The 144,179-nt window shown below is 44.3% G+C and overlaps 3 protein-coding genes across 3 annotated transcripts; all 3 read right to left on the reverse strand.

Annotated features, from left to right (window-relative positions):
- Positions 1-1,347: 1,347 nt before the first annotated feature.
- Positions 1,348-29,257, reverse strand: CHIC1 (cysteine rich hydrophobic domain 1). The gene is made up of 6 exons (XM_056859671.1): positions 29,076-29,257; positions 18,188-18,242; positions 7,389-7,544; positions 4,646-4,702; positions 3,064-3,123; positions 1,348-1,572 (listed from the first exon to the last, which is right to left on the reverse strand). The coding sequence occupies exons 1-6, from the start codon at positions 29,246-29,248 to the stop codon at positions 1,522-1,524; spliced, it is 552 nt and encodes a 183-aa protein (XP_056715649.1). The 5' UTR covers positions 29,249-29,257; the 3' UTR covers positions 1,348-1,521.
- Positions 29,258-37,322: 8,065 nt separating this feature from the next.
- LOC130486497 (homeobox protein CDX-4-like) lies at positions 37,323-56,446 on the reverse strand. Its single transcript, XM_056859772.1, has 3 exons — positions 56,044-56,446; positions 38,440-38,585; positions 37,323-37,529 (listed from the first exon to the last, which is right to left on the reverse strand). The coding sequence occupies exons 1-3, from the start codon at positions 56,444-56,446 to the stop codon at positions 37,323-37,325; spliced, it is 756 nt and encodes a 251-aa protein (XP_056715750.1).
- A 23,533-nt stretch (positions 56,447-79,979) lies between these two features.
- On the reverse strand, positions 79,980-106,848 carry LOC130486432 (homeobox protein CDX-1-like). Its single transcript, XM_056859704.1, has 3 exons — positions 106,416-106,848; positions 83,764-83,909; positions 79,980-80,234 (listed from the first exon to the last, which is right to left on the reverse strand). The coding sequence occupies exons 1-3, from the start codon at positions 106,846-106,848 to the stop codon at positions 79,980-79,982; spliced, it is 834 nt and encodes a 277-aa protein (XP_056715682.1).
- Between the last annotated feature and the right edge of the window lie 37,331 nt (positions 106,849-144,179).

A 144,179-nucleotide genomic window follows, 5' to 3' on the forward strand; every position in this document is an offset into this window, starting at 1 on the left:
TCTGCAGCTGTAGATATTGCAGAGGAGTTTGTGGCCTGCCTGGTTTTCCATCACCACGCTGCACTCGAAGCTAGAGACTCCTTGGAGGGAAGTGGCCTGATTTGTTCAGTATGACTCAGCCCACTGCAGCCCAAGAGTGATCGTGTTCAAGCAGTTTCCAAAATCAATCACCTGAAAAGAATCAATTAAACAGGCCTCCAAGGACAAAGAATCAATTAAACAGGCCTCCAAGGATGCCGCTTAGCCTATAATTGCTGGGACAGTATGATACTGAGAACAGCTCCCTGGTCACTTTTGAAATCTTCTGTCCTATTTTGGTAGTTTACTCTGCTCGGATTTTGGTGGAATACTTTTGGGCTTTTAAGCAATGTAATTGTGGAGAAAGGCCTCAATAATTACCATGAAATTCTAACAGTTCAGGCAAATGATTTAGATTTGCTTGCTTCTAAAGTAATTTTTTTTTACTTATTTAGTCTATGGCAAGGATTTTTAATTCTTTCCTCCTTAAAGAACAGACCATCCCGCAGGCCAGATCTCAAACTGCATTTGAAAGTCCTCACATCTGCAAAAACAGTTTGGTGGGAAACACAAACCTTTCCCCCCTCGGTTCACAGTTCTTTGGATTCCACATACATAAATACTTAAAGTTAGACTTTCAGATACTGTGGTCATGTCTCCAGACACAGAAACATGGGACACAGTTTCTTCATTCATTTCCCAACAAAGTGCATTTGAGCCTGACATTCGGAAGTAAAGTCCAACCCATGGTGGCTTTGCCACAAAATGGCACGTGAACAATCCGTACAATCGGAAAGATGCTTACAGATGTCATTCATTTTAAAAAACCTATGCATAACAATTGGCAAAGCAATAGGAGCTATATTACATTTTGTAAACCTTGGCATCATACCACACTTTACATTATGCAATAACGCAATATTTACAAATCCGTTGTGTGTAAAGCAACTGACACCCCCGCCCGCCCCCCCTGAAAACCCAGCAATTTTACAAGTGCAGGAGATGACCGGTGCAGTTTCATTGCAAGTTGGTATGCAAGAAGATTATCATAAAAGTATTATTGAGTACTGCAAGCTAACCTTGACTGTTTTTGCTGAGCGTGTGAAGGAGGAGCGTGACGCTGGAACCGATAACACAACACGACGCTGCTGAGTGAGGGTGGGAAACAGACAGTGAACTTGAAAACTAATAAGGCCGCATGCTCAGAGCCAAGCTTTCAAGCAGCACTGAGATTATATTCCTAGTGGCAATTTTTATCAATTACTGTTATAGTAAAAAAAAAACAACCCTAGAGTGCACGTACAAGCCTCCTTATTTAACATAAAAAATGTGCAAATTGTTTTCTTCTTAAAACAAAAGAAAGTAACATAGCAAAGAAGATATTCTGCCAAAGAACACATTTTTGAAAAAAATCACAGCAAAGCAGACCATCTTCTCTCCAACATCTCCTACAAGGCACTACGGCTAGGAAATGACAGGTAACGCGAAAGGTAACACTGCTCCTCAGTCAGGCCGAAATATGGGATATTTTGGTAAGAATTCTATTAGTATTACCTAAAGAAGGGAAAAGAACAAAACACAAAGATACATTAACAGGCACATTTCATCTATTTCAAGATGAGAACATTGGGCATGCTTTTGGATTTTATGCTAGGATGAAATATGCCCAAGAAGGCTTTGAGATTTTTTATCCACATCATGTAGGGCCTCTTTCACTGAAACCTCAAAGGCAGTTTCCATCTCTTAAGGGGACCACCAAGAGGGAAGGCATTGGTCCCAGCCGGGTGGCCCCCATGTCTCAGGGTAGGTGAACACGTCAGGATCGGCTGCTTCTTTGCCTGGGCAAAAGCTTTGCTTCCATGAAAGAAATGAAAAGTTATATTGCACAACAAAACCATGTAAGAGTAGGGTAGTCATTCACCACTGAAGTCCACCAGATCAAGAGCTTTGCACATTTGGTTTGTACACAGATAAAAAATATGTAACGGAACAACCCTGGCTCATCTACCAAGAATTCCAAGAGGACCACAGTTAAATGTTAGGGAATCAATCATTTAAAACTAAAAAATCTGCAACAGTGGTGAATGAAGGTGCAAGACTGCACAGTGATTTGAACTTGCTTTCTGCAAATAGGAGGGCTAATCATTTAAAGCCTAAAAGATACAGCTGAGATCTTTGCAATTTAGGGTTGCCAGCCTCCAGGTGGTGGCTGGACAGCTTCTGCTATTACAACTGATCTCCAGGCAACAGAGATCAGTTCCCCTAGAGAAAATGGCCGCTTCGGCATTTGGACTCTATGGCACTGAAGCCTCACCAAACCCTGCCCTCCTCAGGCGCCACCCATAAAATCTTGAGCTATTTCCCAACCTGAAGCTGGCAACCCTACTGCAACTCTAAAAGGCCCGGTGAGTTGCCCACCATCTCTGGCCCCCTAATGATCGTATTTACTTTCCAGAGTAAACCAGAATAATAAAGGACAGACGGCCCCATGGAAAAAGGAAGGCACAAGAAGGGGACAGTTCTGTTCAACAGAAGAAGGCATTTATACTGCCACTGTGTCGAGTGGGTGACCACTCACCTGACAGCCAGGAGGCCATTTCAGGTTTCTCTAGCTTATCTTATCCAAAGAAGGGAGGCAAGTTGAAGCAGAGGTTTTGGTTCTATGATCTTTAAGGTTCAAATGTGAAATGGCTCTTTAAGATGCATTTTCAGCAAACACACAACACTTGCAGTACAATAACCTAGACAGGACAAACAGGCAGCTTAAGAAGAAAGGTCGTATGCACCATTAGCAGCATACAGCCCTTTGGGCGCGCATTAACCTAAGGCTCCTTTGAGATGAGAAGTCTGTCCACGATATTCCCTGGACGGTTTCTCTAGGTTTACTCAAATGTAAGTCCCGCAGATTTCATGGGACTGACTCCCAAGAAAGCATGTAGGCCTTTGAACCTCTTATTGCTAGTAAATACCATAAAGTGACCAATCAGTTCAATGGAAAGAAAATTGGTTTTTGTAGCCAAAGACTGAAAAATAGGAAATACTTACATACTCCATCATATTGCTAGTTTCGCATTTCCTTTTGCTCAACTTCCAGTGCAAACCAAGCTGGGAAATAATTGACAACGTTTGGCACTAATCAATATTGGCGGCATAACATTAACATGACCATTTGTTTCTATGACTATTTCAGGGGTCCATTTACTAAGCTAGTCGCTATTCTGGAGACACAGAAGCACTTCAGGATGGTGAAACTGCTGCAAAGGCTACATTGGTAGCGGCAAGAGTTATCTCAGTCCTTATATCCCTCAAACATGAGATTTAAAACTACACTGCTGAAGATCAATGGATCAAGGAGCTTCTAAGGGATAAAGGAAAGGCAAAGCTCTGGCTGCATTCGTTAAAGATCTTCTTTTAATGGCCAGTTAGCACCACATAATACATGCCATGCTAGTACGTCCCTCTTTGATTGTGAACTAGCTGTGAATGTCATGAACCAGCCTCCAGCCTGCCACGCTTTTCCTTTATGTACAGACTACTTACCCTACTGCAGGAGCAGGTGGTATTTCCAGCATTAAGGGCCACATGGGAAACTTCTTACAAACTGGCAGCCTACAGGTAATCTGGATAGCTTATTTGCACACAATTTTACACAGAAGGACACAGCTGGGCCAGTCTCCTTTGAACCAGCTGCGTGTTTTCGGCAAGCTTTGGTGATCAACCTTCTTTGGAGATTTTTAAGCAGAGGCTGGATGCCCATCTGACAGCAATGCTGATTCTGTGATCTTAAGCAGATCATGAGAGGGAGGGCAGGAAGCGGTGAGTCAATGTTTTTCTCTTGTGGCCCTTTCTTACATGCCCAGGGTAATGCTGATTGCCACTTTGGGGTCAGGAAGCAATTTTCCTCCAGGCCAGATTGGCCAGGGATCCTTGGAGGGTTTTTGTTCCCACCTTCTGGACATGGAGTAGGGGTCACTGGGAATGTGGAAGGGGAGATAGTTGTGAATTTCCTGCATTGTGCAGGGGGTTGGACAAGATGACCCTAGAGGTCCCTTCCAACCCCATGATTCTATGATCAGCATCACTGGCACAATCAGCTCAAAATATTAAAATGCCAGGGTTTTACTCCATTAACCAAATAATATGCTCCCCTCCCCTGCAGGGGGAAAGAGGTATTTTCTAGCTATCTACAGCAGCTGCTCTGTTGTTAAGACTCCTTTCCACAATCAGCAGAATTAACCTTTTTTTTTCTGGTGTGCAATCCAAAATGCGATTCCAAAGATCTTAATGGAATCTTGCAGGCCACACAGAAGAGCGTCCAGTTCAGCGATCAGCTAGGTTCGAGTCCAGTAGCACCCTTAGAGACCAATGAGATTTTCAGGGTATGAGCTTTTGAGAGTTAAAGTTCTCTAGGGAGCTGTGACTCTTGAAAGCTTATACCCTGAAAATCCCATTGGTCTCTAAGGGTGCTACTGGACTCGAATCCAGCTCTTTCACTGCAGACCAACATGGCTATCCTCTGAAGCTATGGTTCAGCAATGTATCCCCAGTAAACCACATACAATCAACTTAAAATAATGGCATTCAACTTATAGCTGAAAAAGATCAACAAAACCCCTCCTTTGCTTACCTTATGATATAATCTGTTATTTTCCCATTCTAACAACTTGTGAATTGATCTTCTAGTCTAGAAAAGGAAGTCAGGATCATGTTAGAGTGTGATTTAGTTCCCTGTCTTAAACAGGACCCATGAAACTGGTCCCTGACTCAGATGGAAGGCCAATAAGGTTTTACACAAAGCAATTCTTCGTGTCTTGCTCCACTCCAGGAAAGTATGACACATGAAACACAGTACAAGAGAATAAGAGGCATGCAGCTTTCTCCCCCAATGTAGGAATGGAATCCTACCACTTGGGGTAGATGTTGTTGTTGTTTAGCCGTGGTGATACCAAACCCCCATCACTCTCCCTCCAGGGGAATCTCTCATCAGGAAATGGGAGACCATAATGTCTCAGGGGCCATCTCACATTTCTTAATTGGGGGATGGGTATGCTGGCATGCTCCTTTCAACCCTGCTGGCACAGAGGGTGCTAAAGGAGTGGCCGAGTTGTGCCCTACTCCCTATATCATAGCTGCAGTGGGGAACTCACGGGCCATCCGTATTTGAGGGCTCCTAAAAGAACATACCTGGCTCAGCCAAGAACCAAATGCTTGGACCAGAATTCCCTCTTGCCAGGGGGCAAAGGTCAAGGCAGTGATAAGAAGTGGGAGGTGGGTGTTAATAGAGCTTTGTAACACACTGCCTCAGTGTTTTGAAAATGTCAAATAGACAAGATGTTTATTGTCTGATTTAAAAACTGGAACTACCTTCCCAAAAGGTTTATTTTTAAAATATGCAACAGAAACGATTACTTGACTGATAGAGCATCTCCTGCATTTTCCAATGCATCTCTACACAAGTCATTACTTTGAATATACCTTTCTATGGGAAGAGGGCCAACTCAGGGGAGAAGCTTATATAGAGTTGCAACAGTCAGCAGAGACTCATGCAGAGATGCAATGGACAGTGTTCTCCATGGGCAGACAATTCTTTTACTCCTATGCACTGGGGAGTGTTTGGCGAACTCAGGGTTAGATGACACAGTACATTTTTCCAGGGTCTAGGGGTTCTGTGCTTCTCAGAAGCCTGTGGGCCTGATTCAGATCAGGTTTACACCCCCTACCCTGTGAAATGGTCCCAGGAAGCTACTATTTTGCCTGCTGGTGAAACGTGATTGATTACACATTAAGGTTTCCCAAGGGGCAAACAGCAGCTCCTTGGGAGTTTCAGGTTGAGAAAATGGCAAGGGGGTGTGGGTTTAAGCCCCTCTTCCCACACACCACAGTCCTACACAGAGCCAGCATGGTGTAGTGGTTAAGTGGTGGTTTGGAGCAGTGGAAGCTAATCTGATGAACCGGGCTGGTTTCCCCACTCCTACACATGAAGCCAGCTGATTGACCTTGGGCTAGTCACAGCTCTCCTAGAGCTCTTTCAGCCCTATGTACCTCACAGGGTGTCTGTTATGTGGAGGAGAAGTGAAGGTGATTGTAAGCTGGTTTGATTCTTCTTTAAGTGATAGAGAAAGTCGGCATATAAAAACCACCTGTTCTTCTTCTATTTTGAATGAGATTCTGAGCAAGCTTGGAAAACACAGGGGTGATCCAGCTGCCCTCCAAGTAGCCGTCTTCCCGTCTAAGGACAGTTTCTCCAACTTAAGTGGCTTTTCCTTCAATGGAAGAGCTGCTTAAGTCAGAAGGCTCCTTAGCATGGAGGAAAGCTTCAAAACGAAAGGTGGGGTATAAATATTTTAATTAATAAACAAACTTTGCTCAGTGGAGAAGTAGGATGGGGTTGGATCCACCCCACAGAATCCCCAGATTACATCTGTCATCCCAACCTGGGAAAAGCCTATCCTGAAGTTAGGCACAGTCAATCACACTCAGTCCAGAAGAATTGTCCACCCCACCACAGGCTGACTGGAAAGAAGCAAGGAAAGCCAGAGCAATGGGTTGGGTCCAGCCAGATTTTCCACTTGCCCAAGTCTCTTCCTCCCCTTTTCACCTGTGGACAAGCGGGTTAGATGCAACCTAGGAAGTCATGCAGAAATGCAGTGTGACTCCTCTCTAGAGGAGGGCATATGGTAGAGGACAGCAATGGTTCCCATCTTACCAGCCTCCCTTTTCTTCCTTCCCCCTCTTTTTATCTATTGCTGGGATATTAGGAATGAACAGCGCTATTGATTTTAATTGATGTTATGTATTGTATCAGTTTCATATTGCATTGGTTTTTAACTGCATAATAATGTTGGAGGAGGAGGAAGAGGAGGAATGGGAGGAAAAAAGGAAGAAGAGGAGGAAGAAGAAGAGATGGTTTTTTCTCTACCTTTTAAGAAGAATCAAACTGGCTTACAATCGCCTTCCCTTCCTCTCCTCATAACAGACACCTTGTGAGGTAGATAAGGCTGAGAGAGTTTGGAGAGAACTGTGACTAGCCCAAGTTCACCCAGCTGGCTTCATGTGTAGGAGTGGGCAAACCAATCCAGTTCACCAGATTAGAATCCACTGTTCTTAACAACTATACCACACTGGCTCACATTGACTTGTCGCGATAGAGTGGCCTAAAAGTCCTATAAACATTATTATTATTATTATTATTATTATTATTATTATTATTATTGATAGGTTCCACAGACTCACAGGGACATTCAGTATTTTTACTTATTGTGGCACCCAACTCGAGAAATGCTGCATTCCTTGATCAGTTCGGAAATGAAGGTCGCTAGTTAGCTGCAGGCCACTCCGGATAAGACCATTGCCTTGATCTGTATACTTACTCTTTTGTTAAGACATACAACAGGCCACAAGCTGCACCCCAGCGTACAACAGCAGCACAAACAGCCACAGAGAAGCCATTTTACACTGATGGGGAGATTCTTCTTTAAGCACGTGTTCACACGACTGATACTAGTCTTGAATTCTTCAGGGGCAACCTGCAAAGAAAAAAAAGGGTGTGTGTGAATTCGTATTGGGAATTAAATACAACTAAAAATATCTAAAGCAAAGAAATCCTATTTTGTATAGAACAAAAGTAAAATGTTCCAGGGCTCATTTAGCACAATTCTGGGTTTTAGAAAGAGTTACAGAAACCATATTTTTATAAAGGAAACAAGGCTACATCATAACAGACTGGCCCAGGAAAATGCACCATTTCCCTAATGATATGATACCATGTTGTGCATTGTTTAACATGTCATGTTTAACTCTTGCGCTTTGTTCAGACGACAGATCAATTCCAAAATTCTGCCATTCCCAGTCCTATTACATTGCTTATTAGATGTATCATTCTCTTGATTGCACTGATTTACTTTTTGGAGTCTGCCTTGAGTCTCAGTGAGAAAGGTGGAAAATAATTAAAACCAGAAAACTCTATCATCTGATAATCTATATCAAGTCATCAGCAGTAACTGCAGACATGGTATAGTATTTTTCTGCTACGCGGTCTTAAGTGTAGCAAGTGGTTGTTGTCTCTACCAAGTAGGAAGGCTCCCGCTGGATGAATTTGTGGGTAGATGAATTTGTTAACACTGAGCGAGGGGGTTATTCCCCTGACTATAGAGTTTCATGGCTAGAATATTCTTTAGGGAACATTTTATCTTTCCTGTTTGTTTTCCGTGGTTTGTAGATTTCATACCGCCAAGGGTCACGTGGCATTTTAAATACTCACAGCTCTCTTGAGGTATTTCATTTTATTTTTAAACTGTGATTCGTATATTAGTGTATCAAGGGTTTTTATTATTGATAAATACAACTCACTGAAGTTACATTTCTTCATGTACTGTGTGATAAGGGGTATATATGCTTAATCAAATGTTACTTACAAAAGTCTGTTCCATCGGATGGTTTCCAACAATTCCAAAATTGCTAAAATTTCTATTTTTGAGCATAGAGTGAACTCTTTATGGGAGTGTTACTGGAAATGTGTCAGTGATGCAGAGTGGAAGATTTTCAAGAAATTTTTTCAGCGCTATATTTTACCATGGAAATTTTTCTGCCCCATATATGTAAATATAGTCTTGTTTATCTATAGTTGTCAAAGCTTTTGTGCTACAAATCAATCACGATAGATGGGCTAAGTGTGAGAGACGAAGCATCGACAAACCCCAGGGCTTGTACGTAGAATCACAGAGTTGGAAGGGACCACCAGGGTCATCAAGTCCAACCCCCTGCACAATGCAGGAAATTCACAACTACCTCCCCCACAACACCTAATGACCAGAAGATGGCCAGGCTTGTACATGGTATATTTGCGTTCTTTTGCTGTCATTGTTTACATTGTTTAAAATTTTCTGATACAGATTTTCCTGGAAAACCCACAACACTAGACTGTGTGCACAACAAAAGCATCTTCTTTTAAACGAGAAAAGTACAGAAAGGGAATACATAGGGATAATTCAAATTATGCACAGCATGAGCTTGTTTTAGAGTCCCATCTCCTTCTGTAAACAAAGAATCGAGAAGGATAGAACACTCCAGCAATGCATGGAAGAATAGCTAGAGCTACAATCTTCAGTCTAAAGTACAAACAATCAACAGGATGGAGTAAGAGCATCCCAAAATATCAAGGTCCCCTACTGGCAGAAGGTAGATTTGAACTGGTGCCCTACCTATCGATCCGCCTTAATCACTATTTATTTATTTACTTACTTCATTTATGCCCTGCCTTTCTCCCCAATGGGGACCCAAAGCGGCTTGCAGCATTGTCCTTTTCTCTACTTTATTCTTACAACAACCCTGAGAGGTAGGTTAGGCTGAGAATATGTGTCTGGCCCAATGTTTCCTAGCAAGCTTTCATAGCAGAGTATGGATTCGAACCCAAGTCTCCCAGATCCTAGTCCAACACTCTAACCTCTAGACCAGCACCAGCTCTGCTTCCCCACAAGGTAACTGGTTAAGTTTTTATGGACACACTCCAGGTCCAAAAATGTAATCCCAGATAAAACTGAAACCCCTGCTGAATGTATTTTAGTTATTTATTGTGAAGTTCTTGTGGCTTTCACAGGGCTATTCAAAACTGAGCATTTACGGCTGTGGTAGACAATGATTCTCTATGTCACCCTGAGATACCTGGAAGGAGGGCAGAAAAAAAACCACTCTCTAATTTATTCATTTATTTAGCTTGTATCTCCTGCCTGCACAGATGGCTAAATACTATGAATCTTAAATGTATCTGCTATATCTTTTAACCGTATATGCTCAATGAATATCAGACAGAGAGAATATTTTGTAAATATTATTTCAAAATAAAATAAATTTTAAGTGACTCAACATCATTTCAACGTATTTATTTTATTTAATTCATTTATGCCACGCCTTTCTCCCCAAAGAGGACCCAAAGCGGCTTACATAATTTTCCTCTCCTCATTTTATCCTCACAACAACTCTGTGAGGTAGATTAGGCTATGAAACTTTTGAATTACGGAAGAAGTCTGACACCTTCTGGGGAAGAATGAGCTTGACCGCTGGACACGAGCACCTCTGATCAAAGTGGCCCATTGAGGTCAGCATCCTTCCTTCGGTTCTGAGCCCCATAATGAGGGATCCCAACCACAGGGATAGAAAGAAACTGCAGCTGCTCGTTATCATTCTAAGGTAGGGTTACCAACTACCAGGTGGGACCTGGAGATCACCTGGAATTACAACTGATCTCCAGACTCTAGAGGTTGGTTCCCCTGGAGAAAAGGGAAGATTTGGACAGCAGACTCTATGGCATTAAATCCAGCTGAGGCCCCTTCCCAAACCCTGTCCTCCCCCAGGCTCCACCCCCAAATCTCCAAGAATTTTCTAGCATGGAGTTAGCAACCACATTCTTAGGAACCTGCTGATCTTCCACAGAGTGCTTCAGAATTGTGCAAGGCTACAGTGTGAAGGAGCATCATGTCCGATGTCAAGATGGTTGCAAAATGAAACCAAAGCCCAGGGGCACCTTAAAGACCAGCCCTGAGCTGGTGGTAGCAGCTGCACTTAGCCTGCAGGGTCAGCTTAACTCATCCTAAGTGGCACCGGAAAGCCAGTTTTCCATGGGAAAAAACTTCTCTTTCAGCACCCTGCACTTTCATACCAAAGGATATGAAAAGTCTCCAGCAACAAAAAAATGCATCCTTTCCATTTTTACACCGCCCTTCCACTCAGGAACTCATGCAGCACACGTGGAGCTCCTTCACATTTTACTCTCACAACCACCCTGCGAGGAACGTTAGACTGAACTTTGCAACAGAGCATGGGGCTGAACCTGGATCTTCCCAGAACTGGCTTGAAACTCTAACCTTCGCATCACACTGGCTCTCTGCACGTGTGGCCAAGATTACTTTATTTTGAACAGTAAGATCTAGCCAAAGTGAAGCACCTGCCTTACACCTTCCTGGGGAAAACAAGGAGATTTAAAAAGCCCATCTGACCAGGCTGCATCCTAAATATATTTCTGAATTAAAAGACCACCAAACCAACCAAGATCTGTTCAAACGTGTATGAAGAACCTTCAAAGAAATTTGATACTGAAAGTCTTATAATCCGATTCCTGGGGTAATATTGAAAATGAGAAGAAAAATGAGCGCCAGGTTGCTTGGAAGCCTCCAGAAGATCATGAGGGAAGCAACTTACTGTATCATTAAAAAAAAAAATAGCTGAAGAGCAGCTTGCCCTTTCAGAAGCACACAGCACTGCAGTGGAAAATTCAAAGAAGACAAAGGCAATGAATGGAACTCAGGGGAGAGAATCCCGTTCCAAATGGGAAGCAGCTGGGCAGGGGGCCAGGAAGCCTGCAAGAGTAGACTCCATCCCTGCAATACATTGAAAACAGAAGGGTAGCTGCAAGCACACTGGCATTTAAAAAAAAACCTCAAACTCAGCCAGGGGAAGAGAGCTCTCCTGAAAGTTTACACAACATGACTCGCACCAGACACCACAAATGGCACCCACTGGCCAAGCTCCCGCTTCAACAAGAGACCTTTTTGGAGAGCAAAAATTTAGGGTCCAACACAGATCTGATCTTCCATGAAGGGGCAAAACTTTCATTCACCTCCTTGGGGCAAAAAAAGTAGTTTGCTAACCACACCGTCTAACATTGCCTGAGTCCACACACACACACACACACACACACAGCAGAAGTGAAGCTGTGGTAGTGGTGGAAACTGCTGTCAAGTCACAGCTGGCTTATGGTGACCCCATAGGGTTTTCAAGGCAAGAGACGTTCGGAGGTGGATTGCCATCGCCTGCCTCTGCGTAGCAACCCTGGAATTCCTTGGTGGTCTCTCATCCAAATACTAACCAGGGCGGACCTTGCTTAATTTCCCAGATCTGACGAGACTGGGCTAGCCTGGGCCATCCAGGTCAGGGCTGTGAAGTGGTAGGCTCTACCATTTCAGACTGTAGATGGGAGCAAAACACACAACATGTGAACTCGCTCACTCAAGAAGGAAGTCAGCACATAAGGGCCAAAGTTTCATGCCAAGCACACTCCATGTCATCGCAGGATGGGTTATTCTTGTTCTTAAACACTGACAGTGTTTTTACATTGGTTCTTTTAGCTGTACTGTTTTTAAATATTATTTGAATCGGATTCAACCCATGATTTGGATCCACAGGTGCCCTTTAATAAGCAGTGGATACTTCCTGTTGAAAAAACTACTAATTCCATGATAGGTCTATCCACCACCCCTTCGCCATGATGACTAAAAGGTCCATGTTCAGAAGGTGTTTGCTTCACACTCTGTTTGTTGGCTTCCCAGAGGCACTTGGTTGGTCCCGGGTGCAAACAGGATGCTGGACAAGATGCATCCTTGTTCTGATCCAGTGGGGCTGCTCTTATATTGACCAGCAGTCTATATAGAGTCCATCACCTCGCCACCTAATTCTGCTGACTGTGTGAATCCGGCCACTATCAATGGCAACTTTACAGGCCCACCATTACTCAAGGTGCAATGGAGCAACCTCAATTTTACAAAGAGGAGCAACCATGTCAAAAACTGAAGACTCGTACATTGCAGCATTTAAGAACTGGCAAATTATGTGGAGCCATGAGCTAATATACCCAGGAATAGTACAGCTGCATTGGAATGCAGAAGGTGGTGCCTTTTAAGTTGGAAGTATTTCCCAAAGGGCTGTAAGGTAACGGGATGGTCCTCAAAGAGCAAGGAAACAAGAATAGTGGTCTTCAGTACAACAAAGTTTAAGACCACTGGAATTTGTCTGGCTCCAAGGAAGAAATACAACAGCGACAACCCCAGACCACATTCTAAAAAGAGCTTCTGTCAGGCCCAACACACCATAAAAGAGACTGAGGGCAGAGGGAAGGGTCATAATATTTTACAACAGGATACAACAGCGGAAGAGAACAAGCAAAGCCCAGCAGGCCTGGCTCTGTGTTCTTTTGCCATTGTGATCACAGCCCTATCAATCACACCTTGCACTGAATCACAATACCAAGGGTAAGGTTTATGACTTACACTTCCCTGCATTGCACACCAATTTCCCCGTAGGAGCCCCGCTTGTTTTAAGATCAGGGCCGGAAGCTGGGCATTCCCCTGGAAGGCTCATTGATTGCTCCAGGTGAGAGGAAAATGGGAATCACAAGGATTTAAGGCCATATATCATGATGAGATACCCAACTTCATTCTCCAACAGAAAGCCTAAGCTCAGAACAAGCCTTCTCGTATCTGAGCATCCAATTCTACAACATATTATGAACAAAGCTATGAAGGAAAGGAAGCAGAGGAAAGCTCATTTAAAATGGATCACATGTTGTTGTTTTGTAAAAAATTACCATAATGTTAAAAATGGGGAAAAGGTGCCATGGGTTGTTGATGAGGTCTGTGTCCTATTTTGCATCTTTCCAACACATGGTTAAGAATTATGCACTTACTGATGTTATTATGGATTTACTGATTACGTACTAAGAAAAGGTAAACAAAAGACTCCAATCCAGCCCCGAACTACTTTCCATGAGAGTTTGGCCGAATATTTTTGTCTCATTCTGGCATTCAGTAAACTGTGCTGTTTATCAGCACCTACAAAAATGCTACAAAAGCAAGGAAACATCACTGTCCAAACACTTTTTAACTGGAACAATATAATGAATGAAATATGTGTATTCTCAATAGGTATAATATTGTGATTATATGACTTGGAATCTTCTTAGTATATAATTACTGTTCTAGCATTCTACGAACTTCATCCAAGCATTATTAAAAGATTCTATGTCTATATTTCTATTTCTGACATTAGCCATGTTAATTCTTCAGTTTCTACAACAAACAGACTTTCTCCATCTACTGACTAACACAGATATTCACAAATTCACTAAAAAACTGTCTATTGAAACCACATTGTATAGGACACCAGTTTCAATGCACTTTGTAGTCTACTCTACACTAAGTCATTGCTTTCATTTGACAAACAGACAGCTCTCTTCTCAACCTAGATTCTCCCCTTCCCCCCAGTTCCCTTATACTCAACAACAAGCCAGTACAGGTTAGTTATTGCTCATACGAAGTCATTTTCCCTAGTACGAAAGGAGCATGTCATCATTACCAGATCAGTGGCCTATTGAAGAAATCCACTATTATGTTAACAGCTTACTTTGTGCTCAAAGTTTAATTAAAATGAAAAAAGGCGTTTTTGAGAATCTTTGTTTTATATATTATTTTTATACAGGCACATCTCTGTACTTAAAACCACACCACCTGCAGCTAATAATTCAGTGGTTTACATTTGGAATGCATAAAGGAACCACAAACAGTTCCAGGTCTGCATTCAAAATAAGATGTTTCTCTCAACCAGAGATTTCAACTGTGCATTTATATGTCAACTTGAGAATGAGAATATTGTATACTGAACTGAATTTAGCCTCTGCAGAGGCTTCTCACTCATTAAAGTAGCAGGCCATTTCCCAATGAGGCAAAACATAAGGCCTGATGTGAAGAGTCATAGTTTTCCAGGCACTGCAAAATCTTGCCCTAGCAACAACCCAACACAGAAGACTCCAGGCCATCTATAAAACAATTTGTCATGTATCTCAGGACGGTTGAAAGATCTGTTGAACAGTCAGTAGAGTCTGAAATCACTCCCATCACTGCCCTTCCCTGGTCGTCTGATTTGTGACTTCTTCCAGCTGTCACAGATCAGCCTGGAGCATTCTCCTCCTAAGCCCAAAGCAAGGCCAGATCTACAAGTGCAACAGAACGAGTGGGTAGTAGATAGTAGCACTTAAGAGGGCAGGTGGATGACTCCCCTGTCGAATGCAGAGAGGTCTACAAATTCACTCACCAAGGTGAGTGCCGTTCTCTTTCTCTGGTGAGCACCTCCAAAGCTCAGCACCGGCCTCTCCTCTTCCCAATCTTGGAATCAAGAGAAGAGCAGAGTGGTCCTGGACACTCTGAAGCTCAAAAGAGAAGAGCCCACTTTTCCAGGCTGAGGTCAGCAGCCACCCCATCAGAGACCAGATACCAAAGCCTGCTGAAGTTTGTGGCCTTTGTAATGATCCCTTATATAATAGGGTCCCCTGCAAGCAGAAAATCAACATATCAGGGGGAAACCTTCTAATCCACTGCTCTCCCTGCTGTGCTTGTTTGCTGCTTGCATAGAGGGTTTTTTAAAAATAGCATGGCTCTAGCATGTCAACTTCCTGCAGCAGTACAGTCCATCCAGCTATCTCAGAACTCCACTATCTCGTTCTGCAGGAAGCGTATGGGCAACCTTTACTGAAGGAGTAATTTATTAATACTAAATAAATTTTACACAACTTACAGCCCAGGAAAGCACTCTCCAGTTCTTAACACAGAGACTCCAGTTGGTACAGAATGCCACAGCTCAATTATTATCAGGAGTTCAGTGGAGTATGCCCATAACACCCATTCTGCAGTCACTCTGTTGGCTGCCAATCAGTTATCGGGCTCAATTCAAAGTATTGGCTAAAACATACAAAGCCCTTCATGGCCTTGGTCCTGCATATCTGCAGGGTCGCCTCTCTTCCTCTGCCCCGCCATGACAGCTTTGGTCATCTCAGCAGGGCCTTCTGCAGGTGCCACTCTGCAAATGGGGAAAATCAACACCTGCCCGTAAACATATTGTGTCCTTCACTTTGTGGAATGGCCTGCCTGACGAGGTTAGGAAGGCTCCTGCTCTCCCGGCTTTCCACAGGCGATGCAGAAATGAATTATTCTAGAGGGCTTTCTTACACAGTAGCACTATACTGTGATGAAATGGTTCAGAAAGACGATCTGGTAAAGGGACAGGGACTGTGGATTATACTACTGTGTTCTGTTTGTTGCAATGAGTGTGCTCCAACTATGTAATTTCTGCATTGGTTAAAATGCCATGTTAAAATGCTTAGGCTTTGTTATCAGGTTTGTTTCGGCTGTTTTATATTTCTGGTTGGATCCTGATTTCTACAATTTAAATCCTATTGCACTGTTTACTGGATGCCCCCCATCCTATTTGACTTACACTATGTTATCTGCTGTCAAAGATAGGCTGTCAAAGATAGGAAATTTTGGAGGACTTTCATTCATAGGGTCGCCATGAGTTGGAAGTGACTTGACGGCACTTAACACACAACACACACACATGTTATCTGCCTTGAGAATCAGTGAGAAAGGTGGACCATAAATAACACAAAAATAAAAAAAACTTCTCCTAATCATCTCTCTCTATTACATTTTCCTCCAGCCCTGCCAAAAAGCTCTGGGTTCTCCCTTCCTTCATTTTATCCTCACAACAACCTTGTGAAGTTGTTTAGGATAAGAGAGAGAGAAAGAGCACAGCCAATGCAGGTCACCCAGTGTGCTTCAAGCCCGAGTGAGAATATGATTCTAGAGGCATCTTCCTGGCAAAAACTGCATAATCCAGGCATCAGTTGCTCCTGACGTCCCACGCTTTCTTTCGCACAGCTCAGGGACTGGAAATGCTTCTAAGGAGTCCCCTGCACCTATCGGCTGTAGGCTTGTGGGCTTCCTAGACACACCTGGTTGGCCACTGTGTGAACAGACTGCTGGACTTGATGGGCCTTAGTCTGATCCAGCAGGGCCTTTCTTATGTTCTTTTGTTAGGAGACAGTTCACTACCAATCTGGCCATATGGACCCATCCCACGGTGACTTGAAATGAGATTATTGTAAGGCACTTTACATAGGTCTACCCTTGCAGTCACCTTAGAAACTCTAGTTAGTACGGAATGCCACCACTCGGTTACTATCAGGAGCTAGGCAGCGAATGCATATTACACCCACTCTGCAGCCACTCCATTGGTTACCTAACACTTAGTGGGTTTGATTCAAGCTGCTGGTTACAACAGACCCTCATTCTCAGCAAAGCTTTCTGAAGGAGCCATCCCGCAAATATTGATAGATGTCTGTGCATAAGCATTCTCTGTTGCGGCTCCCACTTGATGCAACATGCCTGAGGAGGTCAGGAAGGCTCCCACACTACTTTCATTCCACACTCTGTGTAAAACAGTTCAGGACGGCCTTCTTTTTTGCATGGAATAAGGCTGTGGAATAATGAAATGGTTCAGGAAGGCACTTTTATAAAGGGAACACGACTGTACTCTATTTCACCGTTATTGTATACATTAAGGTCTTACAGCAGTGTCTTCTTCTTTTCTAAATCCATTTTCTGCATTTTTATGATATATCATGTCTGAATTTTTTGCATTGTTTCTAATTTTTGTAATCCTAATCCTATTGCATTGTTTACTGAATGTCTCATACCATTTGACCACACTGTTTTACATTGTGTAATCTGCACTGAGGCTCAGAGCGGAAGGCGGGCTATAAATGAAGAAAATAAACTCTGGAAATGCCCTGAATTAGGGCTTTATTTTAAGAATGCAGGAAATATTACTTGCTGTACTAAATTAGCTGGACCCAGGCACATTTTCTGCTGATACTGTCAGGAACAAACGTTAATAGTTATACCGTAATTCTTTTCTGATCAGAAATTTGCAAAACCTGGATCATCAAATAAGGTGCAAAAAATAGGAACCCCATTCCTTTTTTAAAAAACAAGGTATTTTTAAAAAAAATATGTGGCTGCTCTGTCATTAAGAACATTGTTATACAAGTGACACCAACTTCAGCTTGAATCTTTTAAAACACATCAAGCACGAAGGAAAAAAGTCAGTGGATCAAAGGGAAGATACAATCTATAATATGTTAATATACTTGAGCAGGCAATTCCAAACTAGCATCATCATTTAACGTTTGCATGAGTGTTTAAAATATGCAAGGCACTGTACAATGATAAAAGTGTATAGGTCTCTACCCATAAGATATGCTTGGCGAGCCGGTTATCAGGAAATAGAAATTAGCCCAGATATAAGAGAAACAGGGAGTTAAACTGATGTGGATTTCAGTAGGATGAAATGACTAACAGGGGTTCAAGAAACCTGCCAAGGATCCAAGATGCAGCCTGTTGCTAAATATATTTACTGGAATGTAGCTTTTCCTGTAATCAGTGAACACGTCTGCAAATAAAAGCATTTCAGTTTACAGCATTTGATATGAAGAACAGTTTTCAACATGAAGATATATAACCAGCTGAAGGGAAAGACACTTTTTAGGTTAAAGTTGGTAAAAACTTACCTTCCCTGTCAGAACAGAGGGAAATTCTGTGTCAAACTTGTTGCTCAAGCCAAACCTTAAAAACAAAAAAAGAAAAAGCATTTCCACCCAACTTAGGCTTCTTTCTTTTACCATGAGTTATACAATACTTGCTTTTATCTATAAAGCTTTCAAATGGGCACTAAAGTGAGCAGTTTGCAGAGGAACGCAGACATATTAATAGAAACTTTTTAGCAAGTAACTTCGAGACATTAGGAATTTAGGAACTGAGTGCCCATGCTCCTTATTACAGCTCACAAGCACCCAGCATTCAGTCTACCGGTTCACCACTTAAGCCTACAATTTGATTAACATTCGTTCGTTCCTTTAATGCTCATAGACCAATCAGTTGTGAGCATAGGGGAAAGGTACACTATTAGACAACATAATACTTAAATATACATGCTCAAATATAGGAATTACATTTACTGCTTTCATAAAACACCGCTAAAATTTTAGACATACAAAATTGTACACTTTAAAATTTAAGAATATCATTTAATGCCATGGACATAAATTTTGCAACTGCCAGATTCACGTTTGGATTGATGTCTATTGATAGCTTAACTACAAGTTCCTGTTTTTCAATAAGTCTTCATTTCTGAATATATTTAGTAATCCATTTTTCTCAGGCCGCATTATACTTTTTACAATTGATAAAGAAATGCCAGATGGTATCTAGCTCCCCTGATTTGCAGTCACAAAGCCACTTGATTAACTGTAAACTGATCTCATTTGGAATTATTATAAAGCTTGTAAATTAACAGTGTTCAGGGCGTAACCCCAACAACAATTTAGAACTATTATCCGCCAAAGCTCACTCCTCTTTGCCATGCTTTCCATGCATGAATGTGTGTGTGTGTAAAGTGCCGTCAAATCGCAGCCGACTTATGGCAACCCCTTTTGGGGTTTTCATGGCAAGAGACTAACAGAGGTGGTTTGCCAGTGCCTTCCTCTGCACAGCAACCCTGGTATTCCTTGGTGGTCTCCCATCCAAATACTAACCAGGGCTGACCCTGCTTAGCTTCTGAGATCTGACGAGATCAGGCTAGCCTGGGCCATCCAGGTCAGGGTCCATGCATGAATACTGATGTTGAAATATTTTAATAGTCACACCAGAGGATTTGTAATAGGATCACACAACAGTGGTACCTTGATTTCTCAGCTACATTCCAGTAAGTTGACTCTGGCTTCAGATACCAGTCTTGCCCCTTCTCTCATGCTTCAGGAAAGATGCTCATTGCTTTGTGTGTGCGTGTGTGTTTGTTTTTTACATGAAAGCATGATGCCCATTTATACTAAGCACATTCATCTTTTAAAACTGCTCTGGAATTTGGGGCTGTACATTGGTAATGGCACAGTGGCTAGCCAATAGATGCCTTCCACAACTGGCTCCAAACTCCTCCTCACCCAGAGACCAAAAAAAGGGGGGGATATAAGTAATGAATGCCACAATAATGTGGCAAACATCTATTAAAGCATTATATCTGCCTGTATTCCAGGTGAAGAACTTCAGCACTCTGAAGGACTATAAATCCAGTCACAGAATCTGGCATCAACTGCATGCACAATACAGACTTGTTAAAGAAAGTATCAAGGGCTTCTGTAAGCAGGTTCCTAGTTAAATGCATATTTTAAGGTGCAATTCTTTGATTTTGCTAAATAAAATAGTCTGAACATCAGACATCAATGTTACATTAGCTGTAATACTCAGGGCTGTATTTAAGAACAAATATTCAAAGCTATCTCTAGGGCTTTATCCAGAAACACAACACATGTGCCAGCTTAGACCTGTTTCAGATTCATCCAAAGCAGAATGAAATCTAAATCAGCCGTGGAAAGAAAAAGAAAAAGTATTCATGAGAGGAGGGGCTGTGCTGGTGATTGGAGGCAGTGCAGCTCCGCCCCCCCTTCAGGATTGCACGGTTAAAGTAGTCATAAAGACAACAGGGAAAAGTGACCAGGTTTAAAAAGCTTCCTTTCCATTTCAGCAAAGTGTTCTAGGTGACTCAAAAAACAACAACAAACAAATACTCCTACACCAACTCAAACTATAGGCCAGTCAATCTGACCTCTGTCCCAGGGAAGTTATTGGAGCAGATTTTTAAAAGGTCAATCTGCGAGCATCTGAAGGACAACTTGGTGATTCAAAGAAGCCAGCATGGATTTGTTCCTAACAGGTCCTGCCAGACCAAACTGGTTTCCTTCTTTGATCGAGTGATGAGCTTACTGGAATGTGGGAATCCTGTCGAGGTTGTTTACCTTGATTTAAGTAAAGCTGTTGACAGGGTCCCCTGTGATGTTCTGATAGATAAGCTGGAGCACTGCAGACTACACTGTAGGATAGTTAGGTGGATAGGGAACTGGTTGGAGAACCACACCCAAAGAGTAGTTGTCAATGATATTTCATGTGATTGGAGGGAGGTGTCCAGTGGGGTGCCGCAGGGCTTGGTTCTGGGCCCAGTACTTTTCAATATTTTTATAAATGATCTGGAGTGGAGGAACTACTCATTAAATCTGCAGATGACTCCAAATTGGGAGGATTAGTGAACACTCTGGAAGATAAAGATAGAATTCAACGAGATCTGAGCATACTGGGAAAGTGGGCAGATGTGAACAAGATGCAATTCAACAAGGATAAATGCAGGAAAGGATAAATGAAGGATAAATGCAGGAAAGCCGACAAGAGCTGAGAAGCATCCAGTTTGGGCAAACTTAGTGCACACAGACAAAGGGAAAATTGCTTCAGATTGCCCACATAGGAATTACTTAGACATGAAAGGGAATGGGAAAAAAATGATGGATAGCCACTTAAAGATACCCAAAGGCACATGCCAGGCAAGTCGAAAGAAAGAAACAGTGTGGAGGTGTTTCTGTGCTAATGCTAGAAGCCTCCAAGCAAAAATGGGGGAATTAGAGTGCATGGTTTTACGGGAAAACATAGATATAGTGAGCATTACAAAAACCTGGTGGAGGGGAGAGAACCAGTGGGATACGGTTATCCCTGGTTACAAACTCTATAGAAATGACAGGGAAGGGTGTATTGGAGGGGGTGTTGCTATGTATATCAAGGAAGGCATAGAGTCTAATAAACTAGAAACCAAAAAAAGGGCAGACTCATCCACAGAATCCTTGTGGGTGACGATTCTGGGCCCCAAAGGTAATTTAGGACTGGGGACATTCTTTCGGCCCTCTGATCAAAAGGCGCAGGATGATCTTGAGATGGAGAATTAAATCAGGGAACCAAGTAAAGGTGATGAAGAAGTAATAATGGGAGACTTTAACTACCCTCATATTGACTGGATAAATGTATGCTCCAGTCAAGCCAAGGAGATAAAATTTGTTTGTCGGTGAACCGGTTTGGTTTGTCTGCTCCTTGGCTTTGGGATTGGGAGTTTCTATTAAATTTACTGCCCTTTCTGCTGGTCTAGTTGCCTCTCTGGTTATCTGATCTGGGCCGGGCCAGGGTATGGAAGGTCTGAAAGGGCCAAAAGGAAGATGTAAATTAACCTTTCCCTTCCTTCCTGACATATTTTGGTAAGGCTTTTCTTATCCTTGGTCTCAATTAATATATCGTCCAGTGTTGAGCCAAACAACCGGCCGCCTTTAAAGGAGTAACCCAAACGGAATGATTTTGAGCCACAGTCCGCTGACCATGACCTGAGCCAAAGGGCTCTTCTGGATGCCGATAAAGCTGCTATGGACTTGGCAGAGAATGTCATAGAGTCCAGGGTGGCATCAACCATAATGTTTACAGCCTTTAAAACCCAGTTAAGACCATCTGACACCCTTCTGTTATCTTGTGGGACCGTCAATCAATTTTCTTGTCCACATGATGCATGCCCTGGCAAAAATAGCAGCTGTGGCAGAAGCTTGAATTGACATGGCAGAAGCTTCATGAGCTTTTTTATTAGCGTAGTCTGCTCTTCTGTCAAGTGGGTCTTTGATATTTTCTGCCCCATCCTCAGAAAGAAAGCCCGAAGATTGCAGGGCTGCGACTGGGGCGTCAAACAGGGGAACCTGAAGCAGGTCCATGGTGTGTGGTTCAAGGGAGTACAATTTTTTAGTAACGAGAGGGAATTTTTTTTAAGACATGGGTTTTTCCCACTCTGCCCTCAATAGGTCCTCAAAAGATTCTGGGAAGGGGACTGAGCATGACTGGGGCTTTAGTCTAGAAAAGAATTCCTTTGTTCCCCTGAATTTGGCCCTGTTCTTGGCCACTTCCGTGTCCTCACCCACAAGGAGGTCCAATGCTGCTAGCACCTTAGTAAGCATAGCTTGGTAATCCTTCCCAATAAAGAGGCGAGACTGTTGGTCTTGTTCTTTTACACCCTCCCCTTCTTCCTCCTCTCCCAAGGAAAATTCCCCTTTGTAGAGAGGGGGTGGCTGGTTCCAGCCCTACTAGTACTCTGCAGTGGAGCCTTCCTAGCCGCCTTGGTGGGCCAGGCATGGCTAGTCTCCCCTGTGCGTTCTCTATCCATATCACCAGAACGCATAGATCCCATAGCAGGAAAAAGAGAGGACACCCTTGAGCCCATCCATCTTGGCTATGAACTGGAGCTTTGGGGCTATGGTCAGGTAGCTGAAGAAGATAAAGCGGAAGTTGAATCAAGACAAGACAGGGGGAATGCGGGTCGATGGGAAGGCTGATTTTCTAGAGCACGAGTCGCAAAAGCGCGGCTCCCGATCCCCATGCGGCTCTTTGAGCCGCAGAGTGTGGCTCTTTCCAGTCCCACCCAGCTGGCCGGCGGGGGTTTGAAGCGCTTCCCACCCCTTCCACCTGTCCAGAACTTCCAAGGGCCCTCCCGGTTTCCAGCCCCGCCCCTTTCCTCTCTGGCGGGTGGTCTGGTCGGGGGGCCGTCTGGTGTCCGTCAGGGCCCGTCTTCCCGCTGGCCGGCCCGAGAGCTACCTCCCCCCGGGGCCTCCTCTAGGCCACCCTTCTTTGGCGCCCCTCTCCCTTGTTGTAAGGGCCGCCTGGTGCTGGAGCCGTCGGCGTCTGCGCACTGGCCCGCTGGGGCGTTGCCCTGCCCCGGGTCGCTCCTGGCCTCGCTTCTCAGCGCCGGCATGCTGGCCAGGATGGCTGTCGGGGGCCCCGTCGCTCGCCCCTCCCTGCTCGGCCCGGCATCGCGGCTTGGCTCCGTCCACGCCACGCTCCCGCCGCGCTGCGCCACCTGTTCCCCAGGCTCGGAGGTAAGTTGGGTGTGGGGCCCGTCAGTGTCCGCCTGGGGCAGTCCTGGGTTGGGTCTTGAGGGAAGGTAGGAAGGAGCCCAGGCGGCGGCGAGGAGGAGGAGGTCTTGGATTTGCCACCCAAATGCACATTTTCCCCATCCAGATTCTCAAAACTCTGCATGGGGGTTATTGGCCATTTGTGAATGGGAGGTTTTGCATCGGATTTGCCACTCAGATGCACATTTTCCCCATCCAGATTCTCAAAACTCTGCATGAGGGTTATTGGCCATTTATGAATGGGAGGTTTTGCATTGGATTTGCCACTCAGATGCACAACTCAACAATAAGCCCCCCTGCAGAGTTTTGAGAATGAAGATGGGGAAAATGTACAGTGTTTGTCAGTCATTGTCATGATTTAATTTTATGGATGCCTTACTTACTTTTTTCCCTCCTCAGAGGCCATGTCTACCCACTGGCTTTCTTGTCGGTAGACCTGTACTCCGAGGAGGGGGAAAAGTCCCCCTTCAGAGGCCGAGTCTACCAATTGGCTTCTATGGGCCTCCGGAGGCCAGGTCTACTACCAAGAAAGCCAATGGGTAGACCTGGCCTCCCAATGGGACTCAGCCGGAGGCCAGGTCTACCAATAAGCTTTTATGGCTGTAGACCAGGCCTCCAGACGAGGACTTCGGATGGGGAGGGGGAAATGGCAGGGACTTACAATTTAATTTTTATCAATAAAAAAGATCATTATTAAGTATGATATCAAGTTTTATTCAGTGTACCTAATTAAGACTTAAAACTTTAATTAAAGTTTATTAAGTTAATAAACAGTGTACCTACCTATATAGTTTAAGTTTAAGAAATTTGGCTCTCAAAAGAAATCTCAATTGTTGTACTGTTGATATTTGGCTCTTTTGACTAATGAGTTTGCCAACCCCTGTTCTAGAGGAACATTTGTCCTGGTCAGAATGGAGCTGGCATTTTCAGAGCAGGTCAAGAGCTTGGGAGTGCTCATGGACCCAACCTTGCAGTTTGAAAAGAAGGCTGACACAGCTGCCAAGAGTGCAGTCTATAAGTTGCACTTGGTTCAGCAGTTCGCTCACATTTTAGACTCAGCCGATACTCACCCATGCTTTTGTGACCTTACGGTTGGATTACTTTAATGTGGTGTACGTTGGGCTTTCCTTGAAGACAACCCAAAAACTACAGGTGGTACAGAATGTGCAGCCCCATTATTGCAAGGGTTAGCCAATGGGATTCATCTTAAAATAACTACACTGGCGTCCAGTTTGTTTCCGAGTCCAATTTAAGATGCTGGTTATGACTTTAAAGCCCTTCTAAGCCGACCATCTGCATTTTTCATTATGTAGCATGAGGCTGTATATTCATGCAATGTTTAATTTTTTTGGTAACTGAATTCTATTAATCTGTTTACAATGTCATGCTTTTCCAGAGGTTTATGTAAGATTATTTTGGGCAATTTTTCTATCTAGAAGTTATTATCTCAGATGCTTAGTTTTGCAGTTCTCAAAACTGTGAATTTGTCTGCAGAGATAACATGCCTCTTCTTCACAGCAAATATGTTATAAAATAAACATACGAAGTTAATAAAAAGCCCTTAATCCCATTGATTTTTTGCAAATATATGTGCAAAGAATCAACCCCTTACCTCTTAAATGCTAAGTTTCAAGAAGTTCAATGAATAGAGTGTTTGGAGTGGAATAAATCTGCACAAGGGGCTAAGTGTGAGGAAGGAGGGGCAAGCAGTAAAAATGAAAGTGAAACCATATGAGTAGAATATTCCCTAAGTCTTGGGATCTTTGTGTGTATAGTCTGAGGTTTATCATATTATTTTCTCCCTGGTTATAAGAAGACTTCTTAGATTTCAATCCTGTGTTTGGATCCAAGAGATAACAAATGCCATAAGCAGAAAAAAATTAGTTAGCAAGGAAGTGTCAAAAAGGTAATGGATTAAAAAAAACATGGATCATTTTGTAAAAACCAGGAATAACAACGAAATAAAATAAAATAAAAAAATGAGTAAAGAAGGACAGGATCACCACCCAATCAGGGATTTTTCCCCCCTCACCCTCCAGGAAATATATTTTATAATCCCCAAAGAGATAGTGAGCAAAATATTTTAGGCAAGGATAAGAAAAAACTGTGATGGAAAATGGATATAATAAATAATGAATTGTTGAAAGACAGATTCAGCAATAGCAATCAAGAATTTTTTTTTTTAAGAGTAAAAAATAAATTAGATGCATTGTGAGTACTACAGAACTCAGTTTGTGCGCAGCGTCTAACTTGCTGTTGCAGTATTGGGGGCTATAACAAGGACCAATGCATATTCTCATAAATTCTACCAAAAATGTGCTGCATTTTTTAATACCAAAAAAGTCTGAATGCATGAAAATTAATGCTAAATAACTAATAATAAACCTAAGGATTTTTAAGTTTTAAGACTGTGCTTGCTAATTAATAAAAAGTTTAGAAGGAACATTTTTAAAACATAGAAAGAATACCTAAATGCATTAAAAAAGAAAGAAAAGGCACTCTTCTTACAATACCTATGTTATGTTATTAAACCTTTTTCTTCATATTAAGCAATATCTAACAGATTGTTAAATTGGTTCTTGTCGGTTATCCGGGCTGTGTGACCGTGGTCTTGGTATTTTCTTTCCTGACGTTTCGCCAGCAGCTGTGGCAGGCATCTTCAGAGGTGTAACACTGAAGGACAGTGTCTCTCAGTGTCAAGTGTGTAGGAAGAGTAATATCTAGTCAGAAAGGGGTTGGGTTTGAGCTGAATCATTGTCCTGCAAAAAGTATCAAAGGTAATGTGCTAATCATTGTCCTGTAAGTATCAAGATAATGTGCTAATGAGGGTGTAGTATGTTAATATGGAACCATTGTATCCTGAAGTGATCTGTTAATGTGTGAAATCCAAAGCTAATCTGCATGGCTATTGTGGACTTTAGTCTTTGTTAGTCTGGAGGTTTTCAGGACAGGAAGCCAAGCCTTATTCATTCTTAAACTCTCTTCTTTTCTGTTAAAGTTGTGCTAATGTTTATGAATTTCAATGGCTTCTCTGTGCAATCTGACAAAATAGTTGGTAGAACTGTCCAGTCTTTCAGTGTCTTGAAATAAGACCCTGTGTCCTGTTTGTGTCAGTCCATGTTCAGCCACCGCTGATTTCTCAGGTTGGCCAAGTCTGCAGTATCTTTCATATTTTTTTATCCTTGTTTGTATGCTGCGTTTTGTGGTCCCGATGTAAACTTGTCCACAACTGCAAGGTATACGATATACTCCTTTGAAGATGCCTGCCACAGCTGCTGGCGAAACATCAGGAAAGAAAATACCAAGACCACAGTCACACAGCCTGGATAACCTACAAGAACCAATGAACTCTGACTGTGAAACCCTTCGAAAATAGATTGTTAAATGTTAGTGCAATTTTTACCCCTTCCCTCTGCCCAGCCCACATGTCTACTGGACCACGTAGGCCCTGTGACCCTGGGAATAAACTTTCCTAGGGGTCTCAAAGGGCTGCTGAGGAAGGCAGAAAAGACCCAGGCTCCTTGTATCCACATATTGTGGGAGAAAAACCAATGATTAACAATTAGAGATTTTACAAAAATGTATCTATACTTTGAATCAAAATGAAGACAATTCACATTAGATTAAAAAAACAATATTAATAATAATGTTTTTTACCTCATAGTTTTTTTTAAAAGGCTTGTTTTTATGGGAGAAACGCTCAGGAAATGCAAGCCCTGGGGGGGGGGAATCCAGGGCCCCCACTTGAGTGCATTTAATATGTTCTGCAGAACTACCAAAGATGTTCAGTAGGGATGCCAGCTTCCAGATGGGGCCTGGGGATCCTCCAGAATTACAGCTCATCTCCAGACTACAGAGATCAATTCCCCTGGAGAAAATGGATGCTTTGGAGGGTGGACTCTATGGTATTGTACCCCACTAAGGCCCCTTTCCTCCCCAGGCTCCACCCTCAAATCTCCACGAGTTTCCCAACCTGGATCTGGCAACCCTACCCCTACCTCCAATCCCCTGCTGATGACTGGAAACTCTAATGTTCAGCAACCATCCATATTTACAATCGCTACACTTCATAAAATTTAGCAGCATGTTTTTCCCTCTCTGCACTGCAGCATATGAGCCAAGGGACCGAATAACGCAAAGTGGTGGTGGTGGGAACAACACACAAAGCAAAACAGTGGGCTGGACAGGCCAGTTTAGTTTTGCAGCAATTCAGAGAGGCCACCGGGAGCAGAAGAGATTGCTTTCCATTACCCTCATCAGGTTTACTGTTGCGCATGTACTAGTTTGGGAAGCCTTTAACCAATTTCTTTTACATGTGCATCGACTGGGCTTTAGACTGCTTTCCTCTACAGAGTAATCCGGTCACAAACTTTCTCCTCATCCCAGCCAGTAAAAAAGGGGAAAAATATTAAATGAGATTTATTTAGACAGATGAGAGCCACCATCAGAGTCATAAAAGCAGTTCAACTAAAGTGCATGATGGGGAGATACTAAGACTAAGTCATATGGTATACGGTGCTTAGTGAAATCCTGACATCTAGAATTCTGTTTGCCTGCATCCTGCTCCACCGGCCTGAGCAGTAGGCGACTCCCCCCAAACACACCACATGGGGCTCTTGCCTTAAATCCAGATCTCGACTTTGTACATCTGTCTCTGGTGTACACTTGTTTATATATTTACTTTAATGATACTGTTCATATGGCCAACAGTTGTTTATATCCTCCCCCAACTGTTTGTGGAGTTCACTGGCTGGTCAGGACGGTCCAGCAGCGGAAATTACGGAGTTATGCCATCTTGTTTTTATAATATGCAGTATGAATTTTTAAATTATGTTTTAATATAGATGTTTTTAATATGGATTTTTAATTGATGTTTTATATTGATGTTGTGAGCTGCCCTGAGCCCGACTTGCCGGGAATGAGGGCAGGATATAAATGTAAATAATAAATAAACAAACAGAATATGAACACTGATCCATTCAGATCCAGAAGTATTTCCCTATATGGGTGAGATGTACAGAGAAAGCTGGTTGAGGCAAAGGAAAAACACTCTGCATGTGGTCAGACGCTTTGGTCTGTATGGCTAACATGCCTCACTACTGAAACTAGGTTCCAGAAGAGGTCCTTTACACATGCTCAGAGGCCTGTCTCTGCTTCACAGACAATCCACCTGGCCTAGTACTGAATGTGAGGCTCCGGGAATGGCTCTGGGCACATCCTTAAGGGCTCTCGGCTACCCGATGTTGGGCACAGACGCCTTCAGTCACACGACCTACCCCTGAATAAAAGGGGTTCCTACAACAGCAACACTCTGCACACGCTCTTGGACTTCCCATGCCCTAGTACTGAAGGCAGGCGCCAGGAGAAGCCCGCTGCGCGCGCACACGCACGCTCAGAGACCCGGCCTGTTTCCAATTCAATTCGCAATGGGGGGAAAGGGGGAGTTTCGGGAAAGGCGCTCTGCACACCCTCAGAGGCTCAATGACGCCTTTGCGCACGCGCACACACGCCCCAGGGGCTTCGGGAGCCGCTCCCCGCAACCTCTCGGGGACACTCTCGCGAGAAGGATGCCCGCGCCTGAGCCCCGCCCCTCCCGAGCCTCGGCCCCGCCCCCGCCCTCCCCGCCCCTCCCCGAGGTCCTTACACAGTGATATGCCCGGCGCCCCTCACAGCCACGGGTTCGGGCGCGTCCCGGGGCCGCGGCAGCTCCTGGCTCCTCACCACAGTTTCGGACTCCTCGCCGCCCTCCTCCTCCTCCTCTTCCTCCAGCTCGTAGATGGTGTCAAAGTCCGCCATGTTGGGGAGCAGGACGCTCATGGCCCCCTGACGCCGCTGCGCATGCGCCGCGCGGGGGGCGGAAGAGGCGGAGGCGGCCGTTGGTCTCGCGCATGCGCCGACCGTTGGCGGGGGGGGTGCGTGTCTCATTCTCGTCAGGCCCGCTGAGGAGGAGGCGGCGGCGGGTTGGGGAACAACGGAAGAAAAGAGAGAAAGTTTTCCTTAGCAGGTAGCGCCGGTAGAGGTTACTCGTTTTAACTGCGTCTGTTAAACACGTGAAACCACGAGCCTTTCACAAGTGGGCTGTGACACGAGTAAGCTGGTCCTGTGAATCCGAAGTGAGCTCTGCGGAGTTCAGCCTCCCCCCCCCCCCAGGAAAGCAGTGTGTGCCCGGGGCTGTGGCTGTAAAAGCAAGGGCTCACCGTTGTGTGTGTGTGGGGGGGGGGGGCGTCGCTGTCAGCGGTGTGTCCCTTCGCACTGCACGTGGCCTCCCTCCACCAATGAGTGAAGGCTCCTCAGTTTTAAGAAGTCCCCAAGTTTGTAGAAAACAAAGCAGGTCAAGCAGGAGCTCTTCTCCCTGACCTGCTAGTTTTCTGCATGCAGGATGGCTCATTCGGCCACGGGAGTCTCCTTCTGCAGTGTGTATATGGGTTGAACAATTCACAGAGAACTAAATATTTGCATTTTTAGCCTATGCATGTTTACTCAAAGCTTCAATAAGATTTCCACCCAGGTAAGCATGCATAAAATTGCAGCATTTTGGAAGCGGTTAACAGTTAGATCTACACAGTTGTGAATGGATCCTTTGAATTCATATGGTTTTTATACTGAAGCAACACAAAATAACCTTCCCATCGCAGCGTCTGTCCTTATCTACAGGTGGCATAATAGTCCTGGATCTGGTGTTCATGATGCTGCATTAAAAAACATGGATCCCCACAATTTTTACATGGAGACTTCCTAAATTCACCATAAAAGCATTAAATCATTAAAATAGGGGTCCCCCACGTGGTGCCTGTGGGTGCTGTTGTTCCTGCTGAAGCCTTTTGTGACACCCACCAAGTGTTTTTAGGAAGTGGGTGGGGCAGGTAGGGCTTTTGCCCAGCAAGGCTTCTGATTGACTATTGGAGATTTGATTGGCTGTACAGATTTTTTTTTAAAAAATATGGCTTTCACAGCAGCTGCCACCACAGCACAAAGATCTACACTGTGCTACTGAAATTAAGCTGTGGCAGCAATTGTTTTGTGGCTAGCTGCTGTTCTGTTCAGAATTACAGTTTCCGTAGGTTTCAAGGAACTGTACATATTTAGCAGCTTACCTTTAGTGCACCAACCTATCTGGCCTCTCTTCCATGCTTGGCTCATTTGTTTAGAATCAGAGTTGGAAGGGACCCTCGGGGTCTTCTAGTCCAACCCCCTGCACAATGCAGGAAATTCACAACTACCTCCCCCACACACCCTACTCCATGCCCAGAAGATGGCCAAGATGCCCTACCTCTCATGAACTGCCTAAGGTCATAGAATCAGCATTGCTGACAGATGGCCATCTAGCCGTTGCTTAAAAACCTCCAGGGAAGGACTTACCACCTCCCGAGGAAGTCTGTTCCACTGAAGAACCGCACTAACTGTTAGAAAATTCTTCCTAATGTCTAGACGGAAACTCTTTTGATTGAATTTCAACCCATTGGTTCTGGTCCAACCTTCTGGGGCAAAAGAAAGCAACTCGGCACCATCCTCTATATGACAGCCCTTCAAGTACTTGAAGATGGTTATCATATCCCCTCTCAGTCTTCTAGTCTTCAGATTAAACATACCCAGCTCCTTCAACCTTTCCTCATAGCACTTGGTCTCCAGACCCCTCACCATCTTTGTTGCCCTCCTCTGGACACATTACAGCTTGTCTATATCCTTCTTAAATTGCAATGCCCAAAACTGAACACAATACTCTAGGTGAGGTCTAACCAAAGTCAAGTCACTTCACGTGACCTGGACACTATACGTCTGTTGATTCAGCCCAAGATAGCATTTGCCTTTTTAGCTAACACATCACACTGCTGACTCATGTTCAGTGTTTGGTCTACTAAGACCCCAAGATCTTTTTTCGCACACACTACTGCTAAGACAAGACTCCCCCATCCTATTATTATGCATTTGATTTTTCCTACCTAAATGCAGAATTCTGTTCTCTGTTGAAATGCATTTTTCTGGTTTTAGCCCAATTCTCCAGCCTGTCAAGATCATCCTGTATCCTGGCTCTGTCATCTACCGTATTTGCCACCCTCCCAATTTAGTACCATCTGCAGATTTAATAAGCATCCCCTCTATTCCTTCATCCAAATCGTTTATAAAGATATTGAACAACACAAGGCACAGGACAGATCCCTGAGGCACTCTGAGTGCGATCTGTCAACCATTTACAGATCCATCTAACAGTAACAGGATCTAAACCACATTTTCCCAATTTGTCAACAAGAATATTATGGAGAACCTTATCAAAAGCCTTACTGAAATCTAGATAAACTATGTCTACTGCATTCCCCTGATCCAGCAAGGTAGTAACTTTGTCAAAAAAGGAGACTTTCTCGAAAAAGATAAGTCTGACATGATTTCTTCTTGAGAAACCGGTGCTGGCTCTTAGTAATCAGATCCATCCTTTCTAAATGCTCAAGGACTGACTGATGATTTGTTCAAAAACTTTTCCCGGTATAGATGTCAAACTGATGGGTCGGTAGTTACCTGGGTCTTCCTTTTTCCCCTTCTTGAAGATGGGGACAACATTTGCTCACCTCCAGTCTTCAGGCATCTCACCTGTTCTCCAAGACTTCTCAAGGATAATGGACAGAGGCTCAGAAATTACATCTGCAAGTTCTTTACGTTTCCTTGAATGCAGTTCATCTGGCCCTGAGAACTTCGTTTCATTTAAAGAAACTAGGTGTTTGTGCACTATCCCAATGCCAATCCTAGGCTGCAACTCCCTTCTCTCAACATGTGTTCTGTTTATGCCCTGTTGAGCACCATTTCCCTCGCAAGAAAAGACTGAGGAAAAGTAGGAATTGAGGAGTTCTGCCCTCTCTTCATCTCCTGTTAAAATTTCACCTTCCAGTCCCCACAGTGGCTTGTCATGTCCTTGTTCTTATTCTTACTCTGTACATAGGAAAAGAACCCTTTTTCGTGTGTGTGTTTAGCATCTCTCGCTAGCCTAAGCTCATACTGAGCTTTAACTTTCCTAACACTCTCCCTACAAGCACTAGTTCTTTGATTATATTCTTCTTGGGTTATAAGGCTCTCCTTCCACTTCCTAAATGAGTCTTTTTATTTCTCAAATCTTTAAAAAGCTGTTTATGGAGCCACCCTGACCTCTTTAGGTTCCTCCCATTTTTCTTTCTCATAGGAATGGTTTGTGATTGTGCCTTCAGTATTTCATGTTTAAGAAACTCCCACCCTTCTTGAACTCTCTTCTTAAGTATTTCTGGCCATGGGATTCTACCCAGCATAAGTTTAAGCTTGTTAAAATTTGCTCTCCTAAAGTCCAACCTATATGTCTGACTACGTACAGTTTTTCCTTTCCCCAAGGTTGTAAATTCCAAGATTATATGGTCACTACTACCCAGGGTGCCTGGCTACTGCTTTAACCTCATCAACCAGTTCTTCCCTGTTGGTGAGAATCAAGTCTAAGATAGCCGATCCCCTTGTTTCCCTGTCTACTTTCTGGAATATGAAGTTGTCAGCAAGACAAGTCAGGAATTTATTGGACCTTGTATTTTTAGCAGAATTGGACTTCCTACAAATATCCAGGTAATTAAAATCTCCCATGACCACCATGTTCTGTTTCTTTGAGAACTTCGTAATTTGGTCTAGGAGTGTCTCGTCCAAGTTCTCTGCCTGGTTTGGTGATCGATAGCAGACCCCCACCATAATATCACTATTATTTCTTACTCCTTTTATTTTTATCCATAGACTGTCAACTGACTGACTTATTTTTATCCATAGACTGTCCACGCTCAGATTCATGTATTTCTTCACAAGTGTACACATCTTTGACATATAATGCTACTCCTCCCCGCTTCTTTATCTGTCTATCCCTTTTAAACAAGTTGTACCCCTCAATCATAATATTCCAATCAAGTATACACATCTTTGACATATAATGCTACTCCTCCCTGCTTCCTTATCTGTTTATCCCTTTTAAACAAGTTGTACCCCTCAATCTTAATATTCCCCCTCAATATTAATTTAAACAAGTTGTACCCCTCAATCTTAATATTCCAATCATGAGTGACATCCCACCAAGTTTCAGTAATGCCTATTAGGTCAAAATCCCCTCCCTGTATTAGGGCTTCAAGTTCTTGCTTGTTTCCCATGCTCTGCACATTAGTGTACAGACATTGGAATCCATGGTTTATGTGCCCCGAGGTTTTTGTTTGTGAACTTACCCGTGAGTTTATGTTTCCTCGCATACATGCCACTCCCTGCAAATCTTTATTGTTCTCATCAGTATTTATTGATTAGCTGCCTATGTTATTGTTTGGGCTGCCTATGTTGGTTTCTTAAACAAGGCTTGAAATTCTGCAGCCATCTCAATGGGGAGAGATCCAGATAAATCCATCTCTCTACTTGTGACACAGCACACTAGATGGTTTGAGTTAATTACCTAACCCAGAGTTCCCCAACCTGTTTTTGAGCCTGTGGGCACTTTGGAATCCTGACACAGGGTGCTCGATGCAGCCACAAGTGGCCACCGTAAAATGGCTGCTGCAGAAGGCGGAGCCAGCCACAAAATGGTTGTCCTCAGTCACAGAACGAAGATCCTTGTGTGGTGGAAGCAGCTGCCAAAGCAGTGTTTCTAAAAAAATCTGCACAGTCCCATCTATAATGTATTCTTACCGATGCACATCCACTTCCACCTGAAGTTTCCACCACTACTGACATAGAAGTTGTTAGAGTTTTAAATTGTTACATAGAGTATATTTTAGATTTTAATTGTTTACTCTATTGTATGTTGACTATTATGAATATTTAATGTTGGATGTGAGCCACCCTTGGTAGGGAAAGGGTGGGATAGAAATCTAATAAATAAATAAATAAATCTCCAGAGGCCAGTCAGAAGCCTTGCTGGGCAAAAGCCCCACCTGGCCCTGCCCACTTCCTACAAATACTTGGTTGGCACCATTGCACCTATGGGCACCATTTTTGGGAACTCTTGACCTAAACTTTCCTTAGATAGGACTGCTGTAATGTCATCTTTGATGGGCTGCTTATGGAAAGTGTCCAGAAAAAAACAGCTGCTCCAGAGAGTGGCTCTCAGGCCGTTAACTGGGGCAGGCTGCATGGATCATTCATTCATTCATTCCGAATATTTATAAGATCGCCTTTCTCCTGACCAAGTGTGCTTGACCTACAACATTTTCATTGGATGCCAGTCCGTTTCTAGGCTCAAATAAAAGGGCTGGTTTAAATCTTGAATCCTAAATGACTGCCTGATTCCCTTCTGAACCTACCATGTCAAGATCTTCATCCCGGGCCCATCGGATTGGAAATATGTTAGATGGCTCTTCCGAAGAGGGCCTTATGTACAGTGACACCTCAGCCTCTGGAACTCCCTCCCAAAGGACTCTAGTTTATTTATAGTCCTCCTTTGTCACTGAAGGTACAGAAAGAGGGGGGAAATGTAATAATACAGTTTAGAACATTGAAAGAACAATGCAGTAGGACCAGGGTGGATTTGATTTCAATCAAATCAATTTAAATCACTAGTCAGTAAGACTATGGGGAAGGCACTGGCAAACCACCCCGTAAACAAAGTCTGCCTAGAAAATGTCGGGATGTGACATCACCCCATGGGTCAAGAATGACCTGGTGCTTGCACAGGGGACTTTTACTTTTACCTTTAGTCAGTAAGACTAGATTTTCACGATTTGAATCACTAGTCAGTAAGACTGTATTTAAATCGTGGTTTCCTATATAAAAAACACTTCTCATGATGTTTCATTCGGGCCACCAGGCCTTGCATTTCTTCATTGCCGTGTTTGCGTTTTGCACACATGCCTGCCTTACCCATAGGTAGAGGAACTTCTTTAAAATATTCCCAAACTGCGTCTCTTTTACAGCCTGCTGCCATTATAGGTTTTCTCCTCCAAGGAGAGAATAATATGATAAACCTCACGTTATACACACAAAGATTCCTAGACTTGTGGAGAATTCTGCTCAAAAGGTTTCACTGTCATTTTTAGTGCTTGCCCCTCCCTCCTCATACCTAGCTCCTTGTGCAGACGGATTCCACTCCAATCAATCATCTACTAATTGAACTTCTTGAAAATTAGCACTTAAGAGGTAAGGGGTTGATTCTGTGTACATTTGAAAAGGAGTAATGGGAGCCTCATGGCGCAGAGTGGTAAGCTGCAGTACTGCAGTTCAAGCTCTGCTCACGACCTGAGTTCAATCCCAACGGAAGTTGGTTTCAGGTAGCCGGCTCAAGGTTGACTCAGCCTTCCATCCTTCCGAGGTCGGTCAAATGAGTACCCAGCTTGCTGGGGGTAAAGGGAAGATGGCTGGGGAAGGCACTGGCAAACCACCCTGTAAACAAAGTCTGCCTAGTAAACGTCGGGATGTGACGTCACCCCATGGGTCAGGAATGACCCGGTGCTTGCACAGGGGACCTTTACCTTTTAATGGGATTAAGGTCTTTTTCTTTGTTCTATATGTTTATTTTATAAAAATTTACCATGAAGAAGAGGCATGTTATCTCTGCAGACACAAATTCACAGTTTTGAGAACTGCAAAACCAAGCATCTGTGATAATATCTTCTAGCCCAAAAAATTGGCCCAAATAATCTTACAGAAACCTCTAGAAGTGGAAACCTGAGTGGAACATAGGATTGCCAATCTCTAGGTGGGACCTTGAGACCTCCCAGAATTACATCTGATCTCCAGAGAAAATGGCAGGTTTGGAGGTAGGGTTGCCAGGTGCCCGGTGGTGGAGGGCAAACCCCCGGCAATCCACCCCCCTGGCCGCCGACCAGCTGAGAGTCGGCAGGCAAACATGCAAGCGCGCGTATACACCGTGGCACGTCACTACCTTTTATCTGCTGTCAGCCTTTTAAGGGTCCTGCATGTTTCCTTTGGTGTGGGAGCATCAACAGCTGGTTTTGATGCTGTCAGTTGAATGCTTCTGTGTTTTGCTTCTTCCTTTCGGAAGACCAGAAGTAAAGCATGACACTATCACCATTTTAAATCGGCATACCTGCCCAGCACTTTACACAGGAGACCTTAAGACCATGGTCTGAAGACATCAAACATGATGAGAAAGATCATGTTTGGTTTTTCTCACCTCCCTTTCCCTCCTTTTTAAAAAAAATCCAGCCTGATGAAAATTTCTGGAGAACGTGAAAGCATGTGTGTTATGTTGGATGGTCCTAATAAAAGGTTGTGTGTGGCCATTGTGTTGGGGTCTGGTCTGATGGTGCTTTTTGGGACGTTAGTTGTAAGAAAGCCTTGCAGTGAATCTGTTGATAGTCTTCTCTATCCTTTATCCACCTTGTGAAATGGAGCTTGTTTCTGCCCCATTATCAGCTAATCAGCAGTATCCACATAAAATTAAAATCAGTTTCTAGGATTTCCTGGGTGTTAGAATTAGGTGGGCGTATAATACAAAGTTTCCTTTGACATTAGCATTTGATTTTAGTGTTTTACTTGATCTGTTACACAGAAATGTCAATCAAACGGTTATACTTAAAAACTGTAACTCACAGTGGTTAGGGAACATGTCTGCTGTATGAGAAAGATCATACTTGATTAATGATTATTTCTGACTGCTGAGGCGCCTATTATTAGACGTTTGCCAGTAACAGACTTCCCATATAAGCCATCTAGCACTAAGCTGAATGCTGCAGTCATTTCACCTGTATGCCATTGGCTGAAGCAAAAAATATGTATACTTTCTATTTTTAGGTAGTGACTCATAGTAAGAGGAGTTTCTGATATCTTCGAGGACTTTCAAGTACTTTGAATATATTCCCTGTACTTGAGCAGGGATAGAAACTCAATGTGGAGAAAGAAACATGCTTGACACCTATGAATCCGAAGTTTCTGGAAGAAATGCAAACAGGAATCCTGGATGTCAGTCAGCAACTGTGACCTGCTGGATTTCAATAGGCTGCAGTCCATTAATTGTATGTGATGGTGGGAATAAAGTGGCTGACAATTCAGCTGGACTGACAGAACCCGAGTCACTCTGAATGGATCCACTGCTTCCGTCAAACTGAGAGATTTTCTTTTTGATCATTTTCCTCTCCTTGGCACGGCGATTCTGGAACCAGATTTTCACCTGAAATATTATGAATAATGCTTGTTTGTTCATTGATAGAATTGGTGCTGCTGTTGTATTGTAGGTAATATGGTTGCCAGTCTCCAGGTGGGGCCTGAAGAGCTCCAGACTACAGAGATCTGTTCCCCTGAAGAAAATGGCTGCTTTAGAGGGTGGACTCTATGGCATTATACCCTGCTGAGATATTTCCCCTTCCCAAACCCCACTTTTCCCAAGCTAAGTCCACAAATCTCCCAGCATTTCCCAATCTGGAGTTGGCAACCCTAGTAAGTAGCCTTGGAAATAAATCAGCTGACCTAGGAGAATATTAAGAGATCCAGTGTGGTATAGTGGCTAAGAGCAGCGGACTCTAACCTGGAGAACCAGGTTCGATTCCCCACTCTTCCACATGAACCTTGGGCCAGTCACACTTCTATCATAACTCTCTCAGGCAGGCAATGGCTAACAACCTCTGAAAATCTCTTGCCTTAAAAACCCTACGGGGTCACCATAAATAAGAGGATAATATTTAGGAAGCTGTCTCTCCAGACCTGTGTTAGTAGTCTGAAAGAAAAGAACCAGCAGTCTGAAAGAAAAGAACCCGCTCACTTCAAGTTTACAAAAGCTTCCTTGCCTGCTCATAGAAGTGATAGTTGTTCATCACAGCTTATGTATTTTATTGTATCTCTAGCTTACCTTCCTCACTGAGGCTCAAGGCAGATTACAGAATACAGAACAATCAGACAGCAGAGAAGCCAAATGAACCTGCAGTAGCAGACAGCAGTATTGTTCACCCATGTGGGCCCCAGAAAGGACAAGTGAATAGCGTCCTACTCCACCCACTCACCACTGCAGAGCTTTTAGTTACAAATAATTTTGGCTAAACGGTGCCCACTGACTATCAAAACTAACCCACAAGGTCTCCGTATACCTGTCTCTCTGATAGTCCCAAGTATGCAGCAAGTTCAGACTTCCTTTTAATGGTTATGTATCTGTTGCAGTGAAATTCTTTCTCCAGCTCAAGTCTCTGCTGCTCTGTATAAACGACTCGATACTTTTCCTTTGTCCTAGTTTTACCTGTTTTAAGACAAAACATGTATTTATTGGTCATTTTCAACCGCGAGTGTAGACTACTCAAACGAGCAATAACCAGGAAACATAGAGAATTCAGAAGGAACAATACTATTTCAGTATTGAAGGAATTGTTAGCTATTATTGGTCATTTTCAAGGTTGTTCCTAATGCTTGGAGCATCCCTGTGATGCCACCTCTCTTGCTTCCTGCAAATCCCTCCACAAGCCCCGTGAAGATTTTTGTCAATTCCTTAGTTCTGATCCCTAACCAATTCCTTAGTTCTGATCCCTGAACTGTCCAGAGTACTGTCCAGAGTAGCTGCATTTGTGTTTCCCCTGCTCCTCTCTTCTCTTGGTGGTTGTGCCTCTCATCTGCCTTCCTGCCTCTCATCTGCCTGCTCTCCTTCTTTTTCCGGGTTGTGGGCGTTTGGGTGGGGTCCAGATCAGGGTGAGGATCAGCTGCCCCTGTTGCACATTGGCTAAGACCACCACTGCACAGCAATTACCTGTTGAATGACTAGGGCCTCACAGCTCTGTGAACACCTGGCCTCAGGAATGCCTGAGGCTGCTGGGACCAGAGAAACGGGTGTCAATGAAGCATTGTAGTGAATTAGGGGATTTTATTACTTCTGTCCATGAATGTAAAGTATAGAGGAGCATGGAGAATAAGCCCTTTTTAGTGGGCTGTACATGCCATTTATGTGAATGGAAGTCAATGGGGATGAGGTTTCAAATTGGTATTGCAATAAGCTGTAGTCTGAGAGGGGCTGGAGTACAGTGAGTCAAAGATCAAGTTATAAATTCAGGATGGCTGCTGCTGTGAAACTTGCCTGTGCCAACCAGTCACTTGGTTGCCTAAAAAGGTAAAGGTAGTCCCCTATGTGCCCTCACCTGGATGGCCCAGGCTAGCCTGATCTTGTCAAATCTCAGAAGCTAAGCAGGGTCAGCCCTGGTTAGTATTTGGATGGGAGACCACCAAGGAATACCAGGGTTGCTGTGCAGAGGAAGGCACCGGCAAACCACCTCTGTTAGTCTCTTGCCATGAAAACCCCAAAAGGGGTCGCCATAAGTCGGTTGCGACTTGACGGCACTTTACACACACACACACACACACACAGTCCCCTATGTAAGCACCAGGTTATTAATGACCCATGGGGTGATGTCCTGTCCCAACGTTTACTCAGCAGACTATGTTTATGGAGTGGTTTGCCATTGCCTTCCCCAGTCATCTACACTGTACACCCAGCACACTGGGTACTCAGTCTACCAACCTCGGAAGGATGGAAGGCTGAGTCAACCTTAAGCTGGCTACCTGAAACTGACTTCTGTTGGGATCAAACTCAGGTTGTGAGCGGAGCTTTTGACTGCAGTACTGCAGCTTACCACTCAGCACCAAAGGGCTCCTTAAGCCAGTCAGAATCTGTATAAACGCTCTGCCCCCCCCCCCCACAAGACCTACCACGGAGAGTTATAAGAATTATAGGATAATACATGTGAAGTGCTTTGAACATTTCTAGAGTGTTGTATACATGCAAAGTATTATTTTTTACTCAATATTGTGCTGCATATTTTATAAACAGCTCAAAGAAACTCAGAAAGGTTAATCATCTTACAGCTCAAAGAAACTCAGAAAGGTTAATCATCTTAAGCAAGATGACAACAGAATTAAATTTAGTGTTAATATCTCTGTCTCTACTGAAGGGAAGAAAAAAACTAAAGGTCTTTGCATATTATGGTGCCTCGTTCAAATGTGGACAGGTGTGTGTTAATTGCTTGCCTTGTGCTGGGAATTAGTTTATAAAAATAATTCGCTAATTGTGAAAAATTGGTGCCCAGAGTTATTTACAATCAATAGGTAGGATAATGAGCAGTGTGTGTGGATATTTACATTCACTGAGTAGACCTATATTAAGCAATAAGTATGCCATTCACAAATGTATTTATTTTCATTTTACTTCATTTGTACCCAGCCCTTCTCCCTAATGGGGACCCAAAGCAGCTTACATTGTTCTCCACTTCTCCATTTTATCCTCCCAACAATCCTGTGAGGTAGATTAGGCTGAGTGTGTGACTGGTCCAAAGTCACCTGCTTGCATCTCACAGAATATGTGCATAAGACCAGTCCTTAACATCATAGCCTGAAAAAAATCTGCTTTCCACACTTCTATGCCCTGACATGGATGACCCAGGCTAGCCTAATCTCATCAGATCTCAGTAGCTAAACAGGGTCAGTCCTGGTTAGTACTTGGATAGGAGACTGCCAAGGAATACCAGGGTCACTATGTAGAGGAAGGTACCTCTGTTAGTCTCTTGCCTTGAAAAGCCTACTGGGTTGCCATAAGTCGGCTGCAACTTGACGGCACTTCACACACACCTCTATTTAAAGTTTGTGACATCCAGCCTGGTGAAGAGCGCTGCACAATGCATTCTTGGTTTTTTTTGTTGATGATCAAAGAAACATATAATAAATTATTGATCAGACAGCAATCATGTCTAGAACTTCTAAAATTAACTTCTAACCTCTTCATAGAATCATTGATCACAGAATCATAGAGTTGGAAGGGACCACCAGGGTCATCTAGTCCAACCCCCTGCACAATGCAGGAAATTCACAACTACCTCCCCCCCCCACAACTCTAGTGACCCCTACTTCATGCCCAGAAGGTGCCAAGATGCCCACACTCTTCTGTGGAAGAGGTTGAAAATATATTGAATGGCACCAATGAAACCAATTGAAATTTAAGGGCTCAGTGCTAAAGCCAGTCTGTAAACTGCTAAGGATAGCAACTAACCTCACTTCCCCCTCCCCCCCAGTATAAATTGGAGATGTGAATGGAAATACATACGCATATCCAGAGATATGTTGGCACAGCCACTGTAAAGTTAGCATAGGTGCAGTGGTCTAGGAGCCAGTTATCCTTTCCTTTCCTTTTATCCCTTAGAAGCTCCTTGATCAATTGATCTTGAGCAGCATATATCTAGTGTTGGAGGGATATAAGGACTGAAACAAATCTTGCCACTGACAATGTAGCCTTGGGGTCCCTATCACTTAGTAAAAAAGGCATTATGTCAGTCACAGAAGCATTGGATTTGTATATTAAAAGGGGGGAAATATAGCGCGATCGAAGTTCCTCGTAAAAGCGGCATTCCAAAAGGGCATGGGCTAATGAGTCAATAGAGCCAGAAGAGCAAGGGCAGATCCTGTCTGAGTATGGTATATTCAGAATTCTGCCCTGCATTACCATAGAAGGGTTAGCATTCAATCTAGCCAAGCAAAAAGCTCTACAGAGACGAGGAGTTGTCAGATAAGGCAGGCAGACCACGTGGAGGGGGTATTCCGAAGAACTGGGATGAACAGACGCGACGAGCACGAAAAGTAGTGCTGTTATAATCGAGCTCTTTAATGTGCTTTTTAATTTTGGTGAAAGCTTCAGTTTTCCCAAGATCTGATAACATATCCTGTGAGAAGCCCAACAACGCCAGTTTCTCATCTAAGATTTTTTGCCATGAGGATTTAAAAGGGTCATGCTTCAGAGTAGCAGGAGCCAGTTATGGACAGTGCCCAGGAAGGATGAGAACAATAAAGATTTGCAGGGAGTGACATGTATGCGAGGAAACATAAACTCATGGGTAAGTCGGGGCACCTAAACTATGGATTCCAATATCTGTACACTAATGTGCAGGGTATGGGAAACAAGCAGGAAAAACTCGACGCCCTAATACAGAAAGGGGATTTTGACCTAATAGGCATTACTGAAACTTGGTGGGATGTCTCTCATGATTGGAATATTAACATTGAGGGGGAAAGTTTTTTTAACAAATCATCAAACAGCCCTTGAGCATTTAGAAACGATGGGTCTGATTACTAAGAGTCAGCACGGGTTTCTCAACAACAGGTCATGTCAGACTAATCTCCTTTTTTGAGAAAGTTACTATCTTACTGGATCAGGGGAATGAAGTAGACATAGTTTATCTTGATTTCAGTAAGGCTTTTGATAAGGTTCCACATAATATTTTTGTTCACAAATTGGGAAAATGTAATTTAGATCCTATTACTGTTAAGTGGATCTGTAACTGGTTGACAGATCGCACCCAAAAAGTGCTTGTTAATGGTTCCTTGTCCACTTGTAGAGGAGTGATTAGTGGAGTGCCTCAGGGATCAGTCCTGGCCCCTGTGTTGTTCAACATCTTTATAAATGGTTTGGATGAAGGAACAGAGGGGATGCTTATTAAATTTGCAGATAATACTAAATTGGGAGCGGTAGCAAATACAGTAGAAGACAGAGCCAGGATACAGGATGATCTTGACAGGCTGGAGAATTCTGAACATGAGTCAGCAGTGGGATGCGGTAGCTAAAAAGGCAAATGCAATCTTGGGTTGTATCAACAGAAGTAATAGTGTCCAGATCACGCAAAGTGATGGTATCGCTTTGCTCTACTTAGAGCTCACCTAGAGTACTGTGCTCAGTTTTGGGCACTGCAATTTAAGAAGGATGTAGAGAAGCTGGAATGTGTCCAGAGGAGAGCAACAAAGATGGTGAGGGGTCTGGAGACCAAGTGCTATGAGGAAAGGTTGAAGGAGCTGGGTATGTTTAGCCTGAAGAGGAGAAGACTGAGAGGGTATGTGATAACCATCTTCAAGTACTTGAAGGGCTGTCATAGAGAGGATGGTGCCGAGTTTTCTGTTGCCCCAGAAGGTCGGACTAGAACCAACTGGTTGAAATTAAATCAAAAGAGTTTCCGTCTAGACATTAGGAAGAATTTTCTAACAGTGGTTCCTCAGTGGAACAGGCTTCCTTGGGAGGTGGTAAGTGCTCATTTCCTGGAGGTTTTTAAGCAGTGGCTGGATGTCCATCTGTCAGCAATGCTGATTCGATGACCTTAGATCATGAGAGGGAGGGCATCTTGGCCATCTCCTGGGCATGGAGTAGGGGTCACTGGAAGTGTGGTGGAGAGGTAGTTGTGAATTTCCTGCATTGTGCAGGGGGTTGGACTAGGCGACCCTGGTGGTCCCATCCAACTTTATGATTCTAGGATCAAACTACCTCTCCTGAGCCTCCTGCCAGCATTAGTATAATGTTATGCTAACAAAAAGGGTAGCACCAGAGTAAACACTCCCCTCTAGCTTAACAGGAATGAGAGACAGCTCCACCATGCCTCTACAGCTGTAGCACAGCTAAATCTGCAGTCAATCAAGCTCTGTTAAGCTCTACCTAAACTCCAACCATGTTTCAGATTTTCAACTGTTGCACGGGGTTCCATTCCCTGTCAAGTGAGCTGTGGATGTTGTGTGGTAGCATTGGATCAGCCATGCTTCCTTCCATGTGTGGACCTGTCAAAATGGCTGGTGTTTAGAGGAAGGGATTCTACCCACTGTTTTTAGAATTCCTTGGAGTGTGGAACAAGTGCTGTGTTTCCTGTGTTCCTTTCTTGTTCCTTTCGTGTTCCTGTTTTGTGAGTTGGTTCAGGCTGGGGTTCTGCATTAGTTGTCTGCATCCCTGTATGACTGGCATAGGAGTATTGTTGGCATGGCACTCTACGACTGATGATTGTGAGCATCATTGCTTGTGCAATTTCTCGGCTCTCAGCTTCTTGGTAGTTGGGTCATATTGAAAATATTTTTTCTCTGCTTAGTGAGCATAGGAGATAAACCAGCATCCAGGGTTTAGGATAGCACTAGGGTTGCCAACTCCAGGTTGGAAAATTCCTGGAGATTTGGGGGTTTAGCCTGGGGAGGACAGGGTTTGGGGGAGGGGAGACCTCAGCAGGTTACAATGCCATTGAGTCCATCATCCAAAACAGCCATTTTCTCCAGGATAACTGATTTCTGTAGTCTGGAGATCTAATTCCGGCAATCCTAGATAGCACTGATAGGCTGCAAAGTGCCCAAGAAATGTACATTTCCTTACAGTCTTAGGAGAGGGAAGCAACACTTCAGGCATATGCTAACTGGAAAATATGTACAAATGTTGTTTTCTGATTTTTTACTTTCAAAATAAATCATCTTTTGGGTTAGAGAATCCAATGTACTACAGGAATTGAGTGATGCTCCAGTGCAGAGGTACACATATCTCAGTGTTGGGTTATGTGAGTTCTAATAATTTAGCAGCAGGGACAAATTGGACCACTGTGATGGTCCTAGAGCAAATGCAGAGCCCATTACCTCTCCCTACCTACGGCTGGGTCCAAGTCAGGCTGTCCTGGACCAGCTGATGGTGGCATGGGAGGAGATGGGTGAGTCTATGGCCATAGTTGCCCCTGGCCCGGTTTGGGCAGCCCTGTAGAGCACTGGGTCACCGAGAGCATTCCAGGTGTGGTAATGGGCCAATCTGCCATCTAAGTAGCAAGCCATACCTACAGCCTTAACCTCTGCATGGTTTTGATAGTAAGTTACTTCAAATTCATATTTAGGAGTGTGAAAATGGTATCATGAGCAAATAGCTGCTCTCCTTGTACTGATTTCTTTTGATCCAAGAAGAGAGAAGTGGAAGATGTGCCCTGAGAGGGCTGGACGGCTTATGATGAATCATTAACCCTTTCCTTTGACATGAATGGAAAACTCCTTACAATATATTGTAGTTCTTCCTCTATCAAAGTTTTCCAATGTTGATTTGGGTCTTTTAAAATCCTTCTGATCTTCTGGGTTGTTTTTGATGTGAATGTTTTGGAACAAAATGTAAGACAAAGACCCTTTTAAAGTGGTTCCCTAAGCTCCATTGAGGTGTTAAGATGAAGCACACGCCACACAAAAGATTGGCAAGATTTTATCAAGAGAACTCTTTTCACATTCAGAAACACAAGCCAATTGGTTTGGAATTTACGAGCCCTAAACAAATGTCAACATCTCTTTCATGTCCGGGAAAACAAGAGGGCAAGTAGGTGGAGGACCATTTTTTTAAAACTGAGTTGTGCAAAATTTCAAACCAGTTCAGCTGGATCCAGAAGGTTTCTTTAGTACAGTAAGGAGAAGTACTTAACTAGATCAATACATCATTTGGAGTGGATTGTAAAGGCTGGTTGGTCACTGCTATTGAACTCCCACCCAAAAGCTCAGAGAGACTTACTTCTGAATCAACCTGCACAGGTCATGCTTTAGATTGGCTTTTTATATGAACCTATGTTTATGAATGAATAGTTTTATTTGCATATAGCCATAGGCCATTACAAGCATGTCAACAATACCACAAATACATAAAGGAAAATACTAGGTTAATAAAATGCTAAATTGATAATAAATATACATAATAAATCTATGCTAAATGGATGCATACAGAGCAATAGTAACTAAAAATTGTGGCGGTGTCCCGATCAGCCAATGAGACCTGGCAACCATTAAAATCAACTTGGAAGTATCAGCTCTCTTAGCAACCATATTGGACCTTATTTTCTTTGCCCACAGGGAAGTCCTATAAGAAACAAACCCATCAGAGTCTTTTAACAAAAATACTAATTTCTCAGCACTAGGACAAGTGTTTAGGCCAGAAACCCACCCGGCAAGAAATTAAGCCCTGGGTTCCACAAACAGAGGGCATTCAGATAAGTAGTGGTATAAGTCCTCCAGAGCAGACGTTCCACAGGTGCAAAAATGTTGATCTTTTGGAATTCGGCAATAACACCCGGTCAATACAGCTGTTGGCATTGTTTGAAACCATAGGGATGTAAAGGGTGCTCTGAGGTTTGGATTTCATACGTTGGCTAAATAAGAAGCTCTAAGATGGTCAGTTTTGAAAAGTTTAAACTTTAGAAAGGGAGATTAAGGCCATATCATCCGCGTATAATAGGACCGAGATTTTTTTTTATGTCCGAGTGAGGGTGGAACAGAATATGGACCTGACAGCCTCTCAATGATATATTTATAAACAAATTAAATAACAAGGGCATGTACCCATGTGTATGGAGCACATCAAGTAGGTATCATCCATTTTCCAGAGTTTATTCAACTGCCCAAGTTAGACCATTACATTACGGGTATTTCAGTTTCCGAACCAATTAAGGTCTTAACCTTGTGAAAGCAAGCATGTAATATGCAACTCTGTTGTCCTTGTAGCTCCTGTATAGCACAGAAACAGATCTGGGGGGGGGGCATGAGGAGAGGAATAGTTTTTCCTGTTCCCTTTGGTCATAAAATTCACACAGCAGTTCTGAAGACAACCCAGCTAAGAGAAAGCTTGCCTCTCTCTCCCCACTCCTTTTGTTTGCTGTGAAAATTGGCACCCTTTCCGGCAATATAACTGCTGAAGAAAAGAGGAGAAGGATGAGACTAGGATACATATCAAAGCCCAAAGAAGTGTTAAAAGGGTCTGTAGCTCAGTTTGAGAAGTCTCAGACCCGAATGCAATGTAGACATACATGTCCCAACTTACTTGCAAAGGAAAATTAATACTCGTGTGCTGTTTCTTTCTTTTTACCTAAGTTAGGGAAGTCTTTCATCTTACTGGCAGCCTGTGTCTGTGTGCCTATCTGGTTGTGGTGGCAGGGGCACCTTTTTGGGAAGAGGCTATGCCATTTCTTCCCCTCCCTCTACAACATTTCATTCACACCACATGTAATTATTTGGGGGACTATAGATCTGGTCACCTTGCTGGTTCCAAAACCCACCTGTCCAAACCCTTAGGGGTTACAAATTCCAGTGGGAGAGCTGCGCTAGTTTGTTGCACCAAAACCAAACCAGAATCAAGTACAGCGTTAATGACTCCCAGGTTTACTGAAGCATAAGCTTTCATGGGTTAGAGACCACTTCATCAGGCACATGAAGTAAAACCACAGGCAGTAAAAACATATGCACAGCAGACTGGGGAGGGGGAGTTGTGACAAAGTGGTTAAAAGTATGAATTTCAAAAGGTATAGTGTGTCATATTGCTATGCAAAAGTCAACAATATGTAAGATAAGCGCTCTGACCATTCACAACAGCTGTAATTGGTGATAACGCTATTTTATATTTATTTAAAATAGATCCTGCCTGGTCTACAGGACTCAATTCAGCTAAGAAACATGTTGCACGTCTTTATGCCTTAGTTGATCGCCAAGGTTGATTCGGTCTTAGTTAACACATTTATTTCTACTGATCATTCTAATTCATCAATTTCTCACTCGTCTTCCCCTTTGAAGTGTCTTAGTTGAAGAAGGGTGACTTACTCGTCAGTGGCAGCGTAGGGCCCTGGCAGATTGAAACCACCTGCCACAGGTATCTGAGGTTTGACATTGGTGACGCCAAATTTATGTCCATTTACACTTTTACATAAAGGGCATGGTTGACAGATGATTGCATGTATCATGTAGGAGAGTGAGCAAACTGCACTGGTCTTAAGTCAGGGCTTTCCAGCCTTGCTTAAGGTGGATTGCTTCCGTGGTGCTAACATTATATTTTCTTTTGAAATCTGTTCCCATGTTTTCCTCCTGGGTTTCACAAGCACTGCTACAGGTGGTAAGAACACAACTGTATTAGTTGGCATGAATGTCAGCAATGGAATAAAACAAACTAAGATTTATTGATTGTGTACAAGCTCATCAACCAAGGCCACTCCCTCTCTTACCTGGGGTCATCACTCTGATGTGACAGCATGTATGGCTCATATTAAGGAGCTCAGTCATACGTTTTTTAGGGGTTAGTGACACCAAAGGTAGGTGTTTAAACGATAATGTTATCTTTTTTAAATAGTTAAAAAGGAATGTTTACATATATACCTCTCATACATACCACCATGAATTTTCTATATCCAGAGGTGCCATTTTAGCTTTTAGGGTGTTTTTAAATGGTGGTGGTAATGTTCAACATTTGTGGTTTCAGAGGGTAGCCAAGTTGGTCTGCAGTAGAAAAGGCAGATTCGAGTCCAGTAGCACCTTAGAGACCAGGTTTTGTGGTACCACCACTGTGCAAGGGAGGATCTCTGGTCCCCTGATGGAAAGATGATTTCACATGGCCCTGCTCCCCCTTGTCATGCCCCCACTGTGCTGGCTCTCTCTCTCTCTGCCCACAACTGACTCTTGCCAGGTTGCATTGTGTTGATGTATGGGTCTGAATAACCTGGCTGTTTAATGAATAGAAGGTGTGGCATTGCCCCAATTGCAGTGGCCTTGGGGGCTGATCCTCTTCACCATGACTGCTTTGGGAGGCTGCAGGGCTGGAATTACAGGAGGAGCATAATAGCCTGCTTTGCTCAGGGCTGTGGCCAAAGGCTGTAATGCAGCAGCTAATGAATGGAAGCCTTGGCCTTAAAGCAACACTCCCATTGGTTCAGCTGGAATAAATAGCCCAGTGGGAGGAAGGGGCAAGCCTGGTTCAAATCTCAACTTAGCTGCAAATTCCCTTGGCAGTTTCAGGCAAGCTGCTGAGTTCACAGCACCAACCGTCCTTCCGTAATCTGACTGTTTGGCCCTTCAGTTTGCTGAGAACATTTCCAATGGGATACTGCCCTGGGGGGCCACCTGGCAGCCAGGGCCAAGTTGGCAGTTCCAGAGGCCTCACAGCCTGGAGCTGGCTGGCAGTGTCCCGCTGCATCCTCCCCTACCACTGCCAGCCTGGTCTGTGTGGCCCTTGGCTTAGACCTGCCTGCTAGCAATAGGCAAACCGGTGTCCATCATCCTTGCCATCCCTGCTGGCAGGGACTGAGCTGGAGAACCCATCTTCTGGGACCTTTGAATGTCCCACTCCAGCCGAGAAAATGGGGCTTAGGGCCTATGTATCTGAAGTGCTTCAGACAAAAGTAGTCTGTGCTAAAGAGTATTATTTTCATTTCCTGAAGAAGGTTTATCAAAAGCATAAATCTCAGAACTTCTTTCAACACAGAGGGTGCTCTAGGAATTATTCCAGTGTAAGAATTTATATGGAAAACATTGTGTACAGTAAAAATAATACGGAACAGTCTAGGAACATAATCCTGGTAGTTCCTACCTACAAATCCTGGAAAATGCATATAGATTTTCAGATCCTACATAAACCTCTGTGTGTATGGATTTTCAGTTCTAGCATATTTTCCCCTCTCTTCCTCCAATCCTTGATTCTCCCCTCCTATATTTTAACAGCCTGTCAGAGTAAGTTGTCCTGAGGAAAAGTGACAAGCTTAAGGTCAGTTAGTAAGCTTTCTGGCTGGATGAGGATTTGAACTCAGGTCTCAGCAATGCTAGTCTGACACTGGCTCTGTAGTAGAACAACTGTTTGCTATGCAGAAGGTCCCATTTTTAATCCCCGGCATCTTCAGCTGAAAGGATCAGGTGGCAGGTGATGTGAGAGACCTCTGCCTGAGACCCCGGAGAGCTGCTGGCAGTCTGAGTAGACAATACAGATGTTGACAGTCAGATGTTCTGATTCAGTATAAGGCAGCTCTGTGGGTATGTGTTCACTGTACCACCCAACCACTGCTTTCTGGTGGGATGCATCCTGAGGGTCTGGGGAAGTTGGTGTATACTTTTGATACCTGGCATACAGGTTTCTCTGGATGAAAATCAATGGCATATTTCCCTTGCTTAAAGAGCCAGTGGTGTAGTGCTGTACTAGGATCTGGGAGACCCAGGCTCGAATCCCCACTCTGCCATGTAAGCTTGCTGGGTGACTCTGGGTCAATCACACACGCTCAGCCTAACCTACATCACAGGGTTGTTGTGAGGATAAAATGGAGGAGAAGACAATTATATAAGACACCTTGGGTCCCCATTGGGGAGAAAGCTGGCATATAAATGAAGTAAATAAATAATATATACCCTGAAAATGATATATGCCTGTTGTATAAATGAATTATGGATAAATGAGTTTAATAAATAATATAATAAGTCTTGACCAGAACAATGGACAATCTTTCTCCTTGCTGCTCTAAGAAAGTGCAATCGATGGTGACTCCTAGCTTTTCCCCCTGCCCTTTACCCAGCCTGTCAGAGCTCAGGAAGCAGCATTGCCTTTCCCTTGGCAATTCTGCTTGGATTCCTCTGTTCCCTTCAGCTGTAGATGGGCTGCATGAGGGAATTCCTGAGCATTCCTTCTTACTCATTAGGAAGATATTTTTGCACAGGTATTGGCTGGGAAGGGGAATAAAAGCTGCACAAGAGAATAGATTCAGAGTTGGAAGGACCACCTGGGTCATCTAGTCCAACCCCCTGCATAATGCAGGAAATTCACAACTACCTCCCCCCTACACCACCAAAGACCTCTACTCCATGCCCAGGAGATAGCCAAGATGCCCTCCCTCTCATGATCTGCCTAAAGTCATAGGATCAGTGTTGGTGACAGATGCCATCTAGCCTCTGCTTAAAAGCCTCCAGGGAAGAAGAGCCTACCACTTCCTGAGGAAGGCTGTTCCACTGAGGAACCGCTCTGTTAGAAAGTTCTTCCTGATGTTTAGATGGAAACTCTTTTGATTGAATTTCAACCTGTTGGTTCTGGCCCGACCTTCTGGGGCAACAGAAAACTTGGCACCATCCTCTATATGACAGCCCTTCAAATACTTGAAGATGAATATCATATCACCTCTCAGTCTTCTCTTCAGGCTAAACATACCCAGCTCCTTCAGCCTTTCCTTATAGGACTTGGTCTCCAGACCCATCACCATCTTTGTTGCCCTCCTCTGGACACGTTCCAGCTTGTCTACATCCTTCTTAAATTGCAGTGCCCAAAACTGAACACAATACTCTAGGTGAGGTCTAACCAGAGCAGAGCAAAGCAATACCATCACTTCGCGTGATCTGGACACTATACTTCTGTTGATATAGCCCAAGATTGCATTTGCCTTTTTAGTTACTGCATCACACTATTGACTCATGTACAGTGTTTGGTCTGTTAAGACCCCAAGATCCTTTTCGTACACACTACTGCTAAGACAAGTCTCCACCATCCTATAATTATGCATTTGATTTTTCCTACCTAAATGCAGAACTTTACATTTATCTCTGTTGAAATGCATTTTATTAGTTTTGGCCCAATTCTCCAGCCTGTCAAGTTCATCCTGTATCCTGGCTCTGTCTTGTACCGTATTTGCTACCCCTCCCAATTTAGAATCATCTGCAAATTTAATAAGCATCCCCTCTATTCCTTCATCCAAATCATGTTGAACTACACAGGGCCCAGGACTGATCCCTGAGGCACTCCACTAGTCACTCCTCTCCAAGTGGATGAGGAACCATTAACAAGCACTCTTTGGGTGCGATCTGTCAACCAGTTACAGTTATCTGTCAACCAGTTACAGATCCACCTAACAGTAATAGGATCTAAATCAGATTGTCCCAATTTGTCAACAAGAATATTATGTGGAACCTTGTCAAAAGCCTTACTGAACTCAAGATAAACTATGTCTAGATAAACTATGTCTATTGCATTTCCCTGATCCAGCAAGGTAGTAACTTTCTCAGAAAAGGAGATAACATTAGTCTGACAAGACTTGTTCTTGAGAAACCCATACTGGCTCTTAGTAATCTGATCCATTCTTCCTAAATGCTCAAGGACTGACTGATGATTTTGCCCTGAGGACTTTGTTTCATTTAAAGAAACTAGGTGTTTGTGAACTACCCCAATACCAATCCTAGGATGCAACTCCCCTCATCATGTGTCCTGTTTATGCACCATCTGCAAGAAAAGACTGAGGAAAAGTAGAAATTGAGCAGTTCTGCTCAATTTCATCTCCTGTTACAATTTCACTTTCCGGTCCCTGCAATGGGCTTATCTTGTCCTTGTTCTTATTCTTACTCTGTACATAGGAAAAGAACCCTTTTTTTTTGTAGTGTTTAGCATCTCCCACTAGTCTAAGCTCATAGCTTTCCTAACACTCTCCCTACAAGCACTAGTTATTTGTTATAAGAACCTCCTTCCACTTCCTATATTAGGCTTTTTTATTTCTCAAATCTTTAAAAAGCTGTTTATGGAAACACCCAGGCCTCTTTAGGATCCTCCCATTTTTCCTTCTCATAGAAATGGTTTGTGATTGCGCCTTCAGTGTTTCATTTTTAAGAAACCCCCACCCTTCTTGTACTCCCTTCTCCTTAAGTATTTCTGACCATAGGATTCTACCCAGCATAAGTTTAAGTTTGTTAAAATTTGCTTTCCTAAAGTCCAACCTATATGTCTGACTATGTACAGTTTTTCCTTTCCCCAAGATTGTAAATTCCAAGATTATATGGTCACTACTACCTAGAGTGCCTACTACTCTAGCAGATCCCCTTGTTTCCCTGTCCACTTTCTGGAATATGAAGTTGTCAGCAAGACAAGTCAGGAATTTATTGGATGTTGCATTTTTAGCAGAGTTGGACTTCCAACAGATATTCAGATAATTAAAATCTCCCATGACCACAGTGTCCCTTCTCTTTGAGAACTTTGTAATCTGGTCTAGGAGGGTCTCATCCAAGTCCTCTGCCTGGTTTGGTGGTTGATAGCAGACCCCCACCATAATATCACTATTATTTCTGACTCCTTTTATTTTTATCCATAGACTGTCAACTGGACTTCCACGCTCAGATTCATGTATTTCTTCACAAGTATACACATCTTTGACATATAATGCTACTCCTCCCCCCTTCCTCATCTGTCTATCCCTTTTAAACAAGTTGTACCCCTCAATCTTAATATTCCAATGATGAGTAACATCCCACCAAGTTACTTATTTTGCCTTTTAGGTCAAAATCCCTTCCTGTATTAGGGCTTTGAGTTCTTCCTGCTTGTTTCCCATACTCTGCGCATTAGTGTACAGACATCGGAATCCATGGTTTAGGTGCCCTGAGGTTTTTGCTTCTGTACTTGCCGAGGAGTTTATGTTTCCTCGCATACATGCCACTCCCTGGACATCTTTATTGTTCCCATCTCTGGTTATTGTCATCATACTAGGCTTTAAGTTTTGTCTTGCTCCCCTATAGGATTTAGTTTAAAGCCCTCGTTATCAGGTTTGCAAGGCTGTCACCAAACACATTTTTTCCTACCCTCATGAGGTGCAAACTATCTCCGAGTAGAAAAGCTTCATCTCAAAAACGTAAGCCATGGTCCAAAAACCTTTCTTGACAACACCATTTATGCAACCAGTCATTAATTTGTAGTATTCTTCTTTCCCTTCCTAAGAAGCATCTGGTCTGCAAAGCATCTACTAGTAAATATGTCCAAGACAGTCCCTTTTACATTTATTTTTAACTTAGTGTTTAATTATTTATTTATATATTCCAAATTTCTATCCCACCTTTCCTCTTCATTCAAGGTGGCTTACAATAATCGTTAAAACATCCCCAGCTAAAAATAAAAACAAAATGGGAAACCACAAATCTCTCTCCCCTTTTCCCCCTTAAAAGATGCCTACCATTCAAACCCCTTCAAAGCCCTTGGCAAAAAGGCAGGCCTTGTAAAGCCTCCTGAAGGTTTCCAAGGAGGGCCTCCCCTTATAAAGCCTGAATATCTCAAGCAATGCTTCAGCCTTTTCAGTGGCACAGAGTTTGGGAATGACAGCTTCAACAGAACTATTTGGAAAGCACCTCCCAAGTGACAAGCATTCCTGTGGTTCAATCTAAAACGCTGCTTTCTGAGATTTCTTTGTTGAATCACTAAGATTGCCCAGTAGGTGATTATTTTGTTGACTTTGGCTATTTCTTACATAAATCTTCATTTTTCATCACTTACTTGATTTCAAAATTTTTCACGATCTTCATCTCATTTACCCTGAAATCAGCCTTATGGGATGGAAAACCCCATTTTACAGATGGGAAACTGGCTGAGTGAATTTGGCCATTTTTGAGTGAGTACATCATACACATCTTGTTGTAACCCTTGCAAGGACTGCAAGACCTCACAGCATTGTTGTGAGGATACAGTGGAGTAGGGTAGAACCACAGAGGTTGCCTTCAGCTTTGTGGAGGGAAGGTAGGATGAAAATATTATAACACTGAAAATCCACACAGATGAAGGGCCAAATGTCGGATCTGAGAGTGGTTTGCTTTAAGCCTTTGCATGAGTTTGTGGCAGAGCTGAAATCACTCCTGCATTGAAAAGAGCAGGAAGGCTGAATTGTGATTTCAAATCAAGCTTCTTGCTTCCCCATCAAAAGCCTAATACAAGCACATTCAAAATTAAGGAAAGACGAGAATGGGATCGTTTCGGCAAAATAATACACAAGCTGCAAACCTGGGAGTAAGCCCCATTGAATACATTGGGATTTACTTCTGAGGAAACTGGTTTAGGATTGCTCCCTTAACATGCTAATCTCAGTTGGGAATGACACTGGAAGCAAGTGCGTTTTATTAGCCCAATCAATGTGGTTTGCCTCTGGTTACATGATCATTCTGTAATTACCCGTCTTTTCTTTGATACTTTTGGCATGCTTAAGGCACAATCAAGTCAATGTGCAGCACCCTTAAGTTTAATGGGGGGAGAAATTGGCTAGGATGTACCTTTACAGTATACAGTTTAGTGGAATTGCCGGCTCTCAGTCATTGCTAAACTTTGCATACATGCACAAAAGGGTACTTCTGGCATATCGTTTTTCACAAAGATGAGAACTTTAAATAACTCCAGAAATGGCATTTTTAAACAGATTACAAAAACAAAACAAAAACAGAGCTATTCTGCTGAATAATTAAATAAGCAAGACAGTAAATTACAGAGTTCTGGCAAATACTTTTAAGGCTCCCACTGATGAGCATCAGTAAAAAATACATTAGAATGAGGAAGATGGCTTGCTCAAAGAAATTCTGGAAGCTAAAATGACTGTATCAGTCATCTGCAAATTTTGAGATAGCAACCTACATATGCAGTACAATCCTAAAGAGAGTTACTCCAGACAAAGCCCATTCATTTCAATAGGTTTAGCCTGGAGTAATTATGTTTAGGACTGAACTCATGCACACATCCCACACCACACCCAAATGCTACAAACATTTTAATTTAAGACAGGGATTTATTATGGAAATCCACCTCTTTGTTTAACCTTTCCTAGATTGTCTTTATTGACAAAATTTGTTCTTTCTTTAATGATTGACACAATGTGTTTATTCATAAGACTATTTCTGATGTGCTGCTGACTCAGGCTGTGCAATCCTAAATAGAGTTTGACCCTTCTAAGCCCGTTTACTTCTATGGATTTAGAAGAGTATGATGCTGTTTAGGATTGGCCTGCAAACTTCTCAGATCTTATTCAAACTACCAGAACAATCAGCCATGCCATGACGAATTGGTTCAAGCATAGGTTAAAAAAAAGTCATGTTTCAAAATAATAGTCATGATCCAGCAACAGTTTGTTTTACCCTGTTCTTCCTGACAGAAGTGTAGAATTTTCCCCTCCTGTTGATTTCAGTAAGAGAACTGAGCCTGTGCTCATCATTAGTATCTCTTTGTCATTGATATCAGCAGGGCTTAGCAGCCTCTAACTTTGAAGGGATCATATGAAGTTTAGGCATTTCCTATTAGAAAAACAGAAAAAGCTGGTAAGGCTAGAAATGTGGTGTTTGGCACTCTTGGGCCCAGGTTCACATCAGACTGCCATAAGTAGGAAAGAACACACCACACTCACCCACACTGTTAGACGACCCAGTTTTCCTCATCCAGTCGTAAGACCTGAGCTTTTGATTCTGGGGAGAGCTGTGATCTGTATTAATGGTATCTATTGAAGAAGCTGCAGGATTCAGGGAGGTGTAATTGGAAGCAATATAGGAGGCCTGCCCAGGAGAGGATCCACTCACGCCAGAGGATCCAGAGCCATAGGTGTTCCAGTCCTCCCTTGGTAGGCTGTAGGGAGATCCCCAACTTCCCAAAGGCTGCCTGGGGTCTTCCATGTTTTCCACATGAAGGTATCCCGTGTAATCGGTATAAGGCGTCTCAGAGGCAAAGTTTTGTGCTAGCAGACTGTGGTAGTTGCTTCTGATGGGTCCTGGATACATGCTGGTTTCTTTTCCCGAAAGGCAGCTCACATGCATGATGAGTTTAACTGGTGAAAATACTTCGACATCCTGGTCCTTTCCCTATTCCCCCGGCACTTTAATGGGAAGGGTCATTTATTCCTGGTTGTGTCCTGTCACCCAGCTACTGGCGTTACCAACACTTGGTCTGGTGTCAGTCTATCTGCCTACTTAATTGCATTTGCATGCAAATGAAGGACTGACCATTCCGGCAACCCCACCTTTCTGCTGGCTTGCCTCTTCTCTTTTTTTTTGTTTGTGTTTTTGCATTTTTAGCCCAGTTCTGCTATAGCTATTTGTCAAGGGCTGTGCTTGCAAAAGAGGTGCAAATTATGATGAGTTCTTTCCCTTTTTGGAAGTGTGGGCTTTCCTTTGGGGTCCTTTGCACCTTGACACCATGCAAGCTAGCACATCTTTACTAATACCAAGAGAAAGTGAGGAAGTAAATGTCTCTTACAAATGAAAGTGAAGGGAAGTCAAAATCTCCCCTGCCTTTTTACACCAATTCACAATGAGTAGATTGTGGGAGCAGCATTTGTGGGTTATTGGATCCAGCTGGTGAGTTTGGGCACCATTAAGCTAGTGTGGTGAAGTAGTTAGAGCATTGGACTAGGTTCAAATTTTTACTCATTCCATGGAAGCTCGCTGGGTGACCTTGGGCCCAGCACACTCTGTCAGCTTAACCTACCTCACAGGGTTGCTCTGAAGATAAAGTGGAGGAAAAGAGAACAATGTCAGCTGCTTCAGGTCCCTATTAGGGAGAAAGCGGCGGGGGGGGGGAGGTAAGGGAGGTAAATACATAAATAAGGGCAGTAGGGCAGGACAGGGCAGACCCATGGGGAATGATCCATCAGGAAGTTCTCCTGGGCAAGCTTCATTGAAATGAATGTGAGTTGTGCAAGTTTGCAGTAGTTCATGGCTAAGCCCCGTGGCCCAGAGTGGTAAGCTGCAGTACTGCAGTCCGAGCTCTGCTCACGACCTGAGTTCGATCCCAACGGAAGTCGGTTTCAGGTAGCCGGCTCAAGGTTGACTCAGCCTTCCATCCTTCTGAGGTCAGTAAAATGAGTACCCAGCTTGCTGGGGGTAAAGAGAAGATGACTGGAGAAGGCACTGGCAAACCACCCCGTAAACAAAGTCTGCCTAGTAAACATCGGGATGTGACGTCACCCCATGGGTCAGGAATGACCCGGTGCTTGCACAGGGAACCTTTACCTTTTAAGGGACAACACAATTTTTTTTTCTGAAGAATTGTATTCCATGTTAAGTAGTGAGGGGGTTTCCATTTGGACTTTGGGCTATGGGAAGAGAGTAAAAGAGTAGCCTTGCTAAAGGTGACACTGAGTAAATTAGAAGAAAATCCCCTTTTTCTTTAGCTATAACATAAACTGACTGGTATATCTGGCATTAATGGTTTTATTTCTCCTGCCTCCTCTAGAGAAGGAGTTAAATCTCAGTGTTCTTATTAATTAACATTGGTGGGGGGGTGTTTCTCTGCACCCTAAAAATATATATCTTGGGGTATACCAGTATCGTGGACTGCCAAAAAAACAAATCAGTGGGTTATAGATCAAATCAAGCCTGAACTGACCCTAGAAGCTAAAATGACTAAACTGAGGCTATCGTATTTTGGTCACATTATGAGAAGGCAAGAGTCACTAGAAAAGACAGTCATGCTGGGAAAAGTTGAGAGCAGCAGGAAAAGAGGAAGACCCAACAAGAGATGGATTGACTCAATAAAGGAAGCCACAGCCTTCAGTTTGCAGGATCTGAGCAAGGCTGTCAAAGATAGGACATTTTGGAGGACTTTCATTCATAGGGTCGCCATGAGTCGGAAGCGACTTGATGGCACTTAACACACACATATACCAGTATCTCTCCAATTTTAATTCAGAAAAAAAGTGTTGAGAATTCCAGTGTAGGCAGATTTGAAGAGGAAATCAGCAGAGTTTTGAATGTGATGAGTGCATCACTGGGAGTATTTACCCGTTGTTAAGTGTTTGTGTATTCTGCTCATCTTGGTTTGCCAAGTGTATATCCCCCATTCTGCATGGATCTTTTGACATTTTTATTCATTTGAATATACATAGGTGTATGGGCTAATGAGTATTTAAAGTGCTCTGAGCACTATATGTGTGTGTGTAAAGTGCCGTCAAGTCACAGCCGACTTATGGTGACCCCTTTTGGGGTTTTCATGGCAAGAGACTAACAGAGGTGGTTTGCCAGGGCCTTCCTCTGCCAAGCAACCCTGGTATTCCTTGGTGGTCTCCCATCCAAATACTAACCAGGGCTGACCCTGCTTAGCTTCTGAGATCTGACGAGATCAGGCTAGCCTGGGCCATCCATGTCAGGGCGAGCACTATATATATAAATGCTAAGAAATACTAAAGGCCTGTTTGTTTGGAACAGGAGGGATGCAGAGGTCCTCATTCCCCTTCCTCAGTTTTCTTGCACTGTTTGTTCGGTGAGGGGCTGTAGCTGAGTGGTAGAGTCTCTGCTTGGCATGCAGAAGGTTACAGGTTCAATCCCCTGGATCTCCAGTTGAAGCATCTGGCAGTAGGTGTGACATGAATGCCTGAGACCTAGGGTTTCCAGCTCAGGGTTGGGAAATACCTGGAGATTTTGGGGCGGAGCCTGAGGAAGGCAAAGTTTGGAGAGGGGAGGGACTTCAATGCCGTAGAGTCCAATTGCCAGAGTGGCCTATTTCTCCTGGTGAAATGATCCATCGGCTGGAGATCAATTGTAATAGCAGGAGAACTCCAGCCACCACCTGGAAGTTGGCAACCCTACTGAGACCCTGGGGTAGGGTTGCTAGCCTTTGTGGAGCGTATTGGTTCCTCGTTGTAATGTTCCCTCTGTATTGTTGCACTTGTTATGGTGTATAACGAGTTAAGTATGGTTTGGTTTAGAGTTCAGTGGTAAGTGTTACATTTAGTAGTTGGTAATTATGTTGAACATATATAGACTTGAGCCAGCATGCTGTTCTTTATGTTTAGCTTTGCTTCATTCCAGCATAGGGTTTTGTTTTAGATATTAGCCTCCAGGTACTAGCTGGAGATCTCCTGCTGTTACAACTGATCTCCAGCTGATAGAGATCAGTTCACCTGGAGAAAATGGATGCTTTGGCAATTGGACTCTATGGCATGGAAGCCTCCCCAAACCCCGCCCTCCTCAAGCTCCACCCCAAAAACCTCCTGCTGGTGGCGAAGAGGGACCTGGCAACCCTACCTTGGGGAGCCACCGTCAGTTTGAGTAGACAATACTGACTTTGATGGACCAATGGTTTGATTCAGTATAAGGCAGCTTCGTGTGTGTGTGTGTCAGGGTGGATTTGATTTAATCAGTAACACTAGATTTAAATGATGTTTTTCTACATAAAGGCTCATTCTTGCTGGTATGATCTTAATATTTACAACCAGATGATGGTTTCATTTAAAAAAAATAACTTTTCAGATTTGTTTTACATTTATATCGAAAATTACTTATATGGTTGTACTATTAGAAATACATAGATAGTTCACCTTGCAATAATTTCATAATTTTCTCCAGTTTTATTCAGGCCACCAGGAGTTGCATTTCTTTGTTGCAGTGTTTGCATTTTGAACACATGCCTGCCTTACCCATAGGTAGAGGAATTTCATTAAAATATTCCCAAACTGGGTCTCTTTTAGGGCCTGCTGCCATTTTAGATTTTCTCCTCCAGAGAGAGAATAACATGATAAACCTCAGGCTAAACACACAAACATCCCAAGACTTGTGGAGTATTCTGCTCAAAAAGTTTCATTTTCATTTTTACTGCTTGCCTCTCCCTCTTCACACTTAGCTCCTTGTACAGATCTATTCCACTCCAATCAATCTTCTATTAATTTAACTTCTTGAAACGTAGCACTTAAGAAGTAAGGGGTTGATTTTGTGTACATAGATTTGCAAAGAAGCAATGGGATTAACATCTTTTTCTCAACTCTGTATGTTTATTTTATAACATTTTTGCTGTGAAGAAGAGGCATATTATCTGTACAGACACAAATTCACAGTTTTGAGAACTGCAAAATTAAGCATCTGTGATAATATCCTCTAGATAGAAAAAGTTGCCAAAATAATCTTATAGAAACTTCTGGAAAAGCATGACAGTGTGAATGGATTAATAGAATTCATTTACCAAAAAAAATAAACACTTCATGAATGTACAGCCTCATGCTACATAATGAAGAACAAATCCTTATTTTATGATGAATAACCTTTGGACTATGATGTTTCTTAAATAGAAAACTGTATAGCTGTTTTCCCCAAAAGCATTTCATTTTAAAAAATCTGAATTAAATTTCAAAAATCCTATTTAAATTTCAAAAATCTGATTTAAATTTTTTAAAATCACTGTTTTTATCCACCCTGGTGTGTGTGTGTGTTCCTTACAGAAAAGCTCAGCCCAGTGGGAGTAGCTGAGTACCAAGCACATGCCTGTCTTCAGTTGTTCTTATTTATTTATTTATACCCTGTCTTTCTCCTCAAAGGGAGCCCAATTCACCTCTCCCTTTTATCCTCACAACAACCCGGTGAGGTAGGTTATGCTGAGAGGGTGTCACTGGCCCAAGGTCACCCAGCGAGCTTCCATGGGGATTTGAACCTGGGTCATCCAGATACTAGTTCGACACTCTTAAGCACAACTCCACACTGGCTCTCTCTGTCTTGGTCATGCCTGAGTGTGACAAAATTTGGGAGAATAGCCCGAATGTTCAGAACTGGCCTGCCTGCCATTGCATGTGGATGTGAGTAAATGGGTTCATGAACCTTGGCATGGCTCGTGAGGTTGCCCTTGTTTGTGGCTTCCACTGGCCCATCCATTGAGTCCTCTGCACACTCCCAAGAACTGATAGGAGAAGCTGGGCCCCATTTCCTTGTGCATAAGGATTTTGTAGAAGGCACTGGCACAACTTCAACCTTGTGCCAAAGCCCCATGCACAGTGCCCTTGGGGGAGGGAGGGGCATTGTCTTGTTTCCTCCTCCTTTGAGGAACCGCAAGAGGACTCATGTGGAAGCCCTGCAAGAAGGCCAACCAAGGCTTTGCCCACCCCCAAGTCTTCCGTAAATGACAGAAGAATGTTTTGCTTTTAGCGGGCCTTTGGGCAGAAGTGACAGAGGCCCTATGTAGCTTCTGCCCTTTGGCGTAAAGAGGCGGCCCCCCCTAGAACTCGGGATACATGCATGAAGTTAAGGGCTTTGAGAAGCCGAGTGAGTGAAGTTTCGGTCAGCTCTGCCAGAAAAGTACCAGGGCAGAACATGCTAGTTAGGGTGACTAGTTCACAGAAGTCAATGCAAGTAAAACATGACTGTTGAATTCCAGTCCCCTCCAAACAGCATGATGCAGCTGAATTAGTGGCCCCTATGAGATGCATGTATGCGATTCTTTTCCTTCTTGTTAGATCACTCCCTCCCCTTCCAGGTCACTGTTAGATAACCACACACACACACACACACATTATATATATATGTATGTATCTTGCTTGCTTTGTTGTTTTATCAGGAAGACAATAGATAAAGCGTTTTTTTTCTTATGTCACCTGGTCTTTTATCTCACTTTTCCTTAGATCTATTTTAGTTCTGCCTCAAAACCTTCATCTTGATTGGATCATGTTTCCTCTACAGCAACTGGACATGCAGATTTGATAGCAGCCAACAAAAGCAGCTTTAGATAAGGCATTTCATTTAAATGAATCTATACAATGGATTCGACTTAACCCTTGGAAAGCTGCTACAAGATAGTAAGGTCAGCTAGAAGAAGTATTTTCACATGTGCTGTTTCTGATGTCCCAAAAGTTGATGGAAGTGATAGGAAGGCCAGAATATGTACATGAACAGTCCAGTGATTTTTTTTTTGGCTTTTTGCCAGTCATCAGCTCTACAGATGTAGAAGATTAAAAACCAAATACAGGTGAAGGGACAAAGTACCTGTGTAAAGTATGAAGATGATCTTTGTTCTCAGCATCTGTTTCCCAGAGATACACTGCCACTGTGTGTAGAGGTTCTATTTGCCTCTCATAGCTAATAGCATTGGCATATCTGTGGGGCATGAATTTGGCGAGTCCTGGGTTGGGCTCTCTTGATCTGTTTTAAAAAAAACAAGGTTCTAACACTCTTGTGGAAGAGTATTTCTATGGAAACAGCAACTGTGGCAAAAGCAGGACTCTGGGAGTTGGGATTTTAGACAGTTTTGTCCCCCAAATATTTAGTTTTTAATGTAGCTCCTTGTGTTTTAGACTGTTCTATAAAACAGTGAGCGTTGCCAACTCTGCCTTGAGAAATACCAAGATATTTGGGAAGGGGTGGGAGATCAGCATGGATGTGATGCCATAGAGTCCTCCCTCTGTAGCAGCCATTTTTTCTAGAGAAACTCATCTCCGTAGACTGCAGATCAGGTGTATTTCCAGGTTACTCCAGGCCCCACCTGAAAGTTGGCACCTGGGATAAATGTTTCAGGGGAGGAACCTCAGCAGGGAATGCCATCGAGTCCACCCTCCAAAGCAGCCATTTCTCTCTAGAGCAGTGGTTCCCAACCATTTTTTTGACCAGGGACCACTAGGACTTTTTTGTTCGGTGCAGGGACCCCAAGGTTCAAAATAAAAATTCTGAGAATTTGAAAATAAACTTTAATCATAACTGTTAGTTAAACATTAAACTTAGAATAATATTTGAATATATATTTTATAATAGAGAACTTTTAATTGAAAATATTAATTTATTATGGGTTTATCACTTTGTTTCGCGGACCTTAATTTAGTTCTCGTTGACCCCTGGGGGTCCACGGACCCCTGGTTGGGAACCAGTGCTCTAGAGGAACTCATCTCTTTAGTCTGGAGATTAGTTATAATTCCGGGAGATCTCCAGGCCCCACCTGGAGATTGTCAATCCTACCTTGAAAGGATTTCTATGGCATGTTCCATCCAATTCAGTCCAAGTCTTCTACCAACAATGCTCCATCTGTCTCCTAATTTAGACCTATAGGTCTACAAAACAAGGAGAGAGTGCTGAGGAGCGACTCGTCTCCTGCCCAGATGGTCCAGCATTCCTACCGTCACCAGGGACTCACCAGAGTAGCTGTGGAGACTCCCAGAATCCCCTGAAAAATTCTGGAAACTAGTTGAATCTGAGGGTAGACTATTGTAAAGAATCGGCCACCCTTGTAAAGAAGGAGAGCTCCTGCACTGACCTTGAATTTAACTCAATAAGCAACTCACCAGATCCCTGCTTGGTACCAAACAGTAGATCCAAGGTATGGCCTTTGTTTGTTCAGAACACTTTTAGTCTGCCTTTGTTTCTCCAGTCATAGATTTAAGGTGGGTTACAACGTTCATTAAAAATTCAAACCATTCAGTAAAATCATTGCAAAACTCTATGAATCCACCGACCATTTATAAACAACACAACCAAGAAACTACAATAATCCACCAACACAATTCACCAACTGCTTGAAAGTAGTCACAAACAGTTCCACATTTCACCCATGATGAAATTTAAACTACATGGATGCTATGCTACATGTATTGAAAAGCTATTCTGAAATGTGGGATAACTACACAGAATACCCCGAAATGGGCAGGTTCTGTTCTAACCAAAGTATAGGAGAGAATGGCTAGGGGAGGGGCTGTGGCTCAGTGGTAGAGCATCTGCTTGGCATTCAGAAGGCCCCAGGTTCCATACCTGGCATCCCCAGTTAAAGAGATTAGGTAAGTAGGTGATGTGAAAGACCTCTACCCGAGACCCTGGAGAGCCACTGCTGGTCTGAGTAGACAATACTGACTTTGATGGACCAAGGGTTTGATTTGGTATAAGGCAGCTTCCTGAGTTCATGCGACTAGCACTTCCCAGAAGTGTTATAGAAACTTCCCAGAAATTTCTATAGAAGTACATAAATATTTATGTATTTATTTGGCAGATTTGTGCCCTGCCTCTCCAGAATCTGTTTGAAGCAGCTAATATAAGAAAAATGACATAACCATAAGATAGCTTCAACAATCAATAATAAAAATTTAAACAGCAACACTACCAAATTTTAATTAATTTGATAAAACTGATCTCTATCAAAAGTAAAGCCATCTCCATTTATGTGCTAAAGCGGCAATCAGTAAAGTCAGCAGCATAAAACAATCACACCATAAAAGCAGGGCATAAAAGCAGTTAGGAAGAAACCGGTCTGGTTCAACAAAACACCGATAAGATGAGATAAAATGTTGTTAAAGGCCTGAGAGAACTGGGCATTATAGCAGGGTCAGCGTCAGTTCTCTGAATTAGTCCTGGTAACAGTTATGCCTCCAGTGCACCTCTTTTAGCACAGGGGTGATATGCTCCCTAAACTCAGCCCTAAGCCGCAGCTTGACTGCAGCATTTTCAAGCAGCTGAAGTTTCCAAAGGGGTATTCTTCACGGTGGATTTTGCTTCGGTTTCGAATCGGAGCAAATAATAAACTGATTTAAATAGCTTTTTCATGGCAGTGCAGATTCACCCCCCATCCCAATTTTTCACGGGAGAAACAGCGCACTTCTCTGCACTGCTTACGTCTGCTGCCGCTCATGACTCACCTCTCCAAATCCGCCTAATCCCGCCCACTCTTCCCATGATCCTGTGTGTGTGTGTGTTGTGGGGGGGCATCCCGAGAGCAGCAAATCCAAGCCAAAACTCCCGTCACCCTTCTGAAGAGGGGCAGCCAGTCTGCTCTGGGTCTCCCTCCAGCCAGTGTGATCCTATGTGTGTGTGTGGGGGGGACCATGAGAGCAGTAAATCCAAGCCAAAACTCCCGTCACCCTTCTGAAGAGAGGCAGCCAGTCTGCTCTGGGTCTCCCTCCAGCCGGTGCGATCCTATGTGTGTGTGTGTTGGGGAGGGGCATCCTGAGAGCGGCAAATCCAAGCCAAAACCCCCATCACCCTTCTGAAGAAGGGCAGCCAGTCTGCTTTGGGTCTCCCTCCTGCCGGTGCGATCCTATGTGTGTGTGTGTGTTGGGGAGGGGCATCCTGAGAGCGGCAAATCCAAGCCAAAACCCCCATCACCCTTCTGAAGAAGAGCAACCAGTCCGCTTTGGGTCTCCCTCCTGCCGGTGCGATCCTATGTGTGTGCGTGTGTTGGGGAGGGGCATCCTGAGAGCGGCAAATCCAAGCCAAAACCCCCATCACCCTTCTGAAGAAGAGCAACCAGTCCGCTTTGGGTCTCCCTCCTGCCGGTGCGATCCTATGTGTGTGTGTGTGTTGGGGAGGGGCATCCTGAGAGCGGCAAATCCAAGCCAAAACCCCCATCACCCTTCTGAAGAAGAGCAACCAGTCCGCTTTGGGTCTCCCTCCTGCCGGTGCGATCCTATGTGTGTGCGTGTGTTGGGGAGGGGCATCCTGAGAGCGGCAAATCCAAGCCAAAACCCCCATCACCCTTCTGAAGAAGGGCAGCCAGTCTGCTTTGGGTCTCCCTCCTGCCGGTGCGATCCTATGTGTGTGTGTGTGTTGGGGAGGGGCATCCTGAGAGCGGCAAATCCAAGCCAAAACCCCCATCACCCTTCTGAAGAAGAGCAACCAGTCCGCTTTGGGTCTCCCTCCTGCCGGTGCGATCCTATGTGTGTGCGTGTGTTGGGGAGGGGCATCCTGAGAGCGGCAAATCCAAGCCAAAACTCCCATCACCCTTCTGAAGAAGAGCAACCAGTCCGCTTTGGGTCTCCCTCCTGCCGGTGCGATCCTATGTGTGTGTGTGTGTTGGGGAGGGGTATCCTGAGAGCGGCAAATCCAAGCCAAAACCCCCATCACCCTTCTGAAGAAGAGCAACCAGTCCGCTTTGGGTCTCCCTCCTGCCGGTGCGATCCTATGTGTGTGTGTGTGTTGGGGAGGGGCATCCTGAGAGCGGCAAATCCAAGCCAAAACCCCCATCACCCTTCTGAAGAAGAGCAACCAGTCCGCTTTGGGTCTCCCTCCTGCCGGTGCGATCCTATGTGTGTGCGTGTGTTGGGGAGGGGCATCCTGAGAGCGGCAAATCCAAGCCAAAACCCCCATCACCCTTCTGAAGAAGGGCAGCCAGTCCACTTTGGGTCTCCCTCCTGCCGGTGCGATCCTATGTGTGTGTGTGTTGGGGGAGGGGCATCCTGAGAGCGGCAAATCCAAGCCAAAACTCCCATCACCCTTCTGAAGAGGGGCAGCCAGTCTGCTCTGGGTCTCCCTCCAGCCGGTGCGATCCTATGTGTGTGTGTGTTGGGGAGGGGCATCCTGAGAGCGGCAAATCCAAGCCAAAACCCCCATCACCCTTCTGAAGAGGGGCAGCCAGTCTGCTTTGGGTCTCCCTCCTGCTGGTGCGATGCTGTTAGAGTGGCAACTCCCCCAGCCAATCACCGTTCTTGGGGGAGGAGAAAGGAGACATCCCGGGGAGCGAAGCAAACATTTCTTCATGGGCATCCGATCAACAAAATGCTCTTTTACTGGAAAGTACGGCTCAGAAGTGGTTTGGATTGCCTCTCTTTTAAACCGGCTTATTTTGCTCAGTGGGGGAAAACACGGCTCTGCAGTGAATAACCAAAATTTACCTACGACGCAAAACAGCGTCGAAACAGCAGCAAATATCCATGAAGAACACCCCCAAGAGTCTTCAGAGGCAGCCCCATATAAAGCATGTTATGGTAGCCTGTCAAGCGATCAGTGTGAAGGGATCAGCAAGGCCAAATCACTTATTTCAAGGTACTGCCAGAGCTAGTGGATCAGCTAAAGCTAATAGCAGGCACCACAGGCCACATTTTAATCTGGCCGTGACATTCCAAGCCCTGGCTCAATCTCATCAGATCTTTCAGCCCAGTCTCATCAGATCTGGGAAGCTAAGCAGGGTTGGCCCAAGTTAGTACATGGGTGGGAGACCCCTGAGGAAATCTACCGTCCCTACACAGAGGTTGGCCAATAGCAAACTACCTCTGAATGTCTGTTGCTTTGAAAACCCTACAGGGTTGTCATAAATCAGCTGCACCTTGACTGCAGTTTCCGATACCATCAGGAAATGAGTTTGTTCTATACTATGGAGTATTTGATTTTAGGGTTTGCATGACAGGCAAGGAGGAAGGGGAAAGGGAGAATGAAAGTCTCCTGGCTCCTTCTCATCACAAAAGGGGAGACAAGTAAACACAGTCTAAGAATGAAGATGGAGAGAAAGAGATAATGTGTGTACTGGGATGGTTTAGGGGTGTGCTTTAATACAGGGAGTGGGACGGTAACCTAACACATTATTTATCAAGATCTTGTTTTTTGCTGCCTTGTCATACTTTTATCATCCATTTTCTGCATTGTATGCAGTGTGTTAATGTGTGTGTTTTTGTCTGCATTGTCTTCTAATTTTGTAATGTTATAACCCATTGCATTGTTATTGGATGTCTGATTGGATGTATGCTTTTAAATTGTGTAATCCATCTTGAGTCTCTGCAAGAAATGCAGGTCATAAATGAAATAATTAAATAAATATTCCATTGGAAAATAAAAACCTCTTGGCTATGATTTAAAAAATTAAACTGGAGTAGTGTATCAGGCTAGTGTTAGACATCATATCAGTAAATACACCAACCCATCTATATACTTAGATATACTTCGTAACCTCTTGGCCTAAAACATTCCTTGTTCCTCAGGATCTACTCCAGATGTGAAGGAGCCGAGTGCATTCCTCAGCCTTCTGCTAATAACTGTTTATGGCCTGCCATCTAAGGCCCACAGACAAAACCTTTCTCTCCTATCACCTGACAACAGATGGAATCTGACCGATTCAGTTCTATTCCCGTCCTCTGTTTTTTAACAAAAAAATTACCCAGAGAAGACAGAAATAGAAGCTTTAGAGAAGATTTAGGCCCTTTATAAATATGGAAACAATTACACTTCCAATGTACTGCTTAAACACCAAGTATTATAACTGTCCATCCCAAAGAATTAACCATTTTTAACTGGTAGTGATGACCTTGAGGAAAATAGCTGAGCCCATTAAATATATGTATTTATTTAAAATATCTGTATACCTGCCTTTCTCCTGACCCAAGATGTGTAACAGCAATGTAAGAACAGTAGAAAGACGGTTGGACAAAGCAATAAATATTAACACCACAGGTATAAAGTATATTAAAACTATATTAAAAACCAATCTTAAAATAGTGTATGCCCCACTAGCAGGATATTTCCACTTTGCCTATCCCAAAAGCTCTCTGGAAAAACTGTTTTTCATCCCCACTGGAAAGCTGGGAAAGTAAAAGGAAAGATGTATTCCTGAAGGCTGTTTTGATAAAGGCATGGAGCAGCCATTGGAAAAGCCCAGGTGTCAGCTCTGGGCTCACCAGATAAATCCCACAAAATGACATCTAGGCAGGCCTTCCATAGAAAGGTGGTTTATTGGAAAATATACAGCGAGTTACAGAAACCAACTTGGAAATTTGCAAGGATACAGGCTGCTGTGAAGAACAAAGCCACCGCACAGGACCAGGCAGGGAGAGGCTGTCCTTCAAGATTGTGGGCTCCAGGTCATGGCTTTGAAAGTGAGCACCAGGACCTTGAATTGGACCTGGAAACTAGTCAGCAGTGACTGGACCTCAGAATAGGAGGGGTCTGACGCCTACGTTAGCCATGCAGACCCGTGCCCAAGCACAACGGTCCCTTGAGGTTATGGACGTACCGCACCCGAGTGAGACGCTCGCCCCCCTCCCTCCATCACAGCAGACTGAAGTGTCGGGGGAACCCACGAGCCCTACTCCCGAATCCCCTCCTGAATCCCCTCCCCCATTTTCTCTCCCGGAGAGACTACCTAATTCCTTCAGAGACACATTGGTCCAGGGTTACCAAACGGAACGGTTAACCAATGCCTTCCCTGCAAATCTTGTTAAGCGGGGGGAGCTGTGTATGTGCCTGAAAAACACACGGGTGAGGTGTTGGGTCTTGCTCATGGGGCAAAATCTGCAGGACAGTTTGGTTTTGTAAAGTCGCTACACCTACTCCATCGGCAGTTTTGGTGGCCGAAAATGCGATCAGACTTAGACGCCTTTATTCGCAGTTGTCCCACCTGTGCCATCGCCAAACGATCCCCAGGAAAGCCCCCCAGGTTGTTGCAACCGTTGGAGACGCCCTCAAGACCATGGGAAGTCATTGCCATGGATTTTATGACAGGTCATGCTTGTACCCTTCCACATGCAAGGGGGGGGGGGAGAACGGGAAACAACCATGTATCTGGGTGAGTCCCAGGCACCCAAGCACTCATGACCCCCTTTGCCGTGCAGGATCATAGTCCCATAGAACAGCTCCAGCAAGAACAACCCACAGAATTCTACCACAACTTCCTAGATGGGATGGGTAAGGGCTGGTCTAGTCATAACACTGTCTCTCTCAACAGGAAAAGGTCAAGGGGGACGAGGACATAGGAACCTGAAGAGCATTTAGACAGTGCTATTTCCAAAAATTTGTAGCCTGAAATCACGTGCAGTCTGTTGCTACTGTTGAACATTACTTGTTACTTGAGCCAGTGTGGTGAAGCGGTTTGAGTGTTGGGTCTGGATCTGGGAGGCCCAAGTTCAAATCTCTGCTCTATCATGGTCATTTGTTGGTGACCTTGGGCCAGTCACTCAGTCTCAGCCTATCCTACCTCTCAGGATTGTTGTGAGAATAACATGGAGGAGAGGAGAACAACATATGCTGCCTTGGGTCTTCATTGGGGAGAACACATGAAGCTGCCTTATACTGAATTAGTCCCTTGGTCCATCAAAGTCAGTATTGTGTACTCAGACTGGTGGCAGCTCTCCAGGGTCTCAGGCAGAGGTCTTTCACATCACCTACTTGCCTAGTCCCTTTAACTGGAGATGCCGGGGATTGAACTTGGGACCTTCTGCATGCCAAGCGGATGCTCTACAAACTGAGCCACAGCCCCTCCCCAGAAAGACTGGGTGTAAATTAATCTAGAATTCAGTTCTTTCCAACTAGCCTTCCAACAAGGATACAGGCCAAGATCATAGAATCATAGAGTTGGAAAGGACTACCAGGGTCATCTAGTCCAATCCCCTGCACAATGCAGGAATCAGCATTGCTGACAGATGGCCATCTAGCCTCTGCTTAAAAACCTCCAGGGTAGGAGAGCTTACCACCTCCTGAGGAAACCTGTTCCACTGAGGAACTGCTCTGTTAGAAAATTCTTCCTAATGTCTAGATGGAAACTCTTTTGATTTAATTTCAACTGTTGGTTCTGGTCCGACCTTCTGGGGCAACAGAACACAACTCGGCACCATCCTCCATATGACAGCCCTTCAAGTATTTGAAGATGGTTATCATATCACCTCTTAGTCTTCTCCTCTTCAGGCTAAACATACCCAGCTCCTTCAACCTTTCCTCATAGGACTTGGTCTCCAGACCCCTCACCATCTTTGTTGCCCTCCTCTGGACATGTTCCAGCTTGCCTACATCTTTCTTAAATTGCGGTGCCCAAAACTGAACACAATACTCTAGGTGAGGTCTAACCAGAGTAAAGCAATACCATCACTTCGCGTGATCTGGACACTATACTTCTGTTGATGCAGCTACTGTATCACACTGCTGACTCATGTTCAGTGTTTGATCTACTAAGACCTTGTTCACAGGGCAGTGCCTACCACCTGCTGAACCTATAACACAGTCAAACAGCTCAGGGCCAGACTTAGCCAAGGGGTGTCTGGGGCAGCTACCCTGGGCCTTGTGCTGGGGGGGCATGCTAGGAACCCCCACCACCCTGCAACCAGCTGCTACCCTGCTGCTGCAGAGTTGCTGCTGATTTTCCCCCACACCAACTGCATGAAACTCAAGCAGCTCCAGGGGGAGAGCAATCATCTGTAGGGTGGCATGGGGGCCCTGACCACCCTCCAGCTGATCCCCCTCCCTCTATGCTGCCTTAGCTAAGACCACCCCTGAAACAGCCACAGGGACCAATGTGCATCTCATTGCTCTGCTAACTCTTGTCCTTGCTTGGCTCCACTGCTGCAAGCTGTTTAACAATTGTTGTTGACTTGTTCCATTGTACGGACAGTGGGCATGCAGTCATAGGGGGATAGCTCTACCTATGATTCTCTGTTGTTCAACTGAGAGCCAGCGTGGAGTAGTGGTTAAGAGTGGTGGACTCTAATCTGGAGAACTGGGTTCAATTCCCACACTCCTCTACAAGAGCAGCAGACTCTAATCTGGAGAACTGGATGGTTTTCCTAGTCCTACGCATGAAGCCAGCTGGGTGAACTTGGGCTAGTCACAGTTCTTTGAACTCTCTCAGCCCCACTTACCTCACAAGGTGTCTGTGGTGGGGAGAGGAAGGGGATTGTAATCCAGTTTGATTCTCCTTAAAAGGTAGAGAAAGTCAGCATATAAAACTCAACTCTTCTTCTTTCAGAGGCACAGAAACCTTGCTAGACTTAAGAGTGTTGGCAATCCCATTCTTCTGGCTTGCACTCAGTTCTTTTTGGCATTCATTTTCTCTGCGTTTGGTCACACCACCCTCCTCTACATTTCAAAGTGGAATAGTTCTAACAGGAAATGCCTTCTGATGTTTCTGAATGTGGTTGGGGCATTTATTTTGTCTGCTTGGAAAATATAGGATACCATCTATGCAGGCGATGCTTCAGCATCAGGAATATGCCAGCGATTTGGGCGGCCTTTCGCCTGCATTTTAACCAATTAATTCATTCAGTTTCTTGAGCATTTTGTTCTTCGGACCAAACTCTGCTTTAAACAACATCTGATTGGAAAAGCACTGCAAACAATTGCAAGCAATGCTTCAGAAACCTAGAAATGAGATGCATCTTCAAAGCTTTTCCTTATCTTTTCCTGTAATTATCTCCAGCATGTCAACAAAGTAAACCAGGCAGTTTTTCCAGATCCCCTGAACTTGCTTTATGGTGTTTAATTTGGGAGAAGTAATGAGTGATTAAGCTAACATGCAGCTATCCTTTCCAAGTAGAAATTTCCACTTCAGGAAGAGTTTGCTCCTCTCTCCTTTTAATGGCCACCATTGTATGTTACAGGACATTTGAAAGGTGCTGAGGAAGACGGCTCTGCGACGTAATCTTTGTGCATCACATTGATACTAGTGTGAGTTGAAGCAACTGGGCCTCGCCTAGATGGCTCAGCATCTTAGGGGCTGATCCCTGCAAGCCAGTGTTATTGTCAGGCTACACTCTGAGAGGTCCAGATTCAAATCTCCACCTGCGATGAAGCTCCCTGGGTCTTTCTCTGCCTCACCTACCTCACAGGACTGTTGTGGGGATAAAATGAGGAAAGGAAAAGCATGTCTTGGAGGAAGGATGGGATAAAAATACTCGGGATAGATAGCTTTCTCTCCATTTCTTAATGAAGAAAAACTGATAGTTTTCTCTTGTGTTGTAATATGAAGAAGAGTTGGTTTTTATACCCTGCCTTTAAGGAGTCTCAAAGTGGCTTACAATCACCTTCCCTTCCCCTCTCCACAACAGACACCCTGTGAGGTAGGAGAGACTTTGTGAGTTCAGAGAGAACTGTGACTAGCCCAAGGACACCCAGCCGGCATCATATGGAGGAGTGGGGAAACCAAACTGGTTCACCAGATTAGAGTCTGCCGTTCTTAACCACTACACCTTGCTGGGTTTGTTTGTTAAGATGATTTCCCATTGATGGAATATCTTCAACTGTGAGTTTTCAATCCCCTTTATGTCTATATAGTGGCATGATTACAACCTTCGCTATGGCAGCTGCCACACTGCTAGAATATATGCACAGTCTTTCATCTGTGTGGGTGCTCTGCGCACTTGGTTGCCCTATCTGAACATGCTTTATTATCAAAGCTTATCACAGACAGGATTTTTTGGTGACAGGAAGGGTTCTGTCGTGCCACCCTTATTTACATTTCTAAGTGGACTAGTTCTAGCAGGAAATACCTTCTTGTGTTTCTGAATGTGGTTGGGGTCTTAATCCAGGTGGTGCCAGTCATGGAAGGAATAGTGACATGAAACAAGAGGAAGGATTTTGGGGCAGGAGAATGAAGCTGGGATGATGGGCTGGCAGTGGAAGAAGGGTGGGAGGGACGCTTTATGGAGAGCAAGCGCTGAACTCCAGAAGCAGGGATACATACATGAGGATTACTCCTAGGAGCAAGGTCATCCTGATGCAAACTATAATATTCTCATAATTTCTCCATTTCCAAACTATTTATTAAAACTATGATCACCATAATTAGTAGAAAACTAGCAAACATTGTGGCTTTAAGATTTCAAGCAATACCTTTACAAGTATTATACAAGTAGCTATTTGTTATCCTAAAATATTTGTTATCATGGGGGGGATGACACATAAGCAAGTGAAGAATTTATAGCCAGGCATCTGCTTCTTATACTGGGTCACCTGGCAAGTTGACCAATTGAAAAGTGCACGTCTATAGCAGGTTCCACTTACTCCAGCAGTGCTCAGCAACATTTCAGAAGACCAAACTTCAAGCCCAGCAAGATGAGACGTGAACACATGAAGCTGCCTCATACTGAATCAGTCCACCAAAGTCAGTCTTGTCTACTCAGACTAGCAGCAGCTCTACTGGATCTCAGGCAGAGATCCCTCACATCACCTACATAAGAACATAAGAACGCAAGAAAAGCCCTGCTGGATCACACCAAGCCCCATCAAGTCCAGCAGTCTCTTCACACAGTGGCCAACCTGGTGCCTCTAGGAAGCCCACAAAGAAGACAACTGCAGCAGCATTATCTTGCCTGTATTTCACAGCATCTAATATAGTAGGCATGCTTCTCTGATACTGGAGAGAATAGGTATGCATCGTGGCTAGTATCCATTTTGCCTAGTAGCCATCGATAGCCCTCCTCCATGAACATGTCCACCCGCTTCTTAAAGCCCTCCAAGCTGGCAGCCATCACCACATCCTGGGGCAGGACTTCCATGATTTAACTATGTGTTGTGTGAACCTACTCCCTGAGATGCTGGGGATTGAACTGGAGACCTTCTGCATGCCAAGCAGATGCTCTACCACTGTGCCACAGTTTTGCAGGGCAAGAAGCAACTTAACCCTTTATCTTTGGTTTTATTTCTGTGCAAAATTTGCTCTCCTCTAGCTACTTTTTCCCAGGTGAGACCAATTGGAAAAGGGGAGATTTTACAACCCCCCCATTCTCCCAGTAAAACTTTCAAGGCTACTTTAAAAAAGAGAGAGGGGTCCCTGAGCCTACATGTCACATCTAGTTTAACAGTCAGATTTTAAGCTTAAGGAAGACGGTTTGGGCTGCAAATGGAGTGAGCCTGTTCCATTCAAAATGTTCACAGAAGTCAAAAGTTAAGTGAATTTGTCTGACTTCAGTGAATTTGAAATGGATTTTATAGATTTTGGTCCCGGTATTTCAAGCGTTAAGGATTATTCCTGTTACTGTAAGATAACAACCAAACTGCCTGAAGTAGTTATGGGCTCAGTTCCAAATCCTGTGCCAAACCGGGGCGAACAACTGTGAAGATTTAGCATGATGCCTGAACTGAGAAACCCTGGTCTGGGGCTGATTAGTGTGTCTGTTATGTTCTTGGGTGCCATGCCGCAAGGCTCTTCTTTCCTTTTTTGAATCAGAAACCATGGCTTGGATTGTATTTGCAAGCACCAACTGTGGCATGGCACGATGCCTGAATCGGCGAGCCACGGTGTACAATGGATGAGCAAATCCAAACCAGGAATCCAACAGTAGGACTAAGACATGGGTCATTTATGCACGGTCGCTTTAACCTCCTTTATTCCCCATTTCAGCCAGGATCAAAGTAACCCAGGTGGGGGAAACTGTATGCATTGGCTGGAATGATCAGAGATGAAACTGTGCGCTAATGGAGGCATGAATACAGGAAAGGAGTCTCCCAAGTTCAAATCAAGTCCCACCCCTTTAAATGCTGCTCTGTAATTGGCTGACTTCACAGTACTCACCCTGAGAGAAGATCTCCTTCCCCCCCCAGACCCAACTGCCGCATAAAAAAGCATTTTAAGAACAAAAAACGGAGCATTCTGAAAGAAGCAGGGGGGGGGGAATCCAAGCCTCATTTTAAAAAAGCCTTTCTTTTGCTTAGAAAGAGCTTCGAAATAGAAGGAAGCACTTGAATCCCTGCCTCTTCACACACTGCTTCATGATTGGCTGTGAGAGAAGCCAATCTTCTGTGCTTCCCCTGTTTGGCTATCTGCATGCTGCCTTGAAGAGGGATTTGGAAAAGGGTGGGGTGAAGCTCAAGCCGAGAACAGAGTATGCACGCTCTGTGACTCCAGAATGAGCCAGGATGAACGGTTTAATTTGGACCAGAAGAGGAATGGGAAAAGCCAGGTTCTTTTTGTGTTGAAACAGCGTTGAGCTTCCAAGGAATGAGGTAACGTGCATACTGAAAAATTTGATCCTGGCTGAAACAGGGAATAAAGGATGGTAAAGCGACCATGCATAAATGACCATGGTTTGTCCATTTGGAACCCAAATCATGGTGGAAGCTTCCATGTTGTAGTTGATGCAAACCATGATTTGATAAGATGTCTGATGAGAGCAGTAGCACGGCCTCATCTAGAAACAAGGGGCATATGCGCAATTCTCAAATAGGAGGGCATCCAGATCCTGGGGACAATTCATGGCCTGAGTCAAGGACCTAACCCAGTGCTCTAGCCAGAATTGTGGCTGTGTTGGAAAGTGCCTCCAAGTCGCAGCTGATTTATGGCACTTTGTAGGGTTTTCAAGGCAAGGGATGTTCAGAGGTGATTTGCCATTGCCTGCTTCTGCACAGTGACCCTGGACTTCCTTGGTAGTCTCCCATGCAAGTACTGACCAAGGCTAACCCTACTTCCAAGATCTGATAAGATCGGGCGAGCCTGGGCCCTCGGCCTTAGCCAGGACTAGGTGTGCTCAAATCCCAGTGCCCTTTTCAGATACAATGAGCCCCGTGGCGCAGAATGATAAGCTGCAGTATTGAGTCAAAAGATCTGCTTACGACCTGAGTTTGATCCTAATGGGAGTTGGTTTCAGGTAGCTGGCTCAAGGTTGACTCAGACTTCCATCCTTCCGAGGTCGGTAAAATGAGTACCCTGCTTGCTGGGGGTAAAGTGTAGATGACTGGGGAAGGCAATGACAAACCACCCTGCAAACATAGTCTGCCTAGTAAATGTCAGGATGTGATGTCACCCCATGGGTCAGTAATGACCTGGTGCTTGCAGAGGGGACTACCTTTACCATTTTTTTTTTGTAGATATAGACAGCAATAGGAATATTCAGTGTCTGTTCCCAAGACTGACAGGTAGTGCGGCCAGGGGAGGCATGGTGAAAATATTAGCAGCTCAGCACTCTGCATGTGCATAGCCAGAAGACCAAAGTCTCCTGTATGTTGTACTCCAACACACAGTGTCATCCTAAGGCTGTGTCAATCCTGGATTGGATAGAGATCTGGGATTCCTGTCTCATTACTAATGCTAATTTCTCCATGCCCACTAAGCCTCTGCATATCACACCTAATCCAATCATGCCTGCTAATGTCATTTACTTGCTTTTGACATTTACATTGCCATTGTGTCTAATTCACTCTTCTCTACTTAAGGCTAGATGGACTCACATTCTAGTTGTATCTGAAGAAGTGAGATGTGGCTCATGAAAGCTCATACCCTGCCAGAAATTTTGTTAGTCTTTAAGGTGCTACTGGATACTTGCTCTTTTCTAATCCTAAGAAGAGTTACATCCTTCTAAGTCAGTTGCATAGTACCTGTTCGGTGTTGCACAGTGTGGAGGGAAAGGTGCCTTCTCATCGGTCTCATGATGCTTTTGGGAATGCACATCTGCATAATCTAGCTGAAGCTGGTTCTCCTCTGCACATAACTAGTTACCAGCAGTCCCCTGCTCCACATGGCTCTTCCTTGGTCAGGACCCTGGTAGCTTAATTTCAGAAGGGGTTTTATTACAACAATAAGTTAAAAGAGGGAATGAAGCACTATTTATCCCGCCCAATAAATTCTGGCATCCATAGCAATCCTGATGTAGGTTTTCATTCACAAATATAAAAAGCATGAATACTTGAGTGCAAATGGATGTGATTAGATTCACACAGTGGTTTCCCCTAAATTTTCACCCTGGGGGGAAAAACTTTTTGATTTTATGACACGCTTTTGTGTTACAGTAACTTGGCATCTTAGAATAAGGGAGGATGTTTTCCAATGATCCTGTTACCATCTGAACATTAAGAGGAGACATCCAGCATGGTGTAGTGGTTGAGAGTGGTGGACTTTAATCTGGAGAACCTGGTTTGATTCCCCACTACTCCTCGTGAGCTGTGGACTCTATTCTGGAAAACCAGGTTGGTTTCTCCATTCCTACACATGAAGCCAGCTGGGTGACCTTGGGCTAGTCACAGTTTTCTCTGAACTCTCTCAGCCCCACTCTCAGCCTCACAAGGTGCCTGTTGTGGGGAGGGGAAGGGCACTTTGAGACTCCTTGAAGGGAGAGGAAAAGTGGGGTATAAAAACCAACTCTTCTTCCTCTTTTTGTGAATTTCCCCCTTGAAAATGAATCAGTGAAACTGGCCCTGCAGCCTGAATAAATAGGAAGTGATTTTTGTCTGTCTCTGATGAGGCAGCTTCTGAGACATAGTGGTGGGAAGTGTGGCAGATGCAGACAAGGCTATGGTTTGCCAGGGGGGCCAATTACGTCTAGCCAGCCTGCACCAAAGTGTTGTTTGTCTTTATGTCTGTCCAATGTCTTTCTTAATAAATGCCCTTCCGAATGAATGCTGAGAGGGAATTCCCAGAGTGGGCCTGTCTCAGCACCACCAGGAGGGAGAGGGAACGAGGCGGAGCTCAAGGGCCCCCTTTCTGAACAGACACCTGGGGGAAGTCCCTGAAGACTCAGATTCCAGTGCCCCCCCCCCACACACACACATGAACGCAGCTGATAATGCTTTGCGATTTGAAATCAGAGTGTAAAAATTTGTGGTGGGGCAGCTTATGGGTATACTAAGTGAATATGTCAAAAATTCTTTTACGATATGTTCGTACCATAAAAAAATTAAACCAATATTGACATGATTTTAAAGAGCTATGGGCTCAGTTCAGACTTAACACAAAAATGTGGTTTACTTAAACTATGTCTGAATGTAGGTTAACTAATGCCCATCAAACAAGGATCTAAAAACATACTTTAAAGCTGGTTCATAGAGGGTTTCCAACAGGCCCAGGAAAAAAAACAACCCTGCCCCTTGAATAGAGGTTTAATGTGTGGAAATAGACAGAGGAAGCTTTTCCTAGTATGGAAGTAAATCGCATCAGCTGGTAAATAACAGCCCATTGAGCCTCTATTAAAGGGACAGGGCATTTTTTAGTTGGCAACCCTATTCAGTAACCACAGTATGGGTCAGGTCCTGTGGATCCATTCTGCCCCTGGAGAGGCTTTCTTCCTTTGAAGGGTGTGTTGTATCAGGAAAAGAATCCTTCCACTGGAGGAAACCTCCTTCCCCTAGGGGAACAGATCCACAGGACACTCAAACACTGACATCTGGGCTTGTGTCCTGGTGCTGCCTTCGCACACTCCCCAGCGACAGTGAACCCTGGCCAGAGTGAAGGTGCCGAAAGAGCTTTTATCGAGGCGAATCCAGATTTGAGGGATTATCTACGAGCCAAATCCTGGTTTCACAAACTAGTTAAGTCATAGTTTTATGTTAACAACTGAACCAAGCCATGGAGTAGGAGTTGGGGCCAGATGAGCAAGTTTTGTTTCATGGCTTCAGATTTATCCAGCCAGCAGTTAGGTGTGTAGTGGTATGTATGCCACATTTTAAAAACTCCAGATTCTGTGACAAAGATGTTGATTCTGCAACCTGTACAAATTGTGCAAACTGAGGAAATCTGCAGAATGTGCTTATTTCGAATGATCCTGTTTTTGCTGGTCATGGGGAGGAGGAGGTAGGAGGTGTGCAGGATACTGAAGGCTGGCTCTGAGTCCCTGGAAACCGATGTGGCCACTAACTGGGATCCCCTTGGAGGTTTCAGCAGGCGTTGCTCACAGATTTCCATACATATCATTGCAGGCTCCTGCTCTCTTTTAAAAACAAAACCTGGGATTTTCAGGAAATTGAATTCTGTGTCATATACCATGTTCTGTGTTTGATCTGAGCCTCTGCAGAATTGTAGCAGGCATATGGCCTTGACTCAGTATCTCTGGTTCATTGCATGTCCTTGTCAAAGCAAAAAGGCCCTGCCCTGTTACGTGGGCAGAATCAAAACATGCTGTAAAGGACAGATGACTGAGATTGCCAAGGGAAGTTGCCAGGGATCCCATTCTCAAAGCCACTCTGTGATGTTTCCCTCTGCCCCAAACCACACCAGCTTAGCAGACAAGAGCTTGTCGGTCCCAATGTTAACCCTTGCCATAGAACAGTGCCATAGCCAAAGAATATTCTGCAGTTCTCCAGCAGGCCTTTGCTAAGTCGTCTGTACTTTACAAAAGGCTGCTGTGATGTCCGGGTCTCTTGCAGACAACTCTGACAGCCCCTTTGTCTACTGTAGCGCTTCACGTACTTGTGGGGTTTACAGTGTTCTTTAAAGGGAGCAGTCTTACTGGGAAGCCACAACTTGCTGAATGTTCCCAGTATGCTGCAACCCGTTCATTGGCAGCGGAGGCAGAGGAGGTGGCGGTGGAAACAAAGGACCAGCCATCTCTGAATGAGTCTGTGGGTCAGGAATCGGGATGGGACTCATCGAGCCTGAGTCACTCTGGATGGAACTCAGGCTCCCACCATCAAAATTCGTCATTTTCTTCTTCATTAATTTCCGTTCTTTGGCTCTGCGGTTCTGGAACCAGATTTTTACCTGGAGAACAGGCAAAGAACAAATTGTTTCCAATGCTAGCCGCAAAATATAATCAGCATATTAGCTAAACCTTACACAACAGGAAAATTATTGGCCCATACATTCATCCTGCTACATCACTTTGCAACTGAATTTCAGATCACCTTTCTGCCACCAAGCAAAGTTCTCCCAGTGGCAAATGAAGGTGAAAGTATGAGGGGTGGATTCTTGTTTACAATAAAGCTTTTCAAAATTTGCTGCTTTTAAGTGAGGCCAGTGGTGGTACTGATGGAGACATAGAAATTTTGTCTATGACACATGTTATGACCACATTGGCAAGCAGTGCCATGGCTGCCGCCTTCAAAAGTTGAACACATGAAGCTGCCTTCCACTGAATCAGACCCTTGGTCCATCAGGTTCAGTACTGTCTACTCAGACTGGCAGTGACTCTTCAAGATCTCAGACTGAGGTTTTTCACATCATCTTATACTTGACCTTTTAAAGTGGAGATGCCGGGGATTGAACCTGGGACCTCCTGCATGCCAAGCAGATGCTCAGGCACTTAGCCCCTCCCCTCTTGTTCTCTTCATTACAGCCACAACCATTGACTTTTGAGTACATCCATATGTATTGCTTGTGGATTCTCATACCACGCTAGCAACAAATTATTCTTCTCTTCTAGCACCTGGGAATGACTGTGGACATAGCCCATCTGAACTCTGAGGGACAGTCCTAGCTTCAACATACATTGCAGTATGAATGCAAGTTTTCAGTCCAGTCATCCCAATAAAAACCTACAAAGCGACCCAATGTGAGTCCAAACCTTGTGGGTGGTGCAGTCATGTGTAAAGGATCTGGGAAGAACATGCACAATGTTGGTTAGGTTTGGCAAGTTTGGAGCAGAGGAAGGAGACTGCTGGGTATTTCACAGTGACATCTTAACACTTTCCTAGCAGTAAGCCCCACTGAAAAAGCCTAAGTAGGATTCTGAGTAGACCTGCTTCTACCTGAGTAGAAAAACCTCAGACAGCCAAGATTGTTTCTTGGCTGAATGAGGTAAGGACACACTGAGCTAGTCTCGGATTGTTCCCAAGAAAAGTCAGACCTAAACCCTCTCTGTTCTCTGAGGCCTGCCCCCTCAGAGGTGTACTGTATGTTGAAGCTTTTCATGGCATGGAGTTATATAACATCACCTGGAAAATAACACCCCATTAAGCCTCTGATAAGGGACCTTAAAGACGTCTGCCCAGCTTACAACTGAGGGCAGCCCAGAGGTTTGCATGGTTGCTGACCTCCCCATCTCTCCCCTCTCCCTATTTTCTGCTATCTGTGGGGGTTCAACCTGCTTGAATGGTTCTGCAGTGGCTACTACAATTTTATGCGAGTGTCATCTGATTTTCTAGTTGTTATGATTGGTGTATTTTAATGTTGAAGTTTTATGGTTTTATGTTATTTTAGATGTTGTTACCAGCCCTGAGCCTGGTCTGACTGGGAATGAGGGTGGGCTGTAAATAAGGGGGAGGATATTTTTTCACCCAGGCTGTTGGCAGCCCTATAAATGCAAGTTTAAAAAAAAAAACTTGCGGGTTGTTTTCCTAGCGTCTGTAGCTCCAGCTCTTCTCTTTCAGCCACACTCAATTTGCTCTCCCCCACCTTCGGTCCTGTTGGCAACTCTATGTGCACCACTGATCTCCCCCCCCCCAATAATCTTCATCATTGCAACAACCAACCCTTGCACAATCTGTGTTGTTAACACCTTTCCTTGTCTGTACTTGGAACATTTTGTGATTGGGATCTTGTTTCTTCCCTTTCTCATTGAGTCGCTGGCCCCTGGGGAGTGACTGTGGGTGAGTATGCTGGTTTGTCTTAGCGGTGGTCACTTCTGGACTGCAGTGTCCTGGGAGTCACGTCCAGCTGAGTTCCCTCATTTCCAAGTGAGCTAAATTTAGATTCAGACCCAGAATAGCCAGTTCTGCATGGGAGATGCAGGAACAGAACAGCACAGGGCCTTTGTTGTAATGAACAAAAATAGGTTGATTTCTGAGCAAGCTGAGTCTGGCTAATGGCTTAAGGCTGGTGGACAGGCTTCAAAATAAGAGGACTCCTGCATCTGCAAATGGCGCTGTTTTCAGGTGGGTTTGACTCCATTTAGACATCTGTGAATGGAGGTATACAAAGGATTGTCATTTTGTTACCAGCCCTTTATTTTGCCTGCATCAGTTTGAGTCTGCAGATATTAGCACACGGGTCCCTAACCCATTTGAGCCTGCAGGCGCATTTGGAATTCTGACACATCACGGTGGGCGCAGCGACAAAATGGCTGCAACGAAATGGCTGCCGCAGGAGGCAGAGCCAGCCACAAAATGATTGCCATAACTTAACTTCGGTCACAGAAGCCCTGCTTTCCCACTCCATGGTTTTGCTGGTTCAAACTGCCCTCTCTCCTTTGCTGCCATTAGTGTGGAAGGTAGGGTTGCCAACTTCCAGGTGGTGGGTGATCTCCCGCTATTACAACTGATCTCCAGGAGAAAATGGCAGCTTTGGCCATTAGACTCTATGGCATTGAAGTCCCTCCCCTCTCCAAATACCACCCTCCTCAACAGCTAGTAAAACTAAATGGAAAATAAAAGATCAAAAATCCAGTTTTTAACAACTTCACCAATAGTTCACTGGCAAAGCTAGAACAAGAAGGTTTTTTACTAAAATTTCCAAGGTGTGACCAGGCAGGCTTAATTCCTCAGTCAGCCACAGGCTGAACTGCGTGTGGAAATGGAATGCCCTGCGAGGCCTCCTGACCAAATCTTAAAGGCATATGTGTTCCCAGACACATGACAACACTATTCTTGTTCTGTTTGTAGTTGGCCACACTCCCCTTTCCCCCACACAAATTCCTGACAAATACGTTGCCGCATGTACCAACAGCCATAATGCATGCCATGGCAAACCTTTCAGATATGCCACTGCTGCTTTTGGCAAGCAAATTGGACAACTCCATAGTGCCCAACTGTTTTGCACATAGTCATTGCCACCCAAGCAATAGCTTGGGATAAGAATGTTGAGAAGAGTTGACTCGCTCCTGGCAATCAGCACTATGGGAGCCAGCGGGCACTGCCTCCCGAACCCCTATGGCAGGAACTCAACTTAGGAGGAGGCATCGGATGAACCATGCTTGGGGTGACAAAATACCTTGAATCACCTGTATGGGAAAAAGTGGTCAGCCACTAGCAGAAAGAATTGTCTTAATGAAATGTTCAGAAGAATAGCCACTTGTGTTAGTGTGTAAAGTGCCGTCACGTTGCAGCCAACTTATGGTGACCCCTTGGGGTTTTCAGGGCAAAAGGTATTCAGAGGTGGTTTGCCATTGCCTGCCTCTGCGTTATCGACCCTGGGCTTCCTTGGTGGCCTCCCTTCCAAGTACGGACCAGGGCCAACCTAGCTTAGCTTCTGAGATCTGATGAAATCAGGCTAGTCTGGGCTATACTGGTCAGGGCTAAAGCATTACTTTACCTATTCTGTATTGGACAGGAAATATATATAGACCATACTTTACCTGTCTCTCCGAAAGTCTTAAGTTTGCAGCCAGTTCAGACTTCCTCCTGATCGTTATGTATCTGTTGTAATGAAATTCTTTCTCCAGTTCTAATCTCTGATGATCTGTGTAAACTACACGGTACTTCTCTCTTGTTCTTGTTTTACCTGGTAAGAAAGACAAGCAGAGCTAAAAACCCACACAGGTATTTTTCACCTGAAAATCTAGTGCTTCAGTGGTCTCTCATTTCCTGTGTATGATTTGATTTGGTAGAATATTCTTTTTGCTGGAAATCATCAGAGCACTCATTCTGCCCTAGCCTTGCTTTCTCATCAGTAGCAATGCAGTAGTAGTAGTAGTAGTAGTATCATAGAATCATAGAGTTGGAAGGGACCAAGATTCTAGTCCAACCCCCTGCACAATGTAGGAAACTCACAACTACCTCCCCCACACACCCTCAGTGACCCCTACTACATGCCCACAAGATGGCCAAGATGCCCTCCCTCTCATGGTCTGACTAAGGTCATAGAATCAGCCTTGCTGACAGATGGCCATCTAACCTCTTCTTAAAAACCTCCAGGGAAGGAGAGCTGACCACCACTTGAGGAAGTCTGTTCTACTGAGGAACCGCTCTAACTGTTAGAAAATCCTTCCTAATGTCTAGACGGAAACTCTTTTGATTTAATTTCTGGTCCGACCTTCTGGAGCAATAGAAAACAACTCAGCACCATCCTCTATATCAGTGGTTCTCAACCTTTTTCCGACCGTGGTCCCCTTCCGACCTTGTTTCCTTCCTGTGGCCCCCCCTGTCCTACCGGTAGAAAGGTAGCTATTTAAATGTTGTTTGTAAATAGCCATGGAACAAAGAAGCATAAACAGCCACACAAAATGCACACATGCAGTTCTCATTGAGAAACTGAAACTTACAAAAAATACCCCACAAGAAGGAAATACAACACGCTAATAAACAACAATGTTCACATCAAGGGAGAACAAAGCCTCTACCACCATTGCACAAGATTACAGCGATACAAAAATCCACAGTTGCAAACGATGCATAGAAGTGCAATGAAGAAAGTCATGAAGAAACAGCACCCCACACACTGACACTGCTGCAGCCACGCATCTTGCCCGTGACAAACGAGATGCGGACAGCTTGGTGCACACAGCGGTGGAGTGCAGAAGTGGGAGGGAGAAGGAAGTGGAAGCTCTGTTGCCACAGAGTGCGCATGGCGATCTATCCACTGGGAAGCACGGTCATGTCTCTGTTCACTCTACTTCTATGTTTTCTATTTTCTTCACTTCTCTGTTTTCTTCTCTGTTTTCTTTTCTTGGTCACTTCTCTGTTTTCTTCACTTCTCACTTCCCTCTGTGGCCCCCTAGTCTCGTGCCATGGCCCCCCTTTTATGCAATTTTCAGCTGTGGCCCCCTTGGAATATCCAGGGGCCCCCCAGGGGGTCATATGGCCCCAGGTTGAGAACCACTGCTCTATATGACACCCCCTCACCATCTTTGTTGCCCTCCTCTGGACACGTTCCAGCTTGTCTACATCTTTCTTAAATTCCCAAAACTGAACACAATACTCTAGGTGAGGTCTAACCAGAGCAAAGTGATACCATCACTTTGCGTGATCTGGACACTATACTTCTGTTGATGCAGCCCAAGATTGCATTTGCCTTTTTAGCTACTGCATCACACTGCTGACTCATGTTCAGTGTTTGGTCTACTAAGACCCCAAGATCCTTTTCACACACACTACTGCTCAGACAAGTCTCCCCCATTCTAGAATTATGCATTTGAGTTTTCCTACCTAAATGCAGAACTTTACATTTATCTTTGTTGAAGTGCATTTTATTAGTTTTAGCCCAATTCTCCAGCCTGTCAAGATCATCCTGTATCCTGGCTCTGTCTTCTACCGTATTTGCTACCCCTCCCAATTTAGTATCATCTGTAAATTTAATAAGTTGTAGTAGTAGTAGTAGTAATGATAATGATGATGGTTTTATTTATTTATTTATTTATTTACTTCATTTATAGTCTCCCCTTCTCCCCGAGTCTCAAGGCAGACTACAAACTATTAAAAAAAACTATTCAGTCAGACTGTGTACAACATCCAATAAACAATGTGGTAGAATTAAAGAACTGGAAACAATGCCGTTAAACACATAAGCAAAAAAGAAAAACCTGCCTAAGGGGCATCTACAAAGGTAGAAGATAATGCAGTAAAAGGAAGGTGATATGTACACTGGACAGTACAATAGGCCACAAAAACACATCCCTTATCAAAGTGACCTCCTAAGCTGTTACTGTTGTTTAATTACTTACTTACTTCATTTATACCCTGTCTTTCTCCCTAATGGGGACCCAGAGCGGCTTAAAAATGCCCCCACTAAACCTCTCTGTTTTGCACATTCTATGGAATGCTAGACATGGAACAGGCTGTTCCATGAGGTGGGATGCCGGTCATGGCACTAGGACATGGTTTGGACCTAGCCAGTGGTAGTGTGTCCCATTAGAGAATAAGTGTACCTTGCTTGGAGGAATGGAATGGGAGAGCATCGCCTGGGCTTAAATTGTGCTCAGCAAAGGATGTTGAAATAGCTCTGCCGCCCTTTCTGAGGCAGACATTCCATTTTTACCCTCTTGCAGACTATCAGGGAATTCCTTGAGCTGAAAAAAGGGCTGCAATAGCCTTGTCTTTACTTCCTAGATGTAGTTTGGTTTAATCTTATAGTTTGTGAGCTTGACCTGGCCAAAGCTAGGCACTCTGAAGTCACTTGGAGTTCAACTGGAGAATGTGAAGCCCGTGTGAGATTTCTCTCATGGGCATCAACAGGACTTTATTTTCCCTTGTATTTTTAAACACCATCTTCAGTGATTTGCGAAGAATTAACAGGATTTGAGAAGAAAGATGCTGAGGGAAAACAGGGATTCCTGTGCTACCCCAGGGGTTTCTTTAGTAGTGGCTATTTGTTCAAGAGCACTGAGAAAGCTTTCTCCCTGTCTATAGCTTACACTGGATGCAGTGAAGAATTCTGCTTCTAGTATAGAGCTCTGCTTACAGATTCAGAGTTCCATCTGATTGGAGAAAGATTAAACCGGCACCCCCCATGCATGTTTGAGGTCAAGAATTGAATAAATGACTGCTACAATAACTGAAGCAGGAAAAAATTGTGTATTATTTGCTATTGCTTTGGCAAACTATAATTATAATGTTCCAAGTAAAGCACACAGACTGGAGACCTTTCTCCCCAAACCAATGATTTAGCAAAACAGAAAACCCAGGGTCCTCTTGTGATTACCAGCCTACCCACCAACGTATGGCAAATAATTACCAGGGGCTTGGTAAACCTGGTGTTTTTGCTGCGGAAATGGGTAGGGTGGAATTGTCAGGCACCTTGTAGCTGCCTTTTTTGTTTTTTGTTTGCCTTGGAGGGTCAGGAATTGTGCAGGTCTGTTAGGATTCAGGAGCTCTTATTTGTTACAGGTCCTTTCTAGGAGCATACAAAAGGACGGCTAGGTTTTATGTGCTGATAGGAGTACAACAAAAGGAGAAAATGCTCCCTTTAGTAGAAATGCATGATTCTGACTCATATATTTAAGTCTTCCTACAGGAGAACTGGGTAGTTCATGTGGCAAAATGTTGCTCACCTGGTATTTGACCCTTGTTAACCAGCTATATTAGGATACTTATTCTAGCAGTCTGAGCCTCAGTTTGTAGAGGGGGAAGGGGAGGGCTTTCCCATTGGCCATAAATTTCACAGAACATTTCTTCTGAAGGCCATAAAAGCAAAGAGAAGGCCTCTTTATTTGCTGTGAAAATCGTCGCCCTTTCCGGCAATATAACCACTAAAGAAAAGGAGAAGAAGGAAGAGACGAGGATGCATATCAAAGCCGGAAGAAGTGTTAAAAGGGGGTCTGGCGCTTGAGATGGCAGATAGGCCTCTGAACTAAAGACAATGGAACAAGGGAGGGAGGGGGATGACTGAGACCTCACAACTAGTTTACAAAGCAAAATAAATTAGCATTCAAACCGGCTCTCGTTCTCCTTGTCTTTGCTGCTGGTGAAACGCTTCTGTTTTACATCACTTCACATCTTCCTCTGAATTGGTCTACATCTGTGAGTTGCGTAGGGACACTGCTGTGTGAGATCTGCAGAAAGCCATCTCGAGCGTCTCCTGTGGAAGATGCTGATTGCCAATTCCTATTGGGGTTACGCACAGAATAGGTTCCAGAATAGGTTTGGCTAAAACAAGCTGCCCCAAGGCAGCAGGGAACAGGTTCTGATCCAAATCCAGATAAAGGGCCAAACCAGAAGGGCACTAGGAGCTGCATGGCCAGAGCTCCCTGAAGTTTAAAAAGCTCAGTTCTCAGATGTCCAGGATCATGCACCTGAGAATTTAATTTTTAAAAATCTATGGGAGATTCAGACATCTGAGTGCAGTGGTGAAAACTGGGAGGATATTCAAGTTGAGGCTTACTTGGAGTGGCAACTTAGGTTTAACCATTTAGTCTTCATTTCCACTGAAACAAAACTTAAGTGTTCCTTACTACCTTTGCACTCAATTAACCTTCCAGGTCATGGCCTTTGTCTTTTCTGTCCCTCTGTTCCCTCCCCACTATTGCTGTTTTAGATTGTTTTCCTTCATACTCTTGGAGTTTACAGCTGTTTTGCTTATATTACTTGGTACGCTGTTTGTGCTGTGTAAATCCATAAAATATGTGTTTTGTTGCTGATGACTGATTGGGGCATCCCACCCCCCCAAGAAGTCCTCCTGTATAAGCCTCTCTGAAATATACAAGCATTACACCAGAGGGGCATTATCCCAAGGACTGTGTTCTGGTGGCAAGATTACCTTGGAAGTCTTTGACCCACATGTCTGAATGAAGGAGAAGGGACAGTATTGGAGGGTATGTTTTTCTTTGGTGGCCCCTCCAAATTGAAAAGAGCTATAGCCTAGGGTTTCTTCATCCTTAAATAAGTGGCTTACTTTGTCTCCTATATTCTGTTAAGAATAACAATAATAATTTTTTTAAAAGCCAGCATGGTGTAGGGGTTAAAGTGTGACTAGGATCTGGGAGACCCAGGTTCAAATCACCACTCGTGCCATGGAAGCTCGCTGGGTGATCTTGGGCCAGTCACTCACTCTCAACCTAAACTACCTCACAGGGTTGTTGTGAGGATAAAATAGAGGAGAGGAGAATGATGTCAGTTGCTTAGGGTCCCCATGGGGGAGAAAGGTGGGATATAAATAAAATACATAAATAAAATAAATTATGTTCCTATATCTCTAATGTTCTGAACGGCTCGCTTTGACTCCTGTATCTTATTAAGAATACTAATAATTTTTTTAAAGAGTTCAGGACTATACAAAATATGTGTCTGTCACCAGTTCTTCCACCTCTGATTTTTCAGTGTTCCTAGCTTTGGTCATCTGATGATGAAAGAACAAGGTAATGTGAACTCTAGTGCAGTGTCACCATTTTAACAACACACCATTTAAATAGCACTTCAGAGTGTTTCTATCTCCATTACAACAACCCTATAAGGGTAGCCTGAGTATCATTGTCCTCATCTGGCAGGTTGGGTGCTGAGCGGGAATGGCTTCCTCAGGGGCCCTCAGGGAGCTCATAGATGAGGCAAAACCAGTTCTTGGTCTTAGTAGCCTCAGTGCTACACCACAGATAAGGAATCCAGTGGTCCCTTAAGCTAGAGATGCCCACACCTTGACATTATGGCATGTTTCTCCTTGAATCCATTGGAGAAACTAAAACTGGCTCATTTGGCTGTGACTGAATAAACTGCTCATACAGTAACAATGATAAACCTTTATCTGCCAGGATTGCCAATCAAAGCACTGAGCATTGGGGTTAGCAATTGCTTTTTTTTGTTTTGCTCATTTGCAGGGTCGCTTCCAAAATATGACCGTGACAAAGGAAATGATCCGTAGAAGCAGGGCAGGATGGGGAAAGCATCTCATGATGATCTCGTGCCGGCAGTGATGGGGATTCAGCACACTCATTCCTACTCCTCTGGAGACACAGCCTCATTTTGCTTGCAAAAGGGGCCTTGGTCGTGGTGTGTCTTTGCCACGTATGCATCGAGGACATTAAGGCTGAGCTTAATTGTACTGATTTGGATTTCTAGCCTGCCCAATCCAGAGTGGTGAAAAACCAGAATGAAAGATTACAAGAAAACTGCAAGATATATACGGCTCAGTCTTGGTCCTTCCATGTCCTCCTCCTCCAGTCACTCCTGCTTGATCAGGTGGTTATGAGAACCTTCTGACCACCACCCCCTCCATGCCATAAAACAGTTCCCTCAAACACACTCTTCCTCAGTCACCGTTCTACCCACTGCTTGTGGGAGCTGCAATGGAAGGCAGGTCCTTCCGCTCCCTGAAGTAATAGTTAGAAGAACCTTTCTTCGTGCCCCGTCAGCTCCCCACCCCCATCATTGTTTTGCCCCAGGCATTTCTTTCTAAACAGCTGCAAAATGGTTTCCTTCCATAACACATCTGAAGAAGCGAGCTCTGACTCACAAAAGCTTGTGCTGTAATAAATGCTGTAAGTCTTTGTAGGGTTGCCAGCTCTGGATTGTGAAATTCCTGGCGATTTGTGGGGGGGGGGGAGCCTGGAGAGAGCAGGGGTTGGGAAGGGGAAGGACTTCAGTAGGGTATAATGCCATAGAGGCCACCTTTCCAAAGCAGCCCATTTTCTCCAGGGGAACTGATCTCTTTTACCTGGAGTCCAGTTGTATTTCCAGGAGATCACCAGCCATCCCCGGAAACTGGCAACCCTAATAAGGTGCCATCGGAGTTCTGTTTTCCTTCATCTCCCAATGTTGCAGTGCTTGAAAAGTTCTGCTAGATGTTATTTCAAGGAAGGGGGAAGCGCTTCTCATGAGGGTGCCTCTTGGAAGGCACTGGCACTTTTGCTGGGGCACCCAAGAGCAGCACTTGGGCCCTGATCCAAACAGTCCGGCATTTGGGCTCTCTCTCTCCAGCCACCCACGTGAGGGCCCTCCACAGCAGCCATTTTCTCCAGGGAAACTGATCTCTGGAGTCTGGGGAATCAGTTGTAATTCCAGGAGATCTCCAGGCCCTACCTGGAGTTTGGCAACCCTAATTCTGGTCCTTTTCTCTAGGACACATTCATACAAATTTCTCCCTGCCCCTCCAATTCGGGATAGATGGTATGGGGAGGTGGTGGTTTTCAAATCACACTCTTGATAACCCTGTGGCTCCTTGAAATCTTATCAAGGATGCTTAGATAACGGGAAGCTTTCCTGAAAGACAGGATTCCCAGCCTTCTGGATCGTGGTATGGCCTGACCCCTGAACTTAGACTGAAATCTTCTAGGGGGTGCAGCCCTGCAGGTCAGGAGCAGAGGTGCCTGTACCCGTGCGGCTCATCATTAGGGTTGCCACCCTCCAGGTGGGGCCTGGAGATCTCCTGCTGTTACAACTGATCTCCAGATGACAGAGATCAGTTCCCCTGGAGAAAATGGCTGCTTTGGAGGGTGGACTCTAGGGCATTGTACCCTGCTGAGGTTCTTCTTCTCCCCAAACCATGCCCTCCCCAGGCTCCATTCCCAAAATCTCCAGGTATTTCCCCACCCCAAGCTGGCAACCCTGCTCAATAAAGAGCTTGCTTGTTCTGCTGTAAACAGCTTTGTGCAATGAGGAAAATCAATATAGAGATACAGTAACTAAGTGCTTAACTTTTTGATCTGCCCCAGCCCCAGGGGAGTCTTGGCTGTATTCCTGAATGAGCTCCAGCAGGCCTCTCCAGTGCGGTGCATGGATGGAACAGTTGATCCAGGATGTGGCCCCTAGAACCCTCCGCAGTACACTGGAAGGGGGGGTTGCAGATGAATTGATGTAGAAAGTATCTCTCGCAGGTAAAAAGTCTGAATGCCACCAGCACAAGAACCATCTTAACATATGGCTGCAGACCAATTCAAACAAGTGTGTGTGACTGTGTGTGTTTGTGTGTGTGTGCATAGCGCTATCAGTTGCAGCGACCCTGTAGGATTTTCAAGGCCAGGAACATTCAAAGGTAGTTTGCCATAGCCTGCCTCTGCATAGCTCTGCCTCTGCCTGTGTAGAGGCTTCTTTGGTGGTCTCCCATCCAAATACTGACCCGGGCCAACCCTGCTTAGCTTCTGAGATCCAATGAACTTGGCCTGGCCTGGGCCATCCAAGGTTAGGGCTGGTGTACATGAGTCGAATGAAAAGGGAAATCCCTTTGGTGTGCCTGCCGGCTAGGGTCCGCCATTCTCCTCTGCCACCTCCACCCCAGTGCCAATAGATAAACTCTGTGGAGAGGGGGCTCCGGGTTTTTTTGTGCCTACTCCCTTTCCAGTTGTGATTCCTCCCAGATGGAAGGGGCCATCCGGAGGGGCCACTTCGCTAGTGATTCTTAGAAAAAGGTTCAAAGCTGTTCTGTTTTCTAGAGCTTCCCAGTTTGTTTATTTATGTACTTCTTTATTTATGTATTTATACCCCTCCTTTCTCTCCAGTAGAGACCCAAAGCAGCTTACATTATTCTCTGCTTCTCCATTTTATCTTCACAACAACCCTGTGAAGTAGGTTGGGCTGAGGGTGTGTGATTGGCCCAAGGTCACCCAGCAAGCCTCCATGGCAGAGTGGGGATTTGACCCTGGGTCTCCCAGATCCTAGCCCAACATTTTAACCGCTACCCCACATTGTGATTTATTTCAATCAGACGTGGGTAATTTTTAAAAAACATTCCTAGGTTGTAATACACTTGGAGTGTTCTTTTTAATGGTTTTGTGAATGCCATTGTATATTTCTTTTGTCAGTCAACTTGACTCTTTTTGGGAGAAACGCAGGATAAAAATATTTCAGAGAAATAAATACAAGTGGCAAATGCAATTTGTAGGGTGAAAAGGCTGGGGGGTTTGGAGGGAATTTAGAGACAGCTCTTGATTCTATGAAGGTTGTCAGTAGGCATGTCTCATAGGGCCTAACTACACATGACAGACTCCTCAGATCAGGAGAGGGGGTTTAGGCCTCCCAATTTTCCCAATCTGAAACAGCCCCAGGGAGATACTCTTGCCCACTGGAAGAACCTCTGTGTATCCCATCAGTACACATTAGGGTTGCCAGCTCCAGGTTGGGAAACAGCAGGAGATTTTTGGGGTGGAGCCTGAGGAGGGCAGGGTTTGGGGCGGGGAGGGACTTCAATGCCATAAAGTCCAATTGCCAAAGCGGCCATTTTCTCCAGGGGAACTGATCTCTATCGGCTGGAGATCAGTTGTAATAGCAGGAAATCTCCAGCTAGTACCTAGAAGTTGGCAACCCTAGTACACATGGAGCCCCCCAATGGAGAACTGGCACCCACCTGGCCATTTCAGGTAGGGAAAATGGTGCAGTGGGGAGGCACAGACACCCCCTTCCCATGCACCATGGCCCCAATCCAAATTAGGCTTTTGTGCACCTGGGAATTGAGTTCCCAGCAAAGAACTGGCAAAGGAAGCCTGGTTGAAAGTACTTGTGGGGAACTGGAGGCCTTTGTAGGCCCTTAGGCAGAGGGACTATGAGCAGTTATCCTGTTACTATAAAGTTTGAATGAAAAAATGAAACAGGAGTCAGGTGGCACCTTAAGGATTAACAAATTTATTGTAGCAGATGCCTTTCTGTGCTAAACCTCGCTCCATAAAAGTATGAAGTAAAGCTTCAGTCGGCACTGCCCATAGGGTTGCCATTACCAGGTTGGGAAATTCCGGGAGCTTTTAGGGGTGGAGCCTGAGGAGGGCAGGATTTTGGGAGGGTCGGTAGCTCAGTGGGTTATAATGCCCCACCTGGAGGCTGGCAACACTGGGAGGTGGGGGAATTGAACAGTGAGGTTAAAAGGCTGTGAAATGCAAGAAGCAGGGCCAGTGACATCTGTTTGCAAACCTCCTGCATTTCATGGCCTTTTAACCCTACAGTTATCAGTTTTTCTTCTCTCTCCCTCCCTCGCTCTATGAACGGCAGGTTCACTTCATGCATCTGACAGAGGTCGTTTATGCATGGGTACTTTCGCTCATGTTTGTCCCCAGGTTGTCTCAGTTGTTCCCTGGAGTTATGCATGAGTATTCCATCCATTGGAGATGACCTCGCTGCCAGCCCTCACAAATCCCAGGACTTCCCGTTCTTCTTTTAATAGAGTTGCCAAGTCCCTCTTTGCCACCAGTGGGAGGTTTTTGGGGCAGAGCCTGAGGAGGGCGGGGTTTCAGGAGGGGAGGGACTTAGAGTCCAATTGCCAAAGCGGTCATTTTCTCCAGGTGAACTGATCTCTATTGGCTGAAGATCAGTTGTATTAGAATAAAAATCTGAAACTTGCTAAACAAAAGTATTTTGAATATGCAAATAAACCAGGAAAATTTTTAGCAACACAACTGAAGGACTCATTTCAAAAGAAGATTATAACAAAAATCCAAACTGCTAAAGGACCAGTTTATTCAACTTCAGAAATTCAGAAAGAATTTGTTTCATTTTACTCTAAGTTATATCAGAAAGAAAATACTCCAAAACAGAAAATAGACAAATTTCTAAACTCAATACAGATGAAAGCTTTGTCAATGACCCAGAGAGAATGTATTGAAGCTCCAGTAACAAGGGAAGAAATACAAGAAGCAATACTGAGACAAAAAATGGATAAAACACCTGGACCAGATGGAATTACTGCACTATTTTATAGAACTTTTAGTGACAATTTAGTTGGATTTTTTGGTTCACTTTACAATGCAATTTTGGACGAGGGAACATCCCCGGAGACTTGGTCACACGCATTTATATCACTGATACCCAAAGAAGGAAGAGATCCAGAAAGAACATCTAATTACAGACCTATATCGCTCTTAAATGTGGATTACAAAATTTTTGCTTCGGTTTTGGCATGTAGGATAAAGCAATTTATTAAGGATCTTATACATGAGGACCAAGCAGGTTTTATACCAGGAAGGCAAATAAAAGACAATGTAAGAATTTTACTAGATTCACTGGAATATTATGACCATAATATTCAACAAACTGCGGCTTTTGTATTTTTGGATGCAGAAAAAGCCTTTGATATGGTCTCTTGGAACTTTTTGAAACGGATTTTGGATAAATTGAATTTTGGAGATCGTTTTCAGAAAGGTATATCGGCTATTTATACCTCCCAACAAGCTAAAATTTTGGTTAATGAATCAATGTCAGATAACTGCCAAATCACGAAAGGGACTAGACAGGGATGTCCCTTGTCTCCACTTTTATTTTTGTTGGTGTTGGAACCGCTATGTGTGAAACTAAGAAGTATGGAGGACATCCGCGGGCTAAGAATTAAAAAACATGAATTTAAGTTGAGAGCATTCGCGGATGACCTACTGCTAATTTTGGAAAACCCAACACAGTCAATGAATATACTTCAGGAGACTTTGGATGATTTTGGAAAAGTATCAGGCTTTAAAGTAAATCAAGAAAAAACAAAGATAATATTTAAAAATTTATCGGAAATACAACAACAGGAATTTATATCATATACTGGCTGGGAGAAAGCTAACAAAGTTAAATACCTGGGAATTTGGATCACTGCAAAGAATAAAGATCTGTTAACCAACAATTACCTCAAGTTATGGGGTAAGATTAAAACTGATATGATTATATGGTCAAACAAAAAATTGTCATTAATGGGACGTATCTCAACGATCCAAATGAATGTCTTACCGAGGATGCTCTTCTTATTCCAAAATTTACCAATAATATCACAAACAAAATATTTTGAAACTTGGAGGAAAGACATTTCAAACTTCATCTGGCAAGGAAAAAAACCAAGGACTGCTTATAAATACTTGGTGGATCTAAAAACTAGAGGAGGTTTAGCACTGCCTAACTTTCAACTCTATGCTGAAGCGGTAGCTTTAGTATGGCTAAAAGACTGGATGAATTTGTCAAATGTACGTTTGCTAGACTTGGAAGGTTATAATAACTTAAGTGGATGGCATGGTTATTTGTGGTATGATAAAATTAAACTACAAGCAACATTCCGTAATCATATAATCAGGTCCTCTCTACTTCGTATTTGGATGAGATATAAACACATTTTGGAACCAGAAACACCGATGTGGATATCGCCCCAAGAAATGCTAACTTTGCGCCCACTTAGACCAGACAAATTTATTACTTATCAAGATCTAACTAATTGGGAAGGAAAGAAATGCTCACTAAAAGACTTTCAACTGCTTAAGGATGATTTACAATGGCTTCAATATTACCAAATCAAATCAGTTTTTGTACAAGATGCAAAAAAAGGTTTCTCTAAAGAAAAATCTCCTTTTCAAAGGATTCTACTAGACAATAATACAAAGCTGATTTCTAAAATGTATAATCTCCTTTTAACAATATACTGTGAGCAGGACACGATTAAACCAACTATGATCGATTGGGCTCAAAATGTGGGACATGATATTGTTTTAAATAAATGGGAAAGATTATGGTCTAAAGATTTAAAAGGAATAAAAGCACAGTCAGTGCGAGAAAACATCTATAAAATGATGTATAGATGGTATCTAACACCCAAGAAAATTGCAAAGATTTATAAAACGATGTCCCCTATTTGTTGGAAATGTAACAAAGAAATTGGTTCCTTTTATCACATGTGGTGGACCTGTGACAAAGCCAAAGACTTCTGGGACATGATTTATAATGAACTGAGACTAATACTACAAAAGAATATATCCAAAACACCAGAAATGATGTTATTGAGTATGATTCCAGACGACTTAGCAACACAAAGAACCTTTTTGATATATGCCACAACAGCTGCGAGACTGCTTTATGCAGCGAAATGGAAAGGGCTAGAAACTCCAGAGAAAAAAGACTGGATTGTTAAAATGTTTGAAGTGGCAGAAATGGCAAAACTCACAGCTATTCTAAATGAAGAAAATGACGTTCGGTTTTTGGGGGAATGGGGGGCGTGGATGCATTATTGTGAATATGAGTTAAAATTGGGAAGAATGGAAGAATATTTTCTAATCTGATCCAGAGGATTATTTTTGATTTTTTTTTTTATATATTGAATAAGCATAATTATATTTACTAACAGATTATGGTTTTTTATATATGGTATTGATATTTTATCAAGATTAGATTACCTATGACGGGAGGAACTTTTTATTAAGAGGCAGATAGAGGTGATGGGGAAGTCAAAAAATTTTCCATTTCTTTTTTTCTTTTTTCTTTTCTCTTTTTTATTATATGATATGGAATTATAACAACTTTAGGTTAGAATTGAAATTCGATATTGTTATAGACGTTGTTTAATGCAATGGAAAATTTCTATTATAAAACCCAATAAAATTTATATAAAAAAAAAAAAAAGATCAGTTGTATTAGCTGGAGATCTCCAGCTAGTACCTGGAGGTTGGCGACCCTATCTGTTAACCTGATTCTTCCCTCTCCCCTGAGTTCAGCCCGGGTGAGATCACTGTGCATAAGGCAAAACGCGGGACACACCGGCTTGGTTTCTCTCACAGCCAATTACAAAGCAGCATGTAAAGAGGCAGGGATTAAAATGCTTCTTGCTTTCTTGGAGCTCTTTCTGAGCAAAGAAAAGCTTTTTAAAACCGAGGCTTCGATTCCCCCCCCCCTTTCAGATTGCTCCGTTTTTTGTTTTTTGTTCTTAAAATGCTTTTTTATGCAGCAATTGGGTTTGGGGGGGATTTTCTCTCACAGTAAGCTCTACAAAGTGAGCCAATTACAAAGCAGCATTTCGAAGGGTGGGAACTCAAATGCTTCTTGATTTGAGCTTGGAGACTGCTGGTGCATAGATTCCCAACAGGAAAGTGTGGGTCCAGCAAGCAATGAACCTCAGGTAAAACTCCCATGTGTAAACAACCAGAGTGAGCTTTAGCCCACCAAAGCTTCTGCTACAGTGGCAGTGTAATCCTATGCAGAGTTACTCCAGTCTAAACTCTATATTCCAATAGGGGTGTGTGTGTGTGTGTATGTGTGTAAAGTGCCGTCAAGTCGCAGCTGACTAGATCTGATTAATTCTGCCCAAGATTGCACCATCTATGTATGAGTTCCGAAGGTGTTACCAGACTACATTTTGGTTTTGTGGCAAAAGGCTCACACAGCGACCCCCCTGGAATAAATCTTGTGCTTCAGTTTGCTATCTTCCAATTTTCACTATCATTATTAGAGGGGGAAAACAGAAAGGAAAGGTGTATTGTGTTCAATAAGAGGGCTTGCTTCCATACTGAGAAATTTATAATATATATTTTGCAATGTATCACAAACCCAGTTCCAACATTTGATCACATTCCAGTGTTCTCAAGACACAGAAACAATGACAGGGCCATGCAAATTACAGGGTGGGGGCTATGCAGATATCAGATGGCTTGATTAGATCCCACTATGTATATGTAAAATGCCATCAAGTCGCAGCAACCCCATAGAGATTTCAAGGCAAGTGATTAAGCAGAGTTTGTTTGCCATTGCCTTACCATGCAGAGCTGTCCTTGGTGGTCTCCCATCCAAGTACTGACTCATCTAAATGCACTCTTTAACTTCTCCTGGGTAAGTGAATGCCTGCCATTCGCTGTGACTGGGGAAAAATAAAGCACTTGGGGATAGGGTTGCCAACCTCTAGGTACTAACTGGAGATCTCCTGCTATTGCAACTGATCTCCAGCCGTCAGAGATCAGTTCACCTGGAGAAAATGGCCATTTTGGCAATTGGAGTCTATGACATTTAAGTCCCTCCCCTCCCCAAACCCTGCCCCAGAAATATCCAGGTATTTCCCAACCCAGAGCTGGCAACCCTTCTTGGGGACCATGATGCAATGTGAATTAACCTGATTTCTGCTGTCGACATTCAGTAGTCCAGCCCATTTGGACAGAGTTCCCACCTGAGATGTGCCATATCTTTTTGTAATATGCAAGTTCCCACCCCCCTTTTATCCCCCTTGCCATAGTGATGGGCTTAAGCCACCAAAAGCCCGCTGCAAACAAAGTATCCAATTCCACTTGGTTTATGAACGAGAAGTCCAGCATAGCATGCCTTCACCTCCCATTTCATTTCTTGTCTTGACTGATGCAGCTTCTCAGATGAGAGCACCCAGCTGTTATCCAGTTGTCACTTCCACAAAGGGATATGGTGTCTCTTTCATTATGCACACATGAAACAGGAAGCCCTGATTAGCAGGTGGTTTCTGTGATGAGTAACTTAAGGGTTGCCTGCCAGGGTCACACCTAGAGCACACCTGGCTCTAACACAGAATGGCCTGTGGGCAGCGGACATCTCTTATAGCTCACAGGCATAGAAGCTTCATTCCCAATACTTGAAATTCCACACTCAGTACTTGGGATTCGGCACATGGAGCTTCTGTGCAATTACAGTAGCTGAGGGCTGGTAGACATTTTGCAAAAGATGTGTGCATACAGGACACAAGCATATGTATATGTATAGAAAGCCCCAAAGAAAACATACTGGGGATACTGATTCAAATAGAGATAACAAGGGGTGAAATTCTATGTCAATTACCAAATTAAACATTAAGAAGTCATTGGATTTGGCTGGTCTACACTTGAGAGTTCTTAAAGAACCCAATGGCATGAGGTTACATCCATGGAAAACCCGGAAGTGATGTCATGCCTCTCTAGGAATCACAAGAAAATCCATACAGTTTTCAGGGATTCCTACAGCAGACTGACGTCACTTCCAAGTTTAACCCAGAAGTGACATCATGCTTTTTCTGATGGCATTTCCCCCCCATTATTTTTCTCCTGCTCACCACAGAAACATCTGTGGGAAACAGGAGCGGGGGATGCTCACCCCCAGCAGGAAAATGTCATACATAAAAAATTAGTATACAGAGAGCCAGTATGGTGTATGGGTTAGAGATTTGGACTGGGATCTGGGAGAGCAAGATTTGAATCCGTACTCAACCTGCCTGTTTGATTGCATCTCCTTCCCTGGTTTCTGCTGCATGTTTTTGTGGTTGTTTTTGCCGTCAAGTCACAAGTCACCCAGTGAACTTCCATGGCAGGAGTGGGGATTTGAACCTGGGTCTCCAGCTCTCTTAACCATTACAGGACACTGGCTCTCTTTCTCCCTGAGACCCAAGGCGATTGACAAAATATGAAAAATGGTTCAAGAAGAGAACAAAGGAAGAACTCCTATTTAGCTAGGACTAGATTACAGACCTGGGAAAACTATGCAAAGGAAAAACTGTCTAAGGTATGTCATAACACAATGAAGAAATGGGGTTACAAAAGTAGAGGACATTCCAGTAAACAAGGGAAGGTGATACATACAAAAAGATTTGCAATAGGCTGCAAATGCAGCAGGTGTGGCAAATGATTTTTAAAAAATACAGGAGAACCCAAACGGGTTTGAAATGGCACCCCAGAGGAAGTAAGGGCACCAGCCTGCCCCCCTCACAAGCTGTTTTCTTGTGTGTGGGGTCGAGTTGCTCTTCTGGGAATATTCTGTACACATGGAGCAGCAAAAACAGAGAAATCTCCCCCCCCACACACACACACACTGTTTCTGCATGGATAACTGGCGGTGGGGGGGGGAGGAGTCCTTTCTCCCCCCCACACACAAACCAAGGCAATGTTCAGAGCCTGTCTGGGTTCTCCTTTATTTTTAAAAACCCATTCTCCCCAGCTTCTGTATAGAGTTGCCAACCCCCAGGTGGGACCTGGAGATCTGGAATTACATCAGATCTCCAGATGACCAAGATTGGGTCCCCTGGATAAAGTGGCTGGTTTGGAGGGTTGGACTCCATGGCATTATACCCTGCTGATATCCCTTCCCTCCCCAACCCCCCCCTCCCCAGGCTTCCACCCCTAGAATTCCAGGAATTTCCCAGCCTGGAGTTGGCAACCCTAGTGTGGCTGCAGGCAACCCGAGTTGGGTCTGGGGAAGCTGGACCCAGCTCTTAAAAATCTGGTCTGCTTTGGCCCTGAGAGTGAAGCGTTCTAAGAAGGCGGAGCAAAGCAATATTGATTAAAAGACCCCAGTCTCCTTCGAGCATCATCTCCTTCTCAAATGAATAATGTTTATTAAAAAGCATGCCCACTCTCAAGATGGAACTCTTAACACTGTTTGTGGTAATCCAGCTATGCTTCAGGAAATAATCCTATTGCAGTGTAGCAGTTCTCAAACTTTAGCAGTCTAAAAGCCCCACATTTAATTTAAAAATATTCAGCTGACGCCCAAATCCTTCCCTCCTCCCTCACTGGCACAAGCCACACACAAGGTACAATGGATTTATGGATCCCCTGGGCTATACTTGCAGACTTCCTGTGGCCCCCAAATCCCCATTAGAGAGACAACTTTCAAGCGAATACACACGTGTATACAATGGAGCTGCCTTCTACTGAATCAGATCCTTGGTCTATCAAGGTTAGGACTGTCTACTCAGACTGGCAGCAGCTCTCCAGGATTTCAGGCAGAGGTCTTTCACATCACCTACTGCCTGGTCCGGCATTTCACTTTTAGATGGAGATGCTGAACCTGCAACCTTCTGCATGCCAAGCAGAGGCGCTTCCACGGAGCTATGAACCATCCCAGTTCAAAGCACGTCACAAACATTTGTCTACTTTAATCCTTACAACAAGCCTGCAAGGTAGGTCATTACTATGTGTGTGTGCCATCAAGTCACATCTGACTTATGGCAACCCCGTAGGGTTTTTAAGGCAAGAGACATTCAGAGGTGGTTTGCCATTGCCTGCCTCTGCATGAGCTGAGAGAGTTTGGAGAGACCTGTGACTGGCCCAAGGTCACCCAGCAGGCTTCATGTGGAGGAGTGGGGAATCGAACCCGGTTCTCCAGACTAGAGTCAGCACTACTGCCATCATATTGTAGGTGAAGGGTGAGAGGGAGAGTCTTCTCCTAAGGCTCCCTGTTGAGTTCATGGCAGAGGCAAGATTCAGTTCAGTCTGTATTACATCAGCTCTCTGCACAAGTAAAGGATGTCCACTAGTCAGAACAGAGCTTTAAATCAGCGGTAGAATAAATGTTTTGCATGTAGAAGGCCCACAGTTAAAATAATGGCAAGTGGGGCACTGAGAAGGACCTTTCTAGGACTGAGATCCTGAAGAGTGGCTGAAATCAGGGTCAACAACACTAAGCTAGGCAATGCAGTTGCATCGTTTAGTCAAATGCGACTTGGTATGTGAATGAACTTCTCAAGGAGCCCTTGATCAACTTCAAGGAAACCCAGGATTCCCCTTCGCCAACTCTGAGTTGGAAAATTCCTGGAGATTTTGGGGGTGGAGCCTGGGGAGGGCATGGTTTGGAGAGGGGAAGGATCTCAGCAGGGTCCACCTTCCAAAGCTGCCATTTCCTCCTGATCTCGGTAGTCAACGAATCAGAGAATTGGAAGGGACCACCAGGGTCATCTAGTCCAACCCCCTGCACAATGCAGGAAATTGACAACAACCTCCCCCCCACACCCCCAGTGACCCCTACTCCATGCCCAGAAGATGGCCAAGATGCCCTCCCTCTCATCATCTGCCTAAGGTCATAGGATCAGTCTCGAGATCAGTTGTAATTCCAGGAGATCTCCAGGCCCCACCTGGAAGCTGGCAGCCCCACAGTAGGACATCCAAATTTGAAAACCACCAGCCAAAAAAAATCTCATCTCATGATGGAAAAGAGGGCACAGCTGTTGCTAAATAAACTGCAAGCAGAAGTCGATGCACACCAGGCACTGACCGTCGGCTGCTTGGCTCCTTTGGGTAATTGTCGACTTCGAGGTGTCGAGAGATTGGTGACATCACATTCTTTTTGCTATATTGGAAGATGAATTATATACATCGACATTGCAGGCACACTTGGAACACTGTAGTACAGTTGTGCCCCCCATCTTAAAAATAATACGGAGTTGGAGAAGTTAATTCATTTTCGAATCATCAAAATACTTCCCTGTGCAGACAGACTGAAGATACTGGCAATGTGTGTGTGTGTGTGTGGGGGGGGTGTTAGTTTAAACATGAACAATGTTTCTGGGAGGACATGGTAGAGGTCTATTAAATTACAAATGGTAGAGAAAGAAAGTGAAAAGAGAGATATAGCCTCCCCCTCCCCCCCTGTTGCTACTAGAACTAATTTGATAAAACAGAGCACTAGATTTGGGACTGACAAAAGGAAGTAATGCTTCAACCAGGGACTGGATTGAATCAAAGCTCAGAAAACGTTCTCCATTGTTATTCAGATACTTTCTTAATAGAAGTTGGTGCTAATGTGTCCCTGTAGCCATAAAACCATACCGCTCTAAAACAAAAGGGTATTTATACAACCTCAGGGTTTTTTCTTTAATTAGTTTCCTTAACGTTTCATTTATTTGTTTTAGCAAATGATATGCAGCAGGTTGCTTAACTTGCTTGCTCTGGTATGATTTAATGGTGACACCCCCACAGAGGGTCTCATACAGCCTGCAGCCGTGAAAGGTTTTTGTAGAGAGGGGCCGGCTGGGATCGACACTAGAAAGCGGACCGGGATCACAAAGAAGTACACGACCTTCCCCAGCAGGCTAGGAGGCTTTACCGGGCAGATTAGGGCTCTCCAATATTTGCATCCATTGACCAATATTTTAAATTAGAGTCTTGATCAGGTAGTTCTTAGGTATAACAAAGCCCACAGAGATGGACCCAAATTCATCATTGGGTCATATGTTTAGTTTTAAGAGACGATGCCTCTGTTGCCACAAAGAGCAACAATAGACTCTGTCTGGTTATCTTTTAAAAAGATTGGACACATGCATGGAAGATAGGCCTATCTCTGGGTTTGAGGTGTCGAAGACAAATGTACCTCTGATTGCTGTGAGAGAGGACAAACAGAAGAAGAAGAGTTGGTTTTTATATCCCATTTTCCTCTACCTTTAAGGAGTCTCAAAGCGGTTTACAATCACCTTCCTTTCCTCTCCCCACGACAGACACCTTGTGAGGTTGGTGGGGCTGAGAGAGTTCGGAGAGAAGTGTGACTAGCCCAAGGTCACCCAGCAGGCCTCATGTGGAGGAGCGGGGAAACCAACCCAGCTCATCAGATTAGTCTGCCACTCATGTGGAAGAGTGGGGAATCAAACCCAGTATTCCAGATTACAGTCTACCACTCTTAACCACCACACCAAGGCATCTGGAAGGCCACGGTGGGAGACAGGGTAGAGCCAGCTGGGCCACTTGTCCACTGAACTTCCACAGTGCCATCCTAAGCAGAGTTATACCTTTCTAAGTTTCCCAGGAAGGTCACACCAGGATCAGTCAGTATTACTACTAGCAGATAGAGATAAATGTATTACTTTCCAAATGGCCAGGTCTGTTGCCACCGTCATAACGGTAAAGAACGATGAGGCATGCTGAGGTGAGCACGCCTGACCTGCACACCAGCTGCGCCACTCTGGGTCATGAGCCATGTGGAGTGTCAGGTGGCTTTTTTCCGAGATATTTTAAACGATCGTTATGTATTTTAACTTTCCTATGAAAATGTCTGGACATTTCTTGCTTTTATTTTGATGGGAATTGTTGTTGCTGTGGTTGATTTGGTGATGTGATACAGGCAGGCTGACTGACTGACCATTCTCAGTCCATTGTAGTCCATGAGTTTAGAAGAGTGTAACTCTGCTTTAGGATGATGAGGCTCCTCTTCAAAAAGGTCGAGAGATTTCCCTTTGGCTTTAGCTGAGGTTGTCTAGTAAAGCCCCACAATTAGGCCTTGATTTTTTGCTGAGAGGCAGGAAATGTTTTAGAAGAAGGAGGAGGAGGAAGAGGAGGAGGGTTGGTTTTTATATGCCGATTTTCTCTACTTTTTAAAAAGTCTCAAACTGGCTTACAATCACTTTCCTCTCCACACAACAGACACCTTATGAGGTAGGTGAGGCCGAGAGCTCTGACACTATCCCAAGGTCACCCAGCTGGCTTCATGTGGAGGAGTGGGGAAACCATCCCACTTCACCAGATTAGAGCCCGCCGCTCATATGGAGGAGTGGGGAATCAAACCCAGTTCCCCAGATTAGAGTCCACCTCTCTCAACCACTGCATCATGCTGGACCTCACCCGTCTAGCTATGCTCTCCAACATTTCACAGAGGACTTGCATACCAGGGCTTACAACAACAAATCCAGGTGGGATATCTTAATGACCAATGTGTTATTATGGTATACATTGTGGGTATGGCGCGGGTCAATTTTTTTAGATGCATCTGGAAAAGATGCATCTCTAATGAGTATGCCAAAATAAATCTGTTACACTCTAATCCTCTACTTGGAAGCAAATCCTACTGTGTTCAGTGGGCCCACCTCTCAGGTAAGTAGCCTTAGTGAGATTGTTTAGGATTGCACTGTAAATTACCAAAGAAAGGTAAACTGAGTTATACCATTCTAAACCTATGGACTTCAGTGGAACTCTATTTAGGATTGCATTGTAATTTGAGCCACCAATTATTGCCCTGGTTTCTGCATACCCAAGTATCATAAAAGGCTTTATTGCTAATTAACTGTAGCATCACTGTCTGGATTTTAAATGCACTAATCAGGTTTTTAAGTTACATTGTTATTTTAATGAGTTTTGGATAAGATGCAATTAGGTAAAAATTAAATGCTGGATTTTTCATGTTGGACTAGCACCACTATTGCTCAAAATGATTCCAGGCATGCTGGATTGTGTAAACTCACTTTGCCACCATGACATAATTTATTCTACAGCAGTCTAATCAGGTTGCTTGGCACCCTGAAGATGATAGACCTTTTGAATCATAGAGTTGGAAGGGGCCGTATAGGCCATCTAGTCCAACCCCCTGCTCAATGCGGGGCCACATTGCCCTTTATAAGCAGAGTTTTGTATTCACTTTGGTTTCTGCTTGTGGTGTCATCTCTGTTCTGGTCTACCTTCGACCACAATATTTCTGTTTGGGAAGTACATCGTAACTCTCTCTCACTTGCTCACTTTCTCACACTAGGGTGTGTGTGTGTGTTTTACCAGCTTTCTATTCAAATGCCAGAGAGAGACCTATCAGGAGATCAGACTGGTTGTTTAACTGGTCCTCTCTGTGTGTTAGATTCCTGCATTCTCTGGAGGGTCTAGCATTTTAAAGAGAAGGAGTCCCTTTCATCCACTGTTTGCATTTGAAGTGTTAATTTTTGCATGAAACCCTGTAATTCAACATAGGATCAAGGTCTGGTCTGGTGCTGCGGACCTCCCTCTCCTCCCTCTGAAGATATGAAGCATCTAGGGAGTCTTGCAAAGTTCCCCCTTGAAGTCGGCTTCATTTCTTTGGCCACATTTACTAGTCAAAAAAGTGAAAAGTTCAGCTCTTCAAACAGTAGAGTATTAATCTGCATTATTAACAAAATATGCTTCAATTGCTTTTCTTACTCTGGTATTACATAAAAAGTATTTTTTGACATTCTCCCCCACCCTTAAAAGCTCATGTTATAATTATCCATGATGTGGTCATTTTTAATTTGTTCCGGTTTTGATACCAGAAGGCAATTAATCAAATCATTCCTCAAAGGCATTGTCAGCAGAGGATTCTTATGGGGGAAACACTTCCCTTGTGGCACAGTTAATTCCATTCTCTCCTGCTCTTGTGGGATGGGGGTGGAATTTAGGGGGAAATTCTGGCAGAGAATAATGCTAGAGGTTTCTTTAGTATAAAGTCGTCTTCACCAACATACCTGTGGAAGTGGACTGGACCGTTTTCCTCATCCATTCATAAGAGCTGTGTCTTGGACTGTGGGGAGAGATCTGCTCTGTGTTAATTGTATCTATGGGAGGCAAGGCCCCCGATCCAGCAGGGTTCAGGGAGCTGTAATTGCCAGAGGTGTAGGAGATCTGCCCAGGAGAGGATCCGCTCAGGTGCGTGGTTGTTGCCGTGCTGGAAGGTCCTGCCCCGTAAGAGTTCCACTCTTCCCTTTGCGTGCCGTAGTGAGGTCCCCAAGTCCCTGCAGGCTGTCCACGGTTGTCCATACTTTGCACCTGGTGGTATCCCATGTAATCGCTATAAGATGTGGTGGAGGCAAAGTTCTGTGCTGGCAGGCTGTGATTGTTGCACCGTAGAGACCCTGGATACATGCTGGCTTCTTTTTCCAGAAGGTAACTCACATACATGATGCTCATCCCCTGGCTTTGTCCTGCCCAGGCATCCTGCTTGGCTCCTTTGATCTGGTGCCCCCTCCTCTTTCTCTCACTCTCTCTTTCAAGCCCCAACTGGCCCTGCCAGTGACTCAGGCTAGTCTGGAGGTCTCTCTGCTACACATGAGTCACCACTGTGCTCCCAGGTGCTGGGACTCCCAGTATGCGAAGGTGGGGCCTGATGCCACTGATAACTGTTGGCTGCTCCCCAAGGACATTTGCATCCCAATGAAGGGCTGGCCATCCCTTCTTGCTGCCCGTTTTGGTCTTTCCTTCTTCCTAGGCCCTCCTTTTCTGGCCTGGCCCAGCCCTTTCCAAAGCACTCCATCACACCAGTCATGGGCTCCACGCAGGCAAGCAAATCACAGCATAGAGTCTTGTGTCATGTTAAAGGCGGACATTTTTATCGTGGTAGAAACATTTGTGAACTCAAGTCCATCCAGTCTCTCCCCCACCCCCATCCCCCCAAACCTAGCCACAATAAAATTGTTGAGGTTCCACAACAGTCTTTATGGTTTTAACAGCGAAAGGGTAATTTCATTCCTTCAGAGGTCTCTGGCTACTGGAGATTTAAGTGAGAAGGTTCTTGTCAGAAAGCTGAAGGTGCATATTTTTAGATATATGCTTATTTTTTTCCAAATCAGGAACCTTCTCTGTTGTAATATGTTTAATATCTAAAATATTTTCATCCTTTCCCTTTGAAAAGGTCTCTGTGATATGTTTATAGAAACCAGGAGCACACTCAATTCACATTACCATTGTAGTAAAGAATTTGTCCATGAATAGCTGTGATGAAGTCAGTTACTTAATTACTTCTGAGAAGTTGGGCTATTCCAGTGGCTTCATCTCCGAGGGTTGTTTTTTGTTTTTTTGCAATAGGGATTTCATTTCATAAGAACCCCTCTTGGATATGCTAAATATTAAATTACAAATGTATCAATGCAACCAAGTTGCACCTTTTTAAAAGCAGAGGATTGTACCTTTGATGTGCATCACTTACAAAAATGTTTTAATAGTCAGCAGTTCAATTCAGATATCATTTACTTATTTATTTTACTTCATTTCTATCCCACCTTTCTCCCCAACAGGAGACATTTCCTCTCCTCTGTTTTATCCTCACAGCACCCCTGAGAGGTAGGTCAGACTGAGAGTGTGTGACTGGCCCAAGGTCACTCAGCAAACTTCCATGGCAGAGTGGGAATTCAAACGTGAATCTCTTAGATCCTAGTCTAACCATAATACAATGCCACCTATCATGTGAAACCATTGTTTAATTAAACTAACTATGGTTTGTGTGTTCATACGAGCCACTCCACTGTGATTATTTAGGATCCATCATACCAGGGTTCAGAGTTATTTTATTAAGCACAGCTAACTATGATTTTACATGATGTACAAATACAGGCATCTTGGCTTAATCCTTGCTTGCTCTCCTCCCTCAATACAACGCAGGCCAGGATACCGGTGTGGTCTCAGTAGTCGATGCGGGAGAGAGAATGAAGGCAATAAAACCAGTATTTATCTAGGCAAACCAGGGTATGAAATACCATTTGTGGGCCAAGTTCTGGTTTCAGAAACTCGTCATAGTTACAATAAACCATAATGTCATGTTATGTCTAAACTTAGCTGGTGCATAAAAACCATGCATTAGTCTCCAAGGTGACAATCCTGAAACACACTGGAGTAAATCCTCTTGGAGACTTATTTCTGAGTAAGCATTTTGTTTAGGATGTGCACTGTAAGGTAAAAGAAATAACACTCGTAAGGATACTCATGGAGGTAAACATGACTGGTAAAAGATCCAGGGATTAAAAGACTGCTTTAGCTAGCCTTTAAGCTTACATTGTTCTCTGGAAATTTCACCTATTTTGGTTGTTTCTCCTCCTTTCATGACTCTGTTGGTAGAAACAATTAATCTCAGCCAAACAGAAACGTCTTTGAAGCTGTATCCATGCAGGTCATTTGCCCCGGGTTAGACGCTGTTAGAAAGTGTGTCCCCCCTCCCCCCCCGCTTTCCCATAACATTGAGGCAAATATTGTCATAGCAATCTCACAAGCCTTTATTGGCATATACAAGGAAGAACATACATTTGGGTAAAACCGAGTACAAATAAATAAAATTGGATAAAACCATCCCAAATCAGCCATTAAGGAAAGCTACACACCATTCATGATACCTGATTGCTAGCTGTAAGAACCTTGCCACTGATTCCGTTATTTTTGGGTTTTGTGTGGTCATAAGATAGGATGTCCTGATTTCATCAGAGAGCCATTCCCTGTTTACGAACAGTGGGTCAATGAACTGGGATCGGCTACAAGCATAAAAGCAACAATTGAAAAGGACATGCACAAGGGATTCAATTTCACCATTCCCGCGGGGGCAAACTCTGTCTGCAAATGGGATTTTATTAAATCTTCCATATAACAAGGCGGAGGGTAGTGCATTTAGCCTGGCAAGCATATATGCTCTGCGTTGTTGCGGTGCAGTTCGACACGTCAAGTATAGTGCTGTATGTTGTCTATTTGGCCCAGGCTCCCAAGGGGAGCATCTACTACTTGCATGGCTTCTAAGGTCCTGCATTTCTCTGTCTAAAAGTCTACATCTGATCACATCAAACACTGACTTCTGTGAGGCAATACAGGGAATCTAAAGAAATCCTTATCGATCTAATTTTGATTGAGATTCAGTTAGCATATGAGAGATCCAACTATTTAGATCCACCTTGAAATGCCACTGAAGCCAAAATTTGATTGTGACCAGCCAAGCTCTAGTGTCCATAAGTCTTTGATTTGTTTCTAGACACAAGACTGCACAAGGAATATATTTTGGTGTTCCAAGAATTTTACGTAAGAATTTAGATTGTATTTTTTCAACATCCTGATTTAAGGCATGAATCCATACTGATATTCCATAGAGGAGTTCTTCCTTTTATCTGCCAATAAAGGCTTGTGTTGTGTTGTGTTGTGTGTGTCACAGCAATCTGTGTATCAGGTTCTCTGAATTCCCATTCTTTCATTTGTATGAGAAGTATGCCTCTAGGCCCTTTCACTGGGAAGATGTAAGGGGCAAGGTGTGTTTGCTAGAGGTTAATTTTTTAAAAAACTTTTTTTAAAAAAAATGAAAGCTGGGAATTTAGAGAATCGGATACACAGATTGTTATAATGATTTTCAGTTGTCAGGTTTATTTTAAATGGGGAAGGCCCTCAGGTATGGTGGGGAGGGACTGGTGGCCACCACCAAGGAAGAGGATAGAGAAACTGTGGGAAACTTGCAGTGTGGAGCCCCCCCCCCCCCCCGCTACTATACTGCAGCTGCAGCAGCAATGGGGAAATCACACAGATCTGTCCCTGTGTGGAAAACACCTCAAGGTCTCTTTGGTTGCTATCTAAACCAAACCCAGGGGACTGCAAGGCATTTCAAATCTCCCTTTGCCATCGTGGGAAAGAGCCTGAGGGGATTCCGTGGTCCATCTGCATGTTACTTTGTCTACAATAAAGTTTATATTTTGTGCCCTCAGAATTAGACAGGCATATGTTAAAAATCTCCCTGGGGTTAAGTGTTAGTGGGCCCGATGTTTATTAGTGTCGCCAAGGTGCTTTGAGGCATGCAAGCGCTCTGATTTTGAAACAGAAACAGGAAACGGCTATTTATTTATTGAATTCATTTGTACCCCACCTTCCTCCCCAATGGGGACCCAAAGTAGCTGACATCATTCTCCTCGCCTCCATTTTATCCCCACCACAACTTTGTGAGGTAGGTTAGGCTGAAAGCAGGTGACTGGCCCAAAGTCACCCAGTGAGCTACCATGGCAAAAGTGGAGATCTGAACCTCCCAAATGCTAGTCTGATGATTTTAGCCACTCCCACTACACCAGCGTGGTGCAGTGGTTAAGAGCGGTGGTTTGGAGCGGTGGACTCTAAACTGGAGAATCGGGTTTGATTCCCCGCTCCTCCACATGAGCGGCAGAGGCTAATCTGGTGAACCGGGTTGGTTTCCCCACTCCTATAGTTTCAGTTTCAGTCACCTTTATTGGCATAAAAATAGTAATAGTAGTAACAGAAATACATAAAACTCCACTCTCACTCAAAAGGGTCTCACATATATCTCTTCAGTTTTTTAATGTAATACTACATGCTTCCAAACAACAATGGACCTATCACACAGCCTAGCTAACACCAGCACCCTTTTATATATTGTTTCCCAGTGTCTGTATATTGCTACAGTTGGTTTTATTATTTATTTATTTCCTTACCCTTTATTTTAATTTTAATTTTTAATAACAATCGGCGGAAACCTTGCCACATGTTGGGAGACAGTGGGTATCCTATCCGCTAATAAAAATTTGATACCATCATGTGCTAAATCTTTTAAGGACATAAGGTGAGGGTTGATTAGTTCTAGACGTTGCTTATAATACAGGGGACAATATAAGAGAATATGCTCTACTGATTCCGGTTCTTTCAACTGACAGCTGCATAGTCTTTTGTTCTGAGGAATACCCCTATATCTACCCAAAACTATGGCTGATGGGAATGTATTTAATCTGGCCAACGTGAAAGCTCTGCACTGGGAGGGATGGACTAAATTGGAGAAATATTCGGCCATTGTTCTTTTAGGGAAGGAAGGGCCAAAAAAGGTAGGTGAGCAGATCTTATCCGCCCCAGCATTTATTTTCTGCAATTCCATGTCCCAAATTCTCCCTGTAATCAATCTAAGAGTATAGGCTTCCCCGGAATTTAGCAACGCCCCTATATCAATACCAAGAGAACTAATTTTCCTTTCTATGAATTGGGACCATTTGAATACATAAGGGTCCGCAACCAAACCAGTTATAAGGTTGTTTGGGGGAGCACAGAAGCGTAGGCGCAGCCAGAACTTGATGGTAGAGATCCAGGCTCTAGATTGAATAAGGGGAAGGCCCAACTCCGTGCAAAGTGTAAGGTATCTAACTGAGTTGGGAATACCAAGTATAAGTCGCAGAAAAGTCAAATTTATCCATTCCACCCCATTGTTAAAAGCCTGGATCCACACAGGGATACTGTACAATAAGTGTGGAATTATTGTGGACTGAAAAATTCTTATAGCCACTGGTACAAATTGGTTTCCTTTTAGATAGAAAAACTGGGTAATGGCTGACAACTTGCTCTTGGTTGAGACAAGGGACTATTCCCTATGGATAGGCCAGTTCAGATTATGCGAAAAAAGCATCCCCAAATATCTAAACAATTTAACTTGTTCAATTTCTCTATCACCAAATCTCCAAACCTCCCATTTCCATGATCGGGAAAAAACTAAAATTTTAGTTTTGGTATAATTGATGTTTTAATTTTTTTTATTGCAGTAAGATGCAAAAACTAACAAAGATCGCTGCATACCTATTCTTGTATAGGAGAGCACCACTGTGTCATCTGCATGCAACAGGATGGGAACGTGATAAGAATTCAGTTTCGGGGCATGGTCTTCCGGTCTAGACATATGAGAAGGGAGGTCTGAGAGAAATAGATTAAACAAGGCTGGTGCTAAAATACAGCCCTGCTTCACTCCTTTGGTCATCAGAATCTTTTTAGTCAGAGAACTTTTATTATCCACTCTAACCTGACAGGTGTTTGAAAGATGGAGTTTACGCAATAGCCATAAAAGGCGTTGATCTATGAGCAATTTTTGCTGTTTCTCCCAAAGGGCATGCCTGTTGATAGAGTCAAAAGTGCCCCAAAGGTCTATAAAGGCAGCGTATAACTTCCCTTTGGGGAAGTGAAGATATTTTTCAGCCAGGAAAGACAGTGTGATACAGTGGTCTAAGGTTGAATGATTCACCCCAAATCCAATTTGTTCTTTCCCTGGAAGATTTTGAGTGCTCATCCACTCAGTTAGCTTTAATTGCAGATGTTTAGAATACAGTTCCCTAATATGGAGAGTAAGCTTATTGGTCGATAATTCTCAGGCGTGGCTGGGTTACCTTTTTTAAAGATCGGAATTATAATAGAATTTAACCAGGAATCTGGGAGGATCCCATGTTTATCAATCAGCATAAATAAACATGAACGGCAGACGCTAATCTGGTGAACCGGGTTGGTTTCCCCACTCCTACACATGAAGCCAGCTTCATGTGACTTTGGGCTAGTCACAGAGCTGTCTCAGCCCCACCTACCTCACAGGGTGTCAGTTGTGGGGAGGGGAAAAGAAGGTGATTGTAAGCCACTTTGAGTCTCCCTTAAGTGGTAGAGAAAGTCGGCATATAAAAAACCAACTCTTCTTCTCTTCTACTCCACATTGGCTCTCTATCTTGAACCTGTTTGATAGTGAGAATTCACAACACAGGGAGGGATTGAAAAAATACTGTCCCCTTAATGATGTGATGCTTTATTACACCTTCAATAATGAGTTCACACATTAAAGGGAAATCTCTGTTGAAGAGGTGCAAACTGGTTGATCAGACATGATTCCCCCCTTTCTAAAAGCACCTGTGTTTTAACACCTATTCCCAGAACCCACCCCCATCCCGAGTAAAAAAGAGATATTTGAGGGGAAGGTGCTGCTGGTATTTAGCTTTTCAAAGGCAGAAACTCAATTTTTGGCTTGCTCATCCCATGCGCTTCTGGGGCATTTTGCAGTCCGCCTTGCACCTCTTGCACTGCCATCTAATTACATGCGCAACATCTCCCAGCCTCCATTTTAAGACAGCTACAAACTGCGGTCTTTGGCCCCTTCCAGTTTGCCCTGAAACCGCTTGGCTCAGATCCTTTACGCTGCATGAAATTAACCCTCCTCTTTCCCACTGCAGTCATCTGTGCCCTGCAAAATATTCTCCCTATAGATCTGTGGACCCTGAGGAACATCGGGGAGGGGTCAAAGTGTGGGAGGTGAAAACAGCAAGAACCATCCTAGTGCACTTGGAAGAACAGTGTGGGATCCAGGGCCTTTCTGTCCCCCGGCCTTCATGTCCAGGACATCCAGTCTGAAAAAGGGCTCTATCCCACCTTGTTATGTAAAATAAACAACAAAAAAAGAAAAAGAAAAAATCAATTAAAAACAAGATTAATAATCATTGCATGTGTGTGTAAAGTGCTGACAAGTTACAGCCAATTTATCGTGACCCAGTAGGGTTTTCAAGGCAAGAAACAATCAGAGTTGGTTTGCGATTGCCGGCTTCTGCATAGCCACCCTGGGCTTCCTTGGCGGTCTCCCATCCAAGTACTACCCAGGGCTGACCCTGCTTAGCTTCTGGGATCTGACGACATCAGGATTGCCTGGGTCATCCAGGTCAGGACTAGTAATCACTAACAGCACCTAAGAAACATTTTAAAAGAACATTTTAAAAGAATGTACCTGAAAGGATCTACAACGGATACTGAAGGGCCTCTGGTGAAGAAACCCCTCATGCCCATGGAGGCAAGTGCCAATTCTGTGTTTGCCCGTTGAGTGTACCTTCAATGAAAAACCAATGCTGGCCTCTGTCCAATATGTGAAATGGCCCTGTACACTCTTACGTAAGTCCCGTTGATTTTTGTAAGACTTACATATGGGTGTCTTTAGGGCTACAAAGATTGGCGGTACACGGGAGCTTTTCTTGATGTGTCTTTACAACCTGCTTGGAAATAATTCAGGCCTGATCAGTAGGAGCTGATTGACTTTTCAGCGGAACAACTCAACGCTTCCTTCTTCTTGGTAGTCAACCCACCCTGATTTCCTTTCCTTTCTCTGCCTCTTCAACAACTCATTTGTTTTGGAAAACCATCCCGGGCAAATCACACAACAATCCTTCTGTCCCTCCCACCATGAAAATGTGTCAATAAATCAGCAAGGATAGGAACAGTCTCCCCCCCCCCCTTAATTGTAGTCCCAGCCCTGCAGCTATATGGAGGGGCTGGTTACTTCGACTGTGTTTGGGCAGCCTTGTAAATACACCCCATCACCTCTGTGCAGCCAAACACTGAGAACTCAGAAGTCAGCGGTGCCCGACCCTTCCTGGGATCTGGCTACCCTTCGCTCTCTGTATAAGCAATATTGATTCAATCTTATACTCAGATCAGGTGATGACCTGATTGGTGGAAGTTCTTCTGTACTACTCTTTACACAACCAACATATGTCATCTAGGCCAGGGATTCCCAACATAGTGCCCGTGGGCGCTATGATGCTCACTGGTGCCCAACAAGCGTTTTCAAATAGTGGGTGAGGCCAGGTGGGGTTCTTGACCAGCTCGGCTTCTGATTGGCCACTGAAGATCTGATTAGCTGTGCAGATTAAAGTAACATTGCTTTGGTGGCCCTGACCAACACCGTTTTAGTGTTATTCTGTCTCTCACTCCTCTTTCCCAGTGTATTAAGCTACCCCTCTTCTTCACTACACTTGGCTTTCTCTGGGGGTGGGTGGGGTGTGTGGCTCCACCTCCAACAGCAGCCATTTGGGGACTGCGCCCATGACCCTGTGTTAGAATTCCAAAGGTGCCCACAAGCTGAAAAAAGTTTGGGGACCCCTGATCTAGGCAAACAGTAAGAATTCAAGTTACAGGAAGTTCTTCCCAGCAAACTCAGTTGAAATGAATGGGAGCTGTGCGGGATTCAGTGGAACTTTCCGGCGGATTCTGCCCCAAACATTTATCAATCAATCTTTATTTGTTACAATCATAGAGGAGCCAAGTTTGACACACAGACAGAGTCATCAGCACATCTAGACCAAACATTTACATGATGTCTCAGATGATTTCAGTATGGCTTGTCACTCTTTCAGTAACCTCTGCAATCGTTTACCTGTTTACAATATTTCTATACTGCCTCTGGATCACAAGGCACCCAGACACAAACCAAGTAGAAAACCCCCAAAGTCCTAGCCGTTGTTATCTAAATGTGATACAACAGCTCATAGAGTTGGAAGGGACCACCAGAGTCATCTAGTCCAACTCCCTGCACAATGCCAGAAATTCACAACTACCTCCCACCCCACTCCCGCAGTGACCCCTATTCCATGCCCAGAAGATGGCCAAGATGCCCCCCTTATCATCTGCCTAAGGTTATAGAATCAGCACTGCTTAAAAACCTCCAGGTAAGGAGCGCTTACCACCTCCCAAGGAAGCCTGTTTCACTGAGGAACCACTCTGTTGGAAAATTCTTCCTAATGTCTGGACGGAAACTCTTTTGATTTAATTTCAACCCGTTGGTTCTAGTCCAACCTTCTGGGGCAACAGAAAACATCTTGGCACCATCCTCTATATGACAGCCCTCCAAGTAATTGAAGATGGTTATCATATCCCCTCTCAGTCTTCTAGTCTTCAGGTTAAACATACCCAGCTCCTTCAACCTTTCCTCATAGCACTTGGTCTCCAGACCTCTCACCATCTTTGTTGCTTTCCTCTGGACACATTCCAGCTTGTCTGCATCCTTTTTAAATTGCGGTGCCCAAAACAGAGTACAATATTTTAGGTGAGGTCTAACCAGAGCAGAGTAAAGCGATACCATCACTTCGTGTGATCTGGACACTATACTTCTGTTTATACAGCCTAAGATTGCATTTGCCCTTTTAGCTACCGCATCACACTGCTGACTCATGTTCAGTGTTTGGTCTACTAAGACCCCAAGATCTTTTTTGCACACACTACTGCTAAGACAAGTCTCCCCCAGCCTATAATTATGCATTTGGTTTTTCCTACCTAAATACAGAACTTTACATTTATCTCTGTTGAAATGCATTTTATTAGTTTTAGCCCAATTCTCCAGCCTGTCAAGATCATCTTGTATTCTGGCTCTTTCTTCTACCGCATTTGCTACCCCTTCCAATTTAGTATCATCTGCAAATTTAATAAGCATCCCCTCTATTCCTTCATCCAAACCATTTATAAAGATGTTGAACAACACAGGGCCCACGACTGATCCCTGAGGCACTCCACTAGTCACTCCTCTCCAAGTGGATGAGGAACAATAGATGGATCTTTTAGATGGATCTGTAAATGGTTGACAGATAGCACCCAAAGAGTGCTTGCTAAAAGCACTCTTTGGGTGCTATCTGTCAACCATTTACAGATCCATCTAAAAGTAATAGGTTCTAAACCACATTTTCCCAATTTATCAACAAGAATATTATGGGGAACCTTATTAAACCCTTACTGAAATCTAGATAAACTATGTCTACTGCATTCCCCTGATCCAGCAAGGTAGTAACTTTCTCAAAAAAGGAGACAAGATTAGTCTGACATGACTTGTTCTTGAGAAACCCGTGTTGGCTCTTAGAGATCAGATCCATCCTTTCTAAATGCTCAAGGACTGACCGTTTGATGATTTGTTCAAAAACTTTTCCTGGTATAGATGTCAAGCTGATGGGTTGGTAATTACCCAGATCCTCCTTTTTCCCCTTCTTGAAGATGGGGACAACATTTCCCCACCTCATCATGTGTTCTGTTTATGCCATGTTGAGCACTGTTTCCCTCACAAGAAAAGACGGAGGAAAAGTAGGAATTGAGCAGTTCTGCCCTCTCTTCATTTCCTGTTACAATGTCACTTTTCGGTCCCAGCAATGGACCTTGTTATCAAGTCCTTGTTCTTATTCTTACTCTGTACATAGGAAAAGAACCCTTTTTTGTTGTGTTTAGCATCTCTCGCTAGCCTAAGCTCATATTGAGCTTTAGCTTTCCTAACACTCTCCCTACAAGCACTAGTTATTTGTTTATATTCATCTTTGGTTATAAGGCCCTGTTTCCACTTCCTAAATGAATCTTTTTTATTTCTCAACTCTTTAAAAAGCTGTTTATGGAGCCACCCTGACCTCTTTAGATTCCTCCCATTTTTCTTTCACATAGGAATGGTTTGTGATTGCGCCTTCAGTATTTCATTTTTAAGAAACTCCCACCCTTCCTGAACTCCCTTCCCCTTAAGTATTTCTGACCATGGGATTCTACCAAACATAAGTTTAAGTTTGTTAAAATTTGCTTTCCTAAAGTTCAACCTATATGTCTGACTACGTACAGTTTTTCCTCTCCCCAAGATTGTAAATTTCAAGATTACATGATCACTACTACCCAGAGTGCCTGCTACTTTAACCTCATCAACCAATTCTTCCCTGTTGGTGACAATCAAGTCTAAGATAGCAGATCCCCTTGTTTCCCTGTCCACTTTCTGGAGTAGGAAGTTGTACGCAAGACAAGTCAGGAATTTATTGGATCTTGCATTTTTAGCAGAATTGGACTTCCAACAGATATCTGTATAATTAAAATCTCCCATGACCACCGTGTCCTGTCTCTTTGAGAACTTTGTAATCTGGTCTATAGTGTCTCATCCAAGTCCTCTGCCTGGTTTGGCGGTTGATAGCAGACCCCCACCATAATATCACTATTATTTCTTACTCCTTTTATTTTTACCCATAGACTCTCGACTGAACTTCCATGCTGGGATTCATGTATTTCTTCACAAGTATGCACATCTTTGACATACAATGCTACTCCTCCCCTTCCTTATCTGTCTATCCCTTCTAAACAAGTTGTACCCCTCAATCTTAATATTTCAATCGTGAGTGATATCCCACCAAGTTTCCCATGATAGAATTGGGGGGGGGGTTTACACTGTTCTCTTTTCCGGAATCAAAATGTTGTTGTTTTTTAAGAAAGGTCTGTCTAACCTTTACCCTGTTGTGAAACCCCTTTTGCCTATGTGGAGCTTTCCCTGGTTTTATCCCAGTTAATCCATAAACCGTTTGAGCCTTTAACTACGTGTGATCTCTCATTTCTTTCATTTAAGGTGGCCTTCCAGGCGGCCATCACCTCAGCCAGGAGAGTAGGGGAGCTGTCAGCACTCTTCTGAACCCCCATTTACAAGATTCCACCCAGATAAGGTGGTTCAGGCCTAAAGTATTTACACCATTTCACCTGTCCCAGGACATTTTTCTGCCCGTGTTTTACCCAACACCTCGATCCCCAGCAGAACAATCGCTACACACACTTGATGTTCGTAGGGCTCTTTTATCTTGATAGGACCAAGTCCTTTAGATCAGATAACAGACTCCATGTCTGTTTTAAAGATCCAAAAAAAGGGGCAGGCTGCCACCTCCCAAACAATTTCCAGGTGGGTGGTGTCTGCTGTCTGGGTGGCATATGTCTCCGCTAGGGTGACATGTCCCTTGCCACTCAAGGCCCACTCAACCAGGGCCCAGACTTCGTCAACTGCTTTTCTTGGCAGGGTGGATCTGCAGGACATCTGCAAGGCTGCAACCTGGTCCACTCCATCCATGTTCCTGCGACACTACTCCATCAATGTCGACTCCAGGAGCAATGCAGCTGTGGGGAAAGCAGTATTCTGTTGAGGCGCCCACACCCGCCTCCTCAGGTATTTAGCTTGCTACTCTCCAATGCAGGACTGCACTGAAGACATGACGATGAAAACAGGGTTGCACTGTAACTGCTGTCCATTGAGTGTCTTCTGTGCAGGCATGCATCCCTCCCTCCTTTCCCTGCGGTGGGCTTCTATTGGTGACTGTTCTTATCTGTTACTGGTTCCCCTCCATGGCGACGAAGGGAGAACTGAGGGAAGGAGCGCTCGCCCCCTCCATCACATGACTGTTTGGGCAGGAAAAAGCCCGCTCTCAGCATGAGACGGAGGGTGGGAGGAGCGCTCCAAGCACTCTGAAGCTTCCAGAAGCTTGGAAATCTTTCCTCCGTGGCCAGCATGCACCTGCACAGTCCCATGCGTGCCTGCACAGAAGATGCTTGATAAACAGCAGTTACAGGTAAGTGCAAACCTGTTTTCTAAGAATTTCCTACCTGACATGAAGAAGGAAAATGTCCCAATGAACAACTCTGAGAGAAGTATTTGACAACACACTGAAGTTAAGGACCACCTCCGATACTCCTAACAGATCGAGTGTCCAGTAGGGATTACCCAACAGAGTTGTTGGGATGCAAGATTGTTTATTACCATCCCTATGGTAACCCTGCAGACTGGGAGGCAGAGACAGAAACAACCTTTGTTCCATTTTATGGCTTTTTAGGTGGGGACGGTTTTCCTGTTCATCCAGCAATCCAGGGATTTTAGTATCAGACTAAATCTCTTGCCTAGCACATGCCTAGACAGTCTGTACTGTGATACGAACCATAACTGTAGTGGTTGCATATGCATCCTTGCCAAAGGCAGAACTGCTGTAGTAGAGACCATAAGCTCTAACAACTATCTAAATCTCAGAAATCTATGATGGGACTTGAAAATAGATATATAAAAATAGGTCAAGTCTAAACCACGAACCAGGATGAGGGAGGTAATAATTGCAGCACAGACACCAGGTTTGTCAAACAAAACTTTTGAACTTTTAGTGAACTGTTTAAACGTCTCAAATCTCAGATGGACCTCTTGCCACCATTTTTAGCTGGCACAGATCTCGAACCCCAAAGAAATGAATCCGGATGCAGAAAGTGGTCGGGATGGTCTTCGTAGCATTCACCCCAATCTCTGACACCAACAGGGGACATTCCCAGAGGGGGTCCTCTCTGTAATAGCAGGAAGCAGGAAGCACTTGAATCCCCACCTCTTTAAACACTGCTTTGTGATTGGCTGTGAGAGAAGCCAATCTTCTGTTTTCCCCTGTTTAACCATCGGCATGCTGCTATGAGGAGGGGGTTGGAAAAGGGTGGGGCGTGATGGCGTGGGGAAGCTCAACCTGAGAATGGAGTATGCATGCTCTGTGACTCCGGAATGAGCCAGGATGAATTGTTTAATTTGGGCCAGAAGAGGAATGGGAAAAGCCGGGTTCGTTTTGCGTTGAAACAGCATTGAGCTTCCAAGGAATGAGATATTATGTATACTGAAAAATTTGATCTGGCTGAAATGGGGAATAAAGGAGGTTAAAGCAACCATGCATAAAACACCAAAGAGAGATTCCTAAAATCTGGATTCGACTTTCAACCAATTTGCTCCACAAGCTCTGATAAAAATCAGCTTAAAGTAGGTGTAAGTATCCGTTTGACTCCATGGAGAATAGGATCGTAACCCAGAATCTAAAGACTGTGGCCCATATATGAGCTTCAAGAGATCTAAGGCCTGATTCTGCATGCAGAGAAACTCCAGCAATACAAAATATTGATGAAGGCTTTCACGGTCAGAGTTCATTGGTTCTCGTAGGTTATCCGGGCTGTGTAACCGTGGTCTTGGTATTTTCTTTCCTGACATTTCGCCAGCAGCTGTGGCAGGCATCTTCAGAGGAGTAATACTGAAGGACAGTGTCTCTCAGTGTCAAGTGTGTAGGAAGACTAATATATAGTCAGAAAGGGGTTGGGTTTGAGCTGAATCATTGTCCTGCAAAAAGTAACAAAGGTAATGTGCTAACCATTGTCCTGTAAGTATCAAGATAATGTGCTAATGAGAGTGTGGTATGTTAATATGGAACCATTGTATCCTGAAGTGATCTGTTAATGTGTGAAATCCAAAGCTAATCTGCATGGCTATTGTTGACTGTAGTCTTTGTTAGTCTGGAGGTTTTCAAGACAGGAAGCCAAGCCTTATCCAGCAATACAGTTATGGTGTGCATACCATTACATACGGCTGCAATTCGGAACTGACATATTTGCTATGAAAGCGAGGAAAGGGTGAGCAGCAGCTGCAGGGGTGGCCATCATGTGTTTGCCCCAGGGTCTCCCACAAACATTGGCTATGCCACTGATTATCCATTTTATTAGTATTACTTATTTATTTGTTTTTTTTATTGGTTCTTAACACCACTATCAACAGTAAAGTACGCTTACTTTATCATAACCATAAGGTGTTGGTTTAGCAGCAATGGAAGGATACCTGGGAGCTGCGTCTTCTTTCTCTGGCCTTATTGAGATGAGAAGATCTCTATAGAATGAGTGGCAGTTAAAAGGTCAGTATGTATAGTGGCTAGAGTGTCAGAGTAGTATTGGAGAGACCTTGGTTCGAATCCCCACTCAGCTATGAAGCTCCACGGGTGCCCTGGGACCAGTCATTTCCTCTCAGCCTAACCTCCATCAAAGGGTTCAGGATCATTGTGTGAGGATCTGATGGAGGGGAGAGAAAAAATCTTGTCAACTGCCCCCCAAGCTCCCCGGAGGATAGCTGGGATAAAAATGAGACAGACAGAAAACACACCCCTGATTCCATTCTCAGATTGCTTCTGTGGTTGTGTATCAGGGGTAATAGAGATGATAGATCACCTTTTTCTATCCTGTGGTCAATGGATTGCACCCAGGGCTATCTGGATTGCTCCTGTTTTATTTGGATATCAGCTTCCTGCTGAGCCATGGGTGGTATCACTATTGCTAGCAGACTCTAACGCAGAAAGAACTAGATGTGTTGCAGAATATCCGGCAATAGTAGTTTCGTTAAAGTTATGTTAAAATGATTTTATTGCTGATTATATACGAATTGGATGGGTCTATGTATTTATTTTCTTATGTGTTAACTAGAGGCAGCTATTGTTTCTATTTGTAATATTTTAATGTTTTAAGTCCTTTTACCATGTTTTAATGTTGTTTTATCTTTTATGCATTCTTCATGCTCAAGATCTTTGGTCATATGAGCTTTATAATAAAGGAAAGTAAAACACCCCCCAATTAAACTCCACTGCTTGACTTCTGCTGGTGCTAATAACTTGACACAAGACCTGCCCCAAAGCGGGAAATGGTTGCTTTTGGGCTTGGAGTGGAGGCTTGGAGTGGAGGAAGTCCTGGGTGGAGCAAGTGCCAGCCAAAGCAGCAGTGCAAAATAGACCTGGAGAAACAATTCAGAAAGTAGAAATAAAATGCAAAGAAACGCCAGATTGTGGTTCCCTCAGATTTTGCGGTGTGTAAAATCCATTTAGCCTTTCCGATGCCCCACCCCCACCCTTTCTTCTTCTTGCAGCAAAGCAATTTCTCCTCACAATGCGTTTTCCCACTGAGACGTTCTAACAGTTTTAACTGCAGGAGGATAGGAGGGGACGTTCCCCCATCCCTGGAGATGTTTACTGACCCCATAGAGGTTTTACACTTCCCCTATAGCATCTGGCCGTAGCCCAAAGACAGGCTACCAGACAAGACCATGATGTTGTTTGAAGCCCATCTGGTGACTCCTCTCTGGCAATTAGTTATTGTTCTCCTTCTTTTATTTTTGAGCCAGGCTCCCTCCTTTCTGTTCTTTGTTCCTGCCAGGTCCCTTCTGGTTCTTCCCCCAGCAGCAGTGTGAGCCTCTTGGGCCAATCCAGAGCCAAATAGATCAGGCCTGAATGGCAGCAGTCTTCTTTCACAGTCTTCACTGGCAGTCCTCAAGCAGTGGCTGGATGAACACTTGTCAGGGGTGCTCTAGGCTGATCCTGCACTGAGCAGGGGGTTGGACTAGATGGCCTGTATGGCCCCTTCCAACTCTGCGATTCTAGGACCTGCAACACAGACTTGCTTTTAATTCATAACATCTTTCTGTCCTACTCTCTTCAGCCGTTCTCCATGTGTTGTCCAGGCAGGGCCTGCTGGAGGTATGTTGCCCTCTCCAGCAATCACCTGGCATCACCCACGTCCAAGCCCACCCCATAGCAGGGGCTTGGACCTGGCTGCCAGCAACGCAGGTCCCTGGAGGGGTTACCAGACACATTCTGCCCAGCTGCTGATCCTCTGTGGGTGTGCCAGTGCCCTCTTCATTGTTGCTCTGGCGCTTGGCCAGTTCTGCACCCAGCTAGGGCTTCTCACAGTGACTGCTGATGTTCAGAGCCAGTGTGGTGTAGCGGCTAGGATATGGGAGATGCAGGTTCAAATCCCCATTCTCCCATGGAAGTTTGCTGGGTGACCTTGGGCCAGTCACATCCTCTCAGCCTATATATATATTTAAAGCAGAGAGTGGCAGCATTACTAAGTCCAGTTTAGAAGTGCGACTTACGTCTGGGTCACAATCCACCAGCTGAAGGTGCACAAGGATTAGTAACTATAGCCTGGTTTAAAAATAAATAAATCCTGAAGTCATCTGTTTGGGGGCAAAACGGTAATATATATAAATGTATGTAGGTATGTAAGGATACCTCTACAAACAGAAGGGCTGCCTAAGAGACCCATAGTCAAGTCCAGTGATGCAAGGAGGACACCTAGTGGCCATTTGGCTGCATAACTGAAACTATTCTCAGGAGTGTCTTATAGCATGTCCTATCCTACATTGCCAGTTTTCTGGGACCTCAGATGGGTCCCATACATCCTGGGATGGAATTCAAGGAGGAAGCTGGCCCTCACAGATTACAAGAAGTCACTGCTATGAATCTGCTCTCATCCAAACTACCACACTGTGCCTCAAGCACAAAACCAAAGCTAGAAATAGGTGCAGTGCCAGAACTCAGTAGTCTGTGTAATTGGTTGGGGGTCTATCACCCACTTTGTAATTACAGTGTTTTAAAAAGTAAACCAAAATTAAATTTTCTACATATTTCAATAGCTTTTTCTTAACATAACACAGGGAAAAGTTTCAATACGGAGAACCTAACACTGGGTAGATGGCTTAGGCTAGCCTGATCTCATCAGATCTCAGAAGCTAAGCAGGGTTGTCCTTGGTTAGTACTTGGATGGGAGACCACCAAGGGAGTCCAGGGTTGCTATGAAGAGGCAGGCAATGGCAAAACCACCTCTGAATGTCTCTTGCCTTGAAAGCCCCATGAAGGGCCGCCATAAGTCGGCTGCAGCTTGACGGCACTGTCCATCACCATTAATGTGTGCCAGCCTGATCAGGATGGCCCAGGCTAACCCAATCTCATCAGATCTTGGCAGCTGGGTTGGGCATGGTACCAAGGAAGACCAGGCTTGTTATTGCAGAGGCCAGCAATGGCAAACCACCTCTGAATGTCTCTTGCCTTGAAAACCCTACGGGTTTCCATAAGTTGGGTGTGACTTGACAGCACTTTCTACCACCACCAGATGGAGCCCTTCCTTTAAAATGATGTGGTACGCCGCGTCTGCCTGCTGCCGCCCTGCTTACATCAGTGATATCACCATCACTTTCTTCCTTAAGCTTCTTTTCTTCACCCAGTAGATATGTGTGTAATGGGAGAAGCAGAGAAGAAATCGTAAAACTACTGCCGAGCACCTGGACATCAGCTGTTGGTGCAAAAGTCCTGGGTGACTTGCATGAAGAAAGAAGCAGCCAAAAACCACAGTGAGAAAAAGGGAAATTAAAATTGGATCCTGCATTGAGGGATGTGGTCAAACATCAGCTCCGATCCTGAGCAAGATGACAACACAGTGCATTTCAGAACGCACAGCATGCGCACACAGAGCTCTTGTGCTGCCTATGCTGAAACCCACCCTCCTTGAAACCCAGCATGCAAAAATGCTGCTGAGGCAAAAAAAAGAAAGAAGCCAAATCCATGTAACACTATTTATTGGACCAACCAAATTGGCACAAAACGCCACAAGCTTCCGAGCCCACCAGGACACTTTGGCAGGCTAGATGGTCTCAAGAAGCACCCCGCTTTCCAAATGATGCAAATGCAGCCAGTTAATGGACATGTGGCATTAGCCATAAATCACCAATACAGTGAAAAGGATATTCATGGTTGGGCAGCGACTTGCCAAGGTCAGAGCACTGGAATACTTACCATAAACTGGAGGAGGAAAGGAAGAGCCACCCAATACAAGTGACCTCCTTCCTTCCTTTCTCCCTTCCTTCCTTAGCAGTTCAAACAGACTATATGGGATGCCCCCAATAACTAAATGGACTGAGCTTGACCCTTTTGTGTCTTCTTGGACAAAGACAGTAGACTTTAAATTTTACAGATCTCCTACCCAAGTTTCCCCTCAGACCTCCCTTTAGTAATGAATAAGATACTCACAGATTCAGAATGAAGGGAGCATCTTGAACTATGTGGTGATGCCAAAAGGAACTGTGCACCCTCCTTCTTAATTAACTGAGGTTGCTGGGAGAGGACTGTGATTGAGGGAGAGTGGGTGCTTGTAGCATGATTGTAGCCTCCTAAGGAGGGTTTTTTTTATTGGTGCTGGGTGGAGCTTGTGTGTTAGAGGCGGAGGCTGTGAGCATTTAAATTGCAAACACTCCTCCTTGCCGGAGGCCCTGTGGCTCTTAGCCTAGGGATCAGGCCTGGGGACCCTATAAGGTGGGAAAGGATCCTGTTATCAGGGCAGAATAGATCTGTGTGCCTTCCAGGAGGTTGAATACATATCCTCTCGTACTGAAGATATGCCTCTTGCGGGGGGGGGGGGGCTTCTTGTAGTGGGAGACTCAATCCTTAGAAATGTAGCCAGCTGGGTTTCTGGCGGGCGCATGGACCGCATGGTGACTTGCCTGCCTGGTGCGAATGTTACTGACATTACCCATCATTTAGGTAGTCTGGTAGACAGTGCTGGGGAGGAGCCAGTGGTCGTGATGCACATTGGCACCAACAATATGGGAAAGTGTAGTCTAGAGGTCTTGGAATCCAAATTTAGGTTACTAGGCAGGAGACTAAAAGCCAGGACCTTCAAGATAGCTTTCTCTGAAATGCTACCTGTTCCCTGCACAGGACCAGCTAGGCAGGCATAGTTGGGGAGTCTCAATGTGTGGGTGATACGGTGGTGTAGGGAGGAGGGCTTTAGATTTGTTAGGAACTGGGCAACATTTTGGGTCAAGCAGGGCCTATACAAAAGAGATGGGCTCCACTTGAACCAGGATGGAACTAGACTGCTGGTGTGTAACATTAAAAAGGTGGCAGAGCAGCTTTAAATTTAACTTTGGGGGAAAGCCAACAGGAGCTGAGAAGTATCTGGTTTGGACAGACTCAATGCAAATGGACAAAGGGAAAATTGCCTCTGATTGCTCACACAGGAATGGGGTAGACATGACAGGAGATGGTAAAGTAAAGCGGGATAGCCACTTAAGGATGCCCAAGGGCACATGCCAGGCAAAAAAGAGAGAGACAGTGTGGAGGTGTTTCTATGCTAATGCTAGAAGCCGCCAAGTAAAAATGGGGGAGTTAGAGTGCATGGTTTTAAGGGAAAAATATAGTGAGCATTACAGAAACCTGGTAGAGGGAAGAGAACCTGTGGGATATGGTCATCCCTGGTTACAAACTCTATAGAAATGACAGGGAAGGGCATATTGGAGGGGTTGTTGCTATGTATATCAAGGAAGGCATTGTGTCTAATAAAAATCATAAACCATAAAAAGGGCAGACTCTTCCACAGAATCCTTGTGGGTGACGATTCTGGGCCCCAAAGGTAATTTTGTACGGGGGACATTCTATTGGCCGCCTGACCAAAAGGCTCAGGGTGATCTAGAGATGGAGAATGAAATCAGGGAAGCATGCAAAGGTGATGAAGTAGTAATAATGGGAGACTTTAACTAACCTCATATTCACTGGATAAATGCATGCTTCAGTCAAATCAAAGAGATAAAATTTCTGCACATCCTCAATGACTGTGCCCAACCAGATGGACCCAACCAGAGGAGAGGCGATCCTGGACTTAATACTCTGCGGTGCTGCCAGCGACTTAGTGCGGGATGTGGATGTAGTTGCGCCAATTGGCAATAGATACCACAATTACATCAAATTTAATTTATATGTATGTGGGAAAGTGCCTGGGAAATCTCACACAATTACCTTTGACTTTAAAAGAGGGAACTTCTCTAAAATGAGAAACATGGTAAAAAGGAAGTTGAAAAGAACAGCTAAGAGGATTAAATCTCTGGAAAAGGCTTGGGGGTTCAGCTAGATTGTACACCGCAGGTCAGGAAAGGTGGTATTAAGTCCAAGAGGTCATTATCAAGGTGAAGGAAGCTATTAGAGAAAAAAGGGCTTCCTTCAGAAACTGAAAGGATTGCCCAAATGAGGCAAACAAAAGCAAACACAAACTTGCACAAAGGAAATGCAAGCAAACAATTAGAGATGCAAAAAAAGATTTTGATGGACGTATCACTAAACACATCAAGACCAACAATAAGATGAAGTATATAAAATGAAATGTTATGCAGATGATATAGTCCTAACTATAAAGAACCCTCAAAACTCATAGGATAGCTACTGGAACAAATAGGCAAATATGGAAATTATTCTGGATATACAATCAACAGAACAATGACAAAGATCTTGTGTGAAAATATGGCAGATACAGAAAAGAAAGAATTGAATCAATCTCAGGATGTGTGCTTACAAAGGATCCGATAAAGTATCTGGGTGTGAAAATTACAGGCGATAATAAGACCATATACCATATACTACACACCAGTCTGGCAAAAAATAGAAAGTGACACAGAGATGGAAGAAGTTGAAACTGTCATAGATGGGAAGAATGTCCACAGTCAAAATGAATGTATTGCCTAGATTGAAATTTTTGTTTCAGATGATACAATTTGGAGTTGCAGCAAAAATTGGGAGACATGGCAGAGCCAACAATAAATTCATCTGGAATGGGAAAAAGCCCAGGGTGAGATTCAAAATCTTACAAGATGAAAAAAGCAGAGGTGGTTTGGCACTTCCGAATATTACCAAGCAGCTGGATTGGTCTGGATTGTCAATTGGATTGAGAATCCTAATTCTAAAATAGCGAAATTAGAAAAAGTTGGATTGAAAGAAGGGTTGCACTATCATTTATGGGTGGCCACAAAGCCTCAGAGAGTTGCTGACAAGTTGTAGTAAGAGACAACTTGTTAAAGTACTGGTTAAAAATCAAAAGAAGATTAAGTCCATCACCATCTCTATTAATGTCCCCAACAGAGGCATATTATACAATTACAGAAAGGAGAATGATGGATAATATAACCTACAAAGACATGGTTTCCTCTGACGGTCAAATAAAATCATGGGATGATATCAAGATACGAAAGACTAAATTAGGATGGCTCACTTATTGTCAACTGGTGTCGAGATTGAAGAAAGACTGCATGATAGAAGGCAAGCTCAGAGAGTCTACAGATTTTGAAATTTTGATTAAAAAGACAGACCATCTTGTGCAGGGGGTTGGACTAGATGACCCTGGTGATCCCTTCCAACATCCCTGTCCTGTTCTAGGACTTCCTGCCTTGTTACCACTATTTACCCCAGTTCCTCATTCTCCCCTCCCCAAAACCTCTGTTCAGGAGAAGGAATATGCTCTAAATCAGGGATGGGGAACCTCAGGCCCGGGGGCCGTATGCGGCCCCCGAGGACATTTTTTGTGGCCCTCGGGAGCTCCGGGGCCCTGCTGCAGAGGCGCGGTGCAGGGCAGCCCTCCCTGAGGGTGTACCTGGGGCCAAGGCTTGCAGGGGCACTGCGGCGCCCTTTGGACCTCCTCTCGCCGACTGACTGCTGTTGGTCGGCGAGAGGAGGGGAAGGGATGCTTCCCCCAAGGATGCCCCCTATAGCCGCAGCGTGCAGGAACGCCAGGGCACACTGTGAGCCCCTCTCGCTGCCTGTCGGCTGTTGAGAAGCAAGAGGGAGGGGGGAAGAGGCCCGCGGCTCCTGGCGGCACAGCATGCGCGCAGGAGCCGATCGGGCTTCAGGGGGCTTTTTGTGCACTCTGGGGCGGGGAGGGCATGGAGCCTGGGGTCAGGTTGCATGGGGCCGGCGGGTGTGCGGGTGGGGGGGAAGGCTTTTCTCTCTCCCTCTCTTTCTGTCTCCTTCTTTGTCTGTCTCCCTCTGTCCTTTTCTTTCTCCCCCTCTCTCCATTTCTTTCTCCCTCTCTCCCTTTTCCTCTTTCTCTGTTTTCCTTCCTCCCTCGAACGCGGGCTGTGCCCCCCAGGTGCCTCGTTTGCTTGGGCCCACCGCTGGCGGCCCTCCCGCCTTGGAGGGGGGGAGGACCGGGGGAGCGGAGGCACCCTCCAGGCCTTCTCTGCGTGGCCTGCCCTGGGGTTGCCAACCTCCAGGTGGTGGCTGGAGACCTGGCAACCCTAGCCTTTTCCCCCCCACCGGGAGATCTACACCTGGTATGGCCCCCGAATGATGTTATAAATGTGCAAATGGCCCTTGGCAGGAAAAAGGTTCCCCACCCCTGTCCTAAAACGTCTGACAAACTGCAAACTAAGAAGTCACAGGGACCAGATGATATGTATCCTAGAGTTCTTCAAGAACTCAAATGGGAAATTGCTGAACTTCTAACAATGATATGTAACATGTCCCTTCGATCAGCCTCTGTACTTTCTGTGTTGAAAGAAATGGTGTGGGTTCTAGTCTGGTCTCTTTCTGGGGGGTTGCTGTTCTGAAGGTGAGCTTTGCCTATTTTCCCTTGGTGGGATTTGAGTCTCCACCTGCTGGGTGCCTCCCTGCTCATGTGTTCTTGCTGGCGTCTATGTCAAGGGATGCACATCATTGTGTGTGGTGATTCCCTGCCCCTGGCCAGCTTTTTGGCTGCTGATGTCATGGGGGAAGGAAATCCTGCCTATGATGGCACTGCATGCCATGCGTTTGTTTCGATAGACATTGCCAGGGAGGCATGGGCAGGGGGAAGTGGCACCCAGAGTCCCCCTCCCCCCATGTCTAGTTCTACCCTGCCAGCAATCAGTCTTTTCTCCTAACTGTGAAACCGAAGACAGGCTGTGTTTACAAATGTTCACACCTCACTCGGGGTTGGAACTCCTTGGGCTGTGTGAGTCATGCCACTTCCTGGCATGATGAGATGGGAAGAGACAGAACGAATGCAAGGGAACGTGAGAAATCGCTAGCCAGTGTGACAGGAAAACAAAAGGCTGGAGCGCATCATTTGTGTCTTCAACAGCAACTCAGTTGGTGTCGAACTCATTTGTTACAGGGGCCAGGCATGACATAAATGTCAGTTGGTCGGGCCGGACCATGCCTCGCCAGCCCAGATTGGGAGCGGGAGGGTGGTTGCCTCAGCTGGCAAGACCACAGCAGGCTCACCAGCCCAGATAGGGACTGGGAGGGTGGCTGCCTCAGCTGGCTCGCAGGCTGGGTATAAGCTGTCAAGGGGCCGGATCCGGCCCGCTGGCCGAATGTTTGACACCCCTGCTCTAAGAGGAATGAAGAGCCTCGAGGGAAAGCGCCTCAACAATCCTGAGGCAGGAAAAGAAACGGTTATCCTAAAAAACCTCAATGGTGGCAAAGGGGGCGGCCACCAACTCCTCTGCCTTGTCCTTCTTCTCAAGGTCATTCTGTACCTTCACCACATGCCTCAGCATTTCATGGATGGAAATAGGAGCACACTAACCAGCTCCTCCGTTCTTATGCCACGGATCACTCCAAAGTCTGCCTCTGTTTCCCATTTGGACCACTGAAGGCTTTACTCTCTTGTAGAACATATTACTTTGTAAATTTCCTGCTTTCTAAAGACATGTCTGCTTTGGAATGTAGCAGAAAATCTACTTTCAAGCAAAGCAGAAAAAACACAATTGTCTTACACGGTGTTATCAAAAGTACATCCCAGCCACTGCAATGCATGAAGCAGCAGGCTGTGCGCTCTGTGGAACTCATTGCCACTAGGTGTGGGGGTGGCCATTGGCTTAGATGGATGTAAAAGGGAATTGGACAGAGTTATGGAGCATAATAGCCATGATAGCTGAATGGGGCCTCTGGGTTTAGAGGCAGAATGCCTCCGATGGCCAGGCTCTGGGGAGCAGTCAGCAAGTGAGGTTTGTTTCTGTGGGACTTGCAGAGGGGCATCAGACTCGCCAATGTTGGAAGCAGCATGCTGGACCACATGGATCTGATCCAGCAGGGCTCCTGTTCATGTGTTATGTACTTAGATCCCTTAATATTAATGCATATATCCCTGTGCACTGGAGGAGGAGGATGGATCCACACATTTTGTCTCACGCAGATATTTCACTTCTGGCAACCTGCATGGAGGGAGTGGAGCTTTGATGTATGACAGCGGCCTGGCTTCTGAGATGAAAAACTTAAGCCCAAATGGGAAAAAAGAGGGATACAATCAGGACCATGATTTGCTAGGGGCAAGTAATACCAAAAATTAGGAGTGCCCTTGGTAAACAGGGGTTTACCTGTGTGTTCAAACATGAACACACATGAAGCTGCCTTATACCGAATCAGACCCTTGGTCCATCAAAGTCAGTATTGTCTACTCAGACTGGCAGCAGCTCTCCAGGCTCTCAGGCAGAGGTCTATTCACAGCACCTACTTGCCTAGTCCCTTTAACTGGAGATGCCGGGGATTGAACCTGGGACCTTCTGCATGCCAAGCAGATGCTTTACCACTGAGCCACGGTCCCTAGGACTGCCATGTTTGTGCTGCTGGCTGGAGACCTCCTGCTCCCCATGGCCCTTTTCCTGCTGCTCAGCTGGGGAGGGGGGTGATGGGAGCGGCGACGTCTGGCATCCTGACATGATGACATTACCTGTTGAAACTTGAAGTCATCATCAACGATATTGCTGACAACGTCATTTCATTGCCGACGAGGGCCCCCCCAGATGAGTCTCCCTCTGAACATAAGAACATAAGAAAAGCCCTGCTGGATCAGACCAAGGCCCATCAAGTTAAAGAATCGGCTCACACAGTGGCCAACCAGGTGCCTCTAGGAAGCCCCCAAACAAGATGACTGCAGCAGCATTCTCCTGCCTGTGTTCCGCAGCACCTAATATAACAGGCCTGCTCCTCTGATCCTGGAGAGAATAGGTATGCATCATGACTAATATCCATTTTAACTAGTAGCCATGAATACCCCCCTCCTCTATGACCATGTCCACTCCCCTCTTAAAGCCCTCCAAGTTGGCAGCCATCAACACATTTTGGGGCAGGGAGTTCCACAATTTAACTACCGTATGCGTTGTGTGAAAAAATACTTCCTTTTATCTTTTGAATCTCTCACCCTCCAGCTTCAGCAGATGACCCCACATTCTAGTATTATGGGAGAGGGAGAAAAACGTCTCCCTGTCCACTCTCTCCAAACCATGCATAATTTTATAGACCTCTATCATGTCTCCCCTCAGCCGCCTTCTTTCCAAGCTACCCAACCCTAAGTGTTTTAACCGCTCTTCATAGGGCACTTGCTCTAGTCCCCTAATCATTTTGGTTGCTCTTTTCTGCTCTCAAGCTCTGTGATATCCTTTTTTAGGTGTGGTGACCAGAACTGTACATAATATTCCAAGTGTGGTCTCACCATAGATTTGTACAAGGGCAGTATGATATCAGCAGTTTTATTCTCAATTCCTCGTCTAATTATGGGCTGGCCAGCATGGAATTTGCCTTTTTTACAGCAGCCACACACTGGGTTGACCCACTACCACCCCAAGATCCCTTTCTTGTTCTGTCGCTGCCAGCACAGATCCCATCAGTATATATGTGAAGTTGGGATTTTTTGTCCCAATATGCATCACTTTACACTCGCTCACATTGAATATCATTTGCCATTTTAATGCCCATTCCTCCAGTTTGTAGAGATTCTTTTGGAGCTCTTCACAGTCCAATTTTGTTTTAACCACCATAAATAATTTGGTGTCATCCGCAAACTTGGCTACTTCGCTGTTCAACGCCAACTCCAGGTCATTGATGAACAGGTTGAAAAGCACCGGTCCCAACACAGATCCCTGAGGGACCCCACTGCTCACATCCCTCCATTGGGAGATCTGACCATTGATTCCTACTCTCTGTTTCCTATTTTTCAGCCAGCTCTCAATGCATAAGAGGACTTGTCCTCTTATCCCATGACTATGAAGTTTGCTTAGCAGTCTGGTGGGGGACTTTGTCAAAAGCCTTTTGGAAATCCAAATACACAATGTCCACAGGCTCATTCCTGTCCACATGCTTATTGACACTTCCAAAAAACTCTAATAGGTTAGTGAGACAGGACCTACCTTGCCCTTCTATATGCTTGACAATCCTTTCTTTAATAATGCTTTCTATCGATTTACCTGGAACAGATATTAAGCTAATTGGCCTGTAATTTCTGGGTTCCCCTGGTTCGAAGGGACATGTTACATATCTTTGTTAGGAGTTCAGCAATTTTCCATTTGAGTTCTTGAAGAACTCTAGGATGAATACCGTCTGGTCCCTGTGACTTGTTAGTTTGCAGTTTGTCTAGACGTTCTAGGACTTCCTGCCTTGTTACCACTATTTGCCCCAGTTCCTCATTCTTCCCTCTCCAAAATCTCTGTTCAGGAGAAGGAATCTGCCCTGTATCTTCACAGTGAAGACAGATGAGAAGAATTCATTGTTTCTCAGCAATCGCTTTATCCTCTCTTAGTGTTCCTTTAGTCCCATTGTAACTGGTTGTAACTTTACTCCCATTTACTCTGGTTGCCAGCTTTGTACTAGATGGCTCTGGTCTCTGGTCTGATCAAGGGGTGAGGTAAAAATACAGGCCAGAGAGGCAAACCAGATCGACGACACAAAGACTGGTGCAGAAGCAGATGGCAGTAGGGCTGGAATTCAGGGTGGGCCCAACCTTGCGAGTTATCACCTTGGGGCTCCATTGAACTATTTACTTGTTTACATAAAAATTGAAACATTTAGAAACTGAACTTTCAATTTTTAAAATTTCATTTTAAAAAATTATATAGGAATGCTCGTGGCACACTGTACTGGTCTGAATTGTGATGGACAAGCAGGGGACCCACAAGGGATCTCATTTCCCCTGTCTCTCCCTCCCCACATCTACCGGTAACTCCACTTTTCCTCTTTCCCTCTTCTGGCAGCCCCCTTGGTGTCTTTCTCCTTTCCCTGCTTCTTTCTACACCCCACCCACCTACCCGCCTTCCTACAGTGGTCTTCATATCATATCATATCATATCATATCATATCATATCATATCATATCATATCATATCATATCGTTGGAAGGGGCCAGACAGGGTATCTAGTCCAACCCCCTGCTTAATGCAGTATCAGCCTAGAGCATCTCTGATAAGTGCTTGTCCAGCCTCTGCTTAAAGACTGCCAGTGAGGGGGAGCTCACCACCTCCCTAGGTAGCTGATTCCACTGTTGAACAACTCTTATCGTAAATTTTTTTTCCTAATGGATGGTGAAAGGGGTCAAAAGCTCAAACAGATAAACAAGGTGATACGTATAAGTGAAAATTTACAGATACAGGTACCAGGTAAAACATGTCTGGTAAAAAATGTTATGAACAGCTAACCAAAATTCCTATAAAATGAGTTCTGTAGATCCATTAGAGATTGTAGTGAGTAAGGAAATCCAGGTCTCTTTTTAAGCCAGGATGGCATGTAATGTTTAATTTCTTGATGAGTTCTAATTCAGCATTTTCACATTGTATAATCCCTTTGATTTTTTTTTTTTTTTTTGGTAGAACAGTGACTTTCAGGTCTGTAATAATACGTCCAGAGAGATTAAAAAGTTTTTGCGCTAATTTCTGGATGTTGTGTGCATTTTTTGCACATGATGGCATATATTTAATTGCATGGTGTGAAAGTGGATGAGGCCTGATTGGTGTAGCTGATGTCATTAGGTCCCATAAAAGTCCCATACAGGGACAAAGATGGCATCTAGGCCTGTTGCAGGCTTTGGATCATGCATCTGTGTCTTCGTTGGGTGCTCCATGGTTGTTGAGGGGGCTGTCTGAAGCAAGGAAAGGCATGCTACCCAGGACCTGTGAAAGAGAAATATCCAGGAGGTCTTTGATGATACATTGAAGTGGTTTAAGTTATGAGCTGTAGGTGGCAACCAGTGGTGTTTTGTTGTTGCCTTCTTTGGTTCTGTCTTATAGCTGGTTGGCTCTGGATATCAGTCTGGCATTTTTCATCTGCTTCTTTACATTAAGTAAAGGTAAAGGTCCCCTGTGCAAGCACCGGGTCATTCCTGACCCATGGGGTGACATGGGAAACATCGTGATGTTTCCAAGGCAGACTTTGTTTGCAGGGTGGTTTGCCAGTGCCTTCCCCAGTCATCTTCCCTTTACCCCCAGCAAGCCGGGTCCTCATTTTACCGACCTCGGAAGGATGGAAGGCTGAGTCAACCTTGAGCCGGCTACCTGAAACCAACTTCCGTCGGGATCGAACTCAGGTCGTGAGCAGAGCTTTTGACTGCAGTACTGCAGCTTAACACTCTGCATCACGGGCCTCCTCTTCTTTACATAACTGGACAGGTATTGTAATAAAAAATGCTTTTTGGAAATCTTTCAAGTGAGAGTCCCTGTTTGAAGAACCAGAACAAATGTGACTGTAACACAGTGCTTGACTGTGGACTGTGTTTAACAGTCAGTGGGTTTTCGATGTGAGGTGACGCTTATGCATCCCTTGCACCATTTCCCAGTGGTGTCCAGGAAATGTACTTGTGATGAGGGTGACAATGACATTGGGGTGAAAATTGTTGAAGTTCTGATGGAATCTTTCAAGTGGTTCCTTCCCATGGGTCCAGATGATGAAACTATCCTTCATACATTTTAGGTACAAGATGGCAGGGGCTGAGGAAGAGTTTCAAGTCAGCCTTGAAAATGTTTGCATGCTGTCAGCCCCTAAAATGGCTGCTGAAATCTCACCATATAAACTCATGAGATCTTGGTAGCATTCTCTGTAAATTATGATTTTGAGAGCTTTTGACTCCCCAAGGTTTTTTTTTTTTTTTTAAATCAGAGTTTCCTTCAAACTTGGATCTTCTTCCAAGTTTGTACAAAAGTCTCCATTGTTCATCCCTGGAACCATTGTGTGGATTTTTTGATTTGCACTCTGAGACCTTGTTCAGAATTAGATAAATTGATAGCAGTGGCCTTATCAACTGATGAAGTTTTACTCAGAAGTAAGTTACATACTAGTAGGGCTTAAGTCTGCTGTGCACTGGTTTGGAAGACAAACAGCCAGTAAAGCTCCCAGAAGGCAAGGATGCACCCATGCTTCGAGTGGGCCTGCAGGTTGAATCAGTCTGCTGCTCATCGCCCTGGCAATGTGGTACTTTTCCTATAGAGAGATATTCCTCATTGCACATAGATGCTTTACTGTATGTACATGTGCTGGAAATCTATAGCACATGTGCAGTTTATAAAATATGGGTTTCATGCTTTTTCCTATATAGAAGGGCTTTCTCTGCAGGGGTCTTGTAGCATGTGAAGCAACCCTGGTAGATGCCTGGATGTCCTGATATGTTTTGGTGCCTGTTCTGGGGGAGGAAGGGAAAATCAGGGAAGCAAATACTGGGTTACCTAGCAACCAGATCAGGCTCTCTCATTCTGCATGCATAACAAGGCATAATCATAGGGCAGTTGCTAAGAAACTATCTAGAAAGGATTGTGAGTGCGTTTAACACATTTTCATTTCTGGTTAGTTTTTTTTAAAGTTACTCCTTTTATTAAATTAGTTATTAAAATGATTTATTCATTAGTGTCAATTGGAAATGTATTATCTGCTTTCATCTTTCCCCTTCTCTATGCAGCTGGGATGAAATTCTCAGGGTTTCCCTTGCCAAATTGCAGGTGGAGAGGAGAAACCATTCACATTTTATCAGCAATGAAAATTCACTCTTGCAGAGTGGGGATATGGGTATGTCTGGCAATCCCAGAAGGCAAGTAATGGAGACAACTCAGATATAAACAGAGCGGCATTTTCATATATTTACTCCAATCTTCCCGTTTACATGTAAAGAAATTGAAGGGTGGCTCTGGTTTTGCATCAAAAATGGATTGTGTGGATGAGAAGACCTCCCCCTCAAGTACATTTCTGCATTTTGACCCCAGTCTAGCTCCAATACCAGAGGTAAGCCTGGCTAGAAGAAAATGCTAAAAGCATAAGAAAAGGAGCCCAACAAGATAAGGGGCCAATATTTGTCTCTGTTTATCTGCTTCAGTTACGGCGCTGGCTATTGCTGGAGGTGGGGGATGCAGGTTTAATAGTCACTGGGTGCGCCAGTCGGTATCACAGCCTGTATACCAACATCTGCAAGCAAATCATTTGCCCCTCTACCTAGCAAATGTGGCTCCAGAGATAACAGAATTGCAAGCATTACTTCATTTATATCCCACCTTTCTCCCCAAAGGGGACCCAAATCAGCCTCCATCATTATCCTGTCTTCCATTTTATCCTCACAACAACTTATGTAGCCCAACATCTAAGCCCTCGCCAACCCATTGAGCCAGCAATGTGCTTGGTTAAACAACCCTTTGGAAAGACAGACACAGGACAACGTTCTTAAGAAGCAAGAGCTATATGTGACTCTGCTGACTGGAAATGCCCGTCAGTTTCGTATCTGCTGAGTCACTCTCTCCTGTACTTCCTCCCTCTTCAGTGTTAAGCCAAACACCTGAAAAATGTCATCTAATCTTTTACTGACGTCATCACTGTTTAAAATTAAGATTAGTTATAGCAATTATACATAACAGATGGAAGTTTTTCGCTTTGGGTTTGGATTCATGCACATCTGAGTGCTAGAACTCAGCCCCTTCTGCCAACTTACAGCTGATAGGCAGAGCTTGAACACCCAGCAGGCTCAAGAGCTTGACTGGTCTCTTTTTCCTTCTTTGGGACCTCTCCCTGGTGCTGCAGAGTGATATTCCTACCGTCTTGCTCAATGCCCTGCGGGCTCTGATCCCGCCAGGTCACAGGCATCAGGTAGCCAAATGTGGTCTGGAGTGGCTGGTACAGAAATATAATTCCCCATTTGCATGTTGGCTTCCATTGACATGACATGGCACGGGTTCTGTGGTAATGCTCTGCCAGCATCCGTCAGGCACTGTGCATTTCAAACATTCCTGCACTTACCCTGTGTATGGGAGACACTCCTAGCAACTACTGAGCTCACCCTCTCTTGCTTACTTATATGGGGCATTTTTCCTTGCATCCCCATTTGGAGAAGTGGAGACTCCCATTTGGTGTTTGTGTCCTGAGGTGGCATACTTGGCACAAAAGGGAGCACTTTATAAATCTTTTATAAACGTGAGTATCCTGGCTTGGGCAGAGGTGGTGCTTCAAAGAGAGGTGACTGGCTGCAGACTTATTCCAGATTGTAAGGTGTGTAGGTGTGGCCAGATGCAGACGGGGGCACATTTAGTTTTGGGGAGGTTTTTTGTTTTGTTTTTGCTACTGCTGAATTCAGTTTTTTTGCCAAATCGAACACAGGTCTATCAATGGCCACTAGCCATGGTGACGAAAGGGAACCTCCACATTCAGAGGCAGTAAACCTCTGAATCCCAGTACCAAGAGGAAACATCAGGGGAAGGCCTTGGCCTCTATGCCCTGTTGTTGGACCTCCAGGGCAACTGTTTGGCCGCTGTGTGACACAAGATCCTGGACTAGATGGATGTTCTTATGTTTTTATGAGAGCCAGCGTGGTGTAGTGGTTTAGAGTGGTGGACTCGAATCTGGTGAACTGGGTTGGTTTCCCCACTCCTACACATGAAGCCTGCTGGGTGACCTTGGGTCAGTCACAGTTCTCTCAGAACTTTCTCAGCCCCACCTACCCCACAAGGTGTCTGTTGTGGGGAGAGGAAGGGAAGGCTATTGTAATCTGGTTTGAGACTCCTTAAAAGTAGAGAAAATTAGGGTATAAAAACCAACTCTTCTTCTTCTTCCTCCTCCTCCTCCTCCTCCCCCCCTCCTTCCTTGGAGCTGCCCCTTTCTGGCATGTACATTATCAAGGTGTCAGCTGGGTGCTGTGATCTACACATATCTACACATATGCTGGGAAATGTCCATGGCGTTTAATTGCCATCCTAGGCAAGCTTATAGACTGGCCTTAGGGTTGCTTTGTTAGTTATTTTAAGAGGAAGCCCCCATTCAAACAGTGTGAAGAAAACTGTTCCCTCCACTAGATGGCACTTAGAATCCACACGCAGGCAATGCGGTGTTTCCCTTACAGCCCCCAACTGCCTGTCCTAGTGCAGAGTTGATTATAGTCAGCAGGTTTGCAAAACTGAGTACTGTTTGGAGAGCTCAACCGCCTTCTTAGCTCTATTCAACTTTAACATGACTTGTCAATTAAGCATCATTTATTACTTCACAGAAATATGGGAAGACACAAACATGCAATTTAAGAAACAAAATCTGCCTGAATATTGGATAAAATAAACAAGTGACCCACCTTTCTTTTATTTGCAGATATAATGCCGCCATTTAAAAATTGTCATTTTAAAAGTAATTTTCCAGTCCAGTAGTCATTCAATGTTACAGACCATGACATCTCATACTCTAATAAAAACATAACCCACCATTGATAAATACCCAAGCTACCAAAGGAATACTCGCTTCTATACAGTCAGATAATGCCTATTGACTATATGAACAAGACTCCTTATACAAATCAAATAGTTTTGTTCAATAACAATCCCACAATTGATCATCTTGATTTCATACTAGAGTATTCTTTATTCATTTATAACCTGTTGCCATTTCTTCCAAAAATTCACCCAAGCCAATTTCCCCCTCTAGAGTTTATCATCATCATTCATTTTCACAAGATTCAAAACTTTGACTAACTGTCACAATGTAGAAGGAAGAAATGGTCTTCTCCAGCATGGGGCAATTGCTTGCCATAGTTTGGGTGCTCAGGGTAGACTGGCTCTTTAGCGCTTACCAGGGAAGTCAACTGGAATTGGTATGGAAAGAGTGGACAGGGAGAAGCTTTTCTCCCTCTCCCATAACACTAGAACATGGGGTCATCTGCTGAATCTGGAGGGTGAGAGATTCAAAACAGATAAAAGGAAGTATTTCTTCACCCAACGCGCAGTTAAATGGTAGAACTCCCTGCCCCAGGATGTGGTGATGGCTGCCAACTTGGAAGGCTTTAAGAGGGGAGTGGACATGTTCATGGAGGAGTGGGCTATCTGTGGCTGAGTCAAAATAAATAGTAATTCCGATGCACACCTATTCTCTCCAGGATCAGAAGAACATGCCTATTCTATTAGGTGCTGTGAAACACAGGCAGGATAATGCTGCTGCAGTCGTCTTGTTTGTGGCTTCCTAGAGGCACCTTGTTGGCCACTATGTGAACAGACCGCTGGTCTTGATGGGCCTCAGTCTGATCCAGCAGGGCCTTTCTAATGCTATGTTCTTAACTTTTAAGCAGAGAGGCAGGGAATGGGAAACTGGGCATGCAGTAAAATATGGATGCAGGTGTGAAATAAGGGGCACACATAGGAAGTCACGTCAGGGAAGGACCAATACTGTGCCTTGCCTCAGGGTCCCCAAACCCTAGCTATGCTGCTGCAGAATTTCCTGACTAGTGGCTGCTGGCACTGTGGGCACCTTCTTGATCTACTAAGGAAGCCATGTTTTGTTGTTCCAGCTTTAAGGTGATTTTACACCATAAATCAAAATCCCAGAGGCACCTTAAAGACTAACAACATTTATTTCCGCATGAGATGTAGTAAGTCACAGCCTACTTTGTCAGATACATATGAGAAGGGAAAATTGTACTGAGAAATTTTGTGGGGTAAGTTTAGGGGGAAGTCAAGGCTTGATATTACACTGGCTATTTTGGCAGGAGTTCTACCTATTGCTGTCCCTAACTGCAGTGAATTTGTGCTGTTATCACATGCTCCATCTGGACTAGGATTGCCAATCTCCAGGTGGGATCTGGGGATCCCCCAGAATTACAGCTCATCTCCAGACTACACAGATTGGTTCCCCTGGAGAAAACAGATGCTTTGGAGGGTGGACTCTTGGTATTGTACCCCACCAAGGTCCCTGCCCTCCCCAGGCTTTTCCCCAAATCTTCAGGAGTTTCCCAACCTGGATCTGGCAACCCCACCCTCCCATCCCCTGGTGGTGGCCAAGGGGACCTAGCAACCCTTGTTGGGGCTGATCTCTGCCTGCCATTTTGTACCTCCCCCCCCCCAGTTTTCTCTAGTCCTACTCCCTCTGTGTCCTACTGCATTCTCTATCTGTTCCTTGCCAGTAGTAGGCACCCTTTTCAGAATCCTCTGCCTTTCACCCTACCTCCCCTGTGAATTGGAATGAGCTATTCCCATTACTTTTTTTTTAGCATGGCTCAGAGTGTGTTGCACATCACAGAATATTGGAAGGATAGGGTTTTATGTTCCCAAGTACAACGTTTGAACAGAATCTCCCAAGTGTTGTAGCCATGACCCTGGTTAAAATCTAGCTTGTACAGAACATGTTATCCAGTGTTTGTGCTTCACTCAAAGCCTCCATATATGTTGGTCTCAAATATTGTGAGTTGTGACCTAGCCGTGCATCTACAACCTGATGGATATTGCACTCTTAGCGTGCCATAGCAATCATTCACAAGTGGAGAAGCTTTTCTGCACAGAATAATCCAGCTGCAAATGATCACTATAGTCCAGTGATAACACAATAGCCACCAAAGCAATGGATAAGATAGAATCAGCTGCTAATTTCCGCTCATTAATTTCAATGGGACTTGGTCATGACTAATTTTAGTTAGTTTTGTAGATGAACACTTATGATTTTTTAAAGAAGCAATTGAAATTACTATTACTTCATAGCCATGAAATAAGAGGACAAGTCCTCTTATGGATTGAATGCTGGCTGAAAAATAGGAAGCAGAGAGTAGGAATCAATGGTCAGTTCTCACATTGGAGGGATGTGAGCAGTGGGGTCCCTCAGGGACCTGTGTTGGGATTGGTGCTTTTCAACCTGTTCATCAATGACCTGGAGTTGGGGGAGAACAGCGAGATGGCCAAGTTTGCTGATGATAGCAAATTATTTAGGGTGGTTAAAACAAAAACGGACTTTGAAGAGCTCCAAAAGGATCTCTCCAAACTGGAGGAGTGAGCATTAAAATGGCAAGTGCAATTCAGTGTGAGCAAGTGTAAAGTGATGCATATTGGGGCAAAAAATCCCAACTTCACATATACACTGATGGGATCTGTGCTGGCAGTGACAAACCAAGAAAGGGATCCGAGGGTAGTAGTGGATCGCTCAATGAAGATATCAACCCAGTGTGCTGCTGCTGTGAAAAAGACATCTTCCATGCTGGCCATAATTAGACGAGGAATTGAGAATAAAACTGCTGATATCATACTGCCCTTGTACAAATCTATGGTGAGACCACACTTGGAATACTGTGTTCTGGTCACCACATCTAAAAAAGGATATTGCAGAGCTTGAGAAAGTGTTGAAAAGAGCAACCAAAATGATCAGGAGACTAGAGCAACTGCCCAAGAGGAGCGGTTAAAACACTTAGGGCTGTTTAGCTTGGAAAGAAGGTGGTTAAGGGGAGACATGATAGAGGTCTATACAATTGTGCATGGTATGGAGAGAGTGGACAGGGAAAAACTTTTCTCCCTCTCTCGTAATACTAGAATGCAGGGTCATCTACTGAAGCTGGAGGGAGAGGGATTCAAAACAGATAAAAGGAAGTATTTCTTCACACAAGACATAGTTAAATTGTGGAATTCCCTGCCCCAGGATGTGGTGAGGGCTGCCAACTTGGAAGGCTTTAAGAGGGGAGTGGACATGTTCATGGAGGAGAGGTAGATTAGCCTGAGAATGTGTAACTGGCCCAATACCACCCAGCAAGCTTCCATGGCAAAGTGGGGATTTGAATCTGGATCTCCCAGATTCTAATCCAACACTCTAAACAGTACCCCACACTTGCTCTCATTCACCTGTATGGGCACAATTCATCTTGCTTTGCCCATTCATTCCCATGTGGGAGTGGTCCACATTCGTTCTGATGGGATTGTTCCCTCTTTTGGCCAGGTCTTCTTGTCATTTGTGCTTTGTGATGTAACAAATCGGCCTGCTGGGCCTTCTAGCCTCACTTTTCAGCAGTGATTCCCCAACGTGTTGCCTGCTGATGGTCTTTCCTGGCACACACTTCCTTCTCCCGCGAGGAGTCCCCTCTGACTGGGGAGTGGGACTCGGCAGTCCCGGACGTGACGGACAAGTGGCAGCGAAGTGACCCATGGCACCACAAACCAGACAGGCTCCCCTTTGAAACCGCAACGCTCGGTCTTGCGGAGGTAGAGCCGGCCTGAGGAGCGGCAGGTTTGGGAGGGTTTCTCTGGCTTCCCCCCTCCCTGGCCTGCCGTCAGGCAAGGGAAATAAACTGGTGGCGGCTTTCCACTTCCTCTGCCAGCAAAATCCACTCTTCCAAGGTGGCTGGGTCTCGCTGCATGTATGCCCAGTTTAGAATCTCAGGATGCAATGCTGCTCAGAAGTAATGCACCCGGGTAGCTTCAGTCCAATCCTCTATTTTATTAGCGAGTCTTTGGAACTCATCCGCAAACTCTCGGACTGAGGAGGATCCTTGACGGAGTTGTAGGAGGGCCGCTTTGGCCTTCTCCCCTTGAAACGGATCCTCGAAACGTCTCCTTAACGCTCGCATGAATTCATTAAGCGACCGTATAGATCGGGCCCGGGTATCAAACTGGAGGACCATCCATTCTGCAGCCTTTCCAGCCAAAAGTGAGGAAACGAACCTTACTCGGCTGTCTTCCATGGGAAAAGTATGCCCCTGTTCTCTCATGTAACTGTCCACTTGGTGTAGAAAACAGGGCAACTCGTCCGCGGAGCCATCAGATGTCACTCGCAAACGGGGTTGCTTCCACTGCATGACTGGGACCAC

Source organism: Euleptes europaea, chromosome 13 (genome assembly GCF_029931775.1).
Source record: "Euleptes europaea isolate rEulEur1 chromosome 13, rEulEur1.hap1, whole genome shotgun sequence".
NCBI classification, from domain to species: domain Eukaryota; kingdom Metazoa; phylum Chordata; class Lepidosauria; order Squamata; family Sphaerodactylidae; genus Euleptes; species Euleptes europaea.

Excerpts from the sequence above, each read along its gene's own strand:
- LOC130486497 (XM_056859772.1), bottom strand. The coding sequence starts at position 56,446 with ATGCATGTGAGCTGCCTTTCGGGAAAAGAAACCAGCATGTATCCAGGA. Across the intron at positions 38,586-56,043 it reads TGGGTCGTCTAACAGTGTGG|GTAAAACTAGGACAAAGGAA; the intron begins GTGAGTGTGGTG and ends GTCTTAAAACAG. Across the intron at positions 37,530-38,439 it reads TGGGACTATCAGAGAGACAG|GTGAAAATCTGGTTCCAGAA; the intron begins GTATACGGAGAC and ends ATAATATTTCAG.
- LOC130486432 (XM_056859704.1), bottom strand. The coding sequence starts at position 106,848 with ATGTATGTGAGTTACCTTCTGGAAAAAGAAGCCAGCATGTATCCAGGG. Across the intron at positions 83,910-106,415 it reads GGTCCAGTCCACTTCCACAG|GTAAAACAAGAACAAGAGAG; the intron begins GTATGTTGGTGA and ends CTTTCTTACCAG. Across the intron at positions 80,235-83,763 it reads TAAGACTTTCGGAGAGACAG|GTAAAAATCTGGTTCCAGAA; the intron begins GTAAAGTATGGT and ends CCTGTTCTCCAG.
- CHIC1 (XM_056859671.1), bottom strand. The coding sequence starts at position 29,248 with ATGAGCGTCCTGCTCCCCAACATGGCGGACTTTGACACCATCTACGAG. Across the intron at positions 18,243-29,075 it reads GGCGCCGGGCATATCACTGT|GTTTGGCTTGAGCAACAAGT; the intron begins GTAAGGACCTCG and ends TTTGTTTTTAAG. Across the intron at positions 3,124-4,645 it reads ATAACAGATTATATCATAAG|CTTGGTTTGCACTGGAAGTT; the intron begins GTAAGCAAAGGA and ends ATTATTTCCCAG.